This window comes from Scomber japonicus, chromosome 21, assembly GCF_027409825.1.
Source record: "Scomber japonicus isolate fScoJap1 chromosome 21, fScoJap1.pri, whole genome shotgun sequence".
In the NCBI taxonomy this organism is placed as follows: Eukaryota; Metazoa; Chordata; class Actinopteri; order Scombriformes; family Scombridae; genus Scomber; species Scomber japonicus.
In genome coordinates, this window is record NC_070598.1 from 9,947,159 (window position 1) to 10,088,093 (window position 140,935).

Consider the following 140,935-nt stretch of genomic DNA (forward strand, 5'->3'; position numbering starts at 1 on the left):
GAGCTTTGTTACAGGAAATCTGGACTAATGATAAAAGTATTTATTTTAAAAAATGCGCAGACTGGTGTCAAGTGCTGCTGATAACATGCAACAGCACATACTCTGCAGAAAGAAACACTATGAAAACAACTGCCGTCAACACTGTGGGGAAAAAATGTGAACATGAAGAGATGCCAGAAGGACACAGAGGTAAAATCAAGCAGTTGCGCACACACACACACACACACACACACACACACACACACACACACACACACACACACACACACACACACACACACACACACACACACAAAGTAGGAACTGTACAACATCCATGATTCGTTCAGGACCTCATATCCAGCAGACTGAAATGAAGCTCATCCGTTAAATTAGTGTAATCGGTGAACCACTCTCAGTGGCTCATCAGAGGGATCTGCCCCGTCCCCCATCTGCTCCCTGCCAATTCCGCTCCAGCGCTGCCACGGCCTGCAGACTGATAGGACCCCGCAGGCCTGGCACCAGGTTCAGCCACCATGATGAGGACATTTACATTTTAAGCATTTGGCTGATGCTCATATCAAGGATGATTTACAGTTTGTGGGACCTGAGGGCAGAGGCTGACCTTGTGTGAATCACTGGTCCTCTTTGTTTTATGATCTCAGCTCTGACAGTGTGTGTGTCTATTCATGTTCTGTGTTCGCTGTTATCAGGGAACAGGAGAGTTTTCCCACAATAGTTTACGATTTAAACACTTTGTATCTCTGGAATGAACTAATCAACCTTGAAGCACTAACGCAGGGAAATGTGTCGCTGAGGCCTGACTAATGAACACGCATATTAGCTTGGTGTACTGTCATTGTTGTTTTGAGGTTCATAATGTCTAAAGGATAAAGAGTTGTTTAAACTCAGCTTCATAAACATGAGTGTCGGTTCTCTTTGTCCAAACTGTCCTCTTATACTGGTGATTACTGTTTAAATGGTTTAAAGGGGTCATACCATGCACATATCCAGGGCCATACTTATATTCTAGGGCTGTACTGGAATATTTTTGCATGATTTAGTTTTTGAAACTCCATATTTATATTATACTGGCTCTTTATGCAGCCCCTTAGTTCAGCCTCTGTCTGGAACATGCCGTTTTAGCTCCTGTCTCTTTAAGGCCCCCTCCCGCTAAGCCCACTCTACTCTGATTGGCCAGCCAACTCCAGAGGTTATGTAAACAAACAAAACTAGAGCTAAATATACTTACTATCAAAAACTGAACAGGCAACTCTTTTATCACAACAAACGCTGGACAAGACTTTTATTAGGCGACCAAAACCAGACTGATAGACTGGAAATTAAAAAGGGTTTGTTTTATTGCTTATAAATTCTGATTTTCATAAATGAACTGTGGAAGTTTCATATAAACTTTTGCCAGCTATACAAGCTGCATATAAGCTTAAATGAACAATATTTATAATATATAGGCTGAACGTTTTATCTCACGACTGCTTCTCTCTGCCAGGAGTTTTATACCCAGCAAGGAAAAAAGAACTTCCCATCACCTTCCATCACCTTGAGCTCAAGATAAGAGGATAAAGAGTAATGTATCACTAAATCATCACTTTTCAAAGAGTACTGTATGATGCTTTAAAGGGGTTAGGAGACACACTGTTTTAGCTCGCTCTGGATAATAGTCATTTTTTCTGCTGATGATGACACTGGTTGCTATATTTTGCAACTGTTATATGTACTGTATATTTACATATTAATAATCACTGTGAATTCATTAGATAGATAGATAGATAGATAGATAGATAGACAGACAGATGTAGCCCCTCAGTTCAGCCTCTGTCTAAAACAGGCTCCTCCTGATGAACCCACTCTGTTCTGATTGGTCAGCTGCCACATGGCAAACAATAGTGGTAGGATTTCACTTGTTTTGTTCCTGTTCTTTAGTCAGAATAAAAAATGCTCAAATCCAAATCGATTACCAACCCATGGAACAACCGTAGCAAAATCACCGTGATGAACAGACCAATGTCATCACAAGCACAATGTAGAGGTTACTGGCTCTGAACATTTCCAAAAATCCACAACAGACAGTCACCTCAAGTTTTTGAACTTTGGGTATGTCTAACATCCTCAGCTGACATTATAATAGTATATAAATGACAGAAAATCTGTAGCAAGTATACTCTGTCAAAACTGCTTAGTTAAATAGTTTGACTTTTCTTATGAAAAACGGGCAACGCTATGAATGAAAATATGTTTTATATATGTGTTTTATAAATGAATCATGTCTCTATTACAGCTCACGTTTCATTTTTGATTTCACAACACCACAACATGTCATAAAAACTATTATTATTTATTTAAGGAAATGGCTGAATGGATAAACAAATATATATAATATATATATATATATATACAACTTAGCCATATGTGCACAAATATGCATAAACATATTTGAAAGATGTATTTTAGTAAAAACTATGATGTGTAATTCAGACATTTCCAAACTTTCCTCACATATGGACAAACACCTGCCTGCAAGCACACACATAAACACACAAATACAGGCTGGAAAGCAATAAGGCTGCTGACTCATCCCTAAGCTGACCACATGACCGCCGCCTTCACTTCACACTCCAATTGCCCCCCTGCCCCCTCCCTAGCATTTATTTCCAAAAGGGGGGTGCAGATGAAAACTTAGCTCAGATATACCCCCCAAGCCGTTGCCACCTCCACCATCCGCCTCAACCGTTATCACCCAATCAAATCCCCCTTTCAATCTCCACTCGATGAGGAAGAGATAGGAGTTAAGGTGACCTCGTTCTGAATGAGGCCGGCGAGGCTGTATAATTGGATACACTCTGACGTGAGATTGAGTTTATCCCAGGTAAAAAAAAGGCCCTGACTGACCCGCTTTCTCCGACTCCGCTGCTCAAAGATGGATGTTTGTGAATGAGCGTAATCACTTTACAGAGGCTGAGATGGGGCAGCTTCACCTCTCGACTCAGAAACAATCAGTTTAAACTGCAGCTGCTGCAGTTACCTCACACACCAGAGGTCGACTTCTTCCTCGGTTACCTTTGATGTCTGTGAAGGATGTGTTCATGGACAAGTTTGTATCATCTGTATTGTTCAAATATTGAGCTGGAACAAAGGGACTCCAGCACACTGTCTTCTCTGCTTGTAATGAGATGGGATTTATTGGGAAGGATGTTTCGGTACACTGACCTTCATCAGGTTATTTTACAAGACAAAAGGACAAACCATCTTAAGGTTGGTTGACCCACGACTATGGCTACGTTCACACTGCAGGCCTTAATGCTCAATTCCGATTTATTGCTCAAATTCGATATTTTTTGTTTGGCTGTTCATATTACACTTTTAAATGTGGCATGTCTGTCGACTGCGATGTGAACAGCTCACGTTCCTGAAGTGACCCACATGCTCAGTTGATCATTAATAACGTCACGCACAGAACGGTGTTTACGGAAGCGAACATGGCAACGGCAACAGCTGGTGAAGTTACTGGTAGTCTCATTTATGGTCTAATGTCAAAAAACAGTGTGTGGCGGCAGCTGGCAAATTTGTGAGCGGGTGATGTTAAAAAGGAGGAAGAGGAGAAAGAAAATTAATACTTTAATGATGTCTTTATGCAGAGCATTAGCTGTGTGTTGCTCCAGAATAACATCAAAGTCGTATTAAATGCGACCTGACTGTTCAGATTGCGGTCGCATTCAAAAAAATCTGATATGTATCCGATTCAGCACCACATTTGAAAGTGGCCTGAATCGGATTTGGAAATGTCAGATTCAATGCGACTTGTGCTGTTCACATTGTCAGAGACAAATCAGATATTGGTCACATTTGAGCGAACAAATCGGTTTCAGGTCACTTTTAAGTGCGCTGTGAATGTAGCCAGCATGACATCACTCATTTAATCAAGCATCAGACTTAAGTAGAAATAGAGAAAGAATTGCCAAATGCATATTACACATATCTTAAAATGCACACCATTACAACAGAAGAAAAACTTTTTTCAATACCTAATTAAAACTGGTTGGAAAAACTGTGAGAATCTTGAGATACAAACATTTTGCTCTAAAACTTGATTTCTTTGGCTGGTCTTAAAACTTCAGCTTACTTACTCACCAAATGGGAAGTAGGAAGTGGAAGTTAAATTATGCTCTTCATCTTCAATTTATGCTTTTTATTTATCTCTGACTTTATCCTGATTCGATAGATAGATTTGCAATGTAACATGCTCTCTGATGTAGCTTAAATCAACAAGGTGTGCCCACTGCTTCTGCATGTTTGATGCCACGTTTGGATGAACTTATATATTGCAGCAGAGGTCAGATCAAACACAAACCTCAGTAACTCTAAGTCTGGTGAGGTGCGAATTAGTAACATAATCTCTTTAAAACTGGAATAATGTATGTAGCTTCTTCCCACATGGAAATAAAGTATGAATGAAAGATAGTTCATACATTATCAATCGGTTTCTGTCTGTAGCTCCCAGCTACTTAGATTTGGTTCCCACTGATGTTCAAGATGTTTTGGAGAGTGCGTATTTGGCCATGAGGCTGTCACATGCCGTGAGGCCACAGCAGAACTAGCAAAGCAGTGAGGTAAAATGTTAAAAATGTGTAGCTAAACAAGCAACAAGTATCAGCAACACAACAGGGTCCTAGTGAGAACAGCAGTCTCTAATGATAATTTTGATCTAATGTACATTTTGGTTTGTACATTTGGAACATAGTTGGTGGAGGTACAACAATTGATGTGGAAGAGTTGGTACTGTTTGTTTATCTGTCATACTACAAAAAATACTACTACAACTACTACTGCTACTTCCATGTTACTGTTTTATAAGCAGGTTTGCTTTGTTTGTGTTTTGTGTGCAATGCAGGTTTTTATTTAATTTTTAAAAATATGCCTTTTCAAATGTTTCATGAGGACAGATATGTATTAAACATATTTGTTAGGCCTCAAGGATGGAATAAAAATATTTCTGCTGCAACATTTTTGATACTTTTTAACAGTCGATCACAAGTCTGACAATGTTACAAGTGTACAAGGCTAAATCTGTGAAGTACTTTGACATTAAAATTGTTACATCATCTTTTTTTTGCCTTTATTTAGATAGTAACTTGGCAGAGATGCTGACAGGAAACAGGGAGATAGAGAGAGAGAGGGGAATGACCTGCAGCATAGGTCCCATGGCTGGATTTGAACCAGGGATGCTGCAGATGCTTGTGGGTGCCAAGAGTTCACTGATCACAATTTGCTTATAATAATATATAATTATTATTAAATGCTGTAACCAAAAGCTCTATATATAAATGGCATTGGCTTTTGTAATTGACATTAGACTTCATGATATCAGCCAGAAAATGGCTTGATTCAACAATTGTAGAATGTCTTGTATTGTCTTGTATGTGTCCTTTTATCCTTTATAGATTGCCAGAATGAGAGACAAACAACATATATCACACATCTCACAAGGCCAAAGCAAAGAGTAGCATGTCCACATTTATTTTTGCCTCATCTCACTTCATTTGACAACTTTTGACCACTTTTACTTTTACAAGCTTTTCTGTGATGCCACAATTGTTGACATTTCTCTATTCATTTCTGCACAATCATCATGCTTGTAAAAGATTGACGTTAGACCGGGATATGCTGCTGTTGCTGTAGTTTAGACAACACTGAGCCTGAGCAGCTCATTATATGAAGAACCTTGGAGAGCGTCTAGCTTGTTTTAATGGACAACACCAGAGTTACACTATTAAGCATCTGACTGTGGGAGTCTTTTAAAAAGCTGTAAATCCACACTTTCTGTGTCTCTCACGAGCCGGCTGTATCTCACTCTGCAGACACAAACTCCCTCTATGCTTCAGTACATCTCACTCTCTATTTTTCAGTCATTCTGTCTCAGTTTGTCGTCTTCTCTCTCTCAAATTTCCTCCCTCTTATCTCTGCTCCTGTCTCTCTCACTCTCACTCTCACTCTCTCTCACTCAATCTCTTTCTCTCACACACACTTTCCCTCTCCACACGCCTCTCATGTTTTTCTGATCCCTCTGTCTGCTTCTCTCTGTCTTAATTAATTCTCTCCTCTCATCTTCTCAGGCTGTGGGTGATCAATGATCTCTCACTAATTTCATAGGCAGTGCGTACAGTGCCAGTTGGATGCTATCTGGAGAGTTGGTACTGGTTACATGTCAGCAGGCGTCCGTGTGCAGTGTATAAAATGAACCGGACTCTGAATATATAGGAGTCTTTATTAACATCTTGCAGCCTGGAAATGAAGCTGAAATTGAATTTTGAGGCCAACCGCTTCTTATTTCAGAAGGCTGACCTTCAATTCTAATTCTAAGTAGAGATGGATGAATATATTATATATTGTGTGTACAAAAGCAGCCCACACACACACACATATTGATGCCAAGCATTTCTGTAAAATGCTTTCCCTTTTTGCAAAGGTTTTTGGAATTTCAGCTTAACCTCCCGCAGCGTCCAGAGGTCTGATGACCTTTTATGAGATGATCTCCAGGGAAGAATTTCATGCATGTTGAGATGAACCAAACCATGACGGTAAATGTGTGCACTTTCACACCTGGATGGCGCCTCTGCCCATCAGCTCCATCTCCTCCCCAACTCTGATTCCAATTCAGCTCCACTAATCCATGATAGAGGCACAGCAGGATCTCCAGAAATCAGTGCCTGGGTCAGATATTTCCTATACATGAGGGATTATCTAAGTCTGCCTCGGGAAAGTAGGAAAAGGAAAAAAACCTCCATATCTTGTGTTAACAGACCTCAAAAAGCAGGCGGGAGATCAAGTTTTTCCTCGCTGTAGAGGTTTATTCATTGCAGTTAAAGGGATAAGCTAATTTTATAGGAAAAGCGTTACATTGAGGTTACCTTGACGATCGTCTCGTCTTCAAGCTTCGCTTTAATGCTGAGAGAAGCATCTGCGAGATGAATCATTCAGGGTTTAAGTATCATAGATTTAATTAGGTTTTGAGATTTGAAATAGGAAATAACAGAAGAGAGAGAGAGAGAGAGAGAGAGAGAGAGAGAGAGAGAGAGAGAGAGAGAGAGAGAGAGAGAGAGAATGTGTGTGTGTGTGTGTGTGTGTGTGTGTGTGTGTGTACTGCTGTGGAAATATCAATGCTGTTCACAGCGTGAATCTTTCAAATATGAATGGAGTGTACTGTAAAAAGAGTTTTCTTTTCAGTTCTCTTCTCAGACCACATGGTAAAAGCTTTCACACCGTGACTCAGTTTTATCATCTTTAGTGAAAATGTAACAGGGCTTATCACAGGAGAAGCACAAAGAGAGCTCAGCTACAAGAGGACATTATGGTATCTGAAGGCTGCATATCTCAATGAGTAAAGCTCTGTCTGTTTTGTTTTGTAATAATTCCCCATTTGGTTCCCACAGTGGCTTATTTTTCCAGCAAGAGCCACATTTGTGTTGGACAAACCTTAAAATAGTTAACACTAATTGTTAATAATTCATATTTCCGGCCAGTTTTTTTGTTTTGTGGATACATTTTTCATGGTTCAATAGCTTTGGTGTTGATGCAAATTTGTACTTCATTAGAGTCCTGTTGCATTTTTTAAAGAATGCACTTTTTTAACACAACAGTATACATAGTGCTGTGACCGGGATTGTATGATCAAAAAGCATAAAAGAAGCATGTATTTATTTGGATTTTTCATTGCTTATTTATCTAATTATCTATGTCAATTTTAACTCTTTAATTATGCTTTCTGTAAATATAAATTTCTTCTTTAAAAGGTCCAAACACTTCAAAGACTTCTCCATGCTGCCAGTAATAAAATGAATATAAGAGACTTTTGGATTTTAATACCTCCATGATAAAAACTCTCTGAAAGACATCAGTCACCACCTTTTATTACCGAATATCTGGTGAGATAAAGCCAAGATTTCAGTCATCAGACTTTCATCAGGGGAAAGTTTAGTAAGTAGAAGCTTGGACTTTATCATTAATTTATTGGACCAAAGTGTTGTTTTCTCCAAATTTGATCTTTTGGGTTCCGCATTGCGGCATGAGAGGTGTTTTTCTCTTTAAAGTATCTCCTAAAATGCATCACGAATGCTGAATATGAAAAACCAAACGGTGAAGTCGCAGAATCTCTGGCTTCCCTGACTCACACCCTCTGGTGTCAAAGGATTATCAGCTATTAAACCTGTAGATGAGATGGTAAAAGAGGCAGCTGCAGCTTCACAGGTAGGTGTTTGTTGCTCTTCTGCAGTCCCCCCCACCCCCCACCCCCTTTTTCCCCACCGCCTTACATAACCAGGATTAGCTCATTTCTCCATCCTGCTTGTTATTGTTTGCTAACCCTCGCTATCCTGTAATCCTTTTCTGCAAATGAACGCTCAGCCTCAGATAGCCACATCTGCTCCATGTTTCTGGCAATTAGGCCCGTTGAGGAACACGACGTTCCTTTCTGCCCTTTGAGGGCCCCCCGTTACACGTGTTAGCAATCTCCCTCTTCCTGAATTCGCTCGTCACTGGCATTCCCCCTGCTGTGTTTGTTTGGGTAAAACGCCCTGTGTACAGGCCTGTCCCTCTGCAGAGCTTATAGACTGAAAAGCCCCAAACGGCGTGCTGATTACCTCCGGGTGGGGTAGCAGCGCTGCCAAGAACTCAACCCAGGCAGTACACAGGAAAACAACTGTGCTCTGCTATTCACAGTGTGAACGTGTATGTGTTTGTCTCATCTGAGCTGATCTGTTCAACAAGTAAATATTGTGACATTAATCGTCTGGATGATTATTCCCACAACAAAGCCAGGCTGCTAAATGCCTATTCAGCTGAACGTCTCTTTATCTGTGGGCAGATAATGTACTGTCTGCTGCTGAATATTCACTCCCTGTCAGGAAACAGGTATAATCAGCACTGCAGTATGTGCTGCTGATAATGTTGATACCAGATGAATGTGCATTTCTTTAAGTTAGTTTTTTGAAGTTGGTTGAGAGACATTTGCCAAAATCCATTATCGCTGTTGGGTTTTTTTATAATTCTAAGATAGAGTCTTATTTATAAAATAGTATATTATTAGTGCAGTATAGTATATTGGGGGGTTTTTTTCAGTTTAACAGTCAGGAGTCTTACATCAACTTAACAATTATACTTTTGAGTCATTAAATATTTTTTCAGTGACACATCTAATTTCATATCTTGAAAAGCACTATAATTAAAAAGGTTATCATCATCATTGTAGTGAATCTTTTTGGTTAATTTACTTGAAATTAAAAAACAAACAAACAAACAAACAGATATCTAATGATGCATCCTCTCATTAATAGGCATGTCTCGTAAGGAACACATGAAACAATCCTGCAGGGCAAAATGCATGGTTCAAGTTTATAACATGACTAGGGCTGCACAAATGATTCTTTTCATTAATAATGTCTGCAGGTTATTTTTTGAGTAACTAATTGTTTTAATTATAAAATATTGATTTAAAAATGGTCCCAAAAAAAAGATCCTCATCATTTCCTAAAGCAATGGTGGCATCTTTGTGTTGCTTGTTTGTTTGTGTTTTTCCAAGCAACAATCTAAAATTTAAATATATATATTCAGTTTATTGTTACATATGATAAAGAAAAGCATCAAATCCTGAGAATGCATAGGCTAGAAGCAAGTAATGTTTGGTATGTTTGCCTGTAAAAATCACTCAAAATGAATTTTCTGTTAACTAATTGATAAATCCATGATGTATTGGAAAGTGCACTAAATGGAAAATATGGTTGGAGAGACAAACAACAAGCCAGAAAACATATTTTCAATGATTTCAGGTGGAACACATCTATGCGTATTTGTAAACAGGCCTACATTTGGTTGAAAATTCATGACACCAATTTGAATATAACTTAGGTTCCAGGAGCATTTGACATCTTTGTATCAAGACCATATTAAGTCCTTAAAATCTTTCACTCACAAGCTCTGTATTATGCCAGGAACACACCGAAGAGTGGCGAAAAGCGGCGTGCGGCAGGTTGCCATGCACTCTCTATGGAGAGTTTCCATCCAGTTGTGTTCCAATTGTGCTGCCACACCAACCATGTCTTCTTGAAGTTATGTTTGAATAGTACTAATTTGTTTTCCCATATAAACTGTGATGACAAATGTTCTTTTGCCTGGATTATGATCACAGGCCAAGTTTTTGGGTAAATGAAACACTGAATTTATGTACCACACACAGGTACAGAGGTGGTGGGGTTGATGGTGGGCGTACTTTAGGTGTCAGCAACCTTGTTCAAGGTTAGGGAAAAGATTGTAACTTCAGTAAAATGTTAATTTATATGTTGTGCTTTGTGGACTGCTAGCTTTTTTCTGTATTAAAAAAAGGCCAAAATCTTTCCATAAGCTTAAAACATGCTTTGGTTGTAATAAGTGTGTTTGGGAGAGGTTATATCTTCTTAAAAATCATAATTGGGCTGGTTTTCTCTCAAAACATGTTAGCTGTTGCAAATTAAAATTACATACATTCTATTTGTAGGAGACAGAGCTGATCACACAGTGAAATAAGTGGAAAAAGAGGGATTTAAACTTAGACTGAGGAAGCTGATGTAATCATGTTTATTGCAGGAATCTCATTTAAACCATGTTTGCATTAACATGTGATACACTTGGCCAGCAGTAACAGGTGTACCTTGAATGCCGAAATCACACTTTCACATAACCCTGCTCCATTAAATACACCTTTTCCTCAGAGTGGTTTCTTTCACCTCCTGTAAAAATCTGGACCACTCTCTCGGGGTTCACTGCCACTAGCTGCTCTATGAGTCTCAGGGCCTGCTAGGTGAGCTTTACAAACACAGGTCATTTGTCAAGTGAAAGACATTAAAGTGTAAAAGCTCCAGGTATTAAGACCACAGAGCACTGATCTATCTACCGTCACCTTGGCGGTGGAGAAATGCTGAGCCTGCAGTGAGAGGCGCTGAGGCCCGTTGTGTGCCTCAGCTGTGTGATGGACCTGTTTTACAGCTCCACTCTCCATGCAGCTAACAAGTGGACACGCTGAACTTTTTGGCTTCTGCTTCCCTGTGGGCTCAGTCATTACAGTACACAATGCCTAGAGACCTTACACGATATTCCTTTTCACAGTACACTGACTCAATATCCGGTAAGGCCGCGCTCTGATTTTGTTTGTGTCACAGATGGGGCAGACAGGATTTTTTAGTGTTGTTGTTGTTGTTGTCCTGATGCTCTACAGTGTACCTGAGTGGAGCTGAGAGAGTACTGCTCCTCCAGAGAAGAGCTGCATGAGAGTATGAATCATCCCAACAAGGACAAAATATCCCTCCCCAAAAAAAGATGGACCCATGACATTTAAGCATGGATCTTGTGAGCAGTCATGCATTACTGTCTTCTAGATTACCCATTTCCATCTTATGCCAAACTGTGACAACCCGATCAAGAGAATGACCAGTCTCACAAACATCTTTCAAACTTTTGTGTTGAATTATATAAAACGACGTGTTTGCAGCTGAAAACCAAATAAAACATATACTCACTTTTTTAAAGACGCATTATTATTGACAATAAGAATTATCTTTTAATCATTAATTTCAGTTAAAGAGTCTAACTAAAATGTTTCACTGTTTAACCTACTTTTTTGCCAGGATTAATGCACCCTTTGAAGAAGCCAGTTGGAAATTCACACCAGTTTGACGCTAAATGGTTTTCAGAGTTTAACTTGTGTGTTTCAGGGTTTGTGTACTGCTTAATTATATTCCAAGTCTGCACTACAAATTAAATCTAAATAGGGTTTGAGTGTGTAGTACATTCACACTAGGAAAGCAACAATTTTGAAGTACTGCATACTGTGTCTTCCCACCGTGCAATGCACAAAGAGAAGCAGGAGTCACAGCTGCAAAAAATAAAAACAAACTGAGGATTGTGGTGAGACAGACATTAGATCAACTTAGAACAAGAACAAAAAACTAAGTATTAATGTAAAGAACATTTCATTTTCCCTGGTGAAATTAAGTTTGCAATGAGAGGCAGTGACACCACGTATGTTGACACCATTGTTCACATACTGTGTACTTCTTGGTTTGGGGTTTTCATAGTTTGGTGTTGGTTCCTTAGTTTCAGTGAAGGGAATTCTTACACATACAATGATACTGTAAGGAAAGGCAAGGCAAATTTATTTGTATGGCACATTTCGACAACAAGACAATTAAGAGTACTGTAGACATTACGCTTCCAACTTTGTTTCCACAAAGCTAAATCCATAAAGAAATAAGATTACCAGTTTGGTGTAGAAGAACTTCACAGGCCTGCACAGAGTCCTGACATCAGTCCTTTGGGATGAACTTGAACACCAAAATGCAATCCAGGCCTTATCACCCAACATCAGTGCTGGACCTCATTACCGTTCCTGCGAATGAATGGGAGCAAAACCCTGCAGCCAGGCGCCAACATCTGATGGAGAGTTTGAATTCTTGAGAGTGAAAGCTGTTATAGAAGCAGATTAATGCTTAAAAGTCACATTTGAGTTTAATGATCCTATGTCCACTTTTGGACATTAATAATGTTTGTGTGTCTCTGTGTATGCTTTAGCTTATACTTAATGTTTATGTGGAGGTTGTTATAGCAGCAGATTGATGCCTTTGACTCTGGGATGATTAACAATCACATATGGGTATAATGTATATATATATATATATATACTTTTGGCTACGTAGTGTATTAGTATGTAGTGAGGGATTGGGAAAAGCTCTGAAAATAAAAAACATTTTGGGGAAACTCAATAACTCTTGGTAAAAAAAAACAATGTCACAAAATGGCTTCACATACATTCACAACATTTATCATAAATATAAAGTCAGCGAATCACTCATCAGTTTCGAGCTCCTGTGTAAATGTCAGTGTAGTGTAAAAGCAATAACACAGTCAAGGTCATGTTTCACTGTGGCTGCTGGCTGATCTACATTTCCTCCAGCTGCAGCTCACTGCTGCCAATAAAACCATAACACAGCGTGACCTTGAGTGTGTTATTGCTTAATTGAGTGCATACACCTGAGTGTGGGGGGGGGCCCCAGTGGAAATCAAACCCCCAACCCCGCCGATGTTAGTGCCACTGAGCCTCACAGGACCGCCTCGCTGCTGAATAATGGCCACACACATTATAGTGACACACACACTTTTACTGCAATACACCTGTGTCCATTACATAAATGCAGGTTTCACTGTTGAAGAAATGCACTGATCTTAAAGTTTTAGGTTTGGATGCTCTTATCTGATATAGATGAAAGAAGTTTTTGGTCAATATTTTCTGTTCTTAACCTCAAAGCACATGAAGTCACTGCAATTGACAACTTGTGCAAAGTGTGACCAGTGATGCAAAATTAGCACAGCTTACTACTCTTTATTGTAAACTAGCTGTCTGGCTAACTTTCCATTTAAATCAAACCAGAAGTGTTGTATGACGAAATACAAAAAGTCATCTGAATGGATGAAAGTTTCAGGAAAACACTCTATGTATATTAGCTTTATCCCTTTAAACCTTGTAGCACTTTTGGTTACAACAAACAAACATCAGATGGGATAGTATGTCGGTATTGAAGAACAGGATTGGTTTTGTCGGTTATGTCACAAAAAGTGGAAAATGAAATCATTTCTATTATGTTCCAGAAAGAGATTATTTCATAAAAAAATATAAACAATGACTGCCTTGAGGAAGATGTTGATATTATTAAAACATTCATCATTAATATAGCCTCAGTTACATAGCAATGTTGTTGCCTGTCCAGTGATAAAAGGTCACCAGAATAATCTTGGAACTAGAATTTTAGCTTTGTTGTGGAAGCTATTGTTTATCAGCCATTTTTAAATTTGTAAGACAATTTCATTAGACCTGTCTGCAGTCTATGTGTCAGTCCTAATGCCCACAGTTTGTTTGGGAAAGAGTAGACTGTTATGTGAATGTCTATCAACAACCCATCATTTTTCACCAGGAGGATGTAATGCATGCTGAGGATCTCCCCAGATCATGCAAATCATCTAACCAATCAATATCAATAATCTAATTGTGTAATTTATAATAATAATGTATCAGGACCAAACCACTACTTTTACTGCAATACTACATTTTGCTGCTAATACTTAGGTAGGATTTTTGAAGGAGTAAAACTTGTAATGGAGTATATTTGCATTGCTGTATTGGTACTCGGGGTCTAAGTACTTCTGCCATCACTGAAAGTGGATATAAACAATATATATATATAAAACATCACAGAAGCATTAGCATGCAGAGTGGAGAGAATTACAGCATCTACTGGCCTCACAGGGTTGCCTTTGTTACTGTGTCAGGTGACCAATGTGCTAAACTGCCAAAAAGTTGGTGTGGTCCACTGAGTGACTAATGCTACCCTCCTACCTCTCAGTCCAGAGTGACCAGCCATATCCGGCCTCTAATTGGGCGTCTGGATGACAGAAGGGATCCTGCAAAGAAGCATCTATCATGTCCTTTAGGAGCCACAGAGGGCAGACAGCACTGTCAGGACACCAGCCGGGTGTTTCTCTTCAGCTGAAGACACACAGTTCTTACAAAGAGATCTTTACAAGTGTACTCTATACTGACAGTAAAGGTGTCGTATTGGAACATACACATACTGACACACCAGCATTTAAAACAACAACATTTTGAAGTGATGTCAATTCATTTCAATGGAATCACTAAGTAAATCCACCCAGATGTTGCTCGTCAAGTTCAGATTTGAGGCACAAATTTACTTAGTTGACCAATAGCCAACTGTCAAGGCAGTGTTGACCTTCAAGGGAGCACAAAGTCGAAAAACAAAGCAAGTGGTCAATAGCTGCCACCTTTGTGCAACGCTGCGATTTTGATTAGAAACTGCTCCACTGCTCCACAAAAGAGCCATGGTTTGCATACAGTAGTGAAAGAGGATCCCATGGTACAAATACATGACTTTGTTACCTTCTTGTGCAGTTAGTGACCAAACTAGCAAGATAGCTAATGTAGCTCTCTGCAGTTGGTTTGTTTTTCAAATTAAAAGGAAAGTAATTTTAGCCTTCTACAGAATAAAAACCTCCCAATTATATGTATCTGTCGACCTTGAGAAGCACCTAGCTGCAGGAACAAAGGAAGTCATTCACAATGGTCATTTATACACAGGAAGTCATGACAATATGCTACAAAAGTAGTCCTTCTTTGCAGTACTTGTTACATTCAGTGGTAAATTGTTAATGGTAAATTGATTGCATTTTTATAGTGCTTTATACTAAATGTGATATATTATAGCAGCATATTAATATCAATAGTATCACAATACCATATCAAATTAGAAATGACAGGGATGCAGATACATTCTTCTTAGCTTATTGGGTGGAAACTCTATTCCTGTTTTAAAAGGTGGGATGTTGTCACATGACCCATTGAGTTGTCATTACAAGCCAATCCTTTGATATTACACAAACAGTGATATAAAAGATATCAACTAAATCTACTTTGATAAGTTATGGCCTGCCAGTTTAACAGACTGGACACTCAATATTTTACAGGTATTGACTCAGAATATTTAGGTAATCTCTGTAATTTTATCCAAATGTCCTTTTTTATTTCTCACTGAAAAGAAAGAGCGAGCACTTGAGGAAACATTTCTCAAAGTGATTTTGTGTTCTGATACCACTTAGTCATCTCAGAGATGCCGGTTGATGATGAGCATTTCAAAACACTTGAACCGTGTGACACACGCTCCACAATTCTCCAGGAAAACCAACTTGACAGATTGACAGAATCACTCCAAACAGTTAAGGAGGCAGGATGGATGCTCTTAACCTCCCACAGCTTTTATAGGCATCTCAAGCAGCTACGCACACCCACGCAGACTGCACACAACCACACAAACATATACAGAGGAGTGCATTGACATTAACACAAGCTGCTCAAACACACTCTGAGACATTCAAAAATGTTTTAATCTTTTGTACTTTCACTGACAAAGCCGACACACATGCATACAGCATGAAAAAGAGAAATGTTTCAATCACAAATTCAGACAAACACAAATATACACACGTCCATGCAAATATTTTAAATTATATCTCATTCAATGTCCAAGCTACATCTATAGTCAAAAATCAGACCATTAAAGGAATAGAAGAATATTTTGGGAAATATGTATTTTTGTTTCTTTCAGAGAGTTAGGCAAGAGCATTCATATTACTCTCTTGACATATGTAGCTAGAGTCAGGATATTACTAGCTTCGTGTAAAGATTGAAAGCTAACTAATTAACATGATACACTTTTATTTTAATGCTTTTCTATCTACTCATCTTTATTTTTCTGGTCACTTTCTATGCAGACTCTTCCTGTTAGTATATTCAAGAGATATAACAGCAACTGAACAGCAACCTTTTTAATGCAAGAAATTAATGGTAATAATTAAAAACACTTTTGTTACAAACTCTTTAGAGTAAAAAAAAAGTGCTAAAATAATAACTCAAAAATACCCCTTAAAACCACTTAACGCACGCTGTTCCGTCTACGGGACGGGACGGATGTTAGGAGGTAGCCACAAGTTCTTCTGAATGTTTTAAACACCAACCCTAAAACATATATATTCATGCCGTACATCGTTGGAAAGCTTAGATTGTCCTGATTCATTCAAGACCACTCACGACTTATATGGTTGCTCACAGCCGTAACAGTATTAGCGATTAGCTCGGCTAGCCCCTGAGCTAAGTAAGAAAAGCTATAATGCCTACATACCTTCAAAGTCTTCCCTTTATCCACAACGATCATCTTATGACTCAGGACTTTCTGTACAGCTCGCCAAATATCCATTCTTGTGAAATATGAAATCCGTTTCCATAAAACCGGAATACTTTCCTCAATATGTCCATGTATTTAGTCCAACACGTAACGTAATAACACAAATAACAAACAATATACGGTCCGTTTACGTCATTTCCTGACCTGCACGTCCATCTCAGAGTACACGTGACTAGATGTTTCCGACCGTGAGCCCCTCCTGCTTCTGACGACACCACACACAAGCCAATCGGTGTTTAGGTTTAGGCAGTACGTGCCTCCAAAGCCAATGAGGACATGTGACCGTCAACAATGACGACATGGCTTTGATTGACTGCTGTTCTAGCCTATGGAAATATTCGGTGAAATGAAGTTGATAACCTTTTAGCCAATAGTCAGAGGTTTCCAACGGTGTATGACACTAAGCTATTAAGTTTGGCTGTCCATAAACAAACTCCAAGCGTAACCGGCGTGCGCCCTGTGCGTAAAAGAGTTGAACCATATATCATTACGCACTCGGCATTTTGGTACACGGTTGGTTCTTCTTCGACTTAACATATGACTTATAGCAAAATAAACAGATAGATAGATAGATAGATAGATAGATAGATAGATAGATAGATAGATAGATAGATAGATATGGCCAAACAAAAAAATATGGTTATATGTAATAATAATAATAATAATAATAATAATAATATGGCGTGAGCTTTCATTAGAGACCAAGATTTTGATTGTAGGCAAAGGGGATGTGAAGTTATAGGTGTTTGATTGTGGTTATACAGCTTTGGTAACCAAGTGTCCATTTGGAGTCTCCACAAAGGACCTGAGGAAAACGCATGGACATACCTGTTGAAAAATAATTCAGAAAAATTCATCTTTTGGTCTTTTGACTCCAAATTTGGACTGCATGAAGCCAAGACCTGTGGCTGTGGCCTCATTGTGTCTATATCCTGCTGAAAGGTCCCTGAATGTCTGTACACATGTCATTGTAAAGGCAAACCTATGAGCGAGTAAACAACCCCATCATTGTAACCTCTGCCACTCTTTGTCAGTAAGTCACAGAATCACACAGACACTTTTACAAGAATCCTGAGAGTGTTTCCTTTCCAATGATATCAGACACATCTCTGAGTCTCAAACTATGTGGGATCTGTGCTGCTCACAACTTGGGCATGTCGTTTAGGCTAACAGCATAAAAAACAGGGGCGTGTGTTAAGTGGTTAACACAAAGTCATAAAATAAACAAAAACCAGGATAACTACAGTACAGTTAAAACAGGCAGAGTTAGAAAAACAAGAAAAAGGCAGGCTATCACAAAAACACATGAAATGAGACACAAAACAGGTGCTCTCGACACACAGGTAAGCAATCAATATCCACAAAACAAAGGTTTTAACATAGTGGCTGCATGATAAAAAACATCCAGCCTCAGGGTCGACTGAATTAACTACAACATTCAGTCACACATGAGAATTTTCACAGCCATATCCGTCTCTGAGCCACATCTGTTGTTCACTAATTTTCTTACTTTGCCCTTGTGGTATGTAGTCATAATGGTTTTTTGGTTTTGTTATTTTTGTTTATTGCATGTCATCCTAATACAATAGAGTTCAATGGAATTTTGATCAAGGCATTCATAACACTCAATAATGACATTTAAGAAAGTTAACAGCTACAGTCCTGCTCAAAAACAGTATACCATGTTTGTTTTGATTAGACTAGATGATTTTTTATTACTTGTGGTATGTATGTTTTTTGTGCCTTAAAATGCCACTTAAATGATCAAATTCCCAATCAGCCCTTTTTTTCAATATTAATTTGTGATTATAATTTGTGTTGATGGTTTTATTTTCCTACCAAAAAAGCTCATAAGCGAGTCCTTCTCGGCTGCTGACTCTCAAGTTCATGAAGTTCGGAGCTAAACTATTCTTACCTCTGAGGATTGTCTTCATCTTTCTGTCCTCAAGAGGACATTTGGCATTTGTGCATTGCAAAGACAAATCATCACTGCAGGATATTTGGCACAAGAGAAAACAGGACTGTTGATGTCACTCTATATGACATATTCTGTATGTGCCTCCTCCAGCTTTATGCGATACACACAGCATATCAGACACTCTGCCGCCACCACCTCATACTGTAATGCCCCCTGAGAGCCCATCACATTGAAGCCTTTCACATTTACCCATAATGCTGGCGTCATGAAGATGGAACAGTGGCGTAAAGAAGGCATCTATGAGATATGAGCTCTGAGACCATCCAAACCTGGCTGTCCATCTCCACCCTGAAACTGCTGAAATCTGAAGGGAAATCATGTGTTGCGCTCCAGTGCCGCAACTTTCCTCTTCCCATCTGGCATCCTTCTCCACACATTGTTAGTTTCAAAGAACCTCTGCTCCCTGTTAGCCAGAAATCACTTAAGAGGGTTGTTTCAAATTGCAAAAGCTTTCCACTGTTTCTGTTTCAAACAATGCACAAAAGCAGGGCTTTCTCTTTCTTTGAAGACTGCACATTGTGCAGGCTTTCTGTGCACATCTCTCCATGGAGGATGAGGAGAAGAAAGCAAAGCAATCTGAGGCAAAATACGTAGTTGTTGGCCTGTTGCGAGACCCTGATAATCGCATATGCACGCATACAGACTCCCACATTTCTCTTACATTAAACAACTGACAGAAACATACACTGTACATTCTAGTATTTACCTTCCCTCCAGCAAAGAAAGCTATTATTGCTGCACATGCTATTACATGATTCATTTAGAACAATGTCAGTGAAATTGGTTTTAGTACCTGTTTTCGAAGACTTGCTGCAAACTGCATAAACCCTAATGGTTTGGTCCAACATGATTCATTATTTATTCAATACATTTATGTATTTTTTACCCTTAGGGCTTGACATATTCACATTATTGGTCAATGATATGGTCCATGGTCGCTTTCATAGCTTGACAAGAAATACTACAAATTACATTATGTCTTTTTTTTAATATAGTGCTGAAAAAATCATTTCTTTTTACAAAACAAACCAGTCATCAATTTCAGAGTTTTCATGATGTAGCTGACATAATCAGAAACAGGACTAGGAGCCATGTTAGGAGTTCTGTGAGGCTGTACTTTAAGCCGAATGCTATTCTCGCTTTGACAATGTTGAAAGGCTGATATATTTTCCAAATAAATCAGCATTGTGATCATTCTTTCGAATTTCGCATTTTCACTTTGTGGTTGATTTTCGTCTCTTTGTGGTCATTCTGTGTCTTTGAGGTCATTCTTCGTCTCTTTTTGGTTGTTTTGTTACTGGTCATTCTTTGTCTCTTTGCTGTCATAGTTCATCTTGTTGTAGTTTTGTCTGTTTGTGGTTGCTTATCTTTTTTGGTCATTTTTCATCTCTTTACAGTATGCTTCAAACTGTAATAAATATTACAGGACACTATCAAATAATGGCTGAGATTAAGCTGTTAGCATTTAAATTGTTATTTCTTAACTTGTAGTTTAATGTATCAGCATTCTAATATTTGCAAATATGGACATATTAATGTTTACCTGACACTGGGGCTACATCATGGATGTATTATAAGAGCTGAATAAAAGGTCACTACTCAGCTTATTTTCCCAGTGGCCACTAGCGGTATAGCAGCAACAAAAAAACAAACAAACCTGTGACCCAAAAAGCTTTTACCCCGTAGATCACCATTGTAAATCTAAAGGACACCTCAAACAGCAGACAAGATCAATTATGGCTTTTTGTTATGGATTATTGATCCATGGAGGTTTTCATATGTGTAAAACGTTTTGATAGAGGATCAAGAGGTCTCACGGTGACCACTGTGAGACCACCAGCAGTGACACACATGAACATGATGAGACATCCACCTGAGTACTCACTGAAAGTCATTCCAGGTAAGACAGTCATTTAAAGGTCTTATGCAAATATACTATTATAGCAGTATGTTTAATGAATTATATGCAAACCAGAGATGAAAACGGTCACATACTCTTTTTAAAGATTGGTTTGTTATAATGATCAAAAAGAAGATGGGCCATGTCCACTTGAGGAAATAAGGTGTCAGACTACAGGAGGATTCATTAACTTTCCTCGTCAAAAGTATTCTATATTCAAAACTGACTTTTATATAGAACATTTCCAATTAAATTTGGTTCATCCATTTAAAATGGAAAATTGAGTCTTAGTTCAGTGTTTTTATAACCTAATGGATTGTATAGTTAGTGTATAAATAGTGCTATCTAGTGGACAAATTTAAGTACTACAGTCTTTACCACAATTTTACTCCCACACATTACACAGGTTTAAAAAACAAAACAAAAGCGTTTTTGAAGCAAAATAAAGGCAAGAACTATAATAATCTGTGTTTATTTGGATGCCATTAAATAGTGAACATAGTGATTTATTACACAATTAATTTAAGTGAACATAATTTAAGTGTACAATCATTTCTTTTAAAAAGTGCTTTTTTCACTGTTGAATTGTGCTCTTGTGCAAATCAGCATCGTGTGTCTTTTCTATGATTTCCTGCAGAGAGAAAAATGACAGAAACTGTTAGGGATTTCATTTGTGCACATTTTAATATTGTGATAACTATTCTTTGTTAAACAACATTGTTGAATACATTACAACAAGACATTTATTAAAGAAAACTGTACAACCTTGCAAACGTATTTCTGTATTTGCCCTGTACCAAGACATTATTCAGTTACAGTTACACTTTACTAGGTAAACATTTAGATTTGGAGAACTCAAGTCAAACACCAGTACACTGTCTGCATGTTAATCTGAGATCAATCCAGTGTGAAAAAGTTGTAAATATTAAGGAAAACTGTGGGAAAAGGTTTCCCAATCAGTCAGTCACTACACACAGAAAAAGAGACTGTCAAAAGCATAAGAGTGAGAACATAGAATGCACCAATAGGACTGTATTTGAAAATATATGCTAATACAAATACAAGCACCAAATGGCATTAAGAACACAAAAAAGGATTGGTTCAAGACATTTATCTTAATGTCTCTCTAGAAAAAAAAGACATAAAAGAAGGAAATGATGCAACAACAAACTTGCAACATCAATACTTGCCTTTTCTCCATTTCTAGAGACATGATAGCATAAATGTGCTGATGCTGCCTGAGGAGGATTCAAACCTTCATGTTCTTTAAGCCATTTAGTACACATTTTGCATATACACAGCATAAGGAAAAGGCATTTTATTTATTTTTTGTAAATCTCAATTTAAATGATTTGCATTGAGCTGATTTTAAAGTACAATAGAGTAGAGTTAGATGTCAAAAGGAAACCTTGTGATTGTGGTTGTGATGTCTTGTGTTTATTCAAGTGTTGAGATCTGGCTTCATTTTTGGAGCCATCAGGGTTGGGCACCACTGCTTTCCATGACTTCCCTACATAATTAAAAAGAAATGCAGAGTTACAGCACAACTTGTTAACAGTTGTTTAACATTATTGATATAAAAGTGGAAACTATTTGCTTACCAGTTTGCCACATTTGTGTCAGGTAAATCTGATCCCTCCATTTGTCCTGAGAGGAAAGGGGCACAGTGCAGTTCTCATCCATCTCTCGGATGGTGTTGCCGTGGGGACAGTGGTGCTGCCTCTCCCATACAACAGGCTGATGTTGTGGCTCATTACACACACAGTTCTTTACCCTCAGCTTTGGGTAGGTCGCTGCAGGATACTTCTCCAAGTTTTGTTTGGAGGCCAAGGGCCTCTTCAGGTCATTGAGCCTCCTGGTATCCTCAGCTACCCTCCATTCAGACCGGTTACGACACGAACTGTTCTCAGAAGATTCTCCTTCAGTGTCATGTCCGTGATGTGGACCACGAACATCCGAACTGGAGGAGTCTTTCCTCATCAATCGTTTCTTTGAGTGAGATTTACAGGCTTCACAAGTAGGTAATAGGGGGTCATTCCACTGTTGGAACGGAGGAGTTTTTCTTTTTAAGAGCCGATCATTAAGTCCTGTACTGGGAGATGTGCAGATCTGACTCTTTGTCAGACATCTGCCGCAAAGTCGTTCCCTTTGGGATGCATAAGGGGTGAATGCATTCTCACTGAAATTTTTGCTCAGGCAGCATTCATGGTCAGAGAGGCTTCGTCGATCCACCTTGCCTTTGGGTTTGTACCTCTCTTTTGGCTTACGAACAGTAGATTGTTCTTTATATTCTAGGTCTAGTTTTCTTCGTCTGGTAGGCACATCTAAATCACATTTGCCCAGCGGTTTGCTCTGCTTCTTGGGTGTCGGTGGCATCTTGTTACAATAGTAGACATTATCAAAGTCTGCAAGCCAGCTGGTTGAGGGGAGGTAGGCAGGCAAGGACTCAAATGAGGTGTCCTGGTGATCCTGGATATGTGTTTCTTGTCTATGTCGGTTTCTATCTGCCTTAAGAGGCGAGTTATTAGATAACAGCAAATTAGTTGCATGGGTCATCCCTGCCTCTGGAGTTTCCTCTTCAACAGGGACATCCACCACAAGGCACATATCCGCTTCAGACACCATCTCATCCCCCGGACCCTCCGCAGTAGGGACCATATCCTCCAGTTTATCCTCTGCCAGAGGAGGCATCTCAATCATGGGGACAATCTCTTCTGTAGGAGTCTCCTTTCTCAACATGAGTGCATCTGCTGAAGGCACTTCAGCCACAGCAGCCAGTGTGTCACCATAAAACTCTGCGAGACCATTTTGGATCAGTGATTCAGGAGAAGGAATCAAAGTTTCGTCCATTGACCAGACAGTGGACTCCATCTTCTGCAGCTCTTCCAGATATTTGGGGTCGAAGGGCAGGTGAATGACTTTAAAGTGAGTATTCTTGGAAATCTTACTCAGATCTTTCTCGCTCCTTGTCTCTTCAACTTTATCATGAGTTGCTACCTGTGAATCCAACTTGGAGGTGACAGTCACAGGGTCCACTTGGTTGCTTGACTCTTCCAGCTCGGAGGTCTTGTCACCACTGCTGGGTGTCCCAACTAGCAATATGTCTGGACAAGCTTGGAGTGACTGCTCTGACCTGTCTGCAGGAAGGCATGGGCCATCATCCTGCAGCACATGGCCCTGGACGATGGAACTACATTGGACCACATCTTTGGAAAATCTGTGGGACATTTCTGCAGTTTCATGAGAATGCAGAACCTGTAGTCCCACTGGTGTGGTACAGCATTCAATTGTCACTTCTTCTGTCTGAATCACAAAGCTGCCATTTGGTGGTGTTCTGTTGGTAGAAGAAGGCACCATGTCCTTAAGCTCGAAGGAATGATCCCCCTTCTGCATAGGCAAGGCTGGTGAGAGCAGCTGACTGGTGGGGGTGTCACTGATGCTGCTTTCTACTGGGATGACACTGGAGGCTTCAACAGTGCTGGATCCTGGGGTGCTGGTCCTCTGGGTGCCAGATAGTGGTTCAGTTTGAACCTCAGAGCTAGTCATTTCTCTGGCCGGGGCGTTGTGTTGGTACCGGAACCTCCGGGCATGGTAGGCCATGGTCTGGTAGTACTGGGGGTTGAGCATGCGTCTGTAATCTGTCAAATGGAGGTGGGTATGGGGTACAACAAAGCCAGGTGGCTCCATGTATGGGTTTGGCTGATAATGGGGCATCACTGGCATGCCATATCCTTTAACAATAGAAGAAAAAGTAATTAGTAACAGAGGATTGTCAAAGTTTGTAAATTATTACCATTGTAAAATTTCATTTCAAATTGAAAAAAAGGACATCATCCTTTTTTTTAAAAATGTCATTAAAGTGAAGTTCTGCAACAAAGCTCAGTGAGTCTCAAAGGTTCAGGTTTCAAATCAAGCTGTTAAAACTTCAGGCTTGGGTTTGATCTTTTTTTTTTTAATAAATGTATATTTGTTTTTTGTTTGCAAATTGCAGCAAATCAAACAGCATGGGTTTGATCATTTATCGGTTTAAGAACATTCTCTCATTCTCTCTTTGACTTAGCCAACCTCCTGCAACACATTTCACACCTTACATTATGATTCACAATATAAGCAACCTAGTACTTACAAAAATCCCTGGCTGGATCTTTAAAATATAGATATGTGCACAACTATAAGCTTTAAACCCTAAATGCAGGTGGCATGTGTGTATAAATTAAATATGTGAGCATATTTATGAGAATGTGTCCAGACATAAAATATGCCACAACTTTTCAGCGAATTCAAGTCTTTGAGTTTTTAAACAACAACATAGAAATATATGGTCTAATTAAGCTGAAATAAAATTCAACCAGTGGATAGGAGACAAGAATGGCAAGCAATCTGGATTTCACAAAGGGAACAAAAATTCAATGTTGCAGATGGTAAAGGTTAATTAATTTGCTCTGTACAAACATTAAGACCAAATCAAATGACAGTAAGTGTTTTTTAAGACAACTCATAGCATATGAAATGCATTTTCAAGTAGTTGAACCAGAAAGACACACAGTGATTTGGAATTTTTGTCACTTACCTAAACCAGGGTAGCCATAGTAGGGGTTGTAGGACACAGGCATCGGCATGGGTGCAGGCCACTGCATATTCTGCATGGGCAGGCATGGCTGCATAGGCTGTATGTAGAAGAAAGGTTTGTGGTGCGGCTGCTGCTGCTGCTCGGGACGTGGTGCTCCTGAAGGCCCTTGATCCGACTGACGGGGCCCTTGGGCCAACTGAGCTCCATGCATTACATTTGGGCTACGAGGGCCGAGACCGTAAGAGTGGTGCAAGGTAGACGTGGCTGCCTCCATATCTGAGAAAGAGGTTACTTCAAAGAATTGTTTGAAATGTTTGTTTTGTTTGTTTCTTTGTTGGAAATTTTGCAGCATGACAAATTGCCAACAACAAAACAGATACTGAACACATACATACCTACATGCAAACAGAAGGTTACCTCTGACAAACTCACACAGCTCTGACAGTTTGATTTGAATTCGAAACATCAAGGTGTGGGCTTGTGATAGCAGGCTAGCTTGTCAAATAATATGCTGATTGGTTAGATTTTGGTTCCAGGTGATGATTGTCCAATTAGAGTTGAAACTCCTATGTTTAAAGCCAATGAGAAATGTTTCCCAATGATTCCCTCCCACATGTGCAGCATCATTTCACCTGAGGAAAGACAGACAATAGATCAGAGATAGGTGGAAAAAGACTTTCTGTGATCTGAAACTACAGGCAGGGGAGGTAAGAAGCTGATTGGCTCCAACAAAACAGACCTGCACCTTGATAGCATTATTGGCTTGATGAAAGAATGAGATGCAGAGGTTACATCACACATATCAGGATCAAAGTGGAACATCTTGTCAACTTTAGTATCTTTGTAAAACTCCCTCCCTTTTTTCTTTTTGGGGTTTGACACTGATTTTAAATCCTGTTTAAAGAGGTTCTCTGTGTGAGATGCTTTAATGGGTTTTAATCATTGCACTTTTTGACATCACATGTACTGGTCTTAATTTATATCCTTCATTTTGCCACTATAATGCATGTAACTATATGTACTCGTGTTATTTCCAAGAACACCCCCCTCCCCCGCCCCACGAACATAAGATTTGTTCATGAGACAACCAGGAACCCTTGGTTACCAGACTTGAGAGTCCTAGATATAGAATAAGGGGGTAAAAGGTCAGAAATATAGGAGGGCATTAAAAACAAACCTTGAAATCGATCCTAAACTGCACTCAAAGCCAGTGGAGAGAGGCTTTACAGGCAAAAGATAAGAAAGACTGCTAAGATCCTCTTCTTTTTCTCTTTTAGCTGTTCTAAAAAGCACAACAAAAGGATCTGGGAGGAACTCAACTGATCATTATGTGTTTTATAATTTTATGGTTTCATTATATTTTTTAATCAATATTTTACTGTGTTATTGTAATCAATCTATTTGGGTAATATTTTATAATTTTATTTTGACTAGTCTTTTATTGCCTTTATTATTTTAACTACTCTCCCTATGTACTTATCTTTTATTTTCTTAAGTAGATTTTTATTAAACACAGAACATAAAAGCTATTCATGACGTCTTTGAAAACATCCCTACTTTTAATTTCAATTTTAGTGCCTAAAACTTTTGCCCAGTGCTGCACATTGATAACAAACTGAAGTGGAAAGGTCACACTGATCTTTAAGAAAAGCAAAAGAATATGAATGTCTGCCCCCTTTGTCTCCGAGTGTTATTTTGAGATCTTTTTTCATAAGACTTTTGTTGAGTGTTATGACATTCTTCATCCTGTGTTGTCATGGTAACGCTGATACTGCAACAAAATAATCTGCTCAACAAAGAAACGAGACACCTACAAAACCATGGCCCTCTAAAAAGCTGAAAACAAGTATTGTGTGTGTGTTTGAGGGTTGTATTGCATCTCCACATTGAATATATGTACTTCATGAGCAACGCTGTGTCGTTTTTTGTGTAGGCTACTATTACAAAGGATGTATACCATATGTGGACTATGTTTTGGATTGCTAGTTAGAATGTGCAGTTTCCCACTGGAATAATCAAGTTAATCTTACTTATACACACATACAACACAGAAACCCTGCTTTTGGAATAAGCATGAAGATTTCCAGCAGTGTTATACATAATCTGGATGTATTTGCCTGTGATTAACACTTTGACAATGTAAATATTCCAGTTTGCTGAGTAAACACAATGTGTAGAAATCTCCCAGTATAATATGCATTACAAAATGATTCAACACAAAGTTTAAATAATGACAATATTTTATTGGACTGGCCCTAAATAAGTGGCACACCATCATCTGCAACACAACCTTTCAGCCCATTTGCCTGTTTGTGAAATTCATTGATAATGAATAGTGCAAGGCAGTGTTACTGCAGAAACTTTATACATACATTTTTTTAAACTTTTATATAAACAAAAAAAGAGGCTTTCTGTGCAGTGCATTTCACCTGGTGCGCTATATATTTTCAAACACATTATCCTGGAACATTTACACCTTTAGGGGGACCTAAGGAAGCAAGAAAGAAAGAAAAAATGTCAACAGTTATTTAATATATAATGAATCCCCTTAAGAGTGTTTACTTACAGTTCAACACACTTTGTCCAAAAGTCAGTCCTGGGATTTTAACATCTTGGTTCCCCTCTTATTGTAGAGCCTGACAAGATGCAAAAGAAAATTAAAAAAAATACACCCAGGGAAATGTGCAAAGTTAAAAGTACTACAGAAGAAAAAACATTAACCTCTCTCCCACGGTAATGGCTCATCATCATCGTTGTCCTCATCTCTTTGCCTGTGGTACATCACTTTCCTCTGAGCACTCATCTCTGTCCCATTAATACAAAAAGCACAAATTACCGGGAGACTTGGGTATTGGTACAGAATCTTAATCTCCCCAAACAAAAGCTGTTGGGAGAGATTCGATAGGTGCTTCTTTAGATGTAAAATCATTAAATCTGTAAACCTTTTTGGGTTAAAGATAAAACTGAGATTGAGTGTCAGTTTTCATTTTGGGGACCATTCCTCTAACCTTGTCGTTGGAGAGTGGTTACTTGTCTCCTCTTGGGAATCACATCACCATCTTTCCACCTGCCTTGGCACGATGTGGTCAGATCTTCTCTGCAGAGTCTGTCTATGAAAGAGTGCATATTTCAAACTTTATTTACATATATGGAAAGATGCTCAAAAAAAGAATAGAGAAATTATTAAGTTAATGAAAATTTAAAAAAGTCCTGGCAGAGACTTACCCTGGCATGTTCTGCACTGCAGCTCACTGCTAGTCATCTCTCCAATGTCATCGTCAGCTGGATCCTGCTTACAAAGGTCATGACCTTCCTCCTGGTCACCTGGATCTGAGGGATCTTTGTACTGACCTCTTTTATACCAAGGTTTTGCATGTCTCTGTGGGACAGAATGGCTCTTCCTGGGTGCAGAATGCTTCCTCACAACCACCTTGACTGGCTGTTCGCAGCCTCTTCCATATCTGCTCTCCTCCTCAGAGTCTGCAGCTTCATCTCTGTGCATCTTGGAGTTGTGGACTTTGCTCCTTCCTGCAACTTTTACTAAGCTTTTCCCACAGCAGGCGCACATGGACCTCTTTATGTCTGGCAGCCATACTTCCTCCACTTCTCCAGCAGCTTGAGGGGATCTGCTCACAACTTCTGTAGGCCTCCGACCTGTGTAAATGTGTTTTGGGAAGAGGTCAGCATCTTCCAGATCTGTTGAGAACATCTCATCTCTGGAGGAGAGTTCGTCCAGAGATGGACTCAGAACACTCATCCGCTCGTGGGTGGTCTGCATGGAGAGGTAGTTGTAGTAGTAAGGGGTTGCAGGGGAGGAGAGACGTCCAGCTCCAGTTGCTCCAGATGTCAAAACGCTCTCAAAGGGCAGCTTGATGATCTGGAAGCTTGGATTGTGTTCTTCCAAAGATGCTGTCTGATGTTCTATCTTTGAGACTTTATCGCCACTTGGTGCATATTTGAGTGCTGGCTGACTGGAGGGAAAGGAAGGCGATGATGTTGAAGGTAGGATGGGATTCTCCCTCTGCTTTGTGAGCTCCTCAGTGTCACATTTGGAAAGGCTTTGATTAGTCACAGAGATATCTGACTGGATATCTGTGACTTCTGCCTTCTCAAGAGGGAGGAAATGTTCCTCTTCTGCCAGCTGCTTGAGGTCAGAACACTCTTCATGGACAGAGGAGCTATCCAGAGGCAGCTCTTCTTCCAAACTACCTGACCAGCAGCCATGAGGACTCAGGACATCTAAGCTCCTTTGGCTAGACTCGCCATCATACACAGCTGTTGTGGAGTCAGTGAAGGTCACAGCCGGGGACTCCAAACTGCTGTCATCAGCCACCAAAGGCAGGAGGTGAGCAGCACCTTGCTCTTCTCTTTTCTTCTCTTCACCTGGAGAAAACATTCCTGAAGTTTGGGATGCAACACCAGAGTCCAACTCCCTCTCTGCTCCCTGCAGCTCATTGGCTCTAATTTTATCCAAGCATTCAATAAGCTTGGTTATAGCATCACTGGGGTCAGTTTGAACCTCTGAGCAGGCCATTTCTCGACGTCCATTAGGCTGGGGTGGTTGATGCTGCTGGCGAGGCATTTCATTCCAGGGAGGCGTGTGGAAGCGAGGTTCAAACATTCGCCTGTAATCCATCGGATAAATCGGGGCATGTGGGAAAACATACCCTGGATACTGCATGTACATGTATGGGTGCATGTAGGGACGCCCCATGTTAAAACCTGGAAAACATAAACAAATGATTAGGATTTCAGACATTTGCTACTGGTAGAAAGTTTAAAAGCACAAGTTCACAAGTTTTCCAAGTCTGTCTCAAAACAGTCAGGAGTCCCTTCATAATGCACTTACAATGTAAGTGATGGGGGACACAATCCAGTCCTTTTGTGCAAAAATGTATTTGAAGTTTATCTGAAGCTAAAATTGCAGCTATACCGGGAAACACTGTCCAAAGAGGGAATTTGATGTTAAAAAAAGACTGTAAATACAGCAGATATCCATTTTCTATGAAGCATGATATAAGCTTCACATCAACTTTTTAAATGCAATTTTGCACATTAAAAGCATTTGAAAAAAAAAATAATAGCCAGTATGAACAGTAGGAATGACTACATTGGCGGAAACCTCTTTCGCTGTTTATATGGATATTTGTGTAGCTTTATACCTCCAGGCAAACCATAGTGACTGTATGGGTTGTTCATCTGCCAGTGCTGGTAGTGGTAGTAAGGTTGAGATGGTGGCTGAACATAGAAAAAGGGTCTGGGATGAGGAGTTCTCTGCTGTCCGCTCCCAAATGAATGTGGTTGTTTGCCTCCATCTACAGGAAGAAGCAGTGTACATTTAAGACACAAGTATGCATATTATTTTTAGTAGACACAAATCAATATTAGTTCAAGTTAACCGTGTTAAAATAATAGCTCAGATTTAGTCAGATTAAAATTTAAAATTAACTTTTGGATATCATAATGAAATCTTTACCTTCCATTTTCTTTCACTTTCTTGGTCAACCTGTAAGAAATAAAACACCACACAAGGATGATGACAGCCAAATAAACATCCCCCAGCAACTGAAAATTTCAACTTTTACATTCAGTCTCTCGATAAACAAACAGAAGTAGATACGTCTCACTTTGAGGTCCCTACGACGTTCTACTAACAAAAGCCGAAACATCTCTGCTAATTAGTCATATAGAAAACACCTGCTGCTCTGCTCACTGAGGCCTTCAATTGCAAGCAGACAAGATGGCGTCCAGTTTCACTGCTGTAAAATTAAACACAACAAAAATGGTGTACTTTCTTTTTTTAAAAACAACAAAAAAACTTTTTTTTCCATCTTTAACACAAAAAATAGAGATGATGAATTCATTTCAAAAATGATTTGAAAAAGCAACTTTACCATTTTCTAAAAAGTGATACAATGGCTTAAAATACTGAATATATACATGAAGGAAAAAAGTGCTTGATAATTTATTGTGAATGTGACACAGTTACTCACAAAAGCCACATAATAGTCGAACATTCGGTTACACATTCAAGAGTTTTTCTTTATTTTCAGTATTTTTCAATCACAATACTGAAGACAAAAAAATATGAAAACACACACATGAGACTTTAAAAGTGAAAGAAACATGAACAATGAACAAAGTAAAAAATAGGGTCACAATATGATAAAACAATTAAGGTTACCCCAAATTAAAAGGTCTTTAATTTTGTTTTAAAAATAGTAATGGAGTTTGCTATTAAATTCCAAGTGAAGGCTGTTCCACATTTTAGGACCATAAGAAAAACCTAAAACAGCCTTTTCAATGTAAGTGATGGGGAACAAAATCCCCATTGTGTCCATAAAGTTTATATGACGCTTCAGCAGTCTGAGTTATTATGAGTCATGTCAATTGGCTATCTGCCACATTTACAGTCTTCAGCATCAAATTCCCTTTTTGTGTTTCCTCACACAGTGTTTCCCTGTTGAACTGACACACATATGGGCTTAAATTGTATCATTTTTCATAAAAGACACCAAAATCTACATGAACTAATGAATACATTTTCAAAAGAAAGATACATTTTGCTTTAAATGATCTCCCATATAAAGCACTTTAAATCTTAATCTTTCATTTGCACTGTATGTTCTTTTATTAATTTTAATGCAAATCATTATTTTGCATATTTTATTATTATGCTGCACTGTTTGTTATGCTCTATTTTCTAGCTTTTTGTTTTCTTAATCTCTTTCTATTTTTCTTTAATTTGTTTTATTTGTATTATAATTGGGCTCTTTTTTTAATTGTATGTTTTTATGCTACCAATTTTTACTGTTAAATCATCTGACATCTTGTTTTTAATTAAAGCATATTTGCTTTAAATAAGTTGCCCCTGAGTATGTAAATACAGCTAAATAAAGCTGCCTTGCCTTGCCTTACCTATAAATCATGTCAGTATCCATTAAAAACAGCTGAACTTAGCTTAATGGGTACACTTACCATAACAGTTGAAAACATTAGTGAAAAAATTAGAAAAGTAATCAAAAAGTAATCAAATGTAATAAGTTACCATACTTTGATTAAGTAATTGAAGTAATTACATTACTTGTTACATTTTAAATAGGGTAACCTGTAATATGTAACCTATTACATCCCCAAAGTAACCTTCCCAACCCCTGAAACTCAGTGTCCTCAACAGTTTGGATAAAGGAAAAAAACATATTGTTCAGTTCAGTCTTGCTGTTATGTCTCCGTCCGTCCTGCAGGGGTCACTGTTCCTCTCTCCACCAGGCCTGGCCGTTCAGAATGGGCGCATGCGCAGTATCCTCATTTGGCCTCTGGTCTTTCAGGCGCTTATGATGCGCTGAAAGGTTGTCCGCTGCTCAGCTCTTCTTCACAACTGTTTAACGTCTAAACTCGGCTTGAGGAGCTTACTTGGCACTCTCTGCTGACGAGAAAGGCCTCCGTGACGGTCCAGCGAGTGGAGTCTGTCTGCAATTACTGTAAGGAAGCCTGATTTTGGGGGTTGTTGAAGTGGTTAAACTCAGTCAGGTAGCTAGCTTTATTTAGCTGGGTTTAGCAGTTAGCTTATCCGAGCGTGACCGCTCTCTTAATTTGGTCGCAGCGCAGGTTTGAAGCTATCGTGTCCTTTTCTGGAACAATTTCACGATTGAGGTGATGATGGCAGACGCTTGGCTCTCTAACAGCCTTACTAGTGTGCATGCTACGTGGTTAGCTACCCCGGAACTGTGGGGCGCAGGGAAGCTAAAGCTGCTAACTTGCCCGCGGGGTGGAAATCAAGCAAGTGTCGCTGCTCGAGCTGTGTGTGTAACATCACATCCGAGCTGGCCCATCAGATGCGTGTCGGCCAAAAGACGAGGATGGCCACCTCGGTAACGTTTAGTGAAAAGCTGCAAAAAGGATGGTGATAGTGAGGTTAGCTAGCCTCAGTGAAGGCCTGTGTGTCTAATGTTACTATGCCTTGTTTGAGAGCGAGCAGGCAGGGTTTGTTTTGGACATGGTGGCCAGTCAGCACCAAGCAAGTTCAAAATATGTCACATAACAGAAATAAGCGCTATTTAATTGACTTTAACTTAGTGATAGAATGCTTAAGTAACCCCTTTACTCAGAGTATTATAAAGGGAGAAGATGTTTCAAATGGGTTATCGTGTGATTGTGCTGCTTGTATTTACTCTGCAATATTGGTATTTCAATTGCATGCAATATTCATATAATATACATTTATATTTGTTTCACTTTAATCTGTGCAATAATCATATCACCTCTGGTATATTACCACTCAATAGCAATATTACTCTTGTAAATAATATCACGATTATCTTTATTACTATTGTTCTTATTGTTTTTGTACTTATTTATTGTTCTTTATTCTTTTCTGCTGCTCTTATATTCTATTTTGCTGTAACAATACAAAATTCCCCATTGCGGGACTAATAAAGGAATATCTTATCTTAAGCTTTTTGAAGTTGATATATGCAGATGGCCTAATGTTATCTAGTATTAACTAGCTAACTAACTACTAACTATTAATTCTATTATTGAGTGCAAATACTTCATTGAGTAATACCAACACAGCAATGTTAAAAATAATGCACTACAAGCAAAAGTCCTGTATGAAAAATCCAACTTAAGTAAAAGTATATGTATAAGTATTAGCAGCAATGTCTCGTTTAAGTAATCAAAGTAAAAATAGCACTTTGGTCCCTGTGACTGATATATTATTATAAATGACATCATTAGATTATTAATACTGAAGCATCAGTGTGGAAGCAGCATGTTAATGTTGTAGCCAGGTTTTAAAGAAATACTGAGGTCAATACAAGGGGTTCATCATCATTTTAGTGCCTTTTTTAAAATAGTAATACTTATTATATCAATTAATAACAGTACAATCACAATAAGTCACAAATATGGCCAATTTTGAAATTCCTCTTTTTTTAAATTTCAGTTTCTTTATTGCATTAAAATCACTTTCACTGTTAACCCTCCCATACTGTTCATAAATTTGCTGTCAGTCATTAATAAATGTTTAATGCATCCTTCTGTTTTGATTAATCTTATGGAAACAGGTTAAATTTGTACATTTGTGTGTATAAAAATGTAGAAAATATGTATTTTATTTCTATATTTGTATACTGTGGGTCACATTAGGAAAAGTCTGGCTAAAATAAATGTGTATATAGGGTGTTTTTACAGCTCTCAAGTAGCTCAACTGCTGTATATTTCAGGTTTTGCCCAAAATTGCCTGTCCAACACTTATTTCTGAAGTTCATCCAAACAGTAAGCCACGATTTAACAGTTATAAATGGCTTGACATTGAGAAATGAGTGTATAAAATATAGTAGAACAAAGCCTACTAAGCTTTAGTTTAGTAAGGATATCTGACTGAACCTAACCACAACATCAAAATGCATTTTAAAAATTAAATTAATTAATTTAAATAATAAAATGAGTGTGTGCATAAGTGTCAATTAGTGTTTTATAAAAGGCATAAAAAAGAAAAAAAACAGTACAAGCTCATGAGGAAACTCTACAATGGAAGCATCCCAAACAAGAAAGAAAGGAATAATGCTAATGACAGCAGCTAACCGCAGGTGAATGAAGCCTCCTCCCTATGAGGGCCTCCTCCCACAATTGAAAAGCTATTTAGGCACTGGAGGAAAATGACATAAATATTCCTCCTTGGTTTTTGGCCAGGGTTTGAAGTCTTCAGATTAACAAGCCCAAACAAGCTGCTCCGAGTTATTGCCCTTGATGAAGTCACAACGGGGAGACGAGCAACGAATTAGCACAGATTAATCAGTTAGTTGTGCTTTTTGGAGCCAGGAATATTGCTTACCTAATGTACTGTAGCCTACTGCCCAGTTTTTTTGTGTGTGTTTTTTTGTCTTGTTTTTTACTCTTGAGTGAAGGGGATAGCCAGGAAGGGATGGAAATAATTTGATGGTTGCTACACCCACCAAATAATGATGTGTTCAATACAAGAGAAGAAAGAGGTGCAGGGACGTTTTTGACCTGGAAAATTTCAATTTGATTCAAACTTATTTCTTTGCAACAAAAAAATTACTAATATGTTCCACAGATTCAAGAAAGCTGTATAAGAATGTTAAACAGATGTATTTAATATGTGTTTTAAATTAAACATCTACCAATAGATAACATGCCTTTTAAGATAAGATGTGAAATACTGTAAATTTAATTCTTATTTGCAAGAAAATAGCAAGAACCAAGTGATAAGATACCCAAGAGATCACTGTAAGGCCTTGAGAAAAATAAAAGTGGTATTACTACCACGCTGCATTTAACTATGTAGTGTCTTTTCAGGTCAGAGCTCAAGAAGGAGAGGACATGAGCAAATTAAGTGGGGCCCTTTTTAACAGACGGGTGAAAGAATAATACTGATCACAGCATAATGTTTTTTTTCACGGTGGAGAAGCTTCAGTTCATCAATGTCGAGAGGCTCCAGCTCCTTCATCACCTCCAGCTGTGACGCTCTCTTAGTTTTGTAGTATTTTTAAAAACATTTTTACATCAAACAAATATTTTTTAAGAATTTTATCAAATATTTATTTGCTTCTGTCGCTCACTTTGAAAACAGTTTTAAATGTTGAATATAGTCATCTTCCTCCCTCTCCAGAGCTTGTTGAGTGCATTAAACAAACCTAGAGTTGATGATGATAATAATACAGGTTAATAACTTATCACGCTCAAGGTGCTTTAAAGATACAAATAATCACAACATTGAACTCAAGTAACAGCTCATTTTCTCAGGTCTTATTTATCAGGTTTGTAACTTTAAACTCCGAGTATTTCAGTAAGTGTAATTCACCGATACACAAGCCTCAGCCGGGCAGAGCTACATCCGTCAAGTTGATGTTAGGCATGAAGTAAATTATCACCATGTCATAAATTCTCTCCACAGTGCTTTGTTGAAATGGTCTCAACCAGCATCATTGGAAAGTGCAGCAGTAAGCTGTGCTGCTTGAAGCCAGTTTGCCATTGTTGGTAAATTAGCTTAATGGCTCTGGGTCATGGTAAGCTGCCAAAAAATCTATTAAGTTAATTTTCAGCTCTATATTATTTTATTTTGGACTCTTTATATGATCCACAGTTAAAAAAACAAAAACAACTTATTTATCTTATACTGGCCCCTTTGCAGCCTTTCAGTTCAGCTCCTTTCTCCTAACAATCTGTTTTAGTCCCTTTCTCTTTAAGGAGACCCCCCCCGCCCTTGAGCCCACTCCGTTCTGATTGGCCAGCTTTACGTATTACGTTTCCTGCTTCACTGCTTCAAATTAAAAGCTTTTAAATGATTGAATACCAAGAGACTTTTGATGTAAATAATTTACAGGGAGTGAAATGTGTTCGTCAACAAATTAGCAAAACTTAATTTTTTAATTAGCTGTGTTTTAAAAAACAGTCGACACAACAACCTACAGAGATTTTGGAGAGATTGCTTTACCTTAGTTTACTTCATTATTTGACATGTTGGCCACGTTTAACATGAAAATCTGACATTGTAACATTATACATATGTCTGAAAACAAGGGAAAGCATAATAGGTGTTTTAAAAGTTACTTAACAACATTTTACCCACATGGGCTCCTTAAACTGATTAATACACTACTGTTAATGAGAAATTACAAGTTAAACATGATTTGAATCACGTGCTATCTGTATATCATCATTTATAGGTATTTATTTTGTACGTTGATATTTCACAGAGAGGAAGCCTCGCTTTCACAGAACCTGATCACATTCAAACCTTGGCAGTCTGATCTGCTGCCAATGAGCAGCTCCACTCTGGCAGTTTTTGGGTTAAGTGTCTTGCTCAAGGGTAACTCAGTGGTGGTAATGAGGTAATTTTCTCACCAAGTGTTATTCTACTGCTCCAGAGATTGAACTGACAACCTTCTGGCCACAAGCTTGCTTCTTGAAACCTTAGTCCACTTGAAGCAAAGTGTTCAGTGATATTCACAAAGCTGAATTGAGCCCTGCTGTCCAAAAGGATCTAAATACTAAGATAACTGAAGCCCACAGACTCCGAGATGATCTTATCCTTTAAATGCTTCTGGAAAACGTTGGAAAATACTGAAGGGCAATTCTGTTTTTAGTCTACTTTTGACTGTGAATCTGGATCTGCACTGTAGCCCGTAAATCAAAATATGAATGAAATAGCTTCTCTCGTAAAGCATGTGAATCCATTTCATTCAGAGTCTGTAGTGCTTGTAAAATAGTCATTGTGAGTGCTCAGTGCCCAGAGGCAAGCTAGCTGCTTCCACTCAGACTGACTGTTAGTGCAGTTTCTGGAAGTGAGGGATGAAGAAGGGGGGGTGGGGGGTTGGCAGGTGACGTGCAAGGAGAGACAGGCTGTTGAAAGTGCAGTTTTCAGGATGATTGCTGGTCTGACATGTCCAAAGAGAAAGAAAATGAGAGAGATGAAAGCAGCTCATAGAGGATTCATGTCTTATTTTTTTCTGTGTTGCTAATTTGAATTCTGGACTCATCTTTGCTCTTTTTGTCATTTTTTCCTCTCCTGTGTTTTTCAGACAAGCACTGATGTAGCTTCATTGCGACAGTTGTCCGGCTCTCCCTCTACCTCCGGTCCCCCAGTGCCTCACTGCATGACCTCAGACAACACATCAGCGTAGAGCTACGAGGGGAACCCGCCCCCTTCCTCATCCAGCACCCCCCTTCCTCTTGACTCCTCCAACTGTGACGCTTGATCGCTACAACGCTACGACCTTCTCATCTCACCTTTCAACTCATCTCCAGCAGGAGGGAGCAGCAGGCTTTTTTTTTTTTTTTGATAGAGGAGCTGAACGCCTTCATTTGGGCCAGTGGAAGTGTTTAAGAGACGTTCCCCCCTGTTTATCCTCTTTCATTCTCACATTTTTTTATTTATCTTTTTTATTTTATTTTTTTCATTCTCCTGGTTGGCTTGAGTCCGGTTCTGCCGGCCGCGTGACTTTTCAAAACTGGGGCGCGATTCATGGGATGCAACCATGTCGGATCTCAGTGAGCGCAGGCCGGTTAACACGGACTACGCTGTCTCCCTGCTGGAGCAGCTCAAGTTCTTTTACGAACAGAAATTACTGACTGACATTGTGCTGCTGGTGGAGGACACGGAGTTCCCGTGTCACAAGATGGTCCTGGCCACATGTAGCTCCTATTTCAGGTGAGTGCACCACATGGTTGTCAGAATAACTCATGTTGTACGTCGGGTGGGGGGGGATTTGTGTTCTCGAGGCTGATTGTGAGCATGCATTGTGCAGTACAGCTCATCTCAGTTTGTCTCTTACAGTTTCAATAAATAATGCACCATAAGGCTATTGGGGTTTTTGGGTTTTAAAAGACGGCAATTACTCCCCTTCAGTCTGATTGTGATTAGGTGTAGGTGTTCTGTCATTATGTATCGTGGTTGTTATGTCTGTAAATGCTCGCCTCCTGCATTTACAATGAATAATGCACCATGTCGTAGAGCAAGCGTTATCCACTCTATACATGGAGGATGGATATTAAGTGGATAGTATTTCCTTGAAAGCCGGGACTCAAGTCGCCCTCTGCGCCACTTATTCTGCTTCTGATATATTTCTACACGGAACAAATGAAGCAATCTCTAACCTGTAGTTCCACAGACGTAACCCTCGAGGCCCTTGGAGGCCTCATTTGTACGCACAACATTGCATAATGAAGTGTGTGCACTGCAGTGAATATGACGGAGCAGCAGCCTCGGCTCTGGGAAGGGTCCATCTGTACATGACAGGAGCTCATGCAGCATTTGAACACGCTGTCTACCCGCCCTCCCCTCCCGCTTTCACTGCACAAACGCATACCAAGAAAAGGTCCCGACCACTTAATGCCTCTCTGACACCCCACCTCTTCCCCAAATCTTCCCCACTGTTTCCCACGTATTCGTTATCTGGTGCGAACATGTAATGCATTTCCCCTCCAGGGTTCAGAGGTGTTGGGGCGCTTCCTCTTAGCTGCTTCTCCTCCTCTCTCTCCTTCTCTCTCTATCTCTCTCTCTATGTCTCGGTCTCTCTCTCTCTGTCTGCTGCCTCGCATTCCACCACCACCTCTCTCCTCGCACGTCTCACTTCGGGGTGAGGGGTACCGCGGGACTCTGGAGAGAGCCTGTGATTGTATGAGAAAGTCTGGTCACGTAGGACTTGCTGAGAGATGGAGAGGAAAGGGAAGAAAGGGGCAGGGGTGAAGTGGTTGGTGGGGGCCTGCAGGGGTTGCGTAATACAGCCTTGAAGGTTTAGCCCCTGCTGTAAGCAAAAACGGCACACACTCCCTGTACAGGAGGGCACGGTTGTTTTGCAGACAAATTATTATTAAAGAGTTCGGTTTACTTTAATTACTGATGAACCCCCTTCCCCTTTCCCCCTACTCTTTCCCCTTAATATGTTGGAAAATCTTGAGAAATCACAATCATGAAAAGCCTAATACAACACCTCCAAATGGACTGTTTAAGAGCTGCAGCTAACAGTTATTTTCATTATCGATTAATCTGCCAAATCTGTTTTTATTTCATTTTTGCCTATAAAATGTCAGAAAATAGTCAATAGCCCCAGTTGACCTTCACATGCCTTGTTTTGTCCAACCAACAGTCCAAAGCCCCAAAGATATTTATTATGGATTTATCATTCATTATTGATTACTCTTGTGTTAATTGTGTGTAAATGTGTCGCATTTTAACCTTAACCTATTGTGTCCTCTTTGATGTACACATAAAAACTGAACCCAGCACATGTTGACCGACAAATAGCTCAAACGATTATTTGATTATCAAAATGATTGTAGTTGAATCATCTGTCGACTAATAAACCAACACTATTTGTGCTCTGTTGTGCCGTTTATGGATTCAGCTCCTACCTGAAGGTTCATGGTTGTTGTTGCATGTTTGTTTCAAACCCTCTTCTCGGTGTTTGGTAGCCGTTTACCCGGAAAAATCATTTGGCACAGAGGAAGCGACGTGTTTGTGCATTCCAGAGCAGCAATTGTATGTTTTGTGGGATAAACAGATGAATTGCAAAGTAAGCATGTGCTGTGATGGCCACCAAGTAGGTGGTGCCCCCAATTAGAGAAAAAGAAGTCATGAAGAAAACAGTTTTACACTGTTGTGCACACTGTTTATTTAAGTGCAGAACAGAAACATCATGAACAAGCTTGAGTAAATAACAGTTACACAGATGCATAAAATGTGAGAAATTGATGTCAAAGAGGCTTTGACTACAGAGGCTGCAGCAACACAAGAGTCAGAGCAGAGAGAAACCCAGCTGAAGCTCAGCTGTTAGGTGTAATCAGTAAACTGTAACGTATTTAATACCACTTCCTGTCAGTTTGTCTCAAGAAAATTGAGTTGGTAGATGAGCTAAAATCATTGTCCAACAACTTTTTTAACTACTTTATCAAGTCTGCAGCAGTACAATAAATCAGATTTCAATATTCAAGTAATGGTTTTAGTACATTTCAAGCAAAATCTCTGTGCGATCTGTTGATCGCACAAAACAAGAAGTGTGAGTGCGTCACTTTGGGCATTGTTCACCATTTTTCTGACATTTTATAGGACAAACGACGAATTGAGGTAATGTGCTTTGTGACTGTCCTTGTAATGACAAGAAAGCTTTGGAAGATGTGACAAAATATCCAAAATCTCTTAATATCTGGTGTCATTTCACTGTCACTGTTAATAACACAGCTCAGTTCTGTACCATTCAGTCTACACTTCATGTTGCTTTCAAAGGACATAACCACAGTGGGATATTAGCTCCAGCATCCAGTTACAGCTATCCTCCGAGTGTCCAGCCGTCATTAGGAACCTTTTTTAATTTAAAATACAAACTTTGAAAAGTAAAACAATAACCGAAACAGTTTGGAGGTGTTTCACCCACTGTGGAATAAACTTTCAGCTGATAATGGCCACACTTCTCTTACTGTCTTGAGCTGTGCAAGATCTCGCACTTTATTTCCCTTGTTCAGTAACTTCCGTCTTGACTGATGGTCCTCCGTCGTTGTCGTCTTACTCTTGCAGGGCGATGTTCATGAGCGGCCTCAGCGAAAGCAAACAGACCCACGTCCACCTGAGGAACGTGGACCCGGCCACGCTGCAGATCATCATCACCTACGCCTACACGGGCAACCTGCCCATCAGCGACAGCACCGTGGAGCCGCTGTACGAGACCGCCTGCTTCCTACAGGTCGGTGCAAACACCTCACACCATCACATTTACAGTCAAGGTTCGAGTCTGGTGACATTCTGTGTTCTTCTTATTTTTAATGCCCTAAAGAAACAGCAAAACCAACAGTGAAATGAACTACTTGAAAGTATTGTGTGTGTATCCAAAGCCTGATATATCTCTCTATATCCCTCTGTGCCGTAGAGGTTCACCGTTGTCCAAAAACTATTAAAAACTCATCAGTGAGCCACATGATTGTTCCGTCATCACCACAAACACACATACACTGTAGTTTATTTTGACTCAATCCCACACACAGTCCTGCTGCCAGAAATACTCACTAGAGCGTAGCGTTGGGCAATATATGTGTGTAAAACTGGGGAGAGAATCAGCAGCCAGACATTTCTCCGTTAATGAGAATAGCTGGTCCACTCAAAGGTCAGTCCACATTAAATGAGGTTAGACTAATCCATTGTTGCTAATTTCGGGGCTAACCCCCTTCTCTTTAATCAGCACATGGAAAGCAGGACACGGGAACTTGGCTTGAACCTTGAGGAGTTGTATTTCTTCAGTGATGAATAAGCTAAACTTTACACACCTTGCACTGATCTCTTCACAGCTTTAACTTTTACCTTCATACTCTGCACCAGTCATCAGCGGCATCAGCCTCATTGTCTCACACACACACTTTCTCCCTTTCCCGGCCGCACACTCACCACTCAAACCACCTACACACTGAATCAAACATTAAAAGCGGATTTGAAAAGTTGAGTCTTGAGTGGATGCAAAGAAATTTGCAAAATTGTCCACTTGTTGGATTGTTGTGGGGCTTCTTAGTAGTCAAATTATCTCACCAGCCAAAAAGTATTCATGATGATGACGACGTGTGAACTTTATTACTATAGGTCATTGTGGACGATGTATGCAGATATTTTTTCTCCTTTCACATCCTTGATTCATGATGTTCAGGTTCATTTACCTCAGTGACAAATGATCTCTGTATACTTTGACTGTTTCACTCATGTTTTCGTCCGCCAGACTTATGACTGTCTCTGTTCCGTGTCCCATTCAGGTGGAGGACGTCTTGCTGCAGTGCAGAGACTATCTGGTGAAGAAGATAAACGCTGAGAACTGCGTCCGCATGCTGAGCATCGGTGACCTGTTCAGCTGTAGCGAGCTAAAGCAGAGCGCCAAGCGAATGGTGGAGCACAAGTTCCCCATGGTCTACCGGCAGGAGGCCTTCCTTCAGCTCTCTCACGAGCTGTTGATAGACGTCCTGAGCAGCGACAACCTCAATGTGGAGAAGGAGGAGACGGTGCGTGAGGCGGCCATGCTGTGGTTGGAGTACAACATGGAGGCACGCTCGCAGCACCTGTCCTCCGTGCTCAGTCAAATCCGCATTGATGCACTGTCTGAGGTAACGCAGCGCGCCTGGTTCCAGGGCCTGCCACCCAACGACAAGTCTGTCGTGGTGCAGGGCCTCTACAAGTCCATGCCCAAGTTCTTCAAGCCTCGGTTAGGCATGACCAAAGAGGAAATGTTGATCTTCATGGAGGCCATGTCAGAAACGCAGGGCGAGGGATATGTAATGGCTGCAGCCGTGCCTACAACAGTAGTGTGTTATAGCCCACAGGCGGAGAAAGTGTACAAACTGAGTAACCCACCAGGAGACCTGCAGAAGGTGGGCACCCTCGTCACCCCCGACAACGACGTGTTCATAGCGGGCGGACAGATCCCTCTCAAGAACTCTATCACCAACCACGGCAAGAGTGGCAAGTTACAGGCGGTGTTCCGCTCAGTTGATAGTTTCTTCTGGTTTGACGCCCAGCAGAATGCCTGGGTTCCCAAAACCCCAATGCTCTGTGCCAGAATCAAGCCCTCGCTGGTCTACTGTGAGGGTTACATCTATGCAATCGGGGGAGATAATGTCGGAGGGGAGTTGAACAAGCGCACAGTGGAGCGCTACGACTGCGAGAAAGACGAGTGGAGCATGATGAGTCCGTTGCCTTTCGCCTGGAACTGGAGCACGTCTGTTGTGGCACACGACTGCATCTACGTGATGACCCACGACCTGATGTACTGCTACTTCCCCCGAGCTGACACCTGGGTGGAGATGGCCATGCGCAAGACCAGCCGCTGTTTTGCTTCTGCAGCTGCCTTCGGTGACCTCATTTTCTACATTGGCGGACTACATGTGGTCAGCAACTCTGGCATCCGCTTGCCAACGAGCACCATCGACGGCTCCTCCGTCACCGTGGAGATCTACGATGTCAATAAGAACGAGTGGCGCCTGGCCGCCAACATCCCTGCCAAGCGTTACTCGGACCCATGCGTGCGGGCAGTGGTGTTGCTCAACTCACTGTGCATTTTCATGCGTGAAACCCACATGAACGAGCGTGCCAAGTACGCAATCTATCAGTACGACATGGAGCTGGACCGCTGGTACCTGCGGCAGCCCGTATCCGAACGCGTGCTCTGGGATCTGGGCAAGGACTTCCGCTGCGCAGTGGGGAAACTGTACCCCTCCTGTCTGGAGGAATCCCCATGGAAACCCCCAACCTACCTCTTCTCTCCCGACGGAGCCGAGGAGTTCGAGGTCGATGGGGAGCTGGTGTCCCTCCCTCACGTATAGCTCTTAACCTCCCCCCTCCCCTACCTCGCTGACTGAACCAGGAATCTGTAATGCAGAGGGATGAACATGAAGGGGGGGCAGATCATTTCTCTGACAAAATGAAAGGGTTTGACGTTATCTGTGTTCTAGAGGGATGTCTGGACTTTGGAGGCTTGCGTTAGCTACAGCTGATGCTGATTGAACAATGCAGCCCCGACAAGTTTGGAGCTAAAAGATGCCCCTGAAAAAATACTAGTAATCTGAAAATTTCTGTTTTTTTTTGTTTTTTTTTCATTCATATTTTGTCAGTTGTGACATCTGTTAGATATTATTACAAGTCTGTCATACTGTTTCTACAATGTGATAATCTAAACGTCAACTGATTTTTGTGATGATAACGAGGATGATGATGCACTTAACTGGTAAAACCTTCTCTCGGAATGACAATGGCAACTGTACCAAAATCCCCCCTCCCCTCCGATTGTGGCTTCCCTCTCTTTCCCCCGTCTCCTGTTTTTTTTTTCCTTCTTCTTCTCACAACGCTGTTAAAGGAAAAGTCTGTGGAAAATCATTTGAGCTTCAAAAATGTTGAAAAGGAGGCTCTGAAAAAAGTTAGTAGCTTCCTCCTTTTTTATGAGGGCAGAGGATCAGTCAGCTTTGATTCACAGCAGCGAAAATGCAGGTGAATGGTGACAAAAAGAAAAGTAAAAATGATGTGTAGAAAACTTCTCAAAACACTCCTGTAGTGTAATAGCTGTAGCTCTGAAGATCTGTCCACTTGGTTAAAATGTGCTCTTTTGTGGTTGAGCTTTGGTGGACAGCGAAGACGTATTTTAAACACAGAATTGGTTTGAGAAGTTTTTATGAATGTTTTGATATTGAGCCTGAAGTGTTATTACTGGAAAATGACAAAAAAAATTACTTTGAACAAAGTCCTCTTACTGGAAGAATTCTGGTGCTTTCAGCCACATCTCATGTCTTTCATCAGCAAATAGTTTTATGTGGTAACTGAGCCATTTTCATGAGAACCATGCAAAATCTGTCCACTAATGAGGGCCATTTCTGTGAGGAATTTTCTTTGTCATGGAATTTATAATTCACTTACATCAAGGACATTTTCTTAATTTTGTGATTAAATAATTTGAACCATTTTAGTCTATAAAATTTGAGTCAAAAGTTAAAAAAAAAAAAAAAAGAAATCCCAGAGCTCAAGCTAAATTGATTATTTTTCTAACCAGCCATTAAAAAATCCCAAAACTATTCAATGCAGTCTCACATTTTAGAAGTTGGAACATCTCTTAAATAGAGTTTAAGTGAGCTGTTAGTTGATAGAAAATGAACCAGCAGCAGTTATTGTATGAGCCATTTCTCAAGCAAAAAAATAGTATAATATTCTCTGGTTACAGTATGTTAAATATTTGCTTATTTTGTCTGTTTTCATATCATTGTAAACAGAAAACTGAATACCTTTTTGGATTGTTGGTCAGACAAAATGAGCAATTTTAAGATGATTATTTGAGTTCTGGATTTCAATTTTTATTTTTTACTATTTTCTGCTAGTTTATAGACCAAATGGTTTAATTTATCAGCTGATTATCTTCTTGAGTAATAGATGAAAATACGAGTTAATTGATCTTTTTGACACGATTTTTGCTGGCACTCTGGGTGTCCGTATGAATTGTAACGTCTGTGAATCCAAGCTGAAACCAAACTTTTCAGACCCTCCTTTCGAGCCTTTGAGGACAAAAGATAAGATTATTCAGTGGCATATTCCTTTAAAAACAGGATTCATCTTCTTTATATTTCTTTGCAAGGCCCTGCAGACGAGAGGAACAGGGGCCATGGTTTTCGGTAGGGGTGGGAGGGTTGACGGGGGGGAGGGAGGGGGCGTTTTAAAAAAAAAGGGAGAGGGGGAGAGGGTTTAAAAAGAGGGTGACTGCAGGTCCGGTCACCCCGTCACCTCTCCTCCCTCACCGCTCTGTCCTCCAACTCGACTCCACTATAGCACCTCCACAGCCTGTCTGTCAGTCTGTTTGCACACAGGTCTTCCACACAGCCAGCAGTTTACACCTCACTCTATCCATCGTCACATCATCATGACACTTTTTTTTTTCTTTCTTCTTTCCACGAGGGTCTCTGCAAATACACACATCTCCACTCTTAGTACAAAACATAGGTTTCAGGCTCATGCATTTTTTTTTATTTCCAAGCTGCTGAAATATATATATATATAAAATAAAATATATATTTTTCATATGTTTAAAAGACAACTGTTTTAGTGTGGGGAAAATAACCAGGTCTATTTTGTATTAGTGTCTTTTTTAATTTAATATCAGACATTACTGTAGTGTGATTGTGAGTAGAAATCCATTTTCCTATCAGATTTAATTTTTCTCGAGTGAATATTGAGGAATCTTGCTGCTGATTGGTTGTGAGAGGAGAGGGCTGGCCCAGGGCTGTTGCTATGGAAATTGTCCCAGCAACCACTAGCAGTAGTTGAGAGGGCGGGTTGGGGAGGGAAAGGGGTCTCCTCCTACCTTAAAAACATGAGCACAGGTGCTTCATGACAAACCTTACTAGCATGTTTGGCTGCATCATATTCCTTTGGCACTGTATTTTGAATGAACGTTAATTTATTAAAAAACATACCAAAAACGTTCCTGAAACTGACTCCCCGTTTCTGTCTAAAAATGTGCTTTTTTTATTATTATTGTTTATCTGCAGTTTTTGTTGTTTGGTCCAAAAAATGTCAGTGTCTCAGCACTTTGTCGATAAATTGATGAAAAGATTGACAAAAATAATCTGCAGCTATTTTGATAAGCAGTAAATAATTTGTCATCTTTATAAGAAAAAGGTGATCATTCCTCTCTTCCAGATAGTCATTTTTCAGAGATAGCTGTGATTCTTTGTTTGATGTTATAGTAAATTGAATATCTTTGGATTTCAGACAGTGGTTGAACAAAACAGGCAACTATATGAGGTCATCTTGGATTTTTGTAAATTTAAAACAGCTATTCATTTTTGTGATCAAACTTTTTCACTTCAGCTTATTTAGCATCTTTGCATAAAAAGTGGTATACAAATAAAGTTATCTTAGTATTGTAATCTTTTTCAAAAACAAGATAATCTGCGGATCAATAGATAATGAGTCCCACTAAGATTCCATAACCCAAATATATTTAATTCATGATAAAATAAATCAGCAAAGAGTTGCAAAATCATCACATTTAAGTAGCATTTAGCTTAATTAAACACTTAACGATATGTATCTAAATTGACTGAATTAATTAATTGAATTTTCATCTCACTATAATTCCAAAATCCATAGATGGTGCCAAGAATTTAGTCTGGAAAAAAAGATTTTGAAACTTGAATAACTGTTGTGTGCTGTTAGGTTATTTGATTAGTCTGTTGACAAAACAATGAATCAAATTTGAAACCCAGCCTTTATCATTGATCATGAAAAAAGTACTTATTTGAGATTTACACAGGTAAAGATCACATCATTATGTACTGAAACAAAGGTCAAGGTTTTTGGCCTTTTATCAGACATTAGTAAGTAAATGAAGGATACTTGAGGCCGTGGTAAATGATTAATCAAAAGAAATTCTAATTAGATTATGAATCAATAATGCAAACAGTCTCGACCCCGTCACCATGCCAGTCGGTCAGGATTGCAGGGTGTGAGCGTCGAGGTCGATGGGTTCAGTGTGTCCCTTTGATGCTGCCAACTCGTTGTCAGACATCACATGGGTGCGTTTTTGTTCAGCCATGTGCTACCACCAAAACAACCAATCCCCCGCCCCCAACCTCCTCTTCCACACACACACACACAAACACTCACCACCACTTTGTTTGGCTGACCTACATTTGTACACAGACACAAAAACAGACAGATAAAAATAAAAAAAGACTTATTCCAAATTAGTGGACTAAAATACAAAAAGCCTGCAGTATATTATCTTTAATACAGCAATATAGTATATCACTTTCTTCTGAAATACATTAAAAGCATCTGTCAAGAAAATATTCTGTGAATGTGAAATCCACAATACATTCATATCTTTTAAATACAAAATGAAAATATATATTGTCAGAGGATTTTAAAAATAAGAAAAAAAACAAAAGCAGCTTTTAACAGCTGATATCTTCTCAAACATAATCCAGAAATCAAAAGCAAATTCCAGGAATGAGCAAATGATTTAAAAAGGATGAGGAAAAAACAAACAAAAGAAAAAAAGCAAACATTTAAAAGCAGTTTTTTTTAAAGATGAGGGACAGAAGGGTGACACTCATTACAGCTGTAAAACTGGACTGGACAGAGCATGCTCACTGGACCACTTTTAATCCAACAGCTGTTGAATATTTGCAAGCATGGAGGGAAAAGATCCTGTAAGCACCTCAGAAATACAGTTATACAAGATAAAAGAGTCACATGGATAGAATAAATGGCTGCTTGATGCAAAACACACAGCGATCCACAGATTCAGACTTGATCCAGTGTTGTCATGACAAAACATGAATATTTATGAGATAACAGTTTCATACACAACAAATAAATAAGTTATCTGACTTTATCTGTGGAGTTACTAAATATAGCTCTCCCAATATATCAAAACACACAGCTGGGTGCAGGTTCCTTCATAGTTAAGGGAGGTTTATCGCACAAAATCAGGCAACAGGTTCACAGGGATTAAAAGTAATAACATTGTGGTTATTTCAGTAACAGCGTTTGAAATTTGAATAATTGATTGTCAGTGGATGGAAATATATGAACAATTTTAAAAGTCACCTTCTTAAAATGTGAGAATTTTATGCATTTCATATCATTGAAGAGTCATTTGAAGACTTCACCTTAAAATCTATGGTAATCTATTTCCGCATATTTTTTAGATTAAGTGATTTATTGGGAAAAAACAATTAAATGAGAATAATTGACAATATTTGTTAGCTTCAGCCTTAACGAAAGTCACTCAACAAAATTTTGACTGCAAAACCCCTTACCTGAGAAGTGATGGTCCAATCAATGCTTAGCAACTGTAACTAAGGTGCTTCAAGCTAACGTTACTCAGTATGAAGCGATACTCTGCTGTGTCCCAAATCTCTTATTACCTACTCCCAAAATAATAGATACTAAATAGTTAATACTCCAGGTTTCATATGCTAACTAATCGTCATCATTTTGTGTCGTCACCATCAGCTGTAAAGTCGTGTGATGGTCGTTTTCACATCTTTAAAATGTGGAGCAATGTAGTATTAGTAAAATAGTGAAATGTCACGGATGCTACTTTTTTCGTACCGTTGTGAAGTATTTGAGGGAAAAATATAGTGAATATATTTACACAAGCTTGAAAATATTAGCAATAAAGCAGAAATGTAGCTAACTGCCTTGTTTGTCCATTTGTGCAAGCTAAGCAGCTAAGCAGCTAAACAGGGTGCTATAAAATTAAACTGCAGTCTGATCTTACACTTTTTCTTATACTTCTTTGAGGACTAACAAGCTTTACAGTGCAATTCAAGAACAATGCATACTTTATTTATCATATAAATGGGTAAACTGGTGACTTTTTGTTTGGGACATGCAGTTTCAGATGAAGTTAGCCAGGGAGCATTAGCAGTAGCATTAGCACACTGTGGTAGACATGTTAAATCTAAAGCCCTTTAGTTGAAATAATAACTAAATTTGGGTGGTTAATCAGTGACCATTATCATTGTAAACTTCCCGTGTGAGAGCAGAAAGCTTGACAGATGTAGCGATGGTAACTAAGCGGATTCACGCTGTTAGCTTGACAACCACAATGTTATTACATAGGCTGTACTGAGTTTAAGATATAAACCGTTAAAATCTTCAAGTGTGCCACAATCTCATGCTGTTCTGTCAAATCTTGTGACACACAGTTATTTTAAACACATCATTTCCTTGTCAGCAAAATATTCAGCTATATAGATACATTTCTAGAAATACGAGCAAAGAGTGAACACCGCAAACCCAACAACAGCATCTTTAGTGTCTCACAGGAAAAGCGTCCAGCAATACGAACTGCAGCAGAGAGGAACAGGCAGGTAGACATGATGCAGCCTGCTGAAATTTCAAAAGCGCTGGCAATTTCTGCCTCACAGTGAATATGGGCTGCAGAGATAATATAACGGCAGTGCTGCCTTCCTGTCAAGAGGGGCATCCTGCTAATATGAGGCTGGAAAGTCACCAATAAGGGATGTGAGTGTTGGGTTTTTTCAATGGTTCAGATTTAGAGCTCCCATTTGATTCTTGACGTAGGTGACCGTTGTTTTCCTGCTCACATCCTTCATAAACACCAGCTCAGGTACGAACCGCCCCTCGCTCCGCTGACCCTCAGGCTTTACAGCAGCCAGAGGATGAGAGGATGAGGAGGCAGGCAGAGTCAAGAGACAGAGGACTGGTGGGGTGGTTTCAGGGCTTGACCTCAGTGGCGGTCTCTGTGTCCGTCTCCATGGGGGTCTCTGGGCAGGCTGGGGCTGAGACGGCTGCAGGTTGGGCCAAAGTGGAGAACCAGGAGGACATGGCCGACTTGGCGCTGGTTAACGCTCCACCCACTGACTGACCTGAGAGCAGAGGTGGAGGACAGCAAGACTTTACTTACAAAGCAGGGTCTTTTCAGGACATTTTCATATAATAAATGTTTAATAACCATAACCATAATAAATGTTAAGAACATGAAAGAAAGAAACAATGTTTGAGGGAAGTTTCTATTAATATGACTACAAAGGTGATTTTAATATTTTTGATACAGGCCCCTTGTTGCAGCTTTTAGGGCAGGACAAACTGCACCTTTTGTCACTGGGTGCATTCCATTGATGCCTTGATGGCATACTGTTAGTTACAAAGCAACAAGGGAGGGAAAATGGGTTTATAGTATCTTCTCCATACAGTTGATGTTCATTATTACTTCTTCTACACTGCCCACACTACACTGCACAGCATTCATCCTGAGAAACCTGCTATTTTTATTTTTGGAGTCACAAAATATCATTGTATTCCATCAACAGAAATCTAGTGCACCAATTTGTAGTAGTCCATGTGGTCACGCTATTTCAGTGCCGAAACACAGCAGCAGAAAGAATTTATTGACACCAAAGTTGCAAACTAAATTTTAAAATCATCATAAAACTTCTTGTAAACTTTAACAAGCTGCATAATAGAATAAGTGTAAAAGAAAAACTGGTAAAATTCTGTATCTCTGACATCAATTAGTTGACAAATAATAAATAAAACAACTAAACTGGGAAAAAATTATAATTAAATAAAAAAATGTAATTATTAAACTGCTAAAATCACACTGAGCATCATCAACCTGACAGCATGACAGTGTCCATGTCTTCCCTCACAGGTATTGCTCTGGTTAAAGTTAGGGATTGTTTTCTGTGCCTTCTTACCCACTGCCTTCCCTGTCTGGACCACGCTGCGGCTGGTGGTCATCATGGCGTTTCCAATCTTCTTCCCTCGCTCGCTGTTCTGTACCGAGCTGCAGTGGTGGAAGGGGGGACGGGGACGGGGGACGGGGTGCGGGGGAGGACAGGGACAAAAAGTTCAATACATTGTAGGAATTCCTCATGCTTTCTAAGAAACAAACTACACAAAAGTACCACTGCTAAATGTTGCGCCGACGTGTTAGAGGGATTATGTAACAAGCAGAGAGGCTGAGCAGCAGTCACAGGTGGTGTGACTGATGTTTGGAGCTGACCTGAGAGCGGAAACGACCAGGCTATGTTTCACAACAAATGGAGGGCTAAATGCAGCCCCGCTTGGCTTTTTCCTGACAGCGGCCTGGTGCGGGTCCAACATGCAACCTTTTCACGTGGATCCCCGCTGGCCTGACATTCAGCAGGAATCTCACTCTGTATCATCTGGGGCAAACATCAGCGTTGTTAAAAAGACGATGTGGACACAAGTCAGCAGCTGTTGAGCATGGACGTCTGTCAGTCTAACGCTGGAAACCTTCACACTCTCTAATGAGCCAATTATTTCATCTTAAAATAAACTCTGTCACTCTGAATTTTACTACAGTCCAGCCGTCTGTAGTAGACTGTTACCTTTAAGGATCCCAACAGAGATGTCACGAGTGGTGATGAGGAAAAATGCTTCCAATTTTAGGACGTGACATATTTTGCTTGTTTTGGTAACGAGGACAGGATGGCTCTGTCCACAAATACAGCAGAGAGACACACTTTTACATCTTCAGTGGTGCCCTGAGAGGATGCAACTAAAAAGCCCAACCAATAACATCATCGCAAGTCTTTGAACAAAGCTGCCTTTCTCTCCATAGAGACTGATCCCTGAGCCTGTTTCAACAGGAATGATTTCACATTAAGGACTTATTGAACACTGTTTCATGGGATCTTTAAAGTAAAAATCAGTCTAGCTAAGCCTAAAGACTGGAAGCAGGAGGAAACCACTAACCCATAAAACTTAATAATTTACATTGTATCACGATTTGTGATTTTATCATCCTGGAACCAATTTTGTGTGAACTCAACTGGTGAGCTAAACAATCAAGACACAAAATGTTAAGCAGTTGGGCAGTGCCAGGCTAGCTGTTTCCCCTTGTATACAGTCCTTATGCTAAACTAAGCTAAAAGCCTCCTGTCACCTGTTTCATATGTGACACAGTTATTTCTCTCTCTCTGTCTCTCTGGGAGTAAAAGAGAATAAGTGTATCTCCCAAAATGCTAAACAATCCCTAAAACCAAATTAGTAAATACCAGATGATTACAGCTACAACAATCAGTTGATTCGTCTATTGAGATCAAATTAATCTGCAGCTATTTTGATAATCTAATAACCATGTAAATCATTTTGTAAAAATAAAGCCAAACCTTTGCTGGTTATAGTTTCTGGAATCTGAGAATGTGAAGCTTTTCTGTGTCATGCATGATGGTAACTGAAGTTGAAGATGTGGGATCATAGAAATTATGTCATTTTAAAGACGAAATGATTAATAAACAATTAACTGAGAAACTAATATGCAGCCCTACTGATGAAACAAAGAAGAGACATAAAAAGCCAATGAAAATGTGAGCAAAGCTATAGTTTACCATTAGTAAAAGCTCATTTTAAAGATTCAAACGTGAAAAAATGACAATAAGGATAAAAAAAGTCTTGCAAGTAAGGGAACAGATGGGGTTTAAACATGATTGAAAAATTACAGATTTCACCTTTAACATCATGCTCACTCCTCCCTGATTATTCAGTGACAGAACTAAAAATCGGAGCCACTGACAGAAGGGGAAAAAATCTGGTTTGTGGTTAATCTGAAAGAGAGCTGCAGGACATCAAGTGTGTATATGAAACCTAAAACCGGAGGGAAAGTGAGAAGTGTGTGCGTGTGTGTGCTGCTGACATAGACGACGTTCATTCATACACACACACACACCACAGACAGATACAGTGTTCATCTGACCGCAGCATCAACATGACACCGCTCTCTGCAGAACGAGCCTGGCCGAGCGTGAACTGAATTGGCACCGTGAAACGCTGCCACTGTGGCGTCTCAGAGTCAGACGGCCGTCCTGCAGCGCCGTCACTCACAGGGACACCGAGCGGATCCACCAAACAAGCTGCGGTTGCTATAGCGCTTGTTGCTAGGATCAATAATCCAGCTCCACGGCCTGCGTGTCCACCAGGAATCTGTCCTCTCTGTGCCAGCTTCCTTTTGTGCTGAAAAGCTTGGCGTGTTTTTAAAAATCACTCAGCTTAAAGCAAGAGGGTGTACAATTTTGTTGTTTATTCTGATTTGATTTATTTTTATTTGTATAAAACTCAGACAGACAATTACTTAGCCTGATATTACCAGACCAGTGTGCAAATGCAAATTAATCTGGGACCCCTCAGTTCATTCTCACTTTCCAAGGGGTGTTTTAAAAATGCCTGTGGATGCAAATGGACAAACCTAGGCCTACAACCAATCAGAGCAACAAAATGTGTAATGTCAGATATTGATAAATGGTTGTTATTAGCCCAGCTGGGTCAGATAGAAACCAGAGCAAACTAAACACAAGCTTAGTTAGAGGGGTAGAGGGGTGCGAAAGTCTTAAAGACATTTTAAAATGGCTTTAAAATATACTTTAAAGTCAATACTATAGAAGCAATAAATAATAATGTCCATATGAATAATGAAAAGTATTAATAATATAGTAATATAGCCTAAATAATACATAATCATATTAAATAATAATAAGCAACAGGATAATTGAATAAATAAATCATAGTAGCGCAATATAATGATTTATTTATAATTACCAAAGTAGTATTAACATTGCTGGTCAATGCCAAGAAAAGGTCAATATGTTGAGACTTCTGGTTTTTATCATTTCTTTGTCAGGTTTTGCAATATTTTCAGACGAAAACTTAAAACATGATTTTATCAGGTTTTAAATTGTGATTTTATTATGTTGTAATTCCCACTTATTGCTAACAAAGTCTGTAATACGTATGTGTTCATGAGGTCTAACAAAAGTGTTACATTTTCTTCCTCATGAATAAACTGCAAGGCTATTTTTTTTTTTTTTTAAATTGGTTTGCTGGGAATCGTCTTCTCCGCTGGTGCATTGCCAAGTTTGTTGGTGCGTTACAGTCACCAACTGTTGATCAGTGGAAAAAACCTTTGGCAGGAATGTGTCTCATGTTTCTTGAGTGCTCGTACACATGTGCATCCTCAAGCTCATCCAATTGATCCAAATTAAATGTTACTGGTGTTTAAATATCTTCCAGGCCAGGTTTAAAACATACAGTTCAAGTTAAACATGAACTTAACGCAACTTATCTCTTGTTTTTTTTAATTCATTTATGTTCCCTAGGTTTCTTTTGTTTTGTTTTTATGTTGTACAAGAAAAAAGAAACGAAAGAAATCTTTATACTGAATTTTGACATATTATAAGTTGATTTTATTTGAACATAATCTTTCATTAAGTATCTGAATATACCTCAGAACTGGAACTACCCATCTAAGGATCTGAGGCCTCAGATTCATTACAGCCTTTTTCATTTTGTCTTTATTTTTACACCTTTTATTAATGTAATATAAATGTATTGCAATGATGATATTGCTACAGGTAAGTATGCTACTAAATGATTTAGTGTTTGTATTCTTTATACTTCAATATTATTGTATTGGTTTTACTTAATGGTTTATATACTTTATATGAAAAACTCCTGATAGGGCTTTGATAAATTTCAAAGCTTCCAATGTTACAAAATGTGTGTGAATTACTTTAAAATGTGTATAAAATAATGCACAGGACATCTCAAATGATGGGTTTCACTAAATATACTTACGTGTGCTTAAATGTGATGATGTATGGAAAAAATTATAACAACTTTGAAGCTGTTCAGGGAAAATTTGGGTGGAAAAAATGGAAATAGGGTGGTTCAAGTGTGGTAAAATGTTTTTTTTCTGATACCACCCAGCTTAAAACTGGTTTTCAACAATCTCACTATTTCCCCTGAGCTACTATATGTACTCTGTTAGCTCAGAGAGGAGCCCAGCAGACACTCTCACTCTCCATCTAGCTGACTGACCCAAATAAACAGCTCCTTATGTAGCGTGGAGTCATACGCTGACAATAAAGAACGATCCTTTAACAGTGTGTCTCTGCCTGTAGCCGTGCAGCTCGTCACATGACTCTGTTTTCTGAGAACATCTCTGCCACCGGCTGCTCTTTGTCCAATACTGGTGACGAGGAAAGATGAAAAGAGTTGGCTGTGTTTGCCCGCAGTGCCTCCATAATACACATGCAACACAGCACATTCACAAGGAAGTCAAGCGTAGGGCCTAGTTTTTTTTTTTTGTTTTTTTTTTATCCAGGGAGTATAAATAGAGAGGAGGTGGCAGGGCAGCGACAGCAGGACAAAGAGCTTTCATCCTCATGTGAGGTGAGAGTGACGAGCTCAGCAGCTTTCCACTTCTAATTTCTCAACCATCCTGACAAGTGGGATACGTCAAACCAGTCACAGTCTGTCCCACTAACCCCAACTCCCCCCCCCCACCCACCTCCGTCATTCCAGACTCAAGTCTCAGGAAAACAGGTCCACGTTTACTGAGGCAGAGAGAGTTTTCCACTGGCTGATGAGAGGCAACACGGCAACGCTTTTGGGGTTATGAAAATGTCACAAAAAAAAAAAAGAAAAAACACTCCATCATGAATAAACATGAAGTGACACTCAAAATTTACTCAACATTAAAGCCTGAGCGACATATCAGCAAATAAGTGTATAAGTAGACTTAGAAGTTACTAAAAAAAATCCTGTACACAAATAATTAGAATTGTATAATAATACAACTTTATATATTAGCACATATATGAGCAAACATGCCTCACCTAATACAAGAAAAAACTAATTACAAAGTACTTCAAATAAAGCCAAAACAGACATCCACAACACTACAATGAAATATGAACTAAAATGAATTAATGTCAAAAAATATGTTTGAGGTGGTTAATACATCAGATGTCCACCAGAAAGAAAAACTTGCCCTCACACTATGTCATTTAATATTTACTTATTAGAAAATGATATATCGCATTACAAAGTGTGAAGAACTTGACAGCATTAAGCCCAGAGTTGATCTCAAACTGTAACAAAACTACAATAAGGATCAAACAGGTGCACTAATGTAATCAGTATGTGGTCCAGATCACCTTTAAGCAGCGATTGTGGCCGTCGGATGAATATTATATTTACTGCGGGTATGTGGGGATTGTGTAATTGGCATGTTAATACAGTGTGTCACATGATACAAATGTCAAATTAACAGAATTTCATGGTCCTCAGTGTCTGAAAGCTGAAACTGTTTTGCACATGTACACCATTTCTGCCAAGAATCTTTGATGATGCAAATCTTTTTCGATAAATGTGAGTGAAAAAAATAACAAATATTAGTGTAGGCTTTCAACATCTGCATGAATACATCCTTATTATTGACTTTGTGTTCTTGGATTCAATAGCTGTCTTTAGTTTTTTTGTCCCAGTGGAGAGGATATGAATAACATCTGTAGAAAGAGGTAGAAGTCTGCCAGGCTAAAATCTTCTGACAGTCAATAAACACTCATCTCTGATGTTCAAGGTCGCAATGAAGACAGAGCTGTTTATCTGCTGTCGTGCCCTCACGTCTGCGTTTAGGGAACACGTGTAGGCAAACCTCACGCACACACTAGACTGAATCCCCTCCTGTTTTAGAGCTCTGGCCTGACACAAAGCTGAGGCAGGAAATGAGACGCGTTAATTCCTGAGAAGCTCAGATGGCCGAGTGCCGAGCTTCCTGCCTGCACCCCCACAACCCCCACAACCCCCTGCCACCATAGCAGCTATATCCAGAGTTTTATAGTTCAGTGAATGGAGCCGAGAGCAACACATGCCCCTTTAACCTCCTCCTGGTGCATGAAGGCACCAGCACCCCATGATTTGGCCCCGGCTCCGCTTTTCAAATCCTCTCGAGACAAAAAAAAAATCTCATCTCTCCATCATCTGAAGTCTAACAAGTCCGGAAACATAGACAAGACTAGATTACTGAGCAGCCTCCCACTTTGTCCCCAAACATTTGAATATGCATCATTAAAACATAATAAAGGCTGCATAATAAAGATCATCCTGAAGCTTTACGTCATCAAGGAGCCATGAGTCAAAATCTAACTTTAAGAACTACTACTTTTTCTAGTTGATATCATACTTGTATATTCTTTAAGATTCCTTTTAGAGATGTTTAAAGACATAGAAAAATACATATATAAAATAATAATGAATAATACAAACCAGTTAAATGCATTTACTCCCACACTCCTAGCCTTCACTAAAAAAATCTGTATCTCTGAATACGTAAATATTTTTCATTACAAAAGTTTTCCTGCTGGACACAAGATGTCTCCTCATTCTCTGTAAAGTCCATTCTCAGTGTTTGTGCACTGGAGACTTCAAGTTTCCACATTACACTTACATAAGATGCCTGACCAGGATTGGCTCCAAGCTAGTTAAGATGTCACAAATGATGCTCGTAGATATACAACTGAAACTAAAAGTAAATCCCATACTACAATACTATTGAGTATGTCTTAATACATAATGTGTCAAATGGTGTTTGCAAAAAGTACCAGGATAGACCTACAGTACTACATCCACATTTTGCATTATGTAAGCCAGTGTGCTTTTCTGGCTATTCTGACCCACAATCCTTTGCACAGTGTAAGATACGTCACATCATCTGAGCTGCTGAGAACACAGACCAATAACAGCGCAGTGACAGATGAAGTAGTATGTCCCTACTATTATATGCATACTGCATGCTACAGTACTGAAAGGACAGCTGCAGTATGTACTGAAAGTAAAAAGACAACAAAACATTTAGTTAATTTCTTACATTTTAAATGTTTTTTTTTGGTAAGGGTTATAATTACATTTTGACAGTATTTTCTCTCTTTATCTTATTTTTTATAATTTTTTTATCTTATGTTATCAAGTGGGGTGTTTGACTGTCTTATGTTACATTTATGTTTTATTACATGCTTTTATGCTATCTCTTTGTAACCTTATGTAAGTTTTCATGTTGTAAAGCTAATTAAGCTGCATTTCTTGTATGAAAAGGTGCTATACAAATAAAGTTACTTTGGTAAAAATTAACTGCAGTGAATGTGGATGCCGTGAATTGTAATTAAATTCAACATATTTTGACAAAATTATAGTTGTTCAATGTGGAAACTGACACTAAAAAAAATGTCAGCCTATATCACTAGTTCGTCTGTAGCAAAACATTAGTCATAGATATGTACATGAAAATGACTGTTATCCTTATAATATTCTACAAATTCTTTTTTGGTTGTTTTTCATCTCATCTGGCTCACTTTTTTGGCTTTTTTACATAATATTTGATTATTTATAGAATATAGTCCCCCCCCCCACCTCTATATGATTTTAACGCAGAGCTGATGAACTAAACCTAACCCAGTGTAAGTTTCTTCCACAGTTTGTTTGTCTGTGTGTTTGCTTACCGAGGCATTACGACAAAGTTCACAGGCCATGTCACCAAACACCCCAAGGTAAAGTGAGAACTGCGAGTATCACAGCCAAGCAGATCAGCCCGTGTTCTCACCATAAAGCTAAGTTAGGGATGGAGACGCGCTCGTGGTGGGAGCATTTATCCGACGCGTAACACTAGAAGCGGAGCTCCAGCTGTGGATGGAGTCACGTTTCAACCACACTTCCTGGAATGAAATCGGAGCCACAGTTTAAGAAGTCGCCAGCTCTGTTTTTGAGAATGAAACTCGCTCATAATTAATGACTTGAGCTGATATGAGACCCCTCAGTCAGTCCAGTTCAGTCACTTTATTATCCCAGATGGTAGACTTGACTTGTAGCCGAAAAACAAAAGCACAGAACTGTTTCTTGAATATACAATAAAATGTTAAATGGTTGTTACACAGAGAACAAAGGAGTTTTTACTGTACTCGAAATCTATGGCCAGAGGAAAGAGTTTCAAAATCAAGACCGTGACGAGGTCTGTGGGACACCTATCACCTTACCAGCCTCTGTCACGATGTAGCTCAGGTGGTTTTTGTCTCATTATCGTTACCAAGCAATCGGAAAAAAGTAAGAACAGATTGAACAAATTACTTTTAAAACAATTTTTTCCTATCTAAATTCAAATTTAGACGTTGCGACCCTGTCTCAGAATTTGTATCAAATTTCAGGTTATTACAGTATTAATGACTGTTCCAAGATATTTATAATGTTCTACTAACTCAATGCCAAAATCTTTCATGAAGGTCTGAGATGGTGACTGAGATGATTTCATTCTTAGAATCAATGCCCAAATCTTTGTTCTTTGTGGCATTTCATTTAAGTGAAGCATCATCATACAATTTGACAAACTCATCCACCGCCAGCCCAATCTTAAGTATGTCCACATATCTTTAACTCACCACATGTAGCAAATATTGACCAAAAAAATGCTTTAATCACTTTAAAGAAAACTGAAATTTCAGACCCCTAATTTAGTTTTTAGTGACGTTTTTTTTCTTTTTGTCAATGAATTTTGTCACCATAAGAGGGCAGCAACGTGCACACTTTGATAGAATCTCTTATCAGCTGAGCTTCAGCCAAAAAACCCAAAAGAAATTTGGTGGCTGCTGCTGATTCAGCACTATGCTGGTGTCTTCCTTATCTTGTTTATCGATGTTGTAGTTATTATTATCTCTGCTTCTGTGTCTTTAAGCTGCATTGTTTATGTAGCCAAGGTGAAGTCAAAGACACATTTCTACTACGGTGGACAATGAGGATGTATTGTAGTGTGAGCAGCAGGATGTGACAGAGTGTAAATACAGCAGAGGAATGAACAAATACTCACTGTGACAGCCGCAGCTTCACATCAGCAACACTGTACTGTCCTTGAAACGGGTGTCTACAACAGAGGATAGAGGTAGAGGTCACTCATAAATAACATGTCACACACCTCAACAAAAAAAAGAGTTATTTATCTAAAAGCTGATTAAAGGCACAAAATATTAAGGTGGTTTATTTCATGGAGAAGATGCCTGCCAGATTTACTTTTTTTTTTTTTGCAAATTCATGGATTGGAAATTAAACAAAAATCTTTCTGTTCTTTCCAGACTTTCAGCCACATACTGTGTGTGTACTTTTAAATAGCAGAAGCAGATTACATACTGAAACTATTGAAAGTTGGCATCAAATGTTTGGTCAGACTTATAATATTACTATTCTCTGGACGACCCAGAAGCTCTTTAGTTCCAGCAGCCCTCCGATCTTTTAATGAACACTTTTAGATGTGGTTTAGATTCATCACCACCTTTCAGCAGTCTGTAACATCTCAGTGACTTTACGAGGTTATTTATGTCATGTGCACTGTGAATGCAACCTCTACACTGTTTGCTACAGCTGGTTATCACGTCTTTAATGGCTTTTTATGGTGTTATTTATTTGTTGTTACTGGGAATACAACATCTGTATTGTTTGCTGTGTGTATGAGTTAATTTGGTGGTAAATGAGTTTTCCCGCTGGGGATTAATAAAGCTGTCTGATCTCATTTAAAACTACATTTAATAGTAACGTTCTTGTGCAGCTGCTTCTATTTAACATTTGAACACATTGGCTTCTTATGTTAAATTAAAGTGAGCATTATTTTGAAAGTTATCACTACCAAAATTCAGGCATTGTGATCATACCAGTATGATGGTTCAATGAATACTCATCTTTACGCTGCATAGAATAAAAATGGGGAAAAACATATCATATCAAAATAACAGAAATGAAAAATAAATAGCAAAAAAAAAAAAACACATAAAAATCCTGTTAAATGTGCACATGACAGCATATTGTTACTGGCTGTCAAAGTATCTCTCAACACGCTTTTCCACGTGTACAGCAGTCAGAAATATCAACCATCAGAGCAACAAATGGAAATATTTCTCACTATAAATAAAGCTTGAGAGAAGGAACTATGTTAGGGGAGTGGCATGAAAAAATATCATGAGGGAGCCATTAATCTACAGTATGAATTTTGGGGGATTTAAATGTTTTTAACACTGTTGTAACTGTTAACTCAAATTACAAACAGCTGTTTTTTCCAAGGTAGAAAAGCCACCAGTAGGAATCCTGAACCACTTTTTTTTCAACCTTAATTTAGATTTATGTTACTTATAAATCTTCCTGGCAGGGAAAAAATGTCCTTTCTTGTTTGTTTGTTGTTCCTTCCTGTTTCACCTACCCCGGGGTGATGGCAGCCATGGCGGGGTGCTTGTTGCTAAACCACACCCGGTAGTTGTGGGTGATCTTCCAGGCTGTGATGAAAGGCGCTCCGTAATCCGCCAGCAACCTCTCGTTATCTGTGCGGAGACAAGACAGGAAACAACAAGAGAAGCCGACAGTTAGTGAACATGATGCGCAACTGGATTAACTGTCATTTTCTGCACAGAGTCAATTATGTGTGATGATCGCTGCATATATGTGTGTGTGTGTGTGTGTGTGTGTGTGTGTGTGTGTGTGTGTGTGTGTGTGTGTGTGTGCGTGTGCGTGTGCGTGTAAGCATGATGGAACAATTACAGCTCATGTCATAATTAGTGAAGCTTTTCTACAGCAGAAAATCCACTTATTAAATGAGAACATGAGTCAGCTGCACCTTTTGAAAAACTCAGTTAAATCCTTTCAGTTTTTTTTAATTCACCTGGAAAAGAATTGAAGAAACAATGTGGAGGAAGTGGTGCAACTTTAAATGAACACTACCTTAACATTTAAGATGAATTTCCTCACAGGCACATTGTAGTACATGATGCTGCCTCTCTGTGGACATTAAGGGTCATGCAGATTCACAACCACTGAATTCAGTTCAGTTGTGCTCCAGAAATAATTTTGCATATAGTGACTTGTTAGTTTTTAAAATGATCCTTATTATGTCGTCCTTAATATTTTAGTTTGACTACGTGGTTCAGCTCATGTGATCCTCAGGAACAAATATAAGCAGGATTGGCACAGACAGACTCACAAATCTTCCTGTAGAGCCTGAGAAATATTCAAAATGCATATGAAACTAACTGCTACAACAACAGGAGGCTTGTGGAGGTGGAGGAAGTAAAATGATTGCAGCAAAGGTGCAGCGCTCAGTGTTTGTGGGTACAGAAACAATTTGTATAGCACTATCTCATGCAAAAGTGGTTCAAAATGCTTGACATAAAAAAGGAGTTTTCAAACCAGTGCCTGTAAACTGACAAAAAATAAGAGGACGGAAAAAATCTGCACCTCACGCAGGTTTCAAGTCTTTGCTGGTTCTTCATACAGCAGTGAAATGAATGGCCAGCAGGGAAATGAGTAATCCATATTTAGGAAATACAACAGGCAGCTGCAGTAAAAGCAGAGTGTTTTAAAATGACTTGAGGTCTAGTTGTTTTGGATTAATTAATAGTGAACATAATTAAAACAAGACTGTACTTGAAATTACTTAATAATCCAATTTAGATCAAATACATTTAAAGAGGCTTTTTAATAGCCTGCAGATACTCTGAATTAAACTAACGAATTACTGGAGGTGTGTGTGAATTAACATCTTCCTAGAAGTGATTGAATGAATCAATCAGTAGATGACTCAGTAATACACAAACACGACAAATGATGCGTCTTCCTACCCTGCTGTATTGCAGAGGACAGTAAGGAGTGGATGTAGAGGGTGAACTGGGCTCTGATCCACTCGTCTCCACCCTCCCAGCCCGTCCCGTCCAGAAAGACATCGTCACGATTCTCCGTCACATGTTTGACCAGGTAGTCGGCGAAACGCAGGTCTGCCGTGGTCAGGCTCAGGATCTTTCGGAGCTCGGGGTCGTGGATCTGGACACGAGCTTCTTCCACCTGAAACACACACATACAGCAAACACATGAATTTATTTAACTTACTTCATATTAAAAGTTAAAATAAATGCACAGTGAATGCAGGACTTACTTCAACTATAGCGTCACTGAGGTGCCTCTGCTGGCGGAAGAGGATGTTGGTCGCCCCGGCAACGAAGCCACGCACCGTCACGTCTGATAGGAGGTGATGCTGCTGCAGGGCCATGTAGGGGAGACAGAGGTAACCCTGGCAACAAAAGGCAAAGGTCACTCTGTGTGTGAATGTCAGACGGGTGTTTATCTGCAGTCAATTGACTCCATCTGGGCTACGGTGTCAGAGGAGGGACACACAGACACACACAGCGAGGATAAAAGCTGTAAATCTGAACTGATAACATGATGGAACTGAAAACTCTCTCACAGCAGAGCAGTTACAGAGATAACTAGACAATGTTGGCTGTGATCATGATATATATTTATTTATCAATTAATACTGTGATCATTTCTAAATGGATAAAGTCTGTGAAAAAAGATGATGTCATTTTATAGCCTTTTGCAAACAAAACGTGTGTGTTCCCGTACTATATTTGCCCTAATTATTAGGAATTAGTTCTGAAATTTTACAATTTGGTGAGCTATTTCTTCAGCTAGTGTCCAAAACTTTGTAAAACTTTGTCTTGGATTTCAGAGGAAAGTGTTTCTGACAGATGAGTTAGATTAAGATTCACAAGTGGCCATTTATTGGTCAGTTTCAGCTAATCAAAATTGAGCAAAAAGTCTAATTTACCCAACGTGATTTATCCAGTTCCCTTTTTTTAAACTGGCAGTTTTTTCTTCCCTTTTCTCTGCCACTGGTTATTTTAGTTGGCAGGAGCAAGGCCAAAACAAACCCTGTGTATATTAAGCTAGCTGTGCTGGACTTGTATTGACTCTTAGATCTCTTTTTGCTGTTTTTAGTCCATGTTCATTTCGAGGCAGCTCGTTTATAAGGTCAAACATGTTATATTCACCTTCACAAACAGACCAAACTCTCAAAATTTATGAGCTGAAAATCAACTGTTCTATTTTCAGCTTTGTGAAGTTACACATCCATACATCTGGTTTGGTATTACCTTCATGCAGATTCAATTAGTTAATCAACAGAAATTGAATCTTCTGCTTTTCTTTGATTTATAACATTTGGAAGTATTACAAAATTATTTTCTTCCACATTTTAAAGATTGAATTATTATTCAGTTGATCAGAAAGTGATGGAGAAATAATCATTTTTGCAGCTCCAATTATTACCTTAGTGAAGATGGGGAGCGGTAAGCCGTACTGATCCTCCTCCAGACCAGACACCAGGCCCTGGACGACCCCTCCCTGACCGCTGACCGCCTGCGGCTGCACGGTGATAGGCGTCCCCGTCTGGGAGTCGAAAGCATCTGGTAGCTCTGAAGTCGCCTCCCTCCCCTCGGCCGACTCTTTGGGGCTGCCCTCCTCTAAAATGCTGGGGTCCAGAGTCTCCCAGTCACTCTCTGAGGACTCTGGAGACGTACGTGACGGAGGTTTGAGGTGGTTGTTGTCCCCCTCTGTGTTAGTCCCCGAGGACAGGGACTCAGCAGCATGCTGGGCGGGTTCCTCTCCCTCCAGCTCCAGGGCGCTGTTGGCGATGTCGGTGACGGACACAGAGACAAACTCCTCTGCTCCTGAGACGCTCTCCACCAGGCTCAGGTCCTCCGACACGCTGCTCTTCGGCCTGTAGTGAGACGAGTCCACCAGGCCGTGCTCGATCAAACCTGAACAAACACGACATACTGAAAATGTCAGCGCTGTCTTCTTTCTGTTCCAATTCACTTCATCTGTGCTCATCCATTCTGCCATTTGCTGTATTGTGTCTCTGTGCTTCATCCCTCTCTCCCCCGCCCTCAGTTTTTACAGTTTTATCATCTGTACAGAGACATAAAAACTACACTCCATCCTAACAAAGACCAAATATATTACACAAGAGCAGTGAAAATGTTTGAAACTGACCTGGAAACAGAGATAAAACTGTCATCAGAGCTCCTACTAGTCTGTTGACAGGAGACACATAGAACAGGACCTGCAAGCATCAGCAACAAAATGTCAGTGTCATTTCATCATTTCATCATTTCATCAGGACCAAACAGCTTCTAGACAGAAAAAAATATGTGCTTAAGTTTTTATTTCATACCTTCTTCTCCAGCAGAATAAGCTTGAAGAGGATGAGAACCTATGAAGATAAAGAAGAAGACTTAATGATAATTGACATTAAACAAAAAACTTTTTAAAATTTTAAAATTTTAAAAGAGTAGCAGGATTGAATCTCTTTATGAGTAATTTTCTACCTTGTGTCGAAAGTGCAGTATTAAATCTCTTGGTGATAAACCTGAGGAGAGAAAATGAATGAGAGCATCAACAAGGAGGAATTCACCCCGAGAGAAAAACGCAGTTAACAACAATCACATGATCGGAGGCCTGATGAGACCCAATAAGCAGCACAAATAAAAACTAATGTGATCCTTTTGGAGGATATCTATATTTTCAAAATGACTACGCCTAGTGGTTTTTACTTTAAATTGAGATTTTTTAGAGACGAACGGGGATGTAAGTGTTTTTGTAGTGTGAAAATAATCGTTTGCGTTGAAATGACAGAGCTAGAAAATGGATAAATACAATTAAAAAGTGGTTTCAAAGGTGTCATTATTTATTTTTCTGTCTCATATAATAACTGCAGAGCATCCCAGTTGTCAAAATGTTACTGCACATAATAAGGTCCCTGGTTTGATTGCAGTCAGGGACCTTTGTTCCATGTCATACCCATCTCTCTCCCCTGTCTCTCCTCACCTATGATTGTTCAATAAAGATGAAAAATGCTCCAAAAAATATTTTAAAAACAATGGACGCATCGGTTTTACGTACCGAGGTAAACCTGTGATCCCTCCAGCGTGGAGCCCCTCAATGAGCCGTTCATATGGTCGTACAGTTCCTGCGGGGGGGGTCAGAGGAGGAAGTGGGAGGTGAGTCGAGTTCAAAACAGACAGACAGCAGAACATTAAAAGATGGCTTCTCTCGGAGCGGACTCTCACCTTCAGTATGGAGATCTGTGAAAAGTCTTTCTCCTCGAAGTAGGCATGCGTGATGAGCTGGAGTTTTGCTTGGAGCAGACCGTAGAGAGGCTGGAAATCAGAGCAAAGGTTGTCAGCAGCAAACCGAGTGTGTGTTTATGTTTGACTCATTTTCAGTATCTCCTATAAAAATAATGTGTGCAAGCTCAGGCCTGATTTATCATTAACGTGGAAAAAACACTCAGTCATGATCCCTGTTTTGTTTTTGTTTTCTACTGAGGCTGCAACTGATGTTAATTTTTTATTTTTCATCATCCATTAATGTGCTTAATATTCTCTGGATTAACCCTTTCAGCTCATAAAATGTAAAAAAACTGTGAAAATGGCATTTATAATTTCTAAGAGCCCACTGTGATGTCTTCAATTTGATAGTTTTTTAATCTACTGTCACATATGACGAAGACAAGCAGCAAATCCTCACACCAGAGAAGCTGAAACCAGAGAATATTCACCCTTCATACTAGATGAATGACAGTACAGCTATTTTTCCATCCAGCTTTACAAGTGATGTCCCTCCATTTCTACAGTCACACCACGTAACTAGAGACTAACACAAGGAAGTGGACAGAGGAGTACTTCATAATGAATTTACTGTAGGCACAATGTGTGACCTCCTTAATTGAGATACAGATCAGAAGGTTTGATGGTTTATTCAGGAGCACATAATGTCATTTCACAGCTTGGTGTCTCTCAGTGAATCCACCTTTCACCATTAAAACGTTGAAGTCATTAAATCTCCATGGGGACACATCAAAGGGAAATTTGCTGCTTTTATCACTTCACACGAGAAGGATGGTTACTTCAACATTTCATGAGATTAGTTTTGGGAATGTAGGGAAATAACATTTCTCCGCAATGAATCCCCTCCCCTCCCCTTCTCTCCTCTTCTTTCTCTCATTTTTACATGATCACAACGAGGTCATGCTGATATTTCATGGACTGGAGACTCCTGATTTAATTATTTCCAGTGCTTAAGCTACTGAGACTGAAATCAAAGCTTTATTCTGTTTATAAGATTACAGCCTGAACTGACTGACTCACCACTCGACTGAGGACGCAGACGCTCTTCTGAACGGTCTCCCTGGTGACGTCGGCCTGTCGCACCTTAAGGGCCTGAAGAAGAAGCATTCAAGGAAATTAATGAATATATATATATCATATAAAAAAGACCACAAACCAAACATCGTGATGACACAGTGTGACTAATCGCAGACCTTGTGACACATCTGCTGACGTCATGAGATAAAAATAGCAGGGTGTTGTCTGTTTGCTCTGTACGCTTCTAATCAAAACTGAAGAAGTGTAAATACAGTTTGAGCATACAATCTTATGTGATAGTTGAGAGCATGTAATTCTAAAACTATGCACACTAATCTGCAGCCTCCACTCTTCTGGGTTCAGGGTTTCCAGCTGATTTTGGGTGATAAGATCTGGCTCACAGTCGGTGTTCTAGTTCATCCAAACAGTTTTGAATCATGGGATTGAGGTCAAGGCTCAGCGTAGGCCGCAGAACTTCTTCCACATTATACTGTGTAAACCATTTCTTTAAGGACAGCTGTATTAATGTAACCAGACAAAAATATATTGTAGTTGGATTAAAAATCAGAGTATTCGGAGGGCGGTAACAAAAATGTTGTCTTATATCTAATTAGTTTAATTATCTTCCCTATTCCTATAGTATGATGTGGTTTTGGACTACAATGAATTAATCTCAGTGTTCAAAATAAACTACTGAATGTTCAAATTTTAGCAGCCACTAATACTAATACTTTTACTACTGCATTTTTGGCTGATGAGTGAAGCAGATCTACAAACTACTTCCATATTTTTCCAGCATTTGACTGGTGGTTGATGCTAATTTTACATCCTTGTTTAATCATTTTGTTCTAGAAAATATCCAGATACAGTGATCTAAACTTCCTAAAGCCTGAGCCAGTGTCATCAAATGTCTTTATTTTGTCTGACCAAAAAAAATCTCTCAGGATATAAACTAAAAATATAAATAAATAAAATAAAACCCGACAGCATCACAACCTACGGGTCAGGTTTAACTGAATCAACACGTCTGTAAAACAGGTTTAACAACCTTCGATGACTGGATGGGGGACTTATTGCAGGGTTGTTATTTTAATCTGCATTTGTGTAACAGTAGCAAGGTGTAATAATAAACTGACAACCGAGTGTCTAAATGTATTCATGGAAAGTAAAAGTGGTGATTGTCATTATTTATGTGGTGTTTTTATTTCTTTAATACTTCAAACCTTTGGATCATTTGGGGCTGTTATAGATGTCAGATGCTTATCCTGGTTTTTATCATATATTGGATATGATGTTTATACAGAACACATATCCCTTTATAAATGATACATACTAATATTACTGTTACTGCATGCTATTTAAACTGTAGCTTTTAACTTTAAATCAATTTGACTGTGACTATTGAAAATGAGACCACTTTGACTTATAGTATACGACTTCTGGGAATGTTTGAGTCCCTCCTTGTATAAACTACTATACTACTACATGTCTTCAAAATTCAAGTAAAGACATTCTGTTCTTACTCACTTAATATGGTCCAACTCTATCTCTCTGTTCTTCTCAGGCTCTCTTTTAAATAAGAGATTTCGAGGTCAAATGAGTAACTGTACTTGATAAAGATCGTGTAGCCTGATGAGACACTGTTAATAAATTAACCTGAATTACGTGAGAAAATGTGCAGGAGTTTGTGATGGTGCTTCCTGTCACACATTCAGGTGAGCAGAGATTTGATTTATTTCTACGGAGCTCATCTTTGTCTAAAATCTCTTTATATGCTGTAACAGATTTCTATTCATTAGAACTAATGGGCAAAAACATGAAAAACAATCTCAACAAAAAGCACAGTGGTGTTCACATACTTTTGGTCATAAAGTGTGCATACTGAGCTGGTGGAAGGAGGAAATTCTGATCCCATAAAACTGACCTTTGCTTCTATTTGGCGATAACATGACACTCCGTAGACACACTTCATCTCTTCATTCAGAGGCGGCAGGTGAAAATAAACAGTGTCTGCAAAAAAAAAACAAAACCATCAGTCTTATTATTGCATCATCCAATTTTCCTGCAAGGCAAATCCATCAGGATCAGTAAAATCCACATGATCTATAAAGACAAAAAGCATGTTTGAACCAGGAGGGAAAATTAGCAGAGTGAAGAAATAACATTAGCCTGTTAGATTTAATACATCATGTTTATGTAGAGTTTAGCAGCACATTACCACAGAGTAATAAATGTCGTAAAGTAACACATGTACCTGTCAGTGAGGAATGCAAAGTTAACTAAAGGGATCATGTAAGAGGGAAGGTGCAGAGAAGACAATTAACATTAAAAACAGCTGAGAGATGATTAATGATCATTTTACATCACTGCAGCCGACTGTTAGCTGCCAAACTGGATAAACCTGCAAGCTGAAGTTATAATGTACAAGCTGCTCATTGGTGGCTTCATTTCCCACAAAGAACATCACTGATATCTTCAATTTAAAGCTGTATGTTTCAGCATCTTAAATGAAAGAATTTGCAGCTTTTCCTCCATTTAAATGAATGTAAATTGAGTATTTTGGGTTTTTTTTAGATTGCTGGTCAGATTCAATTTGAAGATGTCAGCTGGGACTTTGGGGGATTGTGGTGGACATGTGTCACTATGTTTTGAATTAATAAATAGAATAATTGTTGCAGTTAAGAAAACTAATACTTATGATTTGGATTTTTTATCCCATTAATTACAAAGATTACAAGAACTTTACATTTCTATGGTGCATTTTCCAAAATATACCCCAGGTAGGTTTGTGGCCCCTGTGAGATATTCATTTCAGAGTATCTTAGTACACAGTGAAAATCAACTTGCCAACAAACATTCATTCCATTTTAATTAGTTTTGCAGAGTGATGTAATGCTGTTGTCAAAGTGGATCCATTTTGGTGCGTTCAAAGAAATCCGGACACCCAAGATGCTAATATTTTATTATAATACATGACCAATATCACACAGTCCTTTCAATCATGCCTAACTTTGCTTATCATTTACCTTTCTGAGATTGATTTTCTATTAAGATACCTCATGAATAAAATGCTGCTCTGAAAGCTGACTTGAGCTGCAACAACTACCTAACAATTCTTTTTATCATCATATTTTCTCGATTGATCCATTAGTTATTTGGTCTTTTAAATGTCAGAAAATGTCAATCACTGCTTCCCAGAGCACAAGATGAAAGTCCACAATCCAAAGATATTGAGTTTAATATTATGGAGGAAAGATATTCATATTTAAGAAAGACTCAAAACCATAAATCCACTTTTTAAAACAATTGGCACTTGGGTTCTGTCAATCAACTAATCACTAAATCAACTTATCGTTTCCGCTCTACATGCTAAGGAAAGAGTTTTCAGTACAACAGTAATATATAATCAACATTTCAGGATTAGTGATTAATAAAAGGTAATGGTATAAAAGTAAAAGGGTTAACTGTTGATCAATAACAATGACTCAAGGTTTACTTAACCTGCAGATAACATTCTTGCTACAGTAAGTGATTACAATCAACAGACTGCCTAAAGCCCCTTGAAGAGGCAGAAACAAGTCTGGGAGAAACCGCAAATAAAAATAGTAGACAGAGGAGGAAATGGCATGAGCATCAGCCTTCATTCCCTCTGGAGAGGAGACGAGGAGCATTTTAATGATGTGGTTAAGCTCTCCTCTGAATCAGACGGCAGCACAGTCACAAAGGTTAGACTGCAGACGTCACAGATTAAGCGGGGTCCAGGCCGCAGCTGCAGGACATCAACCTAACCAGCCCGACAGCTACAACTACAACATAGCCTGGGTTTTACATTTGACTTCACATTTCTGGACCAAAGGTGTTTTTTGTTTATTGACAAAATAAATAATAATAATAAATGTGAATGTAGGTTTGTTCAGATTCATTGATTTGACATTTGGTCTATAAAATATCAGAAGATGAAAGTGATCAAAGTGATGTTGTCAGATGTCTTCTGAGTCATTAAAAAATACCCTAGATCCATAAAAAATACCCGTACTATGTACCAAAGTATGCTTCTTCTTTTTTTAGTTACTACAGGAAATCAATGTTCTTTTTCATTTTGTGCAAATAGGAAATGATGATGCACAAAAATTAAGTTGGTCATGGCTTGTAGTGATGAACTTAGAGAATTATCACCCGACTCTGCAGCTCCCCTCAACTTCAGAGAGCTTTATAGTGAGTTTCAGCTCATTGTTAAACTGTCTAGCTGCAACTGTACTGTTTTGGTTCACTCTCAGTGCTCTCATAGTGTTGTTTCAGACAGCAGCAGGCAACTTTTTTTTTTTTCTTTTTTTTTTTTATAAATAGCTCTAAAAAGCCACTGCACACTACCTGCTCAGAACATAGTGGAGCATTTAGCAGCTAAACAGCTAGATAATTCCCTCAGGAGTTGATAGAGAGCAAATGGAGGTGTCACCAGCTGGACAGAAACATGACTCCAAATGAATTATAATGTTGCTTCAGAACTGCTGGATGTGGAAATAAGCAAATGTTTACTTACAAGTGCAACACATCAACCTAAAAAGTGATATGTGAGTGTTTCTGCTGTACTGCAGTAAAACAGTTCATGCAGGTTTAAATCTCCTCCGTCTGTGAGTATTTCCTCGCAGTGTTCATCAATAAATTAAAATACCATCACTTTTCCATTGTGAACACTCTATATCAAACTCAGTTTCTCCCAATAACTGGTAAATAAAACCAAGGAATAGCGAGTTATGAGATTAAAATCACTGCAGAATAGCTCCCTAAGTCAAAAACAGCATTTAGTTGCAACAAGTCAAATAATGAGAACATGACAGGAATGACACTGATTGTGTTATCTTTTATAGTATCTAGTTCAATACATATATAGTGTTATATGATCCTGTCTTTAGTGTTGACATTGGAATAAGTTTCGACGGTGCTGCATAGTAACCAACACCCAGTCATATCAGCGTGACTATTGTTTTGCACTGGAGAGGGAGTCACATCACTGCTGTTTTGTTTTTTTTTTAAATCAGTTAATCATCAGTAAGAAGGATCATGATGTGTGAACTTTAAACTAACAGGAAATATGCATATAAAGCTCAAGATTGTTATGTTGGTGGCTGATGTGTCTTTTGCTCTGTGGAAAGTTGTGTTTATTCTTTCACTTCTAAATCAGCATAAGACAGAAAATTTAACCAGACCAACAGAAAGCAGCAGCAAAGAGCGCATGATCAGGAAATGAGAAAGTCTCCTGCCTTGACACAGGATCACAAACAGTGTTAATAGGTGCAGTTTTAATGGAGGATCTACATGTGTACTTTGGCTCAGTTCCTGCTGTTTGCCTTTGCAGGACAGTGTGAACAGCGGCGGTGAACCACAGGACCGTCACATGACAGCAGCCACACCACATGGGACAGCTTGCCAAAAAAGAGCAAGTCACCACACAATCATTCACACTCACTACAGCCACCGAAATAACAGTTTAGAGATACTTTTTTTTAAAGTGGCACCTGCTTTTTCAGTTTCTTGAGAGTAGTTCTGTGTGAACATCGGCAACACACATGACAGCTGTTGAGCAGATTATAAGTATATGTTTTGGGTGTGATAGGAGTGAGTTGAAATGTGTCACAGTCAATCTGGGTCAGTCGTGTTGACAGCTAAAATCAGAACAAGTGTAAAATCTCTCTGGTGTTCTCAAAGCTGGACAACTGAGATGGAGCCAAAGCTGACTGAGCTGTAAACACAAGGAATGTCTCTACAACATAAAATCAAAGAGCTACCCAGTCAAGCCAAACCTGAAGTAAGCTTTGTTTAATAAACTCTACAGGGCACGTTACCCACGCTCCTCCATTTAGGATCTTCCCCAAAACTTCTTCCTTCTTTTTAAGCCTTTTCAGCACAAACTGCACATTACAGCATATTAATCATTGACGAATGAGTACAAGCAACTGGTAATTGGTATCACCCAAGTCGTTAAAGACTGTTCCCACCATTTTTTTGGTGTCCCCAGTTTCAGGGAGATGCCACTGTGCATGTGCAGTAACACAAACTGCCTTACACAGAACTACTCTCTGGAGACTGAAAATGTGATCGCTGTTATTAAGTCTTTGGAGCCGTTTCTTAACAGATTAACGTCACCAAACTCTACATAATGAAGGAACACTGTGACTCACTGATGTGTTTGAATAGTTTTTGGACAACAATGGAAGTCTACAGCACAGAAGAATATATAAGATATAACAGGCTTTGGATACACACAATCCTTAATAGATCAGTTCATTGTTGGTTTGGTTTGTCGACAATAAGAAAAATATAGAAAAATACAACGCCATATTGATTTAAAAAGTGGCATTTTTCTACTAAATGGTCTCACAAACCTTCCTGATAGTTGTGTGCCCCATCGGGAAGAGCCAGGAAAGGGAGGTACTTCCATTCTTCTGGCAGCAGGTTACTGTCATGACCCTCATCTGGCAGCAGCGGCGGGTAGGAGAACTCAACCTGAGGGTCGGAGAATGAAAGGAAGAGAAGGAGTCAGCCTTGTCAGATGATTCACCATTATCACAATTTCCCCTCCATGTGTTTATATGTTAGAGGGTTTCAAATTCACTTGTGTGTGAGTTCATCAATGTTTCCTTCACATGCTCCAGTTTCCTCCTGCAGGTTAGGTGAGATACAGGCTGGAATCTGCCCTCAAGTCTAATATGAATAAGTGTGTTGATGTGTAAGCTGCTTCTGTTTCCTGTAATATGTCCCTCACCTGGATGGAGGCCGGGAACTTGCCTTTTACTAAAATTTTCCCGGAACAGTGCATTTTTAAACAGCTGGACAAAGATGGGAAAAAGGACCGGAGGGAAATAACAGACAGAACAGGTGTTCCTGGTGAAAGTACATGAGAGCTGGATTTGGCGGCACCGCTCAGTCTTGCTGCCAATTTTTCCCAATGGCCACTTACAGTATTGCAGAGAAAAAATCCCCTGAGAAGCATTTAAGACATGTCTATAAAACAACTCAACAAACTTAAATAAGGTATGATAGGACTGCAACTAATGATTATTTTCATTATCTATTAATCTGCTGATTATTTTCTAGACTGATCAAATTTTTTGTCCATAAAATGTCCCAAATTTGTGATCAGTTATAATTTTCCTTTGTGTGCAACAATACGTAAAAGTTGATTTTGTTTTTTTTGTTTTTTACAATCAAAAACCTACAACTTTCCCATCATAGAATCACGATAACTGTTTTGCATGATAATGTAGCCTAATGTACTACTTTGCATCTTTCACTGACCTCATTATGTTTCAATTGAGCTAAAGAAAGGGCTAACGTTCAGATTTCTGTCGCCATCCTCCCTCTGAGCCCAGCCTCCTGCCAGTGGTGACAGTTACCAGTTTAACCTGAAACCTGCTGATCCTGAACGCCTCACACACGCAAACAAAACAACAACGATTCGCTCTTTCAAAATAAAATACTCATGCCGTGTACGAGCGCGAGACAATGCAATTCCCAACTCTGGAGAGAAGAAGCTAATAATAACAAGTCTGTTTAATAAGCTTCCTGCTAGAGAGACAGATGGGCAGCAGGTGAAACAGGAGGGAGACAGATGGATTAAAAGAGCCAGGAACACAATCTACTGATACCCAGCAGGAGATCATTGACCCCTATCAGATAACTTCCACCACCAGAGGCAACAGGCCCATTATTTGAAACAAGGAATGTGCACTGTCTGCTCCGCTGCTTTGTTTTCTCACATTTTAACATCAAAAACTGCCTTTTTTATCTCTCCCCTGCAACAGCAGCTGTTTTCAAGGCTGCTGAGTCGTGTTAAAGAGGCCACAAATCAACAGTTCCTTCATTTTGTGGCAGCAGAAACAGACGGAGAGCAGCGTAGTGTTTGGTTTTTATCCCTGTCAGCTCAAGCCTGTAAATTTAATCACTTGAATTTTAGAGAAAAAAAGAAGAAGAAGACGAAGTAATAATTAGAGGATGCATTAGAGCCACTTATGCTGAATGCCACGTGTAAACTTTTACTAATTAGCAGGTGTTTGACGCTTCATTTGTCACGCAAGAGGAGAAAAAGGTCGACATGTCACAGTGAGTGGGTTAAAAGTTAATCTTTTGCAGAACAGGTTTAGAAAGACAATTACACCAAAAAAAACTTGTAAGCTTTGTCTGTGAGAGGGTTTCTGTTCAATCTAAGTACAAGAAAAACTGATGGAAACAAGTAATTGATTAACTGATGGACAGAAAATGAATCACAACTAGTTTAACAGTTGAATGATTGTTTTAGTCTTTTTGTAAAGTAAAAATGCCAAATATTTGCTCTCAAATGTGAGAATTTGATGCTATTCTTTGTCATAAATAATAGCAAATTGAATACAGAAATTTGAAGATGTCAACTTTGACTCTGGGAAATTAATTAAATGTGAGTTTATATTAAATACTATTTACACCTAACTAAGAGGCCAAATCACCACACAGTGTTGATATGAGGGTGCTAAATTATTAGTATTATGCAATGGTGGAAAGTAACTCAGCACATACTTAAGTGCCATTTTGAAGTACTTTACTTGAGTATATGTGAAGATACTTTATACTTCAACTCCACTACATTAAATAGAGAAATATTGTACTTTCTACTGCACTACATTTATTTGACAGCTTTACTTTACAAATGAAGATTTTATACAATGGAGTTGTTGATAACATCTCCACCAGATAGTGATTTTTCCATCTAACCGTCTCACATGGTTTCATTTCAATAAATGTTCAAATAGTCCCATATTTCTAACAAAAAAACACACATCTTAGTGAAAAAGTAAAAAAACTAGAAACAGATTTGTGTATCAGAAGTTTATTTTTTCTTCTTTCTTCTCCCATTAATCATCTCATGAACCCTCAGAGTTATCTGGTGCCTTTGGAGGAGCCTGAAGCCTAGGTTGGGAACCACTGGACTAAACTAATAACACACTAATACAAACCAATACTTTTACATTGCTGTAATTTTACTTTTTATAGGGTCTGAGCTCTCCTCCCACCACTGGTATTATGGTATGTTTGTTTTTTGCTCTGTTTGAATAATAATTGCATGCAGGAGAAAGTATGGCTCTGGCTCTGTGCAAAGATAAAGTGTGCATCGAGGAGCTCTGAGGATCAAGCTGGAGCCTGTAAAGAAAACACAGTGCTGCTGTTGAATACACTGAAGTGGAAAGATGTCCAAGTTGGCAGCAGAGCACATGTTATATAACCCTGTGAGCCCGAGGCAAACAGCTGATGTTAACTACATCCACTCTTCAATGCATGTCAGCCAGGGAACAGTTATTATCATGGCTGCAGGCAAATGCAGAGTCATATAGTCATTAAGTACAATTATATAAAGATACATTCAGTAGAAGCTGTCTTAAGTTAAAACATGCATTAATATAAAGGAGATTTTGTTATGAACTCGTTAGCAGTTAGCTTGTGTTAGCGTGGAGCTGAGGGTTCACCTACCTGACAGCCCTTTTTGTGGTGAAATCCAACAACCACAATGTGCAACACCGGTCCCTTTACTTCTTCCCTGCCCTGTGACTCCATGGCCGCCTGTTGTTGTTATGGCAGTGCTGTGGTGGTTTTAATTCGGGGGATCGGATGTAAACACAAGCAAACAGAGCCGATTTTCACCCCCCTTTCAATCGATGCCCGTCCGCAGCAGTCAGGAGCAACAACACAACAGCATACAGACTGCTTTTCTCTTCCGCTTCGTGCACAGAGAGCCAGCGGACAAGCGAAGCGAGAGAGTTCACTGCAGCGCACTTCCGTTTCCGCTTAGCTAAAGGTTTACTGCTAATAGTAGAAGTACTCAGTTTATTTATATATATTTATATTGGGTAACAGTCTATGGTAAAAGTACTACTGTAGAAATGTAAACATACCCAATACCCCAATAACTGTCAATACCCAATGACAAATCCTACTGAATAAAAGTACTTAAGTATTAGCAGAGAAGGGTAGTGAAAGGGCTATTACAGTAAAAGTAGTGGTTTGGTCCCTCTGACTGATAAATTATTATATATGACATCATTAGATTATTAATACTGAGGCATATGTGTGTAAGCAGCATGTTACTGTTGTAGCTGCTGGAGGTGGAGCTAGTTTCAAATATCATTCATCATTCAAACAAAGCAAAAAACAAACATATCATGATATCAGTAGTTGAAGGAGAGCTCAGATACTTTACTTAAGTAAAAGTACTAATAGAGCAACGCAAACGTATAATATTAGTTATTAGTTTAGTTCAGTGGTTTCCAACCTAAATAAGAGGGCTCATGAAATCATTAATGGGAAAGGAAAAAACAAAACTCTGATACTACACAAAACAGTTTTACAAGAGCAGCAGTAAGAAAAGAATAAAGAACAATAAATAATAAGTACAAAAACAATAAGAACAATAATAGTCAAAAATATGTAATAAAGATAATCGTAAAGTAAGTAGAAGGAAAGTACCTCGAAACTGTACTTGAGTAAATGTGCTTAGTTACTTTAGTCAACCCCTGCACATGACAGAAAACAGCAACCAACTATCTTGACTTTGACTCTTGGTGCCAGTCAAAGAATTACGTCATTAACCAGAGCACCACGCGCCATCACGTGGAGCTCGATTGAAGCCCCTGACTGCAGCACGCGGACCTCCCCAACACTGTGGGGTCTGCGGTCACAAGTTCATTCATTCATACTTGTTAAGCAGCGAAGCAGTTATGTGATGTGCAGCTATAAACCATGGAATGACTTAAAACATATCGATCACATTGTAAATGTAGAGTTGATCATGTGAAGTAGTTGCACATGAAGATTAACATTAACAAACACAAACCACAGGCTCAGATCAGTCTGCAGAGACTTTTTTGATTCTGTTCTTATTAGTCAGTCTTAGGGCCTCATTTTTGTGAATCCAGCAGACTGGTGCAGATTGAAGTCTATCCACACCCTAGTGCACCTGTGATGCACTTGGATGTAGGGTGGAATCAGAGAGAATACATTATCATACATTATAGGTGGGCTTGTTATAGGCCTAGATCAGTTTCATCCACTATGAACACAGGGCTTACCCCATCATGATACACTGACAGTTTGAATCCTGTGAAGAGTTTACAATAGAGGATATGTTGTCTGGGTCATAAAATGTCTCAAATATGAATACAGCAGCTCAAATATACTGCCAAGAACAGAGAATAACTCGTTCTGAATGTTTAATTTGAATTCTCTTTTATGGAAACACTGATGATCCAGTAATCACCATGTTTTATAGGTGGCAGTACATACCACAATTGTACTATATATAATATTATAATGTAGAATTCAAAATGTAATCTAGTTTTTTACATTTTATGTTTTTATTGTAACTTTAAAATTTTAATTAGCACAACAATACACCAATTGGTGATGCTCAGGGGCGATTCTAGGATCAGACCTTTAGGGGGGCTCAGCTCCTAATGAGAATTTGACATACAATGCTCTGCAAGTGTTCAAACCCCCTTCTAAATTACTCATATTACTGGATAACGTAAATTACAACAAGATTCATATATAGTAGAGTGGTCTACTATGATGTAGGTATAATAATAATGGTTCAGAACCAATCAGATTTCTACAGAGAGGACCCTAAGATAGTTAATTAACTCCAAGGGAAAGACAACATTATTGACAGAACTATCCAAACTACATTAGACCTGTTAATAAAACCATTTAACCTGTAACATACGTGTTTGTCCCATCTCTAACAGACACCCATAAAAAGAGTCTGAAATCGCCACTGGTGATGCTGCACGATTGATTCGGGTTTGACTGCTTTTCTCTGATTACCGCCGTACTCCTTTTCGATTGGTCGTGACTGGTCTTTCAGTCAATAGGTTGAACATCATGGCGGCTACTCCAACTACAAACCCCTCACAGTTGCTCCCACTCGGTGTGTAAATCTTTAATAACTTTATATTTATATTTTCAGAAACGAGTGATGAAGCAGATAAAACAGCCAGGACTCGCTGGCGATACTTTGTTGTGGACTGAAGTTAAGATTATTAGTAATATGTCGTTAGTTAAGGCTAGCAGGTAGCTGCTAACACTGCTGTGATGATTAACGAGATACAGATTTATTCGTATTATTTAGTTGTTTACGAGACACTAAATTCAATTTACATGCAAATAAATATTTTCTGCGTACGGACAGCTCAAAGTAGGAGATAGATTCTCAATTAGAAATTGGCAATGTAGATATTAAACATGTGACACCTAAACGTTTCCTCTTAAATATAACTACCAAGAAAATAAGCTGAGCTATTATTATTATTTTTATTATTATCATTCTGTAAGTTTAATTTTCTTATCGATTTTATTCATGTTTTTTCTATCTTTTTTCTCTTCTTTTAACCAAGTCTTAGTCTAGGTTTTATTAAACATAGTCTATTTAGTTTCCAATAACCACCATGAAAAGCGTCATTTCATTTTCTTTTTCATTTTTCGGAGCTTATGGACAAATGTATTGGCTCTCGAAATTTCATCGTACTGATTTTATTCTCTTGTATTTCATTTTACTAGTCTTAATATCTATTTTGACCTTTACTCTAACTTTTAATAAACCTTTTCTTGTATTCTCTTATTTTACTTATGTATTTTATTATTTTATTTATTTATTTTATATTTTTATTGTTTTTACTTTATTTACATTTTCTAAACATTTTTATCATCCTTATTTCTCTTGTGTGCAGTCTGGATTTGTGTCTTTTAATTGGTTCTTTGTTTTTGTTCTCCCATAGTTTTTATTCCTTTACTTTATGTTATATGATTGTAAAAAAACAAAACAAATGACCACCATGAAAAGTGTCAGAAAAACTACATTATCTCATCTTATTCCACTTTCATTTTCATTTTTCAGAGCTGGTGGACAAATGTATCGGCTCTCGGATTCACATCGTCATGAAAACCGACAAAGAAATCGTCGGCACCCTGCTGGGGTTTGATGACTTTGTCAGTATCCTTTACGTAAAAAAACACGTGTGATTTTACCGATTGCTCAAAATATTGTCCCAGATCTCTTCCTTAACTTGATGTTTTAGACATGGTCTTAGAGGATGTGACAGAATTGTAAGTACCACTGTTTTTTCCAGTAAGTCCTGAAGCCATCTACTGACTTTTCTGTTGAGTAATGTATTTTTATATATCTTTGTTTCAGTGAAATCACACCAGAGGGAAGGAGGATAACCAAACTGGATCAGATTCTGCTCAATGGCAATAACATCACTATGGTATGCAAATCATCTCTATATTTGTTAACTGTAGATGAATTTTATAGCCTCACATTTGTATTAAATACCTCCACATGACCTGTTAGGGTTAAAGGATAAGTGGTGATTTTCTATGTTTTTCTTATTGCCAACAAAGATATATAAGGCTTTGAATCAGCATACAATACCAGTAGTTAGTAGATGAGCTGGTTTGGTTCTGCACAAGATTTGTTGATAGTAAGAAAAATATAGAACATCAGACTTCCTCAGTATCCCTAATTTCCCATTTCTTCTTCATTCTTTCCACTCTGCAGCTCATACCTGGAGGAGAAGGCCCTGAAGTATGAGATGAGGAGGATCATCACTGGATGCTGAAGCTGTTTTGTGTTATGCCTTTCCTACGTTGTGTACCTTAGTTAATTATGTCATTATCGTTCCTCCCCGTTGATCACTGGAGTGGAAAATATTTTTGTTATAAAATTCCTAATTGAGTATTTGTTTTACTAAAAAGATAAAACTGTATCATGAATCACACATGACAAAAAAAACAGGTTTTGTTACAAATAAATGAGAATCTCACTCAATATAAAAACAGTTTTCTTTATTGTCTTTTCTATTTCTGAGAACTCCTAAACAAACAATGAAGCACACAAAGATACATTTTAGTGCAAGTGTTGGGACAAAGTCAAAGTGTCATCACACACACAACAGAAACAATAAAACTTTGACCCATTTTTTTTATAACTTTTTTTCTATCTCAGCTGAAGAAGCAAAATTGAGAAATGGAACTGATTAATGTATAGATGCAGAAGACTGAAGAGAAGAGTTGATTTGTGTTGAATCCACCATGTGAAAAAAAGCGCTTTAAGGCAGAGGATAGAAGAATCTGTCCCTGTACCTCCAGATCACCTGTAATCAGATAAACACACAGAACACTGAAAGACCCATCACACAGCTTCAGTTCTGAGATGAAGATTCTACACAATGGATAATATAACAAGCTTTTAAAATACAACACATTGTTAATGTCTATGAATTGTTAACAGCTCCACCAAACTGATTTTTCCCTGTAAACTTCTTATATGGTTTCATTCCAATAACTGTTGACATATTTTACCTCCTCGTCCCTCCAGGCTCAATACATGGAAGGCTTCTCCTCTCCTTTTGGATTGGTCACCTTCTCAAGATTCTTGCTGATGATATCATAAAGTTCAGCCTGAAACCAACAAGTAGAAAAGTGATTAAAACATTGTACAACATCATGGTGGCAAATATATTATCAGTTGACTAGTGTGACTTACGTAGAATCCACGGATGTCGAGAACAATCACCCTGATTTCAGAGTAGATAGCCTCGTCCTTGTCATGGACAAGTGAGCGATAGTCCATCTGGAAATAAAGAGAACATGATTAAATGTATCTGTAATGATACATTCAATTGATTTGTGGCATGAAGATGAACACTCACCACATGAGTTTCCTTGGAAGCTTTGCCAACAGCATCTCCTCTCTCTGAGAAGTACCTGTTTGAACAGAGATGGTTTTATTGATTCAGTTCCAGGAGCATTAATGATGTCAGCCAGGTGAGAAGTGTCCACATTGTGTGAGTCTGTATTCAGCCTTACTTGTTGATGTTGGTCTGAAAACCATCCACTTTGGTCTTTACTGCAGTGATTCTCTCCAAGATTTTCTCCTGCATTTAAAGAAAAGTTATTGGCCTCCAATAAACTAGAGCTGCTACAATTAGTTGATTAATCGATGCTAGATGTTCGATTGACCGAAAACGAATCACCAACTATTTTGATAACTGATTAATCATTTTGAGTCATTCTTAAATGTGAATATTTTCTGGTTTGTTTAGTCTTCTGTGACGATAAACTAAATATCTTTGGGTTTGGACTATGGACTGGTCAACATTTTTCATCATTTTCTGACCAAATACCTAATCAATTAATCACCAGATTCAACAGAGTTAGACAATAAACAGATTAATTGATAATGAAAATAATTGTTAGGTGCAAAAGCGTTGTCAAAAATGTGTCACCATGCATGCCGCAGTGTGTGTCTTGAATCTAAATGTACCTGAATGGCAACACCAAAGTCATTCCCATCCTCTATTTTTGGGATGAGGTACTGAATCCAGCAGGACACCTACAGTAACAGAGCAGAAGTGAGTTCATGACATCTTCATCTCTACTTTGTTGAGGGTAATCTTTACGTCAAGAATTCAACACTTACAACAATTATGGTCTCTCGAAGAGCAACAATCTCAGGTTTCACTCGATCCAGAAGCATCATAATCTTTTCATTCCCCTTGATGAAGCCACATTTTGGTGCTGAAGGAAGAAGGAGCAGAATGTAAGCTATAAATTCCATTATATTCATTATATTCTGAAACCACATGCTATCTGTCAAAGACACACTTTACCTTTCTTCTTTTTCTTGTCCTCATCTTCGTTCTTGTCAGTCTCCATTTCCTGAAAGATTAATAATGCACAGTCAAAACGAGATAATCATGTCCAGCTATTTCACAAAGAGACACCGTGCTAATGTCACTTTTACTGTGGGCAATGGTGTAGACATTTCAATTCACATTTTGTTATTCGGTGGTCATTTTCTTTGTCTTTCACAGCAATAACAAGCCAAATGAATTGTCAGTAGCTAAAGGGGAGTTAAATGATATTTAGTGATGACCTTTAACAGTCATACAAGGAAAATCTATTGCAGCAGAGGTAAAGACAGACATTTCTACACCCACAGAAGCAGAAAATACAGCAGCTAAAAGATGTGTTCTTTCTGATAAACTCTCACATAAACTAGGGCTGCAACTAACTTTTCTTTTCTTTTCTTTTCTGATAAATTGAATTTTCTTGTTTAAGGGTGCTCAGAAAGCTCTGGATGTGAATCAGATGGATGAACAGGTCTCACCTCGTCCTCCGGGGATGGAGGGTCAGGAATGGGGATGTCCAGCGGAGCCTGGAGTGAAGACATGTCTGTGATACTCATGGCATCATCCTGAAAGAAAAACAAATACAGAGAGGATGAGATGATAAGCAGTGGTGACTTACTCAGACCAGTTACTTAAAGGTGCTATATGTAATAACTGTGAAGCAATTTACGTGTATTAATCGCTTACTGTTGCTAATAAGTGAATGGATTGTAACATAACTTAAAAAAAGACTGTCCACCAATTTGTCTCGGTTGCCTATAACTACCTTTGGAGTTTTTCTACAAAAATCCAAAGATGTTGACATTTACGAGCACCAGAGCATATGGGCGGAGCGACGAGCGGCTATTTTAAAAAAAAGGTGGAGCAGAGCCTTATCTCTCGCTCCAATTAAGCTCCGGTTTGGCTTAGGCTTGGTCTAATAGTTTATTTACTTATGTAAATCATTATTTCACCAGTAAAGCTTCACCGTTAGAATACAAGACTCAATGAAGTGGACATTTCACGGATTTTGAATATAAAATTGAAGATTTAAAGGGCAGCCGTTAGAAAAAAATCAAAAGGAGTCATAGACATTGAAAGTGGTTACATAGAAACATTTCTATATATTTTTTTTTTTTTGCCTGATGTCCACAGTGTATATTCAGATTTAGATCCTAAAAAATCTCTTTCACAAGCCTGTGGATATTGCCCAAGTCCTCCCCACCTTTACATAGTGATAAGATACTGTTTAACGGTAGTGTCCATTTATGAATAGATTACTAATTAAGATTTGATGTGTGTAGAAATCTCATGGGTTAGTTATTAATATAAGTTTATCTAATTGCCTTGCTGGGCGTAACACCAGTTACCTTCAAAGGGATCACCTGTGTTTATGCTGTTTAAGAGGCATCTATACTGCATGTTTGTGACACTGATGAAGGTGCTAATGGTTAAATTAATTGCCAACTTTTTGGATAATCAATAAATTGGTTTGGGACAAGAAAAAATGTCCAAATTCTGCAATTCCAGCTTCTCACGTGTAAATATTTCCTGATTTCTTTAATCTTCTATGGCAGTAGACTTAATGTGGTTGTATTTTGGACAAAACTAGACATTCAAAGAGCTCACCATGAGTGCCAGGAAACTGATGATGTCATTTCCACCATTTTGTGACATTTTATGGATCGATTAATTGAGAAAATAATGTACAGATGAAATGATGATGAAAATAATCGGAAGTTGCAGCCAATATATTTAAAATGATCTTTTGTGTGTTAAAATATTGTACTTGCTGACCCTGAGCAGAGCATCCAACTGCACAATCTTCAAGGGGATTTGACTGGAGAACAGGTTATCTGCCTGGAAAAGCATTAAAACAAGTTCAGTGTTGCAGCTGCTTGTTTTTGAAGAAATGTGGCATTTTACACATGAAATGACAATATAGGCTAACACATCTGCTGCTCAACAAACCTCATGATAAAGAGACTTGCGGAAGTTTTCCACCTGCAAGAGAGGAAGAGGACAAAGTGAAGGAAAACTGTCGAAAACATGTTTGCAGCTGCTGAGTCATGTTACATTTACTTTCGTTTTCCTCTCAGAAGGGGGACTTTCCGCACCTTTTACAGTAAACTAATACATTAATATGTATTTCAACACATTTATGATTAACAGAAAGAAACGATCAGCTTGTTAAAACCCACTGGTATGTAAAGTCTTTCAGTATTTATCTGCAGACATGTCAGGCCTACCTGCACAGAGCGCATTTAATCGCTTCATTAACTTACCTGAACTGCGCTGCTGCTGCTTATCTTCAGTGCTGCTGCCCTCGACATGATTACGCAGACTTTTCCAGTTAAAGACAAATAAATACGCCGGAATTAGAAATATACAGGTTCAGATGAGGACCACGTCTCGCCAGTGTGATTTTTATTTCCTCATCCAGTTTACTTTCGATTTTGATGTGGGAGGATGCAGTTTGCGCCTCCCACTGTCTCGATTTACAACTTCAAAAGTTGCTTTAATGTCCTCAGAATACAGCAGGTTGTATAGCTTCATCAGTAAAAACAATATCTATATCTAAATATCCGAAGTGAGTTTCAATTCAATTCATTTTGTCACGTGTTAATGTGGTTAAACTTTTTAATTAACCATATAGTCTCATTGTGTCCAAACGTCCCTTACGTGATGCAAGATTAGGCCTAAAGACAAGAATATTAACTAACAGTGGATGATTTTTCATTTGCTGTGAGGATAAGTTTGTGTTGAGGCTGTGATTTCATATTTTTTAAAACTCACATACTCTTTGTTTAAGTTGACCTAAAATAGGATAGTCACTCAAAACACTTTCCCATAAGGGCATTGTGAGAATATTTTCATTAGCCTACATGTCAAACAGTTAATAAAACAACCATCATTGTTTTTAACTGCAGTACTTTTATTACCAAAAAGAAAAAAATCAACTTTCCATTGCACTATATTTCACATGGCTACCTTGCAAGTCCTGTGACAGGTGTTTTTTTTAAATCTTTGCCCACTTTAGTAATCTGCAAATATTTAAAGAGCCCAAGATGTAAAACCTTTTTTGTCTCATTGTCACCTGATGTCCCAAATTTTCACCCTACCTCATCAATCATTTATAAATGTGTGGTTAATTCTTAATGTAGCTGTCAGGGAGCAGAGAGAATGTGTTTGTTAGTTAGTTTGTAGAAGTTTACTATCACACTATATAATGGTCCAATGTTACATGTAGTAGGTAATGCATAGCAAAGTACATTTACTCAAGTAGGCAGTACAGTTTAAGTACAGTTTCAAGGTACTTTCTGCTCCACTACATTTGGCGTCTTTAGTTAGTTAATACGGAGATGTTTTGATTTTACATGAAATAATACATGATGAGCATATAAATTATTAATCCAATAGGTCCTGTGTTGTTCCTTGTAGAAGAGACATTTGGATGCTTGGCTTTCTCTGTCCGAGCAACACGCTACTGGAACAATCACCTATACATATACAGCTGCAGCTCATTCAGAACGCTGCAGCTCGAGTTTTGACCAGAACAAAGAGATCAGAGCACATTACTCCAGTTCTAAAGTCTTTACACTGGCTCCCAGTCAGCTATAGAATAGATTTTAAAGTTCTGCTACTGGTCTACAAATCACTGAATGGTTTAGGTCCAGAATACATGAATGACATGTTAGTAGAATATAAACCCAGTAGAGCTCTGAGATCTACTGACTCAGGTCAGATAGTTGAGCCCAGAGTTCAAACTAAACATGGTGAAGCAGCTTTTAGCTGTTATGCTGCACACAACTGGAACAAACTACCAGCAGAACTGAAATCAGCCCCAACAGTGAACACTTTTAAATCCAGGTTAAAAACACTTCTCTTCTCCTGTGCTTATGATTGAGCTCTTTTAAAGCACTTTACATTTTAATCTTTCTTTTGCACTCTATGTCCTTTTAATGATTTTAAAGCTAATTTCTTTCATTTGCACTCTATGTCCTTTTAATGATTTTAAAGCTAATTTATTATTTTATGCTGCAATCATTTTATTTATGTCTTTCTATTTTTCTGTACTTTGTTTTTATTATGGGGGGGGGGGGGGGGGGGGGTGGGGGTGGGGGTTAATTGTATGTTTTACATGTTTTTCTGTTTTATGTAAAGCACATTGAATTGCCATTGTGTATGAAATGCGCTATATAAATAAAACTGCCTTGCCTTGCCTTGCCTTACCTGTTCAACCCTTTTGTCTGTTCAAAAAAACACACTGAAACACTGGCTCAAACAACACCAGAGTTGCAACCATAACTAACAGACTATGTTTTTTAATGAATTATTTGTAGCTAAAAGAATTCCATCTTTTATTTTGAAAATAAGGATCAGGCAGGAAGTGAAGGAAGAACAGAAAAGCTGACGCTAGCTTGGAGCAACCGGAGGGACGAACTCTCGCGATAATCGGGTCAGGTTAGGTTCATATTTAACTAGTGTATCGCGAGATTATTGTAGCCCGTCTCTCCCCCTGATTCAATCCAGCACACAAACGTCAAATTCGAGTTCCGCATTGAAGGAACTAGCTTCATCTGCGCAGCCACACAGGCACAGAAAGGGAAAGGACCAAACCTCTGCAGCTAGGCGAGACGATAAACCACCGATATGCCTTTAAAACCTCGTTAATGTTATTGACAACACAAAGACTTCCCAGGACGAAGTTAATGTCGAAAGAAGCCGACTAAACTCGTGAAGAAGGCGATTTAATTTAGCAGGTATGTAACGCTGTAACTTTCGGTTTCAGTGAATTGTTGTTATTTTGTCTTGCTTGCTAGCTTAAGTTGAGCATTTAAACACACCAAAACAATGAAATTCATGTCCTCACAAACTCTCAATAGATACAATGTCGCTGTAAAGAAACGTAAGTATATATTTTAGTGTTGTTTTTGACTTCTTTGCTCACTTGGCAGCAGTTCGTAGTAGCCTGGACTTTCCCATGTTATGTCGTCATATGACGAATTGAACCTGAAGTGACTGAAAGGTCTTACAGACACTGACAGGCTGCTAAATAAGATACGTTCAAGACCTTTTTAGTTTTCCTTGCTGTCATTTTACACATGTTTAATTGCCAGTTTTAATTATTTCTTTGTTTACAAGTATTACAGTAAAAGTACATAAGTATTATGAGCTTTTTGTATTTAAAGTATAACAGTAAAAGTAGTGGTTTGGTCCCTCTGACTGATATATTAATATAAAATACATCATTAGGTTATTAAAGCGACTCTTACCTTTCTTGTATTTCACACAGCACTTTGAAAAAACTTGAACAGCAACAACCCCTGCTCCCTCCTATGTCCCCACCCCCGCACTCCCTTCCCCTCCACCACCAGTTTTCTTTTCCCCCGTGGTCCGCTTTTGTCGGTCATTGTCAGTCGCCACTGACTGTTTACGGAAGGGAAAAACAGGCAGGTCGCTCGGCCAATCATATCATTCGGACTGAATGATATGATTGGTCAGAGTTTTCACAGAACCATATGAGAATAGAATAATGATGAGTTTCTATGCCTGCCATAAAAGCCAATAAACATAAAGTTAACATTGAGTCCTTTAGGAGGCCTTCAGTTAAATGGGTTTGTTTGACCCACAATCCCAAAGATCTTAAATTCCCACTGAAATCACATTGAAACAGAAAAGGCGAAACCTCACATTTGAGAAGCAAGAAACCAGAAACATTGCACTGGATAAAATATTTAAATGATTCATTTTTTTACAAAGCTGTCATCTCTCAATTCAACAGCAATGAGCTGCAGCCCTCCATCGGTCCAGATGGATGAGGTGAGGAGGAGAGCCCAGTCCCTCCTCTCCACCACAGGCTCGGCGCAGGATGTGAAGGCTGAGGTTCAGACCATGGCCGGCATGCCTCTGCCTCCGTCTGAGAAGTACCGGCACTTCACAGCGGATGCCATGCTGAGGGACAACACTGCAGATCGCAACAGACAGGAGGTAAGGTTTTATATCCAGGTTGAGCTGGTGGTACTGTTTGCACATAGACATTATTTCCTGACATATCGTGAGCTTATTAGTTATCATTTTAAATATGAATATATTTTTATCATTACACTGAAACCATAAAGTAGAAGTGCACATACATGAAAAGTTATGCTACATAATGGTAAAGTATTTTCAAATAAAGGCAACAAAAATTAAGTTTACACTTCACTCAGTGTTGTGTATATAGTTTTTTTCTTTTTTTTTTAAAGAACATAATAAAAAAAACATCTCTTACATAAATAAAAGTTACTTAATTACATGACATTAACTTTCTTTTTTAACAAATATGACACAAGAATGATCGAGCGATAGATAGATAGATAGATTGATAGATAGATTGATTGATTTACTTTATTAATCACCAAGGGGAAATTTAAAATGTCAGAGCAGCAATACCACAATACATGGCACAAAGACAACAAACATAGAAATCACACAAAATACCTACGAATACATAAAAACACACCCTCCCACCCTCAGCATTGCTAGAACCCAGTATAAAAGTGCATATAAAGGCACAATAAATACATAGGTAAAAGTGCATGTATAATAGTTAGGGTCAGGGTGCATTATGTAAGTGAGGCATTGTACAGTTGAATATGTCTGTTTTGAGAACATGAACAACAAAAAATCAAACTAAACAAAAAAACAAAAAACAAAACTTGTTTGTTAATCTGGATCAGCTGCATCCACATCAGGACATTAATCACACATTACTAAACTTACTATCTCATTCTCTACATTAGGCGCTGGAATCTCTGAGTCGACTGGTCAAGGCCTTGAGTATCCTGGAGAAGTACGGTTGCAACCTGATCTGTCCCGCCAGGCCCAGATACTGGCGTAGCGTCAAGCACAATAACCCCGTCTTCAGATCCACAGTGGACGCCGTCAAGGTGAGAAAAATCCTGACAACAGTTGTTTTTTAAACTGTTCTGAGAAGGCACAGATTTAAGGTTTAATAAATGGATAATAATGGTTTACACAGGTTTTTTCAATGTATTTCTGCTTTGAGCTAAGCATTGGCTGAATTTCTGTAACTTTTTGGTGTAAATGAAGCGGAACTAACTTCTTGAACTAAAATTTAAATGATCCACAGGGTGGTCGAAGTGTCCTCTATCTCTACGGTTACACCAATCAGCAGGTAGATGGCCTCAGTTTCCCAGACGAAGCCAGTGAACCAGATACTGAAAAAGTTACCGCAGTGACGCTGGAGGTCATGACCTTACGGACAGAGGTGGACATGCTCGTTAAGGTTTGTTTAATCCTGATAAATGATCTGATGCCTGTAAACATCTGTTTTACGTGCAAGGAATTCACCGTCTTCCATTTATTCTTACTTATCTATGGGGTTTTTTTTGTTCGTCTGTTTAGGGCACACATCCTCACCTAGAAAACTTCAAAGATATCATCCCATTTGTCATCCAACAGGTCTGTGCCAACATTTCCAGTTACCATGTTGTAAACAAACTAGTGCTAGTACTGCTACTACATGTATAAAATGTAAGGAGTGTTGACTTTCACTCTGGCTTCTTCAGGATCAGCTGGAGAGTGATGCTGTGGTTATCCCGCCTGGAGAGGATAAGCATGGAGACGAGCCCGAGGTTCTGTCCCCTTCACCTAAACCCCCTCAGGTCCCCGTACAGGGACAACCTCTGAAACCATCAACAGGTGAGCCGCCAAACACACCTGATTACCTGCTTTGATGATTTGGGGCAAGAAACCAAGAGATAAAACTGTTTTATACTCATGTATTGATGTTTATATAGTTCAGTTTGGTCAGTTTGGTTGTTTAGATTTTGTTCGTCATTGCAAAAGCGTGTTTTTGTTTGTAACAAGACGTCTGAAAACACTTGGTATCTTTTTTTTCTCTCTCTCAAGGCTCTCCTCCATCGAGTCATTGCAGTTTGTGTGGTGGCACTGTGTCTCTGCTTTGCCCGTCATGTGACAATAAACCTTTCTGTGATGCATGCGATGACCTCTTCCACCGTCACCCTTCTAGAGCCAATCACAAGAGGCAGAGCACCAAACAGGGTATGCCTAATAATAAACATGTTTTGTACCTTGTTGTATCAAAGATATAAATTGGGGAAAAACAGCATGAGCAGAAAAGTTTATTTTAGTTTTTTTTGTTTTTCTCCCAGAAGAGACCTGTACCATCTGTGGGCTTTCCGCTGTGCATGCTCAGTGCTCCACATGTGTCCAGAAGCTGTGCCTGAAGTGTGACAAGATCTTCCACTCTCACCCTGACCGAAAGGGGCACTCTCGAACTGTTATTACACCAGCCAAAACATCCAGGTGAGGGCAACGGGAACTTGAATGTTTCACTTCCTCATGTGGCAGCAGTGTGGCCAAATCAAAGCTGGTGTGACAATATGAAAAGATGTGGTTTTTCAGGGGTGTCGTGGTGGTGTTGTGGTTATTACGTGTCCTGTATACTGTGAATGCAACTCGCCCAGTTCAATTACAGTCAACAGACCTTTTTTAGTTGCCATTCTCTCTCTCCACCTCTCTTTCAACTATTTTCTCTCGAATAATTTCCCCTAAAAAAAGAAAAGAAAACTCTTACCTCATGACAAAAATTAATAATACACTTCAGAGATTTAGTGTGTGATAACATGTGGGCCATTATTTTATGTAAGAAATAAACTCTTTATGATCTGTAACAGGGAACTGTAGTGCTGTAGATTAAATAAGTTTAATTGCTTTTCTGTTGTTTTCCAGTCCATCTTTGTCACCTTGGGAGTGCGCTCATTGCACTACAGTGAACGAGATGCGAGCTGTACTTTGCACAACCTGTGAGCGGCCTCGACTCGCCACAGCTGCCTCTACCGTTCAAGAGAGCCCACTGTCAGTGCCTACATCACCAAACACAGGTGAGATACAGATACCTGTATACAGTAAGCGAGTAAAGATTTATTTCAATGGAATGGAAAAAGCACCAGTAATGGCAAGATTTACATAAACGAAATAGAAAGTATGAATGAAAGTAGGAGTATAAGAAACTTTTGAGGATTTTTTAAAAAAGGTTTCAGTTGAACTTCATAATCAGATTGTAAGAGGGAAACTATTAAAAAGTTGAAGGGTAAAGTCCTGTCATTTCAGATAGAGCTCTGGGAACTCTCTGGTTAGCCAGTCTGATAGACTTAAAGTTATTATATGGGCACAACAATTCACAGATGGGCTCAGGTGTTCACCATGTGGAGCCTGATAAGCAATAACCTTTAACCTGTGTTTGTTAGAAGACAGGTTGCAGCATTTTGATCCGTCTGTGACCCCTGGTGCAGAGAAGCATCTGCATTTGTTATGTTTCTCCACTCTTTATTCAGGTTTCTCCTTTAATTTGTCCCCTGTCTGTATGTTTCGCAACAGGATTCTTGACGAGATGTTACAAACAGTGTCTGTACCTAGCAGTTTAATTGTTGTTGTGTCTGTGTTTGATCCCTCAGAGTGGCAGTGTAAGAGCTGCACAGTTATGAATCAAGGCAGCAGCATCCTCTGTGAGGTGTGTGAGCGCCCTCGCCTGGCCACTCGCCCGCCCGTCGCCCCGGTGCTGTCCAGCCCAGGATCTCTGTCTGATGCTGAAACAAGGGTTTGTCTTGCTGTTGCTTTCTACATCTGTACACTGCAGGGATGTAGGATATCACAATCCTACTAAGGTTTCAACATTTCTGCTGAGTGAAAACCTTCTTTGACAAACCTGAACACCGAATGGAGAGTTTTTCACAAAGATTTTCATAGGTTGTCCCGTTCCTCAAATTACCTACTAAGTAAAATCAGGTTAATTGAAGTCATTTAAGAATTCAGTTTTCTCACTGAAAAGCTGCAGTTGTCCATCAGACACAATCCTGGCTCCAATTGGTTCTTTTTGTCCGGCCGCAGTGGACTCTGGCAATTTGCAGTAGGAGCAGTAGGTGGGGCTAAATGAGCCTGTTTTGTTTTTGTTTTTGTTTTTTTTACAGATTACTAGTTTCATGTAATGCTGTCTTTACATAATGATAGTCTTAGCAAATATGACAAAAAGTTAATTTTATAAGACATACCAACTGCAGCTTTAAAGGGTATTTAAGAATCTTAAGTTTTAATTTACAAAAGTCTTATTAAATATTTTTCTTTTGCTTGCTGTAGGCTGCTATATTAGTTATTGAATACGGTTGTATCTGATTGCAGGCAGGAAACATTGTACACCTATGAACTAGAAGTGAGACTGGTGCAACAGTGGGTTGTGTTGAATGAAGCTGTTAATTCCCTTGTGTGATATTTAATTTCGTTCCTACCTGGTTTTCATTATACTTTCATACTTTGGCTGATATGATTGTGAAACAGGTCTTAATTTGCAATTTAAAAGGTCTTAAAATGTAAAATGTAACTAATAATAATTGTAATTAACCCTGAATAAAGTCAAAATGATCAAGATACATAATGTGTGGTCATTATGTGGCCTGTAGCTTCTAAACCTAAACATTTTTTACATTGAACATAATTTGTTGTTTATTTTTTTCCTTACTTCTTTTCACAGTGGACCTGCGAGCACTGCACCTATGTCAACACGAAGGCCACCTCATTGTGCGAAATGTGCAACCTGTCATGCAAAGACTCTGCTGGACTTAGTGTTCTGCGGTCTCACCCGCAGACTCCATCCATCACTAAAGATCAACCTCAGCCAGGCGTGAGGCCCCAGCCGTTACCCAGACTTAACCTGGAGCTGGCGAGACAGAAGATGTTGAGGGAAGACGGACTTCAACTCATCCAACAGATAAGAGTAGGTCAACTTTTCACATAATTTCGTATTAACTCAAACCCAGGATTGAAACCAGATAAATAAAAATGTGATTAGGGTGGCATACATGATGATACCCCCTGTTTCTCATTCCTAGGAAGCAGAGAAGCGCGGTGTCAGCCCAGAGGAGGTGTACGCCGCTGTCTGTATGTGCGGTGGCAGCAACATCAACCCCTGTGATTGGCTGACATCAGAGCTCCCGCACCTGCTGGATGAAATTTGCGCCATGGCAGCCTCTGTCCAGCTAAACTACAAAGCAGGAGATTCAGAGACACAGCCGCCCACGGTGGAGAGAGACAGAGACGAGTCAGAGCAGAGCGGTCCAGTCGTCACAGGTGAAGGTGTGAAGCTGTCCAGAGCTGAGGCTAAGCTGGCGTGGTTGGCAACAGGAGGCGACACTGACCGAGCAGTGAAACAGCTGCTGAGAGACCGTCAGGTTAAGGTCAGAAAATTCACAACTGTACTCTACCTACAAGAGTTTTTGTTGTAAAATCTACATCTTACACTTTTGCCTTTATTGCTTTTTTCTTTTGCCCAAGCTTCTTAAAGCCCAAGATGATGTTTTCAAATTGTTAACCTCTACTTCTGCAAGGAGGGGACATTGAGAGCATGCTCCCTTTTCCAAGGCAAACATACAAACAGAGACAACATTCAAAGACATCAACATTTCATTCATAGAAAACACTCCGGTTCAGATGTTTACAAAAGAGTTTCACTGTTCTTCATGCATGGACAGTACATGAGTGGGAGCTTTTTACAGACAGTTTGGGGAGTATCTCCAGACACGTCGACCTTGAAAGATAAATTAGAACTAAGACGGTCTGTGGAATGCTAGTATGATACGTAGGAGTGTTGAACAATGGTTAATGTGTTTCAAAGGAAACATTTAAACTGAGGGTAGAAGAACAGAAACAACCAATACTTATCTTATAAGGGCTCATACAGAGATACACACACATACTGCATGTTTATAATGTCTTTTATATGGAAACATGAGCTTTTGTTATTCTTCCATGCTTGCAGTGGTAATGCAACGGTTTGCTGTTTTTCTTTGTCATATATGATGGTAAATTAAAAATGTTAGGCAGGCAGGCCATTTTTTCCCTTAATTATAACTTATCCGATATACTGTATGTACAGTATGTTTTGATTTACCTCTCTTCTGTGTGTGTCTGTATGCAGATGAGAGAGCTTCACTCTCTGGGCTTCAGGGACGTTTCCAGGTGTGAGGAAGCCCTGCGGCAGAGTGGCGGAGAAGTAAAGGGGGCTTTGTCTCATCTTCAGCGCCCTGTCTTAGAGCCCTTCCACCAGCGCATCTGGACCGATCAGCCTGAGCCACCGATTGATCCCAAACATCACGACAAACAGGTTACTCTACATTGAAAATTGCCTTTAGGGCCTTTAGAGTTCACACATGGTATCAGATGACGATAGTGTGACATGTCTGTATACTTTTGGGGTGTGGCGTTTTATAATTGACTCACTAATAATTCCTTGTTGTGCTTTCTTGCGTCCCGCAGAGGATGTGCCGGCGTCTGCTTGCACTGTATGACTTGCCCAGCTGGGGCCGCTGCGAGCTCACCCTGTCGCTGCTCCAAGAGCCGGACATCGCGTACTCACTTGAGGATGTAGTGCAAGCTGTGAAAGAGTCTCACGACAGAGATTTCATCAAGCGTCTCCTTAATAACGAGTGCCCCTGCTGTCTGAGTATCTTCCCCCGCAGCAAGGTGCGACGACAATAGGGGCGGACCCGGTTCATACTTTCCTTCATTTTGTTTTTAAACAGCTCAACACTGCAAACTCTCTGCAAAGTCTTTAAATGTTTTATGTCTTATCTTAAGCGAAGTATCTTGCAGAATTTTCACATTTCACTTCTAACTTTTTTTATATCATAAAGAAACAGCTACACTGAGTGATGTAGTTAAGCAAAGTAAAATTAGAATTAAATGCAATGACTCGACTTGTAGGGACACTTTACCAACTGCTGTAGTACCAACTCTACTAGATAGCTGGAGTCCTGTTATAAATCAATAGCCAATCAATAAATGAAACTTTGATAATTCTTGATTTATTGCTTTTGTCAGTTGACGCTGAGATGTTGAGACTGAAGACATCTGATTTATAAACCATAGAAAAACTATTCAGTAGTTTATTTCATTAACTAACATACTAAAGAAGTGATAGAGTTATGAAGTTCAACATTTATTTGACAGCTGTTTACTTACTCTTCTCCGCTGGTCTTACAGATGCAGTCGCTGACTTCCTGTCAGTGTTCCGTGTGCCACGAGTGCTTCGGGCAGCACTTCACCATCGCTGTGAGAGACAAACACATCAGAGACATGGTGTGTCCAGTCTGCAGCGAACCAGATATCAATGACCCCGAACAACTGGACAGCTACTTCTCCACACTGGACATACAGGTGAACTGACAGAACATGAAATGATTGTTTTGTGCACGTTTCAGAGAGGTTTTGATTGGCTTTTTCACTGAAAACATTAAAAATCTATAAGAATTAATATTAATTTCTCTCATGTGAGACAGGAAGTGTGTGTAAAGTACTCAAACACCCAATTTACACTTGGGGCCAGATGTATAAATGATGCATACACACAAAGCATGAATATACTATTTCCCTCACAAAAAGGTATTCATAAAAACAGAATACCCACATTTCACACACTTCAGACCAGAGGCAGTGATATGATATGGTGATTTTTTTGGGGCAATCTGTAAATGTCAATCAAACATGCATCTATATTTTATTTTGCTATTGATTTTATTTTTGTTTTATCCTTAACTGCACCACACTTGTCACTGTCAAAGTCTGTTTCGATATGAGTGCTCAAACTAACCATTAATTGTGTTACTGACAATTACAAAATTGCTATGGGATATTTGCAGACAATGTCCACGTCCATTTGAAGAATTCATTGTACAGACATTTTCAATAAGTACACAGGAAATGGCTAAGCATAATGGCGGCTGTTCTGCAATTTTTGGTGAACATCATTGGTGCAAAACAATCAATGAAACTGCACTTCTTCATTGCTGTTTGTTTCATTGAGCGGTGTAAACACGGGTGGAGCAGGCAGCATGTTGATACTAAAATGGCAGGATGAGGTCTCCAATTGTGGGAGTGGAAATAACTTGCATGTGTTTGTAGTCATGAATGTTCACAGAGTTTTATGCATCTGGCTCCTGCTGTCAACATGCTATCTGTTTCTCAATAAAGAGAAAATGAAAAAGACCACATCTGTACGTGGTCGTGATCGACTTTGAAATCACCCAACAACAACAACCACCTCTTCTCTTCTTCTCTCCCTGTAATTTCAATCTGTCCATCAAAAAGCCGCAAAGGGAAAATAAGTAAATCCTGTGAATGAGGACACACCATGTTTATCAACAAGTCTGCCAGCTCCACTGATGAAATTTGCATGTTGAGAACTGATCAGTGTTGGCAGTGTCTAGATAACAAGAACACTTATTAATCCCTGGTGTGAATGCAAATAAGTCCTTTGATCAGATGTTCCTAAGCAGATAACATATCCTGATACAGATCACATGCTAATACCAGATGGAAATTATTATTATGAGTACGCAGAGGGAAAGTTAAATCAAATGTGTAATAAGCCATAAACAACAATCTTGAATTAGCAGGTAACAGGTAGCTAGAGGAGCAGGTTATCTTCGTTTTAAACAATGCAGTTTGTAACATCCAGTGTGTTGTTATCCAGCTGCGGGAGTGCCTGGAGCCTGACGTGTACAACCTGTTTCATAAAAAGCTGACGGAGCACACACTGATGAAAGACCCAAAGTTTCTGTGGTGCTATCATGTAAGTCGCCTGCTGTCCACAATATCCAAATGTGCTCATTCTTCCCTGACGCTCTATCAGCTCTTCCATCTTTAGGTTACTTGCCATGCTTTTCAAACTTTATTGTAGTTTATTTACACGTTGTTACATCAGTACATTTAGTGCCAAGGGAGGACAGTTGGCAGTGGGGCACGAAATCGAAGTGAATATAGTAAGAAACTCCTGTAGAAACTACTACTGTAAAAGTAGCTTCCCTTTTAATGCTCAACTGAAAAATAAGACCTTTTTTATTGAGTTTTGAGTTAACCATAGTTTATTTTAAATGTACCCCACTGTTTTTTAAGAGATTCAGGTGTGTTATGCTAGTAGTGCCTTATGTAGCCTGGAGCTGCTAACCTCACAGCTTTCATTTTCAAACTTTCAAACTTGTGGATATATAATTTTGTTCTTTCTATCTGCCTCAGTGCACCTCCGGATTTATCAATGAAGGAGACCAGTTGAAGATCACCTGCATGGCTTGCAATAATAGTTTCTGTGCTCAGTGCAAAAAACCTGTGAGTACTACATTTATCTTATCCAACTCAAATTTGATTGAAAAGAATTAAGCGAATATTGGTGGAAATGCTCATTAATCACGTGACCCTCTGTTTGTATGCAGTGGGAGCCTCAGCACCAGGATCTGTCCTGTGAGCAGTTCCAGCAGTGGAAGAGGGACAATGACCCGGAGTACCAGAAACAGGGCCTGGCAGGCTACCTGAGAGACAATGGCATCAGTGAGGCTCACCATTTTACCCACAACCACAAGTTTCATTTCAGTTTTCCCTAACCACCTTTATTTATATAATCAGCCAGCCTCATCCTCCACAGTGTCCGCTTATCTCTCATTTGTGACTGACTCACTAATTCAGTGATTAAAAGCAGTTTTCTTCTGCCTGTTTTTAGCTTCTTTTTCTTTTTTTTTCTTTTTCTTTTTTTTTTTTTTTTTAAATCTAATTGACTCTTTTGGTTAACTAATCCATGCAACAATTAATGGAAAACCTCTTTTTTTACCTGTTCTTAGGTCATAGACACAGGAGAGAAAATAATTTAGATCAGACTTGTTCTGTTTCACCCCTACTTAGTTAATTATACTAATGCATCAGACGTAGTTTTCACTAAACAAACCAATCACAACTTTTAAATAAAGTTTTGAATAAAAGGATTTACCTGAATTCTCATCTTACAGCCTGTCCTCACTGCCGATTCCCGTACGCACTGACGAAAGGCGGCTGCATGCACTTCACCTGCTCCACGTGCAGGTACGAGTTCTGCAGCGGCTGCAACAACCCCTACCAAAAGGTGAGGTCAACTACAACTACAATTACCACAAGGTTGACAAAGGTTTCAGTTTGAGCTGCTGAAGGTTTTTTTTTTTTACTGTAGACTTGTGTCATTATTGGTATTAATATTAGGAGTGTATATCTCTCAGCACAGTGTAATTATTCTGCCTCATCTATTTATGTCTCAGATTAATGTACAGCATTTAGACAGCTGAATATTCCACCTTGAAACTATATTGTATTAAAAAAGTCTTGGATGTAATTTTTCAGATTTTAAATATCAATTAAATTGTATTTGATGTGGGATTAAAAGGTCTTTTAAAAAGTCTCATATTTAACCTAGTTAACCTGCAGAAAGGCAGACTTATCATTCTCATCTGTTCTGTTTAATTTACATTCTGCCATGCCTGCAGATTGTTCACATGTCCTTCCTGGAAACATCTCATCTCACATTTGATTTTATCACAACTTGAACTGTCTTTCTTTTCTTGGTTCAGAGACATAAAGTACATGAACACTGACAGAGTAGAGACACGAGGTATAGAGAAGTAACAACTGGAGCTGTAACAATTAATACATTAGTTGAGCGAAAGAAATTTAATCTTCAGTATTTTGGGGGGGTTTAAGCAAAAATGGTTTCAGCTTCTCAGATGTGAAGATTTTATTTTATTTTTAATTGACTGTTGGTTCAGACAAAAAAAAAGATATTTTAAGACGTAACTTTCAACTCATTTTATAATTGTAAGCGTGCTGTTTCACTACTTTACATTTTATAGACAAAACAATTAAATTGAGAAAATCATAAATTGCAGCCCTACAAACATAAATCATAATGTATACATTAGGAAACATGAGAAGTAAATAGACAACAAAACAAGATATATCTTTAAGATGAGTGAGAATATGTAAAATGTAATGAGAGCACATAAAACAACTTATCACATTGTATCAGTATTGGTTTTGTCACACTGCTCCTGAAATAAGGACACAATTGTCCGTTAAGGTGCAGAACACTAAAATAATACAAATCATTATGTGAAAGAAGCAAAGTCCATACATTAAATATTAAATCAAATAAAGCAAGTTAAATAGTGTTGCACTCACTGACTACAAATAAAAATGGACTTGACTTGGGCCTGCATTTTTATTTATGTTGCTCTCTGTTGCAGACTGCGTGTAAGACAGTTAATTGCAACTTAAATGGTCTGCATGCTCATCACCCTCGAGACTGTCTCTTCTATCTCAGAGACTGGGAGCCGCCCAGACTGCAGGCCCTGCTGCAAGTGAGTATAACTCTTCTTGTGTAATATCCAACTTCTGCAAAATATATATTTATATATTACATTTATGTTATTTCATTGTCAAGAAACCAATTTAATGTGAGCAGCAGTATAAAGTCTAAACTAATAGTAATTAATGTTTCTGTCTTTCCTCAGAGGAGTGGTGTGGAGTTCAACACAGATGCTCCTAATGAAGCTCAGACTGGTAAAACATCTGTTCCCTTCTTCTCTTTCAGTCACGTTGAGGAAAGTAAAGAAACATAGTTTAAAATATATTTCATCTCAGGATTGTCCCTCACCCTGGACACAAGTTAGATGACATTAACTAAAAAGGTCATCTAGAGACGCTTACTCAGATCTGGTGTCATCATTGGTCTAAATTTAACTTTCTAACTTCGTATTTTGTAGCCACATAAACAAACAGTTTAATCTCTATATCTTTAAATCTACCATAGAAAAGAAATGCTGAATGGTTTCTTTAAAAGTTTCTAATCACTTCCTTGTATTTCCCATCAGTTCTATGAAAATCAAATCAAAATGCAAAAAAAAAATTCATTTCTCAGACGTGTCATTATTCTCTACTCTCTCCTCTCAGACACTTGTGGAGTGATGGAGCAGAAAGATGGAGGTCAGCAGAATGATTTACCGTGCGGCATCCAAACACAGCCTGGCCAAGCTGGACTCTGCGAGTGAGTGTTTGATGATGCTGCTGCTGCAGCTGCTGCTGAGTCTGAATCATCAGTCAATGTTTGTTTGTCTTCCCCAGCAGGCATTTGACTGGGAGTTCCCCATTGCTTTAAAATTATATTGGAAAAATCTGGTAAAACTGTGTGTTGCTGAGTTAAAGGGCACCCTAACAAAAATGGAAAAGAGTCCAACTGCAGACTAGATGTCTTCACAGGTCAGATAGGCTCTTATTTTACAGTTTCGGGTCTGTATGATACCTAATACTAATGGACACAAGTGTTTTTTCCCACTGTGACTGTAATGGACCACATGATCAGAGCTGATACTGCCAATAGATTGTCTTAGCTGAGAGGAGAATGAAAACTGAAACTGAGGCTTTCTTTGTGGATGTGAGGAACAAGTTAAAGTAAAAAGAGAACAAGCAGGTAAAATGACATCAGGGCACTTCGGCTGTCCGGTCCTGCTTCATGCAGATAGTTGATTAAAGATGATGATTATAAAAAGGTATGCATATTGCATTCAGGTACAGTTTTTAGAAGTGTTTTGAATCCAGTCAAATTTTTTTCATTTCTTGTAGCTTGTCAGGTAAAACAAATATGAAGAGAAGTCAGTTAAAAACCCTACAACCTGTTGAACAAGTTTACATGATTGCCTTAAAACCACATTTCAGAATAAAACTGCCCCCCCCTCCCAACTCAATATTTCCAGTATTGTGAAAGTCAGTGTTGTTTGCTAAAGATGGAAAGCATGACAGCAACTACAAGACAAATGTTTGACTAAAGACAAAAGTTGTGTGGGTACATTAACATCCCCTTTTTATGTGAAGGTCTCATACACATTGTTTTTTAATCTATTTGAAGCTAATTTTTCACATCAAAGTTACTCTACTGTTGCCTCCTAATCTTATTTCTCTCCTGGGAATCCCTCACCCTTCCTGTTGGCTCGATGCCGCTCTGAGGGAGGTCTGCTGCTGACTCTTCTCGAAAAACAAGCACATTCTTTCTCTGTTAGGTCATTTTGCTCTGTCTGGATTATGTTAAAGACATTTAGTTAAGGCTGGGGGTTGTAAGATGTAAAAATTGAGTACAAGTTTAGCAGTATTGAAGACGGAGTATTCATAATTACTGAAAAACAGGAGAATTGTATGTTTTATAAAGTCTCTAACAAAAGATGTGTGTTGTTTCTATAGGAAGCACTACAGGGAGTATCTGGTCAGTCTGATTAACATTCACTCTCTGGACCCTGCTGTGATCTACGAAGCCCAGGAGCTGATCCGAGCCTGTGAGAGATACCAGGTGGACACGCAGAGAGGAGAGAACGAGGATGATAAAACTTACTACGATCGACTGCTCATGGTGAGACACATCAGTTTACCGCCACACAGGTCAGGGTTAGTGCCTCGCGCAAGGGTAGCGTGCTGGAAGATCAGAGTCTCAGCTTCACAGGTGCCCTTTAACAAGGCACTAGACTGTCAGCTGGCCGAATGTAGCTCTGTGCCTTCACAACAAAGCAGAAGTGTTATATTTTATGCAACAGTTTATGTAGAAATCAGGTTGACAGTGGAAAAAGTGCTTGATTCAGTTTCATGCATGTTTAACATAAAGATTGTTTTTTTTTCCTTCACAGAAACTGAGGGAGGTTCCTCTTGGAGAAAAGGTTCCTCGAAAGAAATAAAAGATAATCAACCTGAAATCTGCCCTCAAAACATCCACAGAGTCGATCAAGAGTTTATACAACGAGGATTATGACCAGCTAAAGTCTTGAATTTAAATGAAGCACCATATTCGGTTTGCAGCTCTGGTCAATCACAGGCTGCTCTGTCCGATATTTAAAAAAACATTTTCCTGTATTTGTTGTTCTGATCTCACAGTTTAAAGTTAAAATTTTATGTTCATGTTGATCATAAACTGATTTTAAAGAGAGAAGAGAAGCGGTTGGAAAGGGGATTACCTGCTTCTTTGTGATTTTCTACTAAGTTCATCTCAGACAGTTTTGAAGATGCTGCAAGTATATCTGATGTTTTCTGTCTTCAGGTCACACTGACCCCCAAAAATACACTTTAAAAGAGGAACTTATTTATAGTATGAGGTTTGAATATTGATCTCTTATACCTCAATGAAGAAAACCTTTATTTTAATAAACTGGGTGGATGCTCAAAAGTTTTCAGAGAGCCATTTTGGAAATGTATGTTAAGTTTCTGTGTCATAACAATGGATGGATATTAAAGCCTAATATACCATCTGAATAAAGTGTTTCTTTACTGAGAGTTTCTTCTATCACAGTTTTATCCTGTGCTGCTTTATTTTTGATGGATAAATGAGATTAAAATCAAACTTAATAAATCATCAATGACTCATTTGTGGATTTGTTGATGTCCCTGCATTTCTCATACAAGTCAACACATTCAGTTACTGCACTTGAGTATTATTTGACCATTATGAATTATGAATGCAGGACTTTTACATTATTGTACTGATGACATGATTTAAAAATGAATGCTGAAGAGAAAGGTTTGTGAGTAATTGACTCTGAAAGAGATTTTTTTGTTAATAAAAATTTAACAAATCTTTATCAAATGATTTTTGCTCCTAGTAACAGGAAAATTCTTTGAAAAACAACAATGTATTATCTACTAAAAAGGTACCCAGAAAATTGAGTCCATTTAGTTATCAGACTACAATTTAAAGTCATCAAGGATCTTAAATGATTTTTGGTGTTTTGGTGAACCAGGCATAAAAGACAAAAAATCCCTTAAAATACAGACGCTACTAATGCATGAATCCCGTAGAAACATATTTTTAAAATGTTATCTGATTTGATCTAACTTTTATTTCATTACAAAGGCCTCCCTGTGATGAGTAATGTCTTTCTCCAGAGTCTCCTGGTTAGTATGGGCAGCAACCTAAAAGAAAATGAGACAAACTACGTCACAAGATCAGAATTTGTCCTCTAATCTTACAAGAAAAACCAGCAAGGAACAATTTAATTATTTAATAGTGTATGGATGATTATACACAATAATAAATCCATAATTTAATCCTATTTTTAACCAGGAATGGGTCATTGGGGTTTAAAACCAGTTTCAGCTGTACACCAATAACCGGATTACAGACTAATTAGATTAAAAAGAGGAGTTCACAATTTGTCTTAAAACAACAAAAACATAAACAGGTTTTCTTGCAGTTATGTCAACAGTGTCTAAATATAGGCAGCAGCTCGGGAACGCTGATGAACAAGATGTGAATAAACATTGTATTAAACAACAAGGTTTGTTTTTATTTTATTTTAAACCAGTGGTTCTCATATTTCTCACCAAAGACCCCTAAACTGACACAAATTAGACCACAGACCCCCATCTGCTAAGATTTCTGCTTCTTCATACATATTTTGTATGAAACCCATTATCAAAATAGTCATAAACGCTCAGTGTTACTGATAGATTGACTTATGATAAAAATAAATTATTCTCCTTTTTGCCAGGGACCCCCAGTGAGAACCACTGCTTGTCCCTTCTCTCACTCATTTTCTAATTAAATACAAAATAAGTTATTAAGCTTCTAATATGCTTGCTTATGCACTGTTTTCTGTATGCGAAGTGTGATAAAACATTGTTTTTTTTAAGAAATGTGGATTTAAATTTAAAAAAGGGGGGGGGGGGGGGGGGTTCTCAAACCTTTCTCATCAAGGACCTAGACCACTAACCCCCATCTGTTTGTTTTTTTTGCTTTTTTTTGCTTTTTGTTCCAAAAACTATTCCCATTTTTGCTGTGTACCCTTCACTACTACTGATGTGTTGCATAACCTGCAGTGTATGTAATGCTGTGGTGCGTTTGTCGCCCCCTGTCGGCAGCATGTGTGGCCTGTTTCTTGTAAGTCACGTGACTTCTGGGAAAAGGAGCGTCGGCTGTGAGGCTGTAGTGAACGGAGCCCTGAACGTAGCGCAGTGTCAGAGCTGCAGCAGCGCCGAGGAAACGCAACCGAGAGGTAAACGAAACTTAAATCTACTTCCCAAATTAACCGCCTCAACGTCTATATTAGATTTATTTATAAATAACAAGCGAAAGCGGACGCGTCCTAATATGATTTACCTCCCAGAAGCACACTGCTTTTTTTTTTTTTATAAACTTTGGATTGTGTGTTTTTGACGCACGCAGCGGAGTTAAAATGTGCACCAAGACTTATCTAGATCATGTTGTTTAATTGTTCTTTGTGTATGTTTTACACGCTAAAATTAGGGTAGTGTTGTTTGTCGTTTGGAGGTATACGTGGTTATGATGTGTCTGATGGTGGTTGTTAATCGTTGTATTGTTTATTTGTTTATTTATTTATTTATTTGTTTGTGTCAGTGTGTGAGTCGTTTTGAGGTTGTTCTTGGCTCGTTTTTGGAAACATGGCATCAGGGAGGACGCGCTCCACTCGCAGACTGCGTAACTGGATTGTTGAACAGGTGAGTTTGTGTTTATTTGTTCGCTCGTTTGTTTGTTTGAGGGTGATAGATTAGGAAGAGGAGGTTGGGGAGGGGAGGGGACGTGGGGTGAGGAAGAGGAGGACGAAGATGAGGGAAAGGGAAAACAAAAGACTTCATGTGCACACAACTGTACAAATTCAGGACCAAAATATGTACTAACACTGTTATAAAGAGTCAGATCCTCTATTTAAATGAAGGTAGCAACACAGTAATGTAAAAGTAAAGTAGATTTACTGCATGAAAAATACTACTACTACAGTAAAAGGATTATGAGCTTGATGTAGTTCAAGTATTACAGTAAAAGTAGTGGTTTCATCCATCTGACTGGTATATTATTATATATGATATCATTAGATTATGAATATTGAAGCATCAGTGTTAGAGCAGCATGTTACTGTTGTAGCTGCTGGAGGTGGAGCTAGTTTATATACAGGACTTAACTAGTTTAGTCCAGTGGTTCCCAATCTAGGGGTTGTGCCCCTCCAAAGGGTCAGCAGATATGGGTCATGAGATGATTAATGGGAGAGGAAATAAGAATAGAAAGTTCTGATACACAAATCTGTTGCCAGTTGTTGGACTTTTTCCCTCTAATCTTTGATTTTTGGATCCTTTGAACAGCCTTTAAGAGTAGGAAAAGACAATATGTATACCATATATGTTGTATGTATTTTTTCACTTAAGTAGTAGTACAGTAAGTACAGTAGTAATAAGTTATTCAGTGGTATAGTTATGATGATAATAGATAATATTCCAACCTAGAAAGATACAGGGAGGGAGAAGAAAGTTATTTTACTTTTCTGTAGAGCTGCAAAGATTAATCAATTGGTTGAAAGCTAATTGCCAACTTTTCTTTTTGTTTTGAGTCATTTAAGAAAAAATACAAAAATTCTCTGGTTCCAGGCAGCTTTTAAAATGTGAATATTTTTTTAAATGTGACCCTGACTGCCTTTTGTAAGACAGTTGTGTATTTGAACTTCTTGCTGTTGCAGGTGAGCAGTGGTAAATATCCGGGGCTGGTGTGGGACGATGATGCTAAAACTATGTTCCGTATCCCATGGAAACACGCTGGGAAGCAGGACTTCCGCAAAGATGAGGACGCCGCCATATTCAAGGTCAGCGTGTGTTTCTTGGTTCTAAATCAATCGTGAAATTCTTAACACTAAGAACAAATCACATCCTTATCAGGACAAAACGATGCAAAAGCTGGAGACTTTCTGACTAAACCTCTGTGCCCTCTGCAGGCGTGGGCAGAGTTTAAGGGGAAGCTGACGGAAGAGGGACGCGACAACCCGGCCTCCTGGAAGACCCGTCTGCGCTGCGCCCTCAACAAGAGTCCAGAATTCACAGAGGTGATGGAACGAGCTCAGCTGGACATCTCGGAGCCCTACAAAGTCTACCGTCTCGTCCCCATCAGCGAGCAGGGTGAGACACTAATCCGTCCTCTCCACATGCTCCAGTCAGGTTTAAAGACGTCTCAATTTCTCCCAAACACGTGTGGAAATTGAGATTTTTGGCCTCTGTAGACACATATGAACACTTAAACTCAGTTCAGGTCAGTTGATTGGAAACACCAGTGGTGCTGTAAAACATGAGGGGGGGGGGGGGGGGGGGGGCAGCTTATATTACAAAATGTGGAAATTATATTAAACTAGAAAATTCCAGGGAAATTTTGAGTGCCACGGGGCTGCTGCCGGGACGAGTACACAATTTATTTCCAGTGTTCAAAAGTCACACTGATTCTCGCTGTTTTCAAGAATTGCACTAACACTAACTAAAGTACTTTTCCAGTCACAGTATTAAGTACACCTTACCAGTCAGTATCAAGTGTAACAGTAGATGTAAGCAGAGAGTAGCACACAGAGCACAAGGCAGTAGCAACATGCACTAACTCTAAGCACTACACTACAGCGCTTGACGCTTCACACATACTCTGTGTTAGCACACAACACAGTGTGTACAAACACAACACACACATACACACACCATATCTGCCTGCATTTGAGCAGTAAGAGTGTCAATATAATTAATAGATAGATAGATTCAATACTAGCTCGGCCGCTAGCTCGGTTAACTGGCAAAACAGACAGACAGGAAGAATTAGCCAATCACAAAAAAGTAGCTCAGTTTCTGCCCAGCAACAGGTTGCTAAGGTCAGCTAAGGCCCTGCGGTTGCTACAGCGATGTGAGAATCTGCTTGTAAATTCTCAAAATGGCCCCAGAAACTGTGAGAAAACCGTAACTCCTGTACAAAAACTTTTTAAAAACATTTCTACATGCAATCTCATAGTTTGAAAAGTTTACATGTTATGTAAAAACTGTTTGGTGTTTTGGAGAGAGCGCAAGTTTCCCTCCGTTTTAAAGTTTGAATCACATTTCTACGTGCAAGTATGACAGAGCTACGTGACTCAGAAAAAAGGTGAAATTTTGTGGGTTTAAAAAAAAAATTCCCATTCATTTCCAATGGAGAATTATGCCCATTTTTTTGGGAATAACTTTGAGAAAAATTGGAATTTCAACACCAAAAGTCATAGCACCTCTTTCCCGATCGAGCCGCACGTTTTGATATTGTCGGGGTTTTCTTTAAATGTTAGTAAATTATTGGAAAAGTTTCCTAATAATCATTCATCAAATCTGTAAATGTTAATTAAAAGAGGAAAAGCTTGCATTCAACAATAACTTCACCTACAAAATGTGTAAAATATAATACAGCAGGGTGAGAAATATGTAGAGTAATTGTAATTTTTCTTCTGTAAATCCAAAAAACAAAAACACAAAATTAAAATGTAATGATTTGCAGCAAAGGTTTTACTGTAACAACACATTAGAGGAGAGGTTAAACTGTAAAATGTGTTTTTGGTCAGAAGTAAAACTATGACTCATAAACTCACTACAACATATTGTGCTAATACCACATTTTCATGCTGTTATTGTGGACAAAAATAATCATCATGATGATAAAATGAGTCCATGTCATGATTCTCTTTGATCTCTTGGATTTAATTCAACCAAAACTAACTGAACAGTGAGCTGTTTATTGCTGCATCCTGCAAATAAACTCAACATCAAAAACTCTTAAAAACACCACAAAAAGAGCAAGTTGGTTTTAAAAGTTTGACTGGAAATGACTTTAAACTTTCTCTCAGATTCTCTGCATGTTCCCATTTGTTTTGGCTGTTAAAGGTTAAAATAACCAAAACAATCCTGCTCAGTGGACCACATGAACTTAACCATAAAGTAAGTGCATGTCTGTAGATTGTAGGCTGATGTTAGCAGAGCAAATAGTGACCACAGTAGCTGATCAGACCAGGAGCCTGAGTCTCTGGTCCTGCTGTGTCTTTATTTAATTGATTATAAAGGCGTTTTCTTTTATTGTAGATTATATTGTGGCATATGGTGTGCTCTGTAAACCAAGATAGAAAGGCGTTTCACTACAGCATACATGTAGTAAAAAATAGCATAACAGCACTGTGCACACTCTTACTGTCAATTTTAAAGAAAGCAGGCACAACCTGACATTATATATCAGGGAAGTGTGGTACTTCTCCTAAGCGCCCATTATTTCCACCTCTGTATGCCCATAAAGCAATAAAACAACAGTCAAACATATGAAGTGTGGGACAAAGACTCTCTGATTATTAATCATCTCAATATACAGATTAACACATTCATTTACTACCATACATTTTCCCACACATTAAATATTTCTAATCTGATACATGCATAGTACAGATTAGATGTTGATCAGTTGATCAATGGAAAATTAATTAGCCATCATTATCATTATCGGTGTTAGGCACACAACTAAGCATATCAGTAATACCTCAGGGTGCAGCTCGACCTGCCCCATGCTATAGAATATCAAACAAAAAAAACAACAACCAGGTCAAAGCAGTTTCAAGCAATTATTATTTCTTCATGTTTCCATGACAAAAGTTCAGGACTAACAGTCTACAATAAGAAAATCTAATGAAGAATCCAATAAAGTACATCATACAAGACACGGTGGCTCAGTTCCACAAACATTACAATAGCAATAATAATAGCTACTCAAATTACGCTATTACTTACTCACTCAGATGCTCAAAGCTCTTCCCACTGAAGGGAGGCACTCACAACTCACCCCAAGAAGCCTATAATGTCTTCCATTAGAGGAGATCACAATGGATTTACAATTTCTTTTGTTTAGGATTCCAGCAATCACTTCTCTGCTTTTCTTCCACACACACCTCAGATGTCAGCTGCCAGTAACTATCACCTCTCCTCCTCTATACCATACTCTCTCTCTCACTGGTGTCTGGCTCACCTGTCCACAACTGTCCAAAGAGATTGTACTAGTACACAATGAAGACAAAACAAGGCAGTTAGCTGGCCTGTCTGAAAGAGAGAGTTGATAATTATAATGAATTGTAACATATCCAAACCTAAAATAAACCCAAACTGTTGTCGCTATGGGAGCAGAGGTGTTGCTGACAGATCACACAATGTTAACCTAAAAACGTTCATTATTTACACCGTAGTTGTTACACAAGTGACAAGAAAATGTTTACAGATGATACTTGGCTAGTTATATTTATTTGCTCTGGATAGGAGATATGTTAACCTACTAAATACTGAAGCCTCATTCCTGATAAAAAAATTAAACAGTTGCATGTCAATATCACACTGTCGGAAACCAGCGTAACTTTTTGTACACTTGTATGTGACAGCAGGACACCACAGACATATTCTGATAAGTTTATCAGCAGCAACAGACGGGCTTCAAATTTAATATCTGTATTAAAAAACGGCTTAAAATATTCTTGAGCATGAATAACATGGACATTTGGGGTTGTATGGCTGAGTATTATGGTTTCAATCCATATCATAGTATTAAAGGATGGCTTCATAATACAGTCAGGAGCCCAAATTTACTCTGAAACGGGTTTGCTGTAATCCCTTCATAATGTACTTAACATACTTCCTCTACAGTTTAACAAAGAAACATTGTCCAGGGAAACACAGGGAATTAACAAAGAGGGAATTTTTGATGCTAAAAAGACTGTAACTGTGGTAGATGGTAAATGATTTTTTCACACTGTGGAATTTGACCCCATCACTTACATTAAAAGCACATTTGAAGGGTGATCTTTTGAGGAAAACCACGGAATGTGTCCTTTAATGACAATACCACAATATGGCCAAATGTATGCAACAATTACAATTTAAATAAGCAAATTGATGATTAATTCAAATTCAAAAGTGTGTATCTGCATTTCAACAGTCAAAACTTTTAACTAGAACTGCAACTAACAATTATTATTTTGATTATTGATTAATTGATTAGTCGAATATATTCAGTTTACTGTCACAGAGGACCAAATAAACCAGAAAAAATTCACATTTAAGAGGAATTTAGTCATCCAGGGTTTTTTGTTGGCCCGTATGTTGATGACACAGACATTTTCCATGCACTTCTGAATATAAGCAGGCCGGCACAGACTCAGCGTACTCCTCCACACACTTGTGTTGATCAGTTGCAGCTGCCTTGAACATGTCCCAGTCAGTGCACTGCACTCAAACCATTCCTGTAATGCTTCCATAGCTCTTGTAGGCCAGACCCTCACCTGCTTCACAGTTGGTTTTATCCTAAATGAACAGGGGCTTGTATGCAGGAATTAGCAACACAGAGATGGTCTGAGGAGCCAAGGCGGGGGCTGGGGGCTGGGTGCTGCCTTAAATGCCATATCGATGTTTGTATATAGGCTATAAAGTGGATGTGTAGGTAAGGGAAGAAATCTAAAACCACAACCTAAAGATTTGAAATCATAAAGTGGGAAACATGAGAGGAATGTAACTTTATGATACTTGTTGGCTTTTCATCAACAGACTCCCACCAGGATAAAAAAGTTACACAATGTGTCTTGTGTGCCGCACTGAACTATCCTCTACAGTCATAGCTGTGGTGGCTCCACTCTGATCTCTGTATTACTGCACACAGGAAATACATCATCATCATCTTCTCCACACTTAATCAGACACATTTTTCTCCTTATTTTGCTTTAAAATACTCACATCTCTTGCTTCAGCTTCTACTGTTTATCCTGCACATTTATATTATATATTACGGCTTTGACTTCTGACTAGTTGCTGGTGTTATTGGGGATTTCTACTACTTAACTTCTGCTTTTTTACACATTTTAAGCCATTAGATCATCAACAAAATGCTTCAACTGTAAAATGGTTGCAGACCTGCAGTGCACCTCACTGTCTTATCAGCTGATAGGTATTTAAAAGCTGCTCACAATCTTTAGCTAACATCTGCTTTTCTGCTTAAATTATGGACATTCTCACAATAGTTACGTTGTCTTAGTGCTCTGAAACTGGGTTTGTTTTCATTTTACTGCTTTTAAACCAACTTTTTCTGCATGTCCAGGCTTTATAGAAAGCATTTTGCATTGCCCCAGTGTTTGCAAGGTGCTATTCAAATAAACTTGCTGTGTTTTATTGTACCTGGTGAACCACTGAGAAAAGTCCGAAGTACAACTCTGACAAAGTCTAACTGGTGTTACTTAGTTGTTTTTTTTTCTTTTTCTGGCATCTGTCTGCATTTAAACAAGTCAGATGTTTGAGAGTTATAACTTCACTAAAGAAATTGTGAATTGAGACCACAGGACAAAAGCGGATAAATACAGATCGAGTGACTTGTTGCCAGGGCAACAGGCATAACATCAAATCAGCTGTTTTGCCAGTGAGCTAATGCTGGGGCCAGAAAGTTCAGCCAAAGTTTATCCAGTATCGAGGGCGAGTGCATTTATTAAAGAAATGAGTGATTGAGGCGCTGCTGTTTCACCTATAATCTTAATAGAAAGATAACTGATGTGTCTAAAAGGATACATTTGTATACACTAACCCTCCGACCTTGCAGTGTTTGCTAAGACTGATGTCATGTTTCAAGTTTTGTCATTTCTGAGAAATAAAAGAAGTTTCTGTTTGTTCAGGTATGGTGACGCCTGAAAAGAAATCCAGAGATAAACCCACAAAGAGACCGAAAAGAAGGAGCAGCGAGTCGGAGAGCGATGACGTCGGCCAAGTCAAGCAGATAAAGACAGAGGCGGTCTCATCTCAGCTGGTGAGATCACAGTCATGTTAATGAAGTATTCAAAACACTCAAGTCCATCTTAAATTTAGGAAACTTAAACCAAGGGTGACTCTGTAAGCTGAGCTGGACTAACTGAGTCTAACTTGCTCTAAGATGGTGACTGTAAATAGGATTTGATAGCAGCATGGCCGTTCTGCTGGCCAGTTTCTTTCCCCCACTTATAGTGAGGATGTACTGGAAGGTTATACTGTAAATCTAGCATGCTAAATTAGCATTAATCCCACTAAAAAGGAGCTATTCTGTCCAAGTGTTTCTATGGTTTAGTTAATGTTGTTATTACTGTCTGATAAATATTGCATGTGAAGTTCTTTTGAAGGCTATTATGTCTTTAATTCATTTTTGTTGCACATTATTCCTGCTGGGTGCAATTGATTAGTCATTATTGGATATCATGTAATCAATAATCATGGTGTTAAATTAAAAAAAATAATAATCTAAAGGACATTAAGGTTCACCTTGACAGCAGCATTGATATCTGCAACAAAGTTTTGTGGATAATTTAAGATATATAGACCAACTGACATTGTCCATCATAGAGTCTCACTGCTTTTTAAAAGTTTTATCTACTCACAGATCTCTGATGTCTCAGTGGGATAAAAACCTCCAAACTTTCTGATTCTCAGTGTATTGAAGAGCTTCTGCTGCAGAGTGACAATGACGTCCAATCAGAAGAGCCGGTTCAGATTGGTTCCATTATACAGAGAGACGGTGAGTGTAACAGCACCACAGACGAAGACACCTGCACTGATTAATTGAGTCTGGGTTGAATGGGGGATGTTAGATTTATTAAGACCTAAACATACTAACTAACCACTGAGTCCTTTAATTTCTTCATCATTTTCCACCTGAAACACTCATAAATAATAAAATGCTGCACAAGTAGCAGAATAATGAAAGAAATGTTACATCTAGCTAATCTGTTGCTTTTTATTTCTCATCCTCCTCTGTAGGGGTCGATGAGATCCAGTTGGACGTGCGGATCGAGGAGCCCGTCGCTTCTCCTACAGCAGGTAATAAACTCAACATTTTTGTAAATAAACTCAACTTTTTATATTTCATATTTGGCTCTGGTCCAAAATGTGTCAGCTGATTGTGGAAAACAATGAGACTCTAGAAAATTGATTCTTTCTTTGAGTTTAACCTATGAGCAGGATTTTTAACATTACAACCAGTTTGAAGCTAATTGGGAAGCATTATATAACTTAACTTGACGCCTCCAGTGCACATACAGTGAGAGTGGCCTTTTTAGACCTGGAAATGTTCAGAATATGTTAAATGTGCAGCATGTCAGGAGGGGAACTTTACCTGTAAACAACACAAGACAATTATCCGCCTTTCCATCTCTACATTTGTTCTTGACATGAAACTGATCTCTGCTACATAAATGAATTCATATGTTTTAAAGTGCCACATGGGCAAAACCAAACATCAGTTGACTATTTTAGTTTAAAGGTTTGCTACAGTTTGAAAAGATAAAGTATCTTCTTTTTGACTAAAACTTCTCTCTTTCTGTGTCTGTGTCTCCAGCCCAGGACTCTTTGCGTGTGACAGTTCACTATTTAGGTCAGCAGGTTCTCGAGCGCCAAATCCAGGGCACTGATGTCCGGATAACGTACTTGCCTTCCTCTCTCATCCCTCCGACCCCGGCCGCCCTGAAAGGAAGGTTCCCACGCATCCCCCTGCCGGAGCCGCCTTCTAGACTGTCCCCCAGCCAAGAGCTACAGGCCCTGCGCACCCTGCTGCCCTTTATGGAGAAAGGGGTGGTGCTGACCAGCACGCCGCAGGGTGTTTACGGCAAACGCTTCTGCCAAGGTCGGGTCTTCTGGACGGGACCACACACGACCCTGCCGGGCCTGCACAAGATGGAGAGAAACACAGAGCCGGTGCTGCTCTTCAGCAAAGAAACCTTTAAACAACGTGAGCGCCCCTCTTCCAATTATTCACTGAAATGTGGACCTTGACCTGCACTACAACTGTCACTGGTTGTCAAAGAATATTCACCTTTTGAGACAATGTTGAGAATATTTCAGTCCTGAATATTAAATCCATATCATTTCTGTTTTTGTGTGTTCAGAACTGGATAACTTCCGTTCAAACGGTGGCGAGCCTCCTCAGTGCAGCATCACTCTATGTTTCGGTGAAGAACTGAGCAACACAGAAGATGATCTATCCAGAAAACTCATTATTGTTAAGGTGCAACACCTTTTTGTAACATCACCATCGATCTCATCCTTCATTCAGTGAAATGTTAGAACTTTTTTTTTTAACCCCGATTTGCTTACAACACAAAAACAATATGTGACTCTTTTGCACCTTGAAAATCTCACGTCTAATTTTTCTACAAACCTAGAGAAATGCTTCATTCCCATTAAAATACGACTCAGTGATGAAATGAGATCAGAACAACTGAAAAAGATCCTCTGTACATTTGGATGTCAGATTGAATTCAGAACTGTCCTTTTGTCCATTTTGCTTCCAAAATACTTTTAATTAATTAATTAATTAAAACTGCGCTCGTTTCTTTTGTATTTAAAAAAAAAATTACAGTACCACAATGAACCCTATTAAATCACAGCTGTGTGGCCATAAATTAACCAAATATGGAATTAAGAATAATGCAAAAAGTAAAAGCATAAATGATGTCAAGTAAAGACAAATGAAACACTATTTTTCTGTCCTCTGCAGATCAATTTACCGTGGGCAGAGCAGCAGGTCCAGAACGCTCAGTCCCTCTACGAGTCCATCTCCATCCTCCAGTCCCTGGCCAGCCAGTCTGGAGAAATCACTCTCAACCTCGTCACCGTGCCGTCCGAGGCTGTCGCCTGCGAGGGCTGACTGAGCACTCTGGCTGTCCTGAAGGGCTTTTGTGCCAAAATAAAGACACCCCCACCCCACCCCACCCTTCCCTTCCAAACTCTTTAAAAATGACAGCATGAAATGCTGAGCAGACGTCACTTTTATGAAAGACACTTTTTTTTTGGGGATACCAAATTTGAAGCGGAGATCAGTTACTGAGCTTCTAAAAATAATACTGATAAAAAAGATATATTATTGAAATTAACACAAAACAACTTTTTGCACTAAAAAAACAATAAAAAACAATAAAAAACTAGAATCAACTTTAGCCCTTCATCACGTTAACTGGAGATTAAAGAGTGAATTTAAACAGACTTCTTTTAACCTGTAAATGGACGTTGAGCTGTTTGGTTGGACATTCGTTGGTATACTGGAAGCACTACATGTAAACCAACACTGACTGACAAGTCGTCTACTTATGTGTCTAAAAATATCTTATCTCTGTTCTTCAATGGCTGCACATATATTTTCCTCCAATGCCAGTGGTTCCCAATCTGTGGCTCGGGACCCTCACAAAGGGTCGAAGGATAGGAGAGAAGGATGGAAATGTTTCTTGGATGTTCTTCTAATCTGTTTTTTTGTGAATCGCTGGATTGTTTTATACGTTTCAGGCTTCAGGATCACAAGCTAAACAGGTTGGAAACCACTGCTGTAAGTGTTTCTACTAGTAGCACTATATATATAAACCTTGCCTTGTTAGATGTTTGTTTTCACAGTAAATAAAAAGGGAAACATACTGTAAATATAGTCAAAACTTAAATAGAAACCTGAAATATTTAAGTAGAGTAGAATGAGTGTCTTTCATTTTTACTTTTAATGTAACAACTGTTAATCTAATCCAACCCAGTGGTGGTGTTTCCTGCTTATGTTGGTTTTGTTGTTGTTGAACAGACATGATAACTTTACAAACTTGGGTTTATTATTGTCTTTTAATAGATACGAAGTTTCACACTCTTGTCGAGAGACAGGGCACTGCACCTTTTGTCTCAGCTCCATAGTGGTGCTAAATCCAGATCAATAAAAAGGAATAATCCCACCAGTTATACTACTACTACTACATCTGGGACATTCAGTGCAGTTTTAGGAATTATGTGAACTAATCTAATCTACACTCATCTAAGGTTTCCTGCAGAGGAGAAATGTAAACTTGAGATCTTGACAGTTACACTAAAAGTCTGACAAAGTTTTAGACATTTTAAAAGCTTTTAAAATGTCTTCCAGTCAGACTCTGTTGTAGCTGTTCTGGATACACGGTACATTGGGGTCAACAAAACAACAGAAAATCACTCAGTTCTATACAACAATCCTGCAGTATACAGTCTGCTGAAGCACAGAAAAGAAGATATGCTTTTTCTTTAAAGTGTCAGAGCTTTGGCAGTTTTTAAGGTGTTGCAGATATCCTGTTGCACATTTGTTTTCTGTTTTTGGCAGTCTTTACAAAATCAATTCAGGAAGGAAGTAGCCGCTAGAAATCAGTAATGTCAGTACCAATGAGCAGTTTATCAGATTTAAAAGTAAAACAACTGCGGTTTTCAAGGCAGCGTAAAGCACAGTCACAAAGTGGACAGATAGCTGCAACCTACTTTTGGGTGCATCAGTTACAAAAACCACAAATAAAAATAATGATGTTTTGGTGCATTCAAGGGCACACTCAGTCAATTTGAGCCACTAATGAAAGGAAGTTTTTCTAGAAGTTTGGAGCTGAAAGTTTGTGATGTATGTAAATATTTCTGAAGCTGTCTTTTTTTGAAATAACGATACTTCACTAAGTTAGCATTCAGATATGTTATTACTTTTGTTGTATTGTGTTTTCAAGTTACACTGATAAGCAGGAAACAAAAAAACATGAACTGTTTCTGAAATGGGAACAAGTCCACGTCATTTTTTAATACGTTGAACCACTTTAACACCAAGAACATCATTAACTGGACTCATCATAGCCAAAAATTTGACCTCAGGAGTTACATTTAAAAGAAACATCTGTTTAACACCTTAAATCTACCACCAACCACCTGAGCTTCAACAAACTGATATTTAGTGCAGGACTTTTGTATTGAAAGCTGCTTGTTACATGTCTCCACTCTTGTAGCTTCTGTTGCATGTAGGAAAAATAACAGCATCAAATGACCACAAGGGACCAGAAATACCACAGGTGCTTTGTGATTATAGTGATTTTAAGGTGGATTTCTTGTCTGTATAACAGCAGGGTGTTGGGCTAAACCACAAGGCACACTCTGAAGGGGGTGGGGGGTGACAAAGGGGTGGAAGACTGCAGAGATCTACCAAGATGTAAATTGTTTGTTATTTATGCATGTTCTATGTTATGTCCCTGTTCAGTCATGAAACTGCATTAAAATAAATGTATCTATCATAAGTCCGGTTGTGTTGTGTTAGAAATGTCACATGAAACATGACATTGGGTCAGAACATAAATTAATCTGCGCACTGGTACAAACGCCACTTCTCAGTCTAGATGTTCCCGTTGGCTGGCGAGGCGAGCTCCGCTATCTTGGTGTTAAGTTTCTGATTGGTCCAGTCTTTTGTAATGTCGTCCAAGTGGCTGTCAAAATCCACCAATAGCGTGTGATCGCCAGACTCCTGCATCTGACTGGCTATCGCCCGAGTCTCCTCCCATTGTCTCAGCATTATCCTGAACAGAAAGAAGAAAAGGGGACAGCTTCATGTTAATGACAAGACCAGGTTTTTGTTTAAATCAGTTTTGGCCTGATGATGGCTGAGAACATGACAAAATGTTCAGATCATTAACCTGTGAAGCTTCCAATGCCTTCTGCTCCATCCAGCTTGTATGTGAGCTGGACTTAAACATTTCTTTAAGTAGCAAAGACTAGAGAAATATGTGGAATTTGAAGATTAAATCCTCTAAATGCGTAAGATATAAGGTCATTCAGTATAAAATGTTGTGCAGATTCATTTAACTGGTTGACTTGTCTTTGGTGCAAGGCTCAGAAGTGACCATTTTTTAGTGCAGGTTAGTTTTGGTTATGAATGAATTCTTAAATATAAATTTCCCGGTTTGTCCATTTTTTTACACTGGGCTGTCTCTGCGAAAAGAATAATTCTGATAAACTAGAAAGAGCTCAGGCTGTTCTGCTTTACAGCAAGTGTTTGTTTGGAGAGCAGCTTCTGCCCTTAGTGCAGGTTAGGCCCACAGTTACAGTCACAGTCAATAAGACTATTATTGGTTGCTGGGAGAGGCTGATGAAAACAAAACAAAGTTAAATAATTAAAATATTTGCTCAGCCTGCATAATTGGGGTATAAATGCGTCACCATGAGTCGATACAAGATGACTGTGGTCATCAACATCAGCAGTTTGAAACTAACTGTTGAACAGAGGCTAAAAGATAAGAAGTGACAAAGTGACCTCAGAAGTGTGACTTATGAGGAACTTAAACAAGTGCTTTAACTGGAAAAGTGTCTGCGTCTGAAAAGTACAAAAGTACAGACAGACTATTCATAACCATAAAGAAACCAGATGATCAACAACCTTTGTAATGGCCAGACCAGTTTTATATTTTGTTTGAATGTAAGAACATAAGCATGATGGATTATAGAGAAAGGTATTTGCCAACATATATCTAAACTGCCCATCTAGGTTTATATAAATTGTGTTGTTATGATCAGAAATGCTTTTTAAAGAAAGTCCTTCTGTTTAAGTAACTGTTGTTGTATTTTACTGCTGTGTGCTGTCATTTTATTATTATTATTATTATTATATGTTGTGTTTGTGCTACATACCATGTGATTATGGTGTTCAGTCACATAAATAAACAAAATGTTTAAGTCGATGGAAACTAATCTGCTGTTTAATAATCAGTAAACGGCTTTGGATTTTATACTGTTGATGAATGAGAGTGTAAAGGAATCTCAGTCATGCTTTCATTGAAATACTCTGTTAGGAAGATTTCAGACATGAAATGAGAATCAGAGAGAGAAATCATGTTTCCATCAACTAATTTTATCTCTGATAGAGCTGACAGTATGAATGAAATCTGAACTGAGCTCTCCGGGCTGGACGATGCCCCAGTCGAGCTCTACAGATCAAACCCTTCAGGTCATATTGTGATTGAAGAGATCAGAATTTAGACTTTAAGTCCTCGATGGGGAGGTAAGATTTGTAAGCAGCCTGAGAGGTTCAAGTCTCGACAAAAACTTCCACTCGCCCGCTCAGTGGTTCTTACGTGTGTTTGTCTTTGAGCATCCATCTTGAATCTTTCCGTTCGTACATCACTATGGGAGGAACCCGATAGTCTGGAGACATCTTACTACCATCAAGCTGTGAGGAAGAACAGAGAAACAAAGGTCATACAAATGATTAATAGATGTAATAATCAGATTTTTTAAATGAATCAATTATTTATTAAATGTCAAAAGTGACAAAATTCAGTTTCTAATGATAATATTAAAACAGAAAACTAACAGCAAGATAATCTTACAATTTGAGGAACTGTCTCCAGCAAATACTTGTTAAATTATCCACACTAAGCCAGTTTCTTGTTCTGTACTTACCATTAACAAAATGGCACTGTCAAACTGCTCAGCAATTTTATCAGCTATCTTCAGTGCACATGGTGTCGGGCTGGGTGGAATAAATGGGAGAAAAATAAAAAAGCTTAATTTTCAAGGAAATTAGGACTGTGTAGTGTATTTAAAAGGACCAGTGTGTAGGAATCAGTGACATCTAGTGGTGAGGCTGCAGATTGCAACCAACTAAATACCCAGAAAGAAGAAAACTACTTCACTGTAGAAGATGAGCTGTAGAACTCACCTACTATCTGAAACACAGGCGTTGGCTTGATAGTATCCCACTATCCTCTGCTGCGTCTGTGAACACCACACATCCACCTGAAACAGGAGGGCAGACATTATATCATCATTTAAATCAGATGCAAAACTGGAAATCTATTCAAGCAGGAGAGAAGATCTTCACTGGTAACAACTGACTAAACACAGGTAGGTTCTCTCTGCAACTAGCAGCAGGACATTTCTTTTAGATTAGTCAATTAAGTGGCAAATCAGGCTGATCTTTGCACAGGCTCGCTTTTTTAGCTATCTTAAATAGTAGATATTACTATACTAGATCTATATTTATACTCTGGGGCTCTACTGGGCTAGCCTAGCATTACATTATTGCTCTTTATTTATCTTATACTGGTCCTTTATGCAGCCTCTCAGTTCAACCTCTGTCTGAAGCTGGATTAGATGCAAGTCTAACATCAAATGTTACAGAAAATAAACTTGGCCACACAGAAATACCTGAAACACCTACTTTGATGCATAAAAATACTAGAATACTCTAGGAATACTAATACTCCTGGAATTCGTATCACTATAGTCCCTAAATGTATGTAGTCTATAAAATACAGGAAATGGGATTCAACACCCCCCCGCCCCCCCTCTCCCTCCCTCCCCACTAACCCTCAAACCAAAGCTTGTGTACACCTCTAGCTACTACCTGTGTGAGAGCCAGCTGAGTGATGGGAGCCAGGGGCAGGTGTGAGTGAAGCAGCGGCACACAGTCGGTCACACACACAGCTCCGCCCGCAGAGCTGGAGGACAGCAGAAGCCCGTTGATGCTGCACCGTGGAAACAGACAGGCGTGCAGGTACATCTTCACATAAGCCCGACAGGAGAGCTCAACTTCACCCATGACGACTGACTAAGGAAGGCAACACGGACAGACACACATAAGAGCCCACACAGTCACATTATGTGCATTAGCATTAGCATTGGAGCTAAGCAAGTAGCACTGAATTTAAGCTTACCTCTGGAGAAATATAGTTATCAAAGAAGAATGTAGCAAGCCTAGCCTCGATGGTCAAATGTTAATCTCACGATTTACGATTAAAGCGGTTCATTTAGGGTTGTAAATCACTACCAACAGAGCTATAAAGGCTAACTGTGTATCCTGTCAGTTAGGGAAAAAAACGATTGAACGACTACTTCCTGTATCGCCCCGATCTGTGAAATATAATTATTTGATTGGTCGTGACGTTGACATACTCGTATCCTATTGGAGGATTAAGGTGCCAATCATTTCTTCATCTCCTCCAACACGATTACGTGCTGCTGTAGACCTCCCTCTAGTGCAGAGGATGTCTAGAGACCAGACAGCAAAACCACAATATGTGCAATATCCCACACATTGTTGGTTTCCAAATGTATTTCATTTCAACTTCCAAATTCATAATTACAATACAGGATTAGTCAAACACCCCCCCCACACCTTTCCTATGACATGTTCTGTCACCAGTCTAAAAACCATTTAAGAAATTAACCATACTCTTCTTTCTGGATGAATTAAGTAATGCATTATCATAACCACTCTCAGTATCATATTCTATTTGTCAGTAAATTGTCACCTTTCTTGTTACCAGGGTTGGGAAGGTTACTTTTAATGGAAATGTAATGGGTTACAGATGACTAGTTACCCTATTTAAAATGTAATAAGTAATGTAACAATTTCACTTAAAGTAATTTGATTACTTTCTAATTTTCTAATGAATGTTCAACTGTTAAGGTAAGTGTACCCAAGTTCAGGTGTTTTTCATGGATACTGACATGATTTATAGGGGAGATCATTTCGTATGAAGCAAGATTTATCTCTCATTTGAAAATGTTAGTTCATGTTGATTTTGGAACATAAAATAGTCTGGCATGGCTCAATTGGTACTATGACACCAGTTAAGCCCATGTGTGCTCGAAATAAGCCCACGTCATGATTTATGTACAAAATATTTTTTTTTTTTAAATGTTGATTTCAAAGAACTAAAAACAGCAATATATGTATTCAGTAACATCTTGAATACGAAAAAATGACACTCTTCTCCCGTGCAAAATCTTAAAGGTTTGACTTCAGATGTAACCCTCTTTGTAATCAACATTTTCATAACTAATTTAATTACAGTAGTTGTAATGGATTACAGTTACATTTATTTTAAATTCTATACCACCATTACATGTAACTAGTTACTCCTCAACACTGCAACTTGTTACACCTTATTTTTATGCTTTTGTATTTGTCTGTATTTCTTTACCCATAAGTCTTTAAGTTTAATGTCTCACCCTAGAAAGGCAGCTGATAAACTTTTACATAGGTGGAATGGACTTTGGCCCTCCGTCATTTATGTTGTCATTAAATGAAATGCCAGTATAAAGATGAGAAATTATTCAAGAAAAAAAACACATTTTAATGTTCATGTGGGTCCTTTTTAAAATTGGATCACAACTTGACCTTAGCGTCCAGTAGATCGATTTGTCCCGAATACTGAGGTTCACACCTTGTTAACAGTAATACAATTTTAAACTTACAGAAAGCGTTTGTTGGGTTTTCAGTCAAGTTGCAGGATTTACTTGTGACCAGAGTTGATTCTTTCTAGCAAGAATGTGGCAAAGGTTGAAATTTTAGACTATATAAACTTTGGAATAGTCTTGTAAGAGACTGGAGATTTAAATTTAACCTAAATTCTAGGATTAAACCTACACCACAGGTATGAAACTAGAGTCATTGTACAACCTAAGTCAATCTACTGTGGTTGAAAAGTAGACAGAAGCTGATGGCATTTTAAATCTGGAAGTGGTGAGGGTTGACCAGTCTCCTTTTAGCTATAAAGTAATGATTAAATGTGCTGCCTCAATGAAAACTTTTATTGGCATGATAGACCGCCCATGAATGACGACAAGCTGTAGTCATGCCAAACTGTCCAACACTGAAAGTTGTTTAAGGATTGTCAAACATGTCAAGATATGAAATATACAAGCTTTATTTGTCAAAACTGTTTAGTTGAACAGTCTTTGATGCATCTTTGTCACAGTGCCTGAAAAACACAAGACATGGTTTTAAGAAAAAATCCATACCCATTACCAATGTCATTTACTTCTGTGGTGCTGTACCTGGTAGAAATTTAAAAATTGGACAGATTACACACGGATGCTCCCCATCTTGCTGATAATGTAATGAGATCATATCTTACCCATTTGGGTAGTGACTCAGAAACCTGAACGCCAGGGAGAGTAGCCAGACACCTGGGGCACCCGCTGGGGTGGGTAGCGCAGCACTTGTGATCTTTGCTGCCACCTTGGCTGATACCTTGGCTGATAGACCTGATGTCTTTGGCGCTTTGGTGGGTGACTGGACTTCTTTAATTTGTTGAAAGGCTTCTGCAGAGCTTGAAGTAGTGGTCGTTTGGGTCTATCTTGTGTCATTGGAGGCTGGTTGGTTGGGTAGCTAGGCTGCTTGGGCAGGTAATTAGACTCCTGGAACTGCAGTGGCTGCTGCAGTTGCTGGGGCGGCCGCTGCAGTTGCTGGGGCGGCCGCTGCAGTTGCTGGGGCACCTGCTGGGGCACCTGCTGCAGTTGCTGGGGCACCTGCTGCGGTACCTGCTGCATTTGCTGGGGCACCTGCTGGGGCACCTGCTGCGGCACCTGCTGGGGCACTTGCTGGGGCACTTGCTGGGGCATTTGCTGGGGCACCTGCTGCGGCACCTGCTGGGGCATTTGCTGGGGCACTTGCTGGGGCATTTGCTGGGGCACCTGCTGCATTTGCTGGGGCATTTGCTGGGGCACCTGCTGCATTTGCTGGGGCATTTGCTGGGGCACCTGCTGCATTTGCTGGGGCATTTGCTGGGGCACCTGCTGCATTTGCTGGGGCACCTGCTGCATTTGCTGGGGCACCTGCTGCATTTGCTGGGGCATTTGCTGGGGCACCTGCTGCATTTGCTGGGGCATTTGCTGCATTTGCTGGGGCACGTAGCTGGGCTGCCGCTGCATTTGTTGGGGCTGCCACTGCAGTTGCTGGGGCGCGTAGCTGGGCTGCCGCTGCATTTGTTGGGGCTGCCGCTGCATTTGCTGGGGCGCCTGCTGCTGCTTGGGCAGGTAAATGGCCTGATGAAACTGCAGTGGCAGGGGAGGTTGGAGCACCTGCAGCTGCTGAGGTGGGTTGTTAGGCTGTTGGGGCACATGGGGTGGTGGTTGATTTTGTTGTTGCTCTGGCAACTGAAATTGCTGGGGCACCTGCTGAAATTGCTGGGGCACCTGCTGGGGCACCTGCTGAAATTGCTGGGGCGCCTGCTGAAATTGCTGGGGCACGTAGCTGGGCTGCCGCTGCATTTGTTGGGGCGCCTGCTGCAGTTGCTGGGGAACGTAGCTGGGTTGCCGCTGCATTTGTTGGGGCGCCTGCTGCAGTTGCTGGGGCACGTAGCTGGGTTGCCGCTGCATTTGTTGGGGCGCCTGCTGCAGTTGCTGGGGCGCCTGCTGCAGTTGCTGGGGCGCCTGCTGCAGTTGCTGGGGCGCCTGCTGCAGTTGCTGGGGCGCCTGCTGCAGTTGCTGGGGCGCCTGCTGCAGTTGCTGGGGCGCCTGGTGCTGCTTGGGCAGGTAAATAGACTGCTGGAACTTCAGTGGCAGGGGAGGTTGGAGCACCTGCAGCTGCTGAGGTGGGTTGTTAAGCTGTTGGGGCACATGGGGCGGTGGTTGTTTTTGTTGTTGCTCTGGCAACTGAAATTGCTGGGGCGCCTGCTGAAGTTGCTGGGGCGCCTGCTGAAGTTGCTGGGGCGCCTGCTGAAGTTGCTGGGGCGCCTGCTGAAGTTGCTGGGGCGCCTGCTGAAGTTGCTGGGGCTGCTGCTGGGGCGCCTGCTGAAGTGTCCGGGGCTGCTGCTGGGGCGCCTGCTGAAGTTGCTGGAGCACCTGGGGCTGCTGGGGCACCTGCTGAAGTTGTTGGGGCACCTGGGGCTGCTGGGGCACTTGCTGAAGTTGTTGGGGCCCCTGGGGCTGCTGGGGCAGCTGCTGAGGTTGTTGGGGCACCTGGGGCTTCTGGGGCTTCTGGGGCACCTGCTGAAGTTGTTGGGGAACCTTGGGCTGCTGGGGCACCTGCTGAGGTTGTTGGGGTACCTGTGGCTCCATCAGTTGCAGGGGTGGTAGCTGCTGGGGCAACTGAGGTTGTTGAGGATCCTTTTCTTGCTTGGGTAGATTGCTCAGCTGCTGGGGCTGATATTCAGACTTCGCCATCTGTTGTCATTGAGGATAACAGAATGAATAGTGAATTTCTCATGCAGATTGGAAGTGTGGTTCCTGTGATTCAGCTTTAGGCTGGTACCTATGAATTAGTTGTGTGTCGCTACTTGCCTGGTTTGCATTTGAATCCTGACCGGCAAGTGGCCCAGTGCTCCATGAAGATTCCTCTGTTGTGTCAATGCTAATTGAATCTGGTTGATGGCCTAGAAGTGGCACTTTCTTTTCATCATGCTTCTCAGAATGGGTTGCTGTTCCAGTGCTGTGAGCTGTTGAGTAGATATTTTAGTCCATGAGCCAGCTAATGAAGTAGGTGTTTTCATAAATGGAATAAACTTACCATTAACTTGATGCCCTCCTACAGCTAGCAAGGACACCAGCAACCATCTAGACAAGACAACACTCAAATTATGAGGAATCAGGATTTCAATAGCTTAAAAAAACCCATAACGCTGGAGCTCTTTATCTTACCTTATAAGAAACCCCATGGCTGAAGCCTCGGCTGTAGGTCAGTGAAGCAGCAAACTCTGACAGCTCTGTCAGCTACCACAAAAACACACAACTGAACAAGTCTGAAAATAATAAATTGGTGAGGGGATGTTGAACCTCTTTCTAAGTCCTCCACTCTTGCTCTGCCTGTTGATTAACAGGACACAGGTGTGAATGGTTGAAGGCAGGTAAGGCTAATTATCTTTCAGGAGAAGTCCACTGAATTATGGGAAAAGAGAAGAGACTTGCAGCATTTAATGCCTTGAACATGGGAATCTTTTGATGAGCATAAAGCTTAATCATTGTTTTATATCAGCGACTTGATAGAACATAATGGATTTTGATTCCATGATTTTTCCCATTAACTAAAGTATTTGGGTCAATAAATATGCATGTGAGGGCAGAATACACTTTCAGATGATAGTGCCCAACTATATTTGTGTCTTACATGTGTCTCATTTTACACTGTTTAAACATCAAACACACCTAAAATATCAGACAGACATAAATATACATATATTATAAATAACCAAACTTTTAAAGCTTCAAATTTAATTTAAAATTTAACAGACAAAAATTTTCATGATTATTTCAAGCTGCACATACAATCCAACAGCGTAATAGTATGATAATTAAATATATTTTCAGAGTAAATTCAATTCAGAAGGTTAAAACAGTAGAGTATGTATTTCAAAATGATCTTCCAAAAAACAATGCTGTCTGAATACAAATAGTTTGAGCAGAGACCACGCTTTGAGAATCACCGATTTTAAGTATCCAGTAGTGTTAGTATTACTATCTCTAGGACTTTTTTATTGAAAAAAAGTATACATAACAATAACAGTAACATATTTTTTGAACACAACTTGAACACAATCACAAACACACCAGGGGTACTTAAGTTTAAAAATGAAGCAATAAATATTTAAATACAAATATTGTAGAGCGTAAAGTGGTTTTATGTATGAACAACTTTTGAAAAAATGTATTGTTTGATATGAACAGTCAGCTCTGTAATGTTTGGCTTGTAGTTTAACATAAGGACTACATTTCCCGTTAGCGACGCAATTCTGGCTTTACTTCCTGTAGTGGCATTTCAGAATAAGATAATTTTAGTCCTCGCTCCTGACTCCACCAGACTGTACAGTGACAAACACTTTTTTTCTCACGTAAAATAATATGATTGACGGAGAGCTTAATAAAGACATCTGTATATTTTAATATATTTATATTTATTGAAATGTGGTAATTATTGTACATTTTGACCCCCGAAAATTGAGCAGAACAATAGAAGACACAAAAAATATATAGCCTAAGCAACCAGTCACTCCAGTTAATAAATAAAAAATAAATAAAAAGAGGCATAAAGAAGATAAAATAATTTCAGTAGAAATAAAGGAAAATAAATAACTAAATAAATAAAAAAGTAAAGGTGTAAGCGACAGACACCTTCAATTAAAAATGTCTGAATAGATCTCATAACTAGACAGTGTAGAGAGTCAAAATAATATTTTATTTCAATTAAAAATAACTTAAATGATGATGGGGTTGTTTTGGATATTTTGGCTTTGTGGATATGAAATTTTCAACTAAAAAAGGTTTATAATGCTACAAATGTCTTTTTAGTTTTTTTCTTTTACACAAAACAGAAAATATTACTTTTTTATTGACAAAAACAAAACAAGCAAAAGTTTATATGTACACAACGTACACAACCGTATACATTCTACGAACATATACAAAGAAAAGTAAATGTGTATGTAAAGAAAATGTACATATTACAACCATATTACTTATATTAATTAACGCTAGGGGAAAGTGGATCGATAAAGATTCAGTAACATAGCACTGTGTGTTATAGTGGGAGGATTTAATTGAATTATAATGTATTGTGATCTCATTGCTAAATGCAATAAAGCATTCTTTCCTACCTGTAAATTTACATTTATGGATATGGAATTTGGCCATTATTATGATTTTTTTTCTGTGTTATTTTCCATTAGACCAAACAATATATTCTTCCAAAGTAAAATAAAACTTTCATCAATATTTTCAACAATACAATCATAAAGGTTTTGCACCTCTTTATATCACATATAGCCTAGCACTTTATTGCTCTTATGATCAATGTTTTATTTATGTCTAAGTTGTTTTTAATTTTCTTAAATGTTCTTATGGCTCGGGGAGTGCTATCTAAATTTCGTTATATTGTTGTCTTACCCTCAATCTAATGACAATAAAGCTATAATTTTTAAACTACTACACTAAACTCATATCTTCACGAATGGGCCAAATGCCAAACTAAATGCACTACAGTTTCTGGACATTCATAACAAAAACTACAACTCACATCAATCCCTCTTTTAAATCTCTTTTTAAAACAATTTTAGGAAATAATAAAGAAATAATACAAATCTTATGTGACGCAACGCATTTTGGTACGGCTCGTTACGTCGACGTTCTCGTCATACGGAAGTGGGCGTGGTTTCATCTGAACTGGTATTTGGTAACTGGGTTTGAAAAACGAGAGACGCGACCGGCAGGCAGATCCAGTCTAGTCCGCCGCGATGAGACTCTTCTTGGCCGGCGCTGTGCTGCTGTCGGCGGCCGCTTACTACGTCTACCTGCCGCTGCCGAGCGGGGTGTGCGAGCCATGGAAACTGATGCTGCTGGACGCGTTGTTTAGGAGCTTCATGCATGCGGTGAGTTGACAGGAGCTCATGCAGAGGAGGAGGACAGGTTGATGTGTGTGGTGGTGAGGAAGAAAACTGAGCTGTCAGGGTCTCAAACTAAGAGAAAAAACACAGGGAAAACTCATTTAAATGTCTGTCTACTCTTACACAGAGCAGAGGGTTAGAGATCAGAGTAGACACCAGTGTGTTATATCCAGGGTTGGGAAGGTTACTTTGCAAATGTAATAGGTTACAGATTACTAGTAGTTACCCTATTTAAAATGTAATAAGTAGGCCTAATGTAACTATTTCAATTACTTAATCAAAGTAAAGTAACTTATTACATTTGATTACTTTTCTGATTTTCTAATGAATATTTTCAACTGTTTGGGTAAGTGTAAGTTCAGGTGGTTTTCATGGATACCAACATGATTTATAAGGGGGATCATTTCTTATAAAGCAAGATTTATCTCTCATTTGAAAATGTGTTCATAAATTCATGTAGATTGTGGAATATTATATAAAGACATTAGAAGTCTTGGACTGGCTTAATTGTTACTTTAACACCATTTAAGTCCATGTGTGCTCAAAATAAGCCCACGTCATGATTTATGTACAAAATAAAGGTAAAGGTCCGACATCAGATGTAACCTCCTTTGTAATCATCAACATTTTCAGGGCTGCAAAATACATGGATATTATATTATGATTGTATGAGATTATATATTGTGTCAGATTTTGGATATCGTTATACAGTCATATGGCATACGTTTGTCTTTATTGGATTTTAAAGGTTGCATTACAGACAGTTCTAGCTGTTTATTCATTTCTGATGATTATTATCAAAAATCTCATTGTGCAAATATTTTGCGAAAGCACCAATAAATCACTACAATATTGTTACAATGTCGATATTGGGGTATTTGATCAAAGACATTGTGATATGTGACTTTGTCCATATCGCCCAGCCCTACATATAAGAGCACAAGATAACAGCCATATCAGCATAGCAGAGATCATTTTAGAATAATGTATCATGCTGAAAAGAAAGTAATTAGAATTCACAATGAAAGAGAATAAAACAGAAAATAATACAATAGTTAATTTGCAAATCAGTTTAATTATTAGGTATTAAAAGCACATCACAGTAGATTTTAGTGTAACAGATTGAAGAAGAATAGAATTAAATAATTGTGTATAATACTTATTAAATACTATTATACTATATTTTAGTTGACTGGAATATAATATTTCATTCTATACTATACTGCAGTATACTATACCGTAATGCAATTTACTATACTATATATTATGCTTGAAAAGACTATACTGTATATAACATATTTAATAGGAAATAATACAAATGACAGATAATAGAATATATATATATAGCTACTATACTACGATATTTCACTGTCACCTGACCAGCTCAGGTTGAAGATCTGAAGCCACAACAGGTAGGTACAAAATGCCAGTTTGTGACCTTTGACCCTGCAGTTGAACACCCTTTAACGTGTACCCGTTTGACTGGACTATGAACACACATAACCATGTTGCAACATGCTAGTTTTAATTCCAGTTACTCTCAAGCTCCCAACATCCATTCACTCACACAAATCTTATAATCCTATTGATCAGTGTAGTCCAACCCGTTATCACACCCTGTGGAGAGTTATTGTCACTAAATCTCATGTGCTGACAGACAAACTAACGATGAATTGAGCCACTTACAATTATTGTGTATGCATGCTACATTATCAGCTTCTCAAAGAACTTCATTATATACAGTGTGGTACAAAGTCAAGAAGTAGTGATATGTAGCATAGTAAGCTAGCAAAGCTCTGTAAACATCATTTCTGCACATGCTCAGTGGCCTTACACAGAACTACTCTCCTGAGACTGAAAATTGTGATTGCTGTTATTAGTCTTTGGAGCCGTTTCTTAACAAACGTGACCAAACTCTTGGAACATGTCAAACAGTGCAGCAGTGTGGCTAATTAACTTATTTTTAATGGTTTTTGGACACCAATGAAGTTCTACAGCACAGAAATAAGGAATAAGATATATCAGGCTTTGGATACACACTCAATACTTGAAAGTAGATAATATTCATTGTGTGTTTGGTTCCAAACATGAGATAAGAACATCAAGAACATCAGTCAGCGATATGCTTTAATATACAAATAAGTTTGAGTATTGTGAAACGAACCAGACTACACTGTGAGAAAACAAACTTTCACTTGCTGCAGGTGTCAAACTGTGTCCCTTCAGGTGTAAAACATTTGGATGTAATCATGGTATTTTTTGTGTGCTTTTGTATTTCCAGAGCGATGTAGCTCATGCGCTGGGAGTGACCCATCGTGTTCACGTGGTGAATCAGATAGTGTCCTTGGCGGAGGTGATCGAGGCTTACCCCTGCCCTGCTGTGCACGTTTTCGACTCCACGCTGGGTGGCGTGTCCACACGTGTCTTCCAGCCGAAGGGCGGGAAGAAGCTGAAAAGAGGAGTCCTTTACTTTCATGGCGGAGGATGGGCCCACGGTAGCGGACGTGAGTGCCAGTTTTGAAACTCTGAAAACTGCAGAAAGTAGGGTTACTGACCTCTGACTGACTGACTTTCACTGGATTGCATAAATACTGTTAATTGGCTTCAGTGGAGTTTTGCTCAAACTATTGCACTACTGTGTTGTGTGTTGAATATGATAAAAACAGTTGGTATTAAATTGTAAGGTCGATTCTACTGAAAAGAAATGAGTTAAAAATACTGAAAAGAGAAAACAAACATCATAATTTTGGGTTAAAGTTCCCTACAGTTAAATAGTTAGAGTATAATACATTATAGTATGCATCATTTCAGTATCACTTCATTACCTTTTTCATAGGGATGCGATCCTATGACCTTCTGTGTAGGAAAATGGCAGAGGATCTGGACGCTGTCGTCATGTCTGTTGAGTAAGTTTTTGTGCTGATGTTGAAAAAAAGACATTTTGAAGTGAAGCTGCCAACAGTTCATGTTCAGTCAAGTTAGTCGGTGTCACATTGCTCCAAAAAGGACAAGAAGTCATTGTTTTTACTCTCTCTTAACAAAGTGGAGAAGTTTTTGAAGCTACATGTAGACTGGTGGGTGGTAGTAATTAGAATTAGAATTATTATTTTATCTTTATCTTTGTTTTTCTTTTAATACCCTTACCTTTTTCTGTTTTTTACTCTTGTTATTTTGTAGTGACTTTCTCATTTTTATTATCTCTTTTTTAAAATATTTGTGAAGTTCTTTGTTTTGCATTTCACATGTACAAAGAGTGCTTTACATAGAAAGTCTGATTGATTGATTGACTAATTGAAATATTTTAATTCAAGCCCTTTTTCAAACAAGGATAATAATTGTAATTTTGTGTTATGAAAAATATTTGAGAACTCTTAGTATTTATTTGGAATTTTAAAAATTGGAAAAAAAACCTGAGTAAAATTCAACCATATGTTGTTTTACTCTCTTTTCCCCTTTTAATTACATACAGTAAAGTATATTCTATGCTGCACTTACCGCAAAATTTAGAATCAATAATAATATAAAAATATAAAAAAAGCAATAAATCTTGCACCAGTGTGTTGTATTGAAAGTTATGTTGTCTTATGTGGTTGCTATAGTTACCGTCTTGCTCCAGAGGCGGTGTTCCCAGATCAGTACCATGATGCACTTGCAGCGTCGAGGGCCTTCCTGTCGGCTCAGGTTTTAGAGCACTACAGCATCGACCCAGAGAGAGTGTGTGTGTCCGGAGACAGTGCTGGGGGAAACCTGGCCGCTGCTGTGGTTCAGGAGGTATGAAATACAAATGCACACACATCTCATTACACCTTAGAGCAGTGATAATCCTGGTATCCTCACTTTTTTTTCACTTTGCATAATTTAACCTTTCTTCTTTTTTAAAATTAAATTTCTATCTAAAAGCATAAAGGAGAGGTGTTTCCATCATTTCTACTCCTTGGTGGTAAATAATCCGTATCTGTTTTCCAATTTTATCTGCCCAAACCGGAGAAGCACCAAACTACTGTGCGAGCTGTAGAATACACAATTGATCCAGTCTCAGTTATCCATTCCCCTCTTTGCTGTTGTTTGTATCTTCCCAGCTTCATCCCCACTGTCAGAGACGACTTTTACATGCACACTAATGTTCCATTATTATTCCCAATATTTTACTGCAATTATGATACTCATGTAAACAGCATATTCTGTCTGGACTTTTCCGAATTAGTCCTTATTTTCTGATAAAGACATGTGAGATATGCTGTTATTATTCAGGTTTTAGGAGCATTCCTTGGACATATGCTTACAGTGCACTCAGAACATGCATTTCAGTTGGATTTTTTACCACAGTTTGCATCATACATCTCCTTGGTTGTTTACAATCAGCTCTCTGTGTTATAAACAACGAACCAAGTTGGGATAGAAATGCATGATGGGTTGGTTGTGTAACGCATCCCTGCACAGGCAAACTGATATATGCTTGAGCAGGAAGGCAGACAGAGGACAGGAATGACAGTAGAGTGGAGAGATGTTCAGGGTAGGCTGGAAAAACAGAGCATGCTTTCTTCACAACAGGGGTTGGAGGGGATCAGTTACTATCCTGACTGATGGTGCAGACTCAGTGTGATGCATCAGAAACATTCAGCAGTCATGGGACAACCTAGATACTGCATGTGCCTGTAACTCTAAATGTATAATATGAGTCATATCAGTATGACTTATAAGGCAGCAGCTCACTAATGTTTTTCACCTCGCTGGTTTCTTGAGATTTTGTGATTCCCATTTCCACTGGAGCAGAGCAAAACCCTGAAAAGTTTGGCAGGAATATTACCTTTCTCAGAATGAGGTCAAAAACTGGAATATTTTGTGCTTGTAAACATAGTGGCATAACTGAATGATGATGAATATTAGAGTTTCAAATATTAACCCAACTGTTGGATTTTAATAATTGGATCAGTCAAGTATTTGGGTGGAAACAGTGAAGAAAATAAAAATATGCTGCTGAATTGTAATTTAAACCTTTACTGTGTCTACAGATGACCTCAGATGACAGTCTGACAGTGAAGTTCAAGGCCCAGGCGTTGATCTACCCTGTGATGCAGGCGCTTGACTTCAACACCCCGTCCTACCAGCAGAACCAGGCCGTGCCCATCCTCTACAGGCCAGCCATGGTTAATTTCTGGCTGCTGTACCTCGGTGCTGACTCCTCCCTGGAGCCACTCCTGCTCGCTAACAACCACAGCTCCCTGGACCAGCCAGCCATCAGTGCCAGGACCCGTTCCAAGTTTGACTGGACCACTTTGCTCCCAGATATACGCAAGAAGCAGTTCCAGCCGGTCATCAGAGAAACAGGATCGCGGCGGGTGGTGGACGAGGTGCCGGCGCTGATGGATGTGAGGGCGGCACCACTGCTGGCAGAGCTGGAGGTTCTGGGTAGGACGCCTAAAGCATATGTGATGACATGTGAGTTTGATGTTCTGAGGGATGATGGGTTGATGTACGTCAGGCGGCTGCAGGAAGCCGGCGTCACGGTGACCAGCGATCACTACGAGGATGGTTTCCATGGCTGCATGGCGTTTGCATTCCTCCCCATGTTGTCCAGTGTTGGACAGAGGAGCCTGGACAACTACATCCACTGGCTGGACCAGAATCTGTAGACCAACCTACTCCTCCAGGGGTCTCATTCATAATCATTGCGTACGCACAAAACAGAGCCTGAAAAAAGGCGTATGCCACCTCCCACACAAGAGTTGTGATTTATAAAAACAAACCTGAAGGGAGAATGTACCCACCTGTACGTAATCTCTAACCCATGGAGACAGGGGAAACTGGTGACAGTTGGTGAGGCGGTGAAATGAAACCAGACTTTTTAATGATTCCTCTCACACACCTCATATCAAACGTTAATTATAGATCCATGTTATCCATCTTTCAATTTGTAAAGATATAAGCCAAGGGAAATCTTAAATCAGAGTCTGCTCAACATTTCATCAGTGCTGTTTCACACGGACCACAGAGGAGAGGCTCAGCTGTGGAGCAGCAAAGCAGCTGCTGAAATTAATAATCATGTTTTTTTTAAATGAGACCCTGAATCTTTTTGAACAGGGCTCTGTAAAATCCAGTTGAGACATTTTGTCACACCAAAGATGTACTGGAGCAGGAAGTCTGGTACATGAGAGCTTCTTGTTGGACCTACAGGGAGGATAAATGTCTTTAGGTACACACACATATCCTCCATGTGGGGCCAGCATAGACTACAGGTAAAAAAGAAAAGAAAAGAATGACCTGTAATCTAGAAGGTCACAGATTTGCTGTCCATCAGCATCCAGTCTGGCTGCTCTCTGATGGTTTGGAAAAGAGAATAATACTTATAATCTATATTAAATATAATTTGAATACAAAATCCACAAACCAATCTAGTTGTAAATCAGAATGACTGGATCGAAAGCAAAGCATTGTCACTGTGCCTTAAAACCAAAATGTCTCACATCAATTGTAACCAAAGAAACATGCGCAGAGAAACATTTGTATAATTCAAAATCCAAACATTGGTATACTTCAGGCTCCTGACTTTCAAAATCTGGAAGTTTATGCACAGGATAATAGAAGAAGAGTTAAATTAGCCTTAAAACAACATACATCAAGTTAGGTAAAAAATTGAAAATGATGAGCCTTAATTATATTAACAGTCAGGCTCCTTATCAGACTTGTGTTGGAGCTCAAAGTCGCTCAGAAACCATCTTCAGCTTTTATTCTTTTATGATGCACTGAGACACTGAAATAGTCTCACACACACACATACACAGACACAAAACAGGCCAGTTAAGGCTACTATGTGTGTGTGTGTGTGAGTGTGTGTGTATGTGTGTGTGTGTGTGTGTGTGTGTGTGTATGCGTGTGTGTGTGTGTGTGTGTGTGTGTGTGTGTGTGTGTGTGTGTGTGTGTGTGTGTGTGTGGGTAGTAAAAGTATGCCAGAGTTCACAGCTGTGTATACTCTCTGGATTGTGCAATATTGTATGTTTGAAAGTATCCCTCATTTTCTCTAACTTCACCCTCTGATGACCACTGTACTGCAGGGCGAATGCAATGATGATGATGATAGCTGTGAAATTTATGCAAGCATTACTGTATCACCACGAGAGAAGAGATCCCAAATGGACTATCATGTTTTCCTCCCCCAACCACCGTCAGCCCAGAGCTAATATAATGAACCGACGACAGCGAGCGCCTGACAGACTCGGTTTGGCTCTCTGCCACAAAACGCAGCGAGCCAAGACTGTAGCAGAAACACTGAGCTGAGTGTGGTCGGTACAACGCTTCACATTATTCAAGAAAAAATACATTTGAAATTGTTACACTGGCTATCAAGAGACTGTGACTTTCTTTTCTTGAAGGGAAATTGTTCCAGACAGCTTATTCCCAAACATGGATTTCTGTAAGCAAGGCAAATTCCAAGCATTACCCCTCCAAACACACATCTTGTATACTTTTTTAGTAAAAAAGTGACTGATTGATATGCATGAATAGTTAAATAAGTCATTTCTAAATTTGAAATGTGGAATTTTATAATTAGATGAGGTGGTATGGATTGTAGAGAAAGACTTTTGAATGTTTTAAGCGCTGTGATTCAAATGCTGCAAGTGAAATTAAGCATTAAATAGTTTTGTAATGTACAAATCAGGTTTTAATATAAGTTGGGTTACATAACAGGTCATTTCAGCCAAGCAAATACACAAAACCGCTCCCAGATGTGCTCCTACAGTGCTAATAAATCTTGTAAAATAGTTTTTTTATTAGCTGCTGTGACAACTCAAATGGTACGCAGGGAGCAAGATCACAAAATTTCCTCTTATTCTTATGCTATTTTTTCCCCTATAATGTAGTTTATATAGTTTTTATAAATGAAGATATTTATCTGTCAGTGCTAATGCATAAGGTTTTAAAGCCATGACATTCTTGGGCAGTGTTTTACTGTGATCATGAGCACCTGTAGAGGGCAGCCTTTCAGGTGATGAAACACACACTGGTGGCCATATTAGAGGTCCTTAGCTTTTAAAGGTGCAGTGTGTAGGATTTAGTGGCAGCTAGCTCCTATTTGCAACCAACTGAATACCCCTAGTTTCCACCTCACCCTACGGTGGCTGTGAAACTTGCAAAACACTGTAGAAAACATAGTAGTGTAACATGATGGCCTCCATGGAAGAGGACCCACTCCCTTATGTAGATATAAAGGTAACAAATCTATCTAAGCTCACAAAAACACAACAGTTGTTATTTTCAGGTGATTATACACTAATTAAAACACACGTATGAATGTTATATTCAAGTTCTGTCAACTTTGTCCCACTAGATGCTGCTAAATTCTACACACTGCACTTTTAACATAGCTTTTTATTAAGTAATAATAAGCTAAACTAAATACAGAAAAAATATATTGTCTAATTACTTGCTTTAATTTACAGTAGTGCAGCTATAAAGATGTATATCTCTCCAAATTATACAGAAAGAAAACGTTTGTTTTAGTTATGTATTCTTTTGATATTAATATTTTTTTGAGAAATGCATCCATATTTTTGCCTTTATGAACAAAAGACAATTAATCACCATACATTTGACCTAGTTTAACACAGATGTGATATTTTCAATGTCAAATGCAAGATGTGAAAAAGACATTTTATATGTGAGAAATTCATGTTTTGGAAAATGTGGTTTATTACATGTGAAGCACTATTTCACGTATTGATGATTAATTCATCTATAGACACAAGTAGAATTTGGACATGGTACATACAAATTGTAATATTTCATCAGTGACATCAGTGAAATTAAAGCTAAAATATTTAGCTTCATATCTGTTATTACTAAGCTAAATGGAACCTTTTAGTTGGAAATATAAAATATGACCTATGTGTCATGAAAATAAAACAAACATAAGAGAGTTTGAAATGTAGTTCCTCAGTATATTCTGTGTTGATGTTTTGTTTATTTCTGAGAAAGGACTATTTTACTTTTTGTTTTTTGCTATTTTGCATCTTCAGTCTATTCACCTGTAAACCTCAAACAGCACCAGATTTGTGATGCGGCTGCATCATCATACTCATAATGACATTTAATTTAGTCTATTTTTTGCTATAATTACTAATGTAGTGGGTTTCAAATAATTACTACCTGTAATGTTAAGGGTTTGAGGGTAAAGTTTTAAATTTAAATCACTCAGACGGTCCATTACGTTATTATCTGCACACAATGTAAAATGTTCACATCTTATTATTTTTCAATTTATTTATGAAAAATACAACAACATATGATTTGTTTTTTTTTCTTGTTTTTTGTGAACTCACTATTCACACACATTTCTTTTAAGGGAATAAACGTGTTAATATACCTAATATTAAAGGCTGTATGTGTGTTATTTTGTAAATGAAAAAGGGATCTGCTTCACTAATAATGACTCCTAACTAGTATAGTTATTGCATCATGTTTATCATGATGCAATAACTCATGATCATCATTATCATTAAAAATGTATCATCTAATATAGTAGATATCCAAAACACATTAGTATTTTCTTTAAACTACAGGTATTAGTTATTGAGCTGTAATTGAATTATTTGTTATTAATATAAGTTAGGATAAGTATTAAAATATTACAAGCAGTTATCAAATAGATAGTATTTAGTTTTACAACAGAACTTGTAATTTATGACAATTATTAGTTACTTATTAGTTATTAGTATAATTAATCACTAAATTATAGATTATGAAGTTATAGATTATATGAATTATATGATTATGTGAATTATACTTATTAGTTATTATAAATGTAGTAAATCCATTTTAAAATCTGTTATTGTATTCAATTATAGTTTATCATGCTATTATTTAAACTTAGTTATAATCTTTGTTAAAAATATAGTTATTAATCATTACATTGGACCCTAACCCTAACACTGTTATTAGTTATAAAATTATAGTTTTGTTATGTTTTTTGTTATTATGGGTATAAAAAGTATTGTAAGTCTTTAAAAATAGGGTTGGTAATAGATTACATGTGTTATAATTTTTTTTTAGGAGTCAGTATCACATCTTGGAATAATTGTCCGACACAGGAGATGGCGCCAAATCCTCCTCCTGGACATCCGGCTCCAATCAATGAATCAGATGTTCTGACTATGTGTCGATATTATTTATCACATGAATCATGTGTCTTTCATTCTCTCATTTCTATCTCCAGGTTTTACTTTCATCATAAAATTAAAAGGGATTTCTGTGATGGATTTACACAGAACTGTTTTAATCCCTGGATTCAGAGTTACAGGATCTGCTTTTGATTTATGTCTCTGATCTGAAATCCTGATATTTGAGAGTAATGAAGACATATCCAGATCAACAGATTTCTTCCAGACATTCTTCCAAACACTTTTAGTTGAGCTTTCTAGAAACCAGTTGTCTTTGTGTTTCTTCCTCTTAGGTTCATCCTCCACTTTTTTTTCTTTGTCTCACACATAAAAACATTTACTCTTCAAGTCAAAGCCTGCAGAGTAACAGAAACTAAACCTGCAGAACATAACATGCCTGTCAGATCATGTGATCAGAAAAGGTGAGCAGGAACACGCTTCTCCTGACAGACAGGTCTGTTTGTTTGCGTGCCGTCAGCTGCAAACCCTGCATCATAAGATCTGCATCTGCACCACAGGGCACGCTCAGTGTTTGTCTGCTCACTCCGAACACAATTGATTGGTGTGCGATTGCCCATCAGGACTTGATTACCCAAAAAACGTGTGGTGGATGAGTGAAGTCAGCCTGCAACACTGCAGCCGGCTGCCACACAGGCAGCATGTGTGCAATCTTAATGAATATTCACTCGGCCATAGTTTTTCCATAACCACTTAATCCCATTTAAAAGTCACAGTGGAGCAAAGTGCTTATGCACTTTGGTTGCATCATGTGTCACATTTCACAAGCTGGATCCTTCAAAGTCCACAGTTACAGTTCAGTTATGTTTTCTGTTTTCTACCAACAGGCGACATTTGTTTTCTTTCGCCATGACTAAAATGAGCAGTCAGGTGTCAGGGCGCTGACGCACAACATATTTTGTTGTTTAGTTCAAAGGACTTGCTGACAGATTGATATTTTAACCCCCAGGAGAAAGTCATTTCACACTAAATTTTCTTCAATAAATATAAAAACATTTGCTGATGTGTAAACAATCATTATTTGGCTGCTCTACTATTCAGTAACTACAGTATATGCAGTGATAATGATACGTGGAAATTAAGTGGAATTTAAATTAAACAAACAACAAAGGAGCAACAATAGAGAGGCAATTAATCTCAGTAAAGGAAAAAATAACCCAACACAAAGTTATTTTGCTGAAGCTACAACTTGGTACAAGTATATTCTTGTAAAAAAATATTTTTTGCATCAAAATTCAAAATTTTAAAAAGGCTTAAAGGGGGGGACTTTGGGCACAAAGACACATTACAAGGACAAAATCAAAGCAAGAGATACAGATATTTGAGTTTTATACTCCATTAACACTTGGCATTAAAGTGTGACCTGTATCTGGACACATTATCTAGATAAAGACAAATTCATGTGAATGTAAGATGTGAATGCATGAAAAGTGCATTGGAATCAGACTGGGATTGGCTCGCATCTGATGTGTGTGACTGGATATCTGATTTTTGACTCATTTTTATTTCTACCTTTGTGAATATGTGTGTGCGTGCTTGATTTGGTGTTCATTTTTAATTTTTGTATTTCTGTATTTTTAAACTTTGCTCTAAAATATTTTTATCATGTTGATCAGGTGCTTTTACGATGATGTTAAGCGCCTCAACAATGTGTATGAAAGTTGTACAAATAAAACTGACTTGACTTGACTAAACTGAACCTTTAAGTGTAAAAATGATGGGGTGTCCCTTTAGTTGCCAAAAATTCCCAATTTTATACCTAATCTTGAAGCCCTCTCTTGAGTCCAAAACTCAAAAAGTTTGAAGCTTTATCATTTTAGTTTATATTGTGATAATATGGCTGCATATTGCAAATCTCACATATAATT

General features: G+C 38.8%; 9 protein-coding genes across 12 annotated transcripts; 5 read left to right on the top strand and 4 right to left on the bottom strand.

The window, feature by feature from the left end:
* Window positions 1–27,673: 27,673 nt before the first annotated feature.
* buc (bucky ball) lies at window positions 27,674–30,865 on the bottom strand. Its single transcript, XM_053342271.1, has 7 exons — window positions 30,754–30,865; window positions 30,440–30,592; window positions 28,503–29,999; window positions 28,286–28,387; window positions 27,999–28,082; window positions 27,844–27,913; window positions 27,674–27,765 (listed from the first exon to the last, which is right to left on the bottom strand). Exons 1-6 carry the CDS (start codon window positions 30,758–30,760, stop codon window positions 27,882–27,884), a joined length of 1,875 nt encoding a protein of 624 aa, XP_053198246.1. The 5' UTR covers window positions 30,761–30,865; the 3' UTR covers window positions 27,674–27,765; window positions 27,844–27,881.
* A 1,643-nt stretch (window positions 30,866–32,508) lies between these two features.
* Window positions 32,509–45,910, top strand: kbtbd2 (kelch repeat and BTB (POZ) domain containing 2). 2 transcript variants are annotated; one of them, XM_053342270.1, is made up of 3 exons: window positions 32,509–32,758; window positions 41,317–41,482; window positions 42,534–45,910. In XM_053342270.1, exons 2-3 carry the CDS (start codon window positions 41,321–41,323, stop codon window positions 44,091–44,093), a joined length of 1,722 nt encoding a protein of 573 aa, XP_053198245.1. In that variant the 5' UTR covers window positions 32,509–32,758; window positions 41,317–41,320; the 3' UTR covers window positions 44,094–45,910. The 2 variants fall into 2 exon arrangements, with proteins under 2 accessions (XP_053198245.1, XP_053198244.1); XM_053342269.1 differs by lacking the exon at window positions 32,509–32,758 and adding an exon at window positions 38,225–38,454.
* Window positions 45,911–49,715: 3,805 nt separating this feature from the next.
* Window positions 49,716–77,301, bottom strand: avl9 (AVL9 homolog (S. cerevisiase)). The gene is made up of 16 exons (XM_053342268.1): window positions 77,094–77,301; window positions 73,979–74,099; window positions 69,520–69,605; window positions 67,599–67,670; window positions 66,519–66,608; window positions 66,352–66,418; window positions 65,778–65,818; window positions 65,624–65,662; window positions 65,443–65,512; window positions 64,717–65,207; window positions 63,542–63,676; window positions 63,231–63,450; window positions 61,820–61,937; window positions 60,443–60,496; window positions 51,486–51,574; window positions 49,716–50,654 (listed from the first exon to the last, which is right to left on the bottom strand). The coding sequence occupies exons 1-16, from the start codon at window positions 77,175–77,177 to the stop codon at window positions 50,503–50,505; spliced, it is 1,929 nt and encodes a 642-aa protein (XP_053198243.1). The 5' UTR covers window positions 77,178–77,301; the 3' UTR covers window positions 49,716–50,502.
* Window positions 77,302–79,476: 2,175 nt separating this feature from the next.
* On the top strand, window positions 79,477–81,452 carry lsm5 (LSM5 homolog, U6 small nuclear RNA and mRNA degradation associated). Its single transcript, XM_053342282.1, has 5 exons — window positions 79,477–79,545; window positions 80,512–80,607; window positions 80,693–80,720; window positions 80,809–80,881; window positions 81,175–81,452. The coding sequence occupies exons 1-5, from the start codon at window positions 79,500–79,502 to the stop codon at window positions 81,205–81,207; spliced, it is 276 nt and encodes a 91-aa protein (XP_053198257.1). The 5' UTR covers window positions 79,477–79,499; the 3' UTR covers window positions 81,208–81,452.
* Window positions 81,441–85,740, bottom strand: psme2 (proteasome activator subunit 2). Its single transcript, XM_053342279.1, has 12 exons — window positions 85,573–85,740; window positions 85,259–85,291; window positions 85,085–85,147; window positions 83,788–83,874; window positions 83,288–83,336; window positions 83,098–83,195; window positions 82,942–83,010; window positions 82,485–82,552; window positions 82,328–82,382; window positions 82,162–82,248; window positions 81,978–82,076; window positions 81,441–81,769 (listed from the first exon to the last, which is right to left on the bottom strand). Exons 1-11 carry the CDS (start codon window positions 85,618–85,620, stop codon window positions 81,996–81,998), a joined length of 738 nt encoding a protein of 245 aa, XP_053198254.1. The 5' UTR covers window positions 85,621–85,740; the 3' UTR covers window positions 81,441–81,769; window positions 81,978–81,995.
* Window positions 85,741–87,870: 2,130 nt separating this feature from the next.
* Window positions 87,871–103,547, top strand: LOC128382269 (E3 ubiquitin-protein ligase RNF31-like). 2 transcript variants are annotated; one of them, XM_053342265.1, is made up of 24 exons: window positions 87,871–88,050; window positions 89,073–89,278; window positions 90,073–90,219; window positions 90,423–90,578; window positions 90,698–90,754; window positions 90,862–90,994; window positions 91,205–91,357; window positions 91,468–91,621; window positions 92,048–92,199; window positions 92,773–92,915; window positions 93,843–94,085; window positions 94,201–94,545; window positions 95,286–95,471; window positions 95,624–95,830; window positions 96,350–96,523; window positions 97,839–97,937; window positions 98,381–98,470; window positions 98,575–98,689; window positions 99,142–99,254; window positions 100,405–100,518; window positions 100,672–100,720; window positions 101,111–101,204; window positions 102,392–102,557; window positions 102,829–103,547. In XM_053342265.1, exons 2-24 carry the CDS (start codon window positions 89,075–89,077, stop codon window positions 102,874–102,876), a joined length of 3,342 nt encoding a protein of 1,113 aa, XP_053198240.1. In that variant the 5' UTR covers window positions 87,871–88,050; window positions 89,073–89,074; the 3' UTR covers window positions 102,877–103,547. The 2 variants fall into 2 exon arrangements, with proteins under 2 accessions (XP_053198240.1, XP_053198241.1); XM_053342266.1 differs by having other exon boundaries at window positions 93,957–94,085.
* A 1,571-nt stretch (window positions 103,548–105,118) lies between these two features.
* Window positions 105,119–117,177, top strand: irf9 (interferon regulatory factor 9). The gene is made up of 10 exons (XM_053342274.1): window positions 105,119–105,186; window positions 105,549–105,649; window positions 106,660–106,782; window positions 106,912–107,092; window positions 112,648–112,778; window positions 113,432–113,516; window positions 113,759–113,818; window positions 114,336–114,725; window positions 114,883–115,001; window positions 115,494–117,177. Exons 2-10 carry the CDS (start codon window positions 105,593–105,595, stop codon window positions 115,641–115,643), a joined length of 1,296 nt encoding a protein of 431 aa, XP_053198249.1. The 5' UTR covers window positions 105,119–105,186; window positions 105,549–105,592; the 3' UTR covers window positions 115,644–117,177.
* A 956-nt stretch (window positions 117,178–118,133) lies between these two features.
* emc9 (ER membrane protein complex subunit 9) lies at window positions 118,134–121,615 on the bottom strand. The gene is made up of 6 exons (XM_053342281.1): window positions 121,450–121,615; window positions 121,140–121,343; window positions 120,453–120,529; window positions 120,194–120,263; window positions 119,866–119,960; window positions 118,134–118,314 (listed from the first exon to the last, which is right to left on the bottom strand). The coding sequence occupies exons 2-6, from the start codon at window positions 121,332–121,334 to the stop codon at window positions 118,134–118,136; spliced, it is 618 nt and encodes a 205-aa protein (XP_053198256.1). The 5' UTR covers window positions 121,335–121,343; window positions 121,450–121,615.
* A 7,063-nt stretch (window positions 121,616–128,678) lies between these two features.
* On the top strand, window positions 128,679–138,256 carry LOC128382280 (neutral cholesterol ester hydrolase 1-like). Of its 2 annotated transcripts, none has more exons than XM_053342277.1 (6): window positions 128,679–128,880; window positions 131,177–131,399; window positions 131,732–131,801; window positions 132,495–132,666; window positions 133,908–135,778; window positions 135,833–138,256. In XM_053342277.1, exons 1-5 carry the CDS (start codon window positions 128,746–128,748, stop codon window positions 134,526–134,528), a joined length of 1,221 nt encoding a protein of 406 aa, XP_053198252.1. In that variant the 5' UTR covers window positions 128,679–128,745; the 3' UTR covers window positions 134,529–135,778; window positions 135,833–138,256. The 2 variants fall into 2 exon arrangements, with proteins under 2 accessions (XP_053198252.1, XP_053198251.1); XM_053342276.1 differs by having other exon boundaries at window positions 133,908–135,772.
* Window positions 138,257–140,935: the final 2,679 nt, after the last annotated feature.

Excerpts from the sequence above, each read along its gene's own strand:
- buc (XM_053342271.1), bottom strand. Across the intron at positions 28,388-28,502 it reads GCAGTGCAGAACATGCCAGG|ACAGACTCTGCAGAGAAGAT; the intron begins GTAAGTCTCTGC and ends ACTCTTTCATAG. Across the intron at positions 28,083-28,285 it reads AACCACTCTCCAACGACAAG|AGATGAGTGCTCAGAGGAAA; the intron begins GTTAGAGGAATG and ends TTAATGGGACAG.
- kbtbd2 (XM_053342269.1), top strand. The coding sequence starts at position 38,282 with ATGTCGGATCTCAGTGAGCGCAGGCCGGTTAACACGGACTACGCTGTC. Across the intron at positions 38,455-41,316 it reads ACATGTAGCTCCTATTTCAG|GGCGATGTTCATGAGCGGCC; the intron begins GTGAGTGCACCA and ends TTACTCTTGCAG. Across the intron at positions 41,483-42,533 it reads AGACCGCCTGCTTCCTACAG|GTGGAGGACGTCTTGCTGCA; the intron begins GTCGGTGCAAAC and ends TGTCCCATTCAG.
- avl9 (XM_053342268.1), bottom strand. The coding sequence starts at position 77,177 with ATGGAGTCACAGGGCAGGGAAGAAGTAAAGGGACCGGTGTTGCACATT. Across the intron at positions 74,100-77,093 it reads ACCACAAAAAGGGCTGTCAG|GTTGAGTTCTCCTACCCGCC; the intron begins GTAGGTGAACCC and ends TCCGACCCTCAG. Across the intron at positions 65,819-66,351 it reads GGGATCACAGGTTTACCTCG|GTTTATCACCAAGAGATTTA; the intron begins GTACGTAAAACC and ends TTCTCTCCTCAG.
- lsm5 (XM_053342282.1), top strand. The coding sequence starts at position 79,500 with ATGGCGGCTACTCCAACTACAAACCCCTCACAGTTGCTCCCACTCG. Across the intron at positions 80,721-80,808 it reads TTAGAGGATGTGACAGAATT|TGAAATCACACCAGAGGGAA; the intron begins GTAAGTACCACT and ends TCTTTGTTTCAG. Across the intron at positions 80,882-81,174 it reads ATGGCAATAACATCACTATG|CTCATACCTGGAGGAGAAGG; the intron begins GTATGCAAATCA and ends TCCACTCTGCAG.
- psme2 (XM_053342279.1), bottom strand. The coding sequence starts at position 85,620 with ATGTCGAGGGCAGCAGCACTGAAGATAAGCAGCAGCAGCGCAGTTCAG. Across the intron at positions 83,196-83,287 it reads GGACAAGAAAAAGAAGAAAG|CACCAAAATGTGGCTTCATC; the intron begins GTAAAGTGTGTC and ends TTCTTCCTTCAG. Across the intron at positions 82,553-82,941 it reads ACTTTGGTGTTGCCATTCAG|GAGAAAATCTTGGAGAGAAT; the intron begins GTACATTTAGAT and ends CTTTAAATGCAG.
- LOC128382269 (XM_053342265.1), top strand. The coding sequence starts at position 89,075 with ATGAGCTGCAGCCCTCCATCGGTCCAGATGGATGAGGTGAGGAGGAGA. Across the intron at positions 91,622-92,047 it reads ACACCAGCCAAAACATCCAG|TCCATCTTTGTCACCTTGGG; the intron begins GTGAGGGCAACG and ends GTTGTTTTCCAG. Across the intron at positions 101,205-102,391 it reads GGCCAAGCTGGACTCTGCGA|GAAGCACTACAGGGAGTATC; the intron begins GTGAGTGTTTGA and ends TTGTTTCTATAG.
- irf9 (XM_053342274.1), top strand. The coding sequence starts at position 105,593 with ATGGCATCAGGGAGGACGCGCTCCACTCGCAGACTGCGTAACTGGATT. Across the intron at positions 106,783-106,911 it reads AGGACGCCGCCATATTCAAG|GCGTGGGCAGAGTTTAAGGG; the intron begins GTCAGCGTGTGT and ends TGCCCTCTGCAG. Across the intron at positions 113,517-113,758 it reads TTCCATTATACAGAGAGACG|GGGTCGATGAGATCCAGTTG; the intron begins GTGAGTGTAACA and ends CCTCCTCTGTAG.
- emc9 (XM_053342281.1), bottom strand. The coding sequence starts at position 121,334 with ATGGGTGAAGTTGAGCTCTCCTGTCGGGCTTATGTGAAGATGTACCTG. Across the intron at positions 120,264-120,452 it reads GCCTGTGTTTCAGATAGTAG|CCCGACACCATGTGCACTGA; the intron begins GTGAGTTCTACA and ends TATTCCACCCAG. Across the intron at positions 119,961-120,193 it reads ACAGTGCCATTTTGTTAATG|CTTGATGGTAGTAAGATGTC; the intron begins GTAAGTACAGAA and ends TCTTCCTCACAG.
- LOC128382280 (XM_053342277.1), top strand. The coding sequence starts at position 128,746 with ATGAGACTCTTCTTGGCCGGCGCTGTGCTGCTGTCGGCGGCCGCTTAC. Across the intron at positions 128,881-131,176 it reads TTAGGAGCTTCATGCATGCG|AGCGATGTAGCTCATGCGCT; the intron begins GTGAGTTGACAG and ends TTGTATTTCCAG. Across the intron at positions 131,802-132,494 it reads GCTGTCGTCATGTCTGTTGA|TTACCGTCTTGCTCCAGAGG; the intron begins GTAAGTTTTTGT and ends TGGTTGCTATAG.